Here is a 139,551-nt window from a genome sequence, read left to right as displayed (position 1 = left end):
TCTGGCTTGGCCTTTACTGTCGTCGCTAACTTCTTGCTGACGACAGTCCGTTAATCTCTCCCCCTTAGATTGAATGAAACAGAGAAAATTAATTTTATTTTTATGGTAATGTAGAATTATTTTCCTCAATGCCCTTTAATCTCTCTCTTGGGATTTACGGAACAAGGTCTACGAGAAGTTTGTCATGTTTGTAACCGGTGGCACAGTTTTAATATTTCTCTTGGGATTTAACAAGGTCTACGAGAAGCTTTTCATGTTTGTAACCGGTGGCACAATTTAATTGACGGCGACGTTATCGCTGGACAGTGTATACCTATTGGAATATAAAGTGGATTATCCACCTTTTCTCATCAGTTTAAGCTTTGCTTTTAAGTTAAACTGGTCGATATATGCAACTTAATACTGATGGCTTGCGGTTGCCTCATGTGCTAGCAACGTACTAATGCCAATGCCGCGGCGGCCATGGCCGTGCTCACTGGCCACGGAGACGAAGACGGTCGGAAGTTGAAAACAGTATCAATTTTTATTAATTTTATATAAAAACGCTCATAGAAATTTAAAAAAATTAAATTTTAATAAATTCCTTTTTACTAATTTTATAAAAACGCTGATAGAAATTAGAAAAAAAACTAAATTTTACAACCAGCAACGATCGATAAAGATATATATTCTTATTGAGATCTTTCACGGTGTTTGTGAGGTATTTAGAGGTACTTGGAGGTGGAATAATATGTATTGTTGATCAAGAGAAGGATAAGGTAGAAAATAAAATTATTGTAACATGATGACAATTGAGTAATTAACTAATGACAATTGAGTAATTAACTAGTAAAACATGAGTATTTTTTAGTGAATTGAATACCTCCAACCATTGATCAGTATATCATCGTAGATCTCGGTATCATTGTAGAAAAAAAAAGTAAATTAGATTACTTCGAAACCATTGATCGGTATATCATCGTAGATCTCGGTATCATTGTAGGAAAAAAAAGTAAATTAGATTACTTCGTTGATTTAGTGACTGATTAGAACGTAACACTCGCGTCTTCTTTCTTCTTTCCCTTTTGCTTCGTGCGTGTTCTAAGGTTTAAACCTGTTCACCGAAGGGAGACAGAGGGAGAAGCGTCAATATGGTTGAGGGTTGAAGAGGAGACAGGATCGGCCGATCGACGGCTAGACAAGCGTATTCGTAAGTTATCCTTTGTTTATTTACACAGTTGATTAGTTATTTATGTAGTTCACAGATTCCCTTCATAAGGGACAAACAATATCTCCTACATTGTTCTTCTAGAGTTTGAAGAGGTGCAGCCACGAGAGACACGGTCGAAGAAGGTTTTGGCATGGTCGAGCGTTTGAACATGAGACAATATTTGATTGATCTTAGTGCCGATAAACGACTTAACTCGAACACAACGTAAATCTACAAGAAACCACGCAAAAGAGAAAAATGGCATAAATAAAAACACATAACGCTGATACCATGTTATGTTAATGCGTACGGTCCTATCTACACGGTACCTATTATAATTTGGGGGACAAATTCTACCCTTTTCACTCTACTAGCAAAATTATATGTTTTACTCTTAATACCTAAGTATCTATATCAATACTTAAATACCTTAAGTACCTATATCAATACTTAAATACCTTTAGCATAGTACCTATGGTTCTCCTTTAGCATAGTACCTATATCAATACTTAAATACCTTTAGCATAGTACATATGACTGAGAACCGTGGAATCTATACCTTTGAAATGCAAACCCCATAAAATTTCTCTTATTATTATTATATTAATTTTACGTGAACATGTATCGCTATGTCGGTAAAATTTCAATACCGCTTTTTCCCCTACATGGTGGCCCAGCTTGAGCTGCACCTCGATGATCTCAGCTCCGGCGGAGAGTGGCTGACAAAGCTGGAAGGCACAGTTGCTGTTGGCGTTGTTGCAGCCTTGCAGGTTTGGTTCTTGTCTCATTACAGCAGTGTTTGTTTATACTGCTAACGCATGAATTTCCCAAATTTTGCAACGCATCCGCAGGGATGAATTCAAATCCGCGAAGAACTCGGGAATGTTGCGTTTTAACCAACCATTATCATCAAAAGGCTGATCTCGACTAATTGGCGTTCTTAGACCTTCAAAATAGTTTACACAGACGAATGTTATAAACGTTCGTCGATATAAAAGAACGACGACTAACCTCCTCAACGACTAACCTCCTCGATCCCTTCAAGCATTAGAGTGTCACTACATACACACTAGATGACGACGTAGAATCACACGATATTTATTAGCGAAGTAAACATAATCTTTCTAGCTCCGATTATGAACGCTCCTTCCCAATCAAGATAAGTCCTAACCACTACGATCCATGACTTCACTGCCATCATTTTTCTTATGTCTACACTACATTATAGTCGCCTCTGCGTGTCTACACTAGTTAGCATGATTATGGTGCCCCCTCTATTTAAGAAGAGGGGTCTACACTAGTCCCCATGATTATGGTGCCCCCTCTCCATTTAAGAGAGAGCAAGCGGATTCAACTCTCTAACTATATATTATACCTATTCCAACAATATATTATACCTATTCCAACACTCATTGTAGTCACCGTGATTGTGGTGCCCCGTCTCTATTTTCCTCTCCATTTAAGAAAGAGCAAGCCTATCACAGGATTCAACTCTCTAACTATATATTATACCTATTCCAACACTCATTGTAGTCGCCGTGATTGTGGTGCCCCGTCTCTATTTTAGAGGGATATTATACCTATTCCAACTTCAATCCCAACTCGTATATTCAACCCCTATTCTAACACAAACATCACATAAGAGTAGAGTAGGTATGTATTCTATTGCTGCTTGCCACATACATGCTTCATTACCCAGCACACATAGAATTTTTTATTTTCTTTTTTTCCCCACGCATAAATGAAACTGAACTGGCTAGAACACCCATGCGGAACAAGGATGGACCATTGGATCCCACATGACAATGATTAAACAAATAATTTCAAGCGAGCTTTTTGCATCATCGCATCGACAACTAAAAGAATCTGGACATGCACAAGGTGCCAGATAGTGGAGCAGTGTACCACAAAACACAGGAAGAAAAAATGGTTATATCCATTACAGATGTCAGTGTGGCACATACACAGCACTACACAAGTGCCAGAGCATCCAATAAAAACATTTTCAGTTCCCAATTCGCCAGCAGCTAGCTACAGCCGTACAGCAATGGCCAAATTGATTTGACCACTACTAGGACCAGTAGCAGCAGTAAAGTGCAGTCATGTGGCAAATGGAGGAACATGCTAGTAGATTCTCTTTAATTTGGCCTTAACTCAGAATGGTACTTAGCTTAATTTGTAGTACAAGTAAAAGAGAAAAGGGATTAGGGATTAAAGTAACTGGAGGTTTGGATTTGGAACATGGTAGAGTAGAGTAGAGTAGATTCTCTTGGGCTCTCTTTGGCCTCAGAATGGTAGGAGTAATAATAATTTTGTAGTAAAAGAGAACAAAAAAAGAAGAAGATTATACTACTAAGAGATTAATTAGAACAAGGAAAGCGAAAGATGATGCTGTGCCTGTTCTTTGAGCTGCTTGTTTGTCTCCTTCAGTGAGAGGTACTCCTGCATCACTGTCTCCCTCTCCTGCACCCCCAAACACAACATCATTACTGTTAATTGCCAGCTTAAGCTACATAAAAGATACAACTGTTGATCTTGTCAGGTCTAATTCGCTCACCTTCTTCATGCTCTCATTCTGTGTTGACAGATCTGCGACCTTTCTTGCCAGTTCATCTCTAATAGCCTGAAATTGATAGTCCAGGAGAAACACTGATTATATTGACACCCAACAGTCGCAGCAATTTGGAGTACAGTTTGTGCAATTTCCAACTATTTATGAGCAGATCGGATCACCTGACGGCGGAGTATGGTTTGGCGTGCGGATTCCCGGTTGGCGAGCACTCGCCGCAGCCGCTTCGCCTCCTTCTCCTCCTGCAAATTTGTAGGAGAAATTAATTAAAGCAGGATAGATTTGCAGCTAGGCGATTTCACCAGCTTCAGTTTCAGTTTCAGTTTCAGTTTGATAGGCGAGCGATGTCATTGGCTTCAGTTTCAGTTACCTCGGTGAGCATGTGGAGGGGCTTGGTGCCGTAGGCGGTGGCCGGCGGCGGCGGCGGCGGTGGCGCGGGGAGGCCGGCGCTGGAGCCGCTGCTGGAGCAGGAGGAGGACTGGATGATGCTGCCGACGTTGTTGCCGAGCTGAAGGCTCAGCCTCGTGGTCGCCATCTCCTCGTCCTCCTCCTGAGCGGCGGTCGGCTGCAGCTGCAGCTGCATGGCCGGTTTGACGGCGGCGCCGGCCATGTCGGCCAGAGCCAGGGCCGCACCGAGCTCCACCACGTCCACCGCGAACCCTCGCCGGCATTGCCGCTGCTCGCCTCCGCCGCCGCTGTGGTCGTCCGACATGGGAGGAGTAGCCGCGGGGAGGATCTTGGCATCTGGCTGCTCGCCGTGGGGGCAGGCGAGTGCGGCGGCGAGGGGGGGCGCGGCCTGATATATCGAGGGCGCGCCCGGTCGCCGGCCGCCACGTACCCGCGACACAGGACATCACCGGAGCAGGCACACGTAGGCTGTGGGGGAGGAGGAGGAGGACACGTGGAGCCACGCCTCGCGCCGCGCATCCCGGACAAAGCATGCAAAAAACGTACTAGTACGGGGCTACTGACGTGTGGGCCCCACGGCGTCAGTGGGTGACGGTGTCCTCCCCGGTCAAAGCGGCGACCGATGGCCCTCCTCGGCGGCCCCCACGTGGGTGTGGGGCCCACGCGTCAGTGGGTGGGATGGGGGGCGGAAGCGTCTGGAAGGATGGCCACCTGGCCCACCCCGCGGCCCGGGCTCGGTCGGTCGGTCGGTTGGCATGCAGTGCGCTGTTGCGTTCGGTCGGAGAGTTTGTTTTTGGGTCGTAACTTTTGTGTTGGTCCGTGAAGGCGTCTGCTAGTGCTAGCAGACTTATCACATCATCACATGAGTGTGGTCACGCAGCCAAAAGGCAGGCTTTGGACTTGGGCCATATAAAAACCGGCCTGTACAATCGGCCGACAAAATAATATAACGGGCAAACAGTATAGTTCAAGTTTGTACAAGTTATAGAGAGAGTCCAGACACACACATGCACATCAACACGTACCCCTTTTTTTTTTTTGCGGGGGGAAAGAAATATATTACTCACTCATAAAGTTCTCGCTTAATAAATGTGAGATAAGATTACAACTCTCTCCCAACCAAAATCCAGCAAGAAAATCAGCTCTAGCCGTATTTGCAAGATGATGGCTAATGCAATTCTGGCTACGACATATTTTCTTAATAGAAATCACCCTTTCACCCACCAGCAGATGCCTCGCTTCATGAATGATGTTGGCTAGAACAGAAAAATCTCTACCGATACCCTGCAGAAGCTGGACCACTGAGGCACAATCTGTTTCCACCTGAATCGGAAGCAAAGTCCAATGGATCGCCAGCTTAAGCCCTTCAACACAGGCACGCAGCTCTGATTCTAGCGGGTTGTTGCATCTTTCAAGGGGTTTGCAAGAAGTGAAGATGATATCACCAGCGCTATTCCTGAGGATCATTCCAAGACCCCCCTTACCGGAGCTAGCGTCAAAGGATCCATCCACATTTAATTTCATCCAGCCATCTTTTGGTCTCTCCCAGCATGGTTGGTGATTGTTAAGCACTCGATATTTAGGCCCTCCTTTCAGAGGTACAGTCCTCACCACATGCTTTCCTTTTACTAGGTCAGCCTGAGGAGCTTGTCGGATCTGGAACAGTAAATCGACATAGCTCTGTATAAATCTCTGTGACGTCTCCGTCGGCGGGGCTGACTTGCCATGTATTAGCTCATTCCTCACGTACCAGTTGCGCCACAGAGTCATCAAGAACATGGCCTGTTCATATTCTGGAATTTTTTCAAGGCAATCAAACAGCCAAAACCTTCCTAAAACAGAGGCCTTTATATCTACTGAAACACTTCCCGATTTATGCATACATGACCAAAGCTGGCTAGCTTGAATGCACCTGCAGAGAGCATGAGCATCATCTTCATTTTCCCTGTCGCAGATTTGGCACATATCAGATTGTTCCAATTTTCTCTTCTTTTTATTTACCATGGTCGCCAGGCAGTTGGAGGCCACCCTCCAAGCAAAGATTTTGACCTTTTGAGGAACCTTGCATTTCCAAATCATCTCCCATGCTTTGTTAATATTATTTGTCCCAGAGCTAGAACTTTCTTCTATATTCACTAACTGAGCTGCCAATCTGTAAGCGCTTCGAACTGAGAACATACCGTTCTTATCAGGGTGCCAGGCAATGAAGTCTTCCTCCGATCTTGAAGAAATGCAGATGTTCAGTATAACCTCTGCATCCAAATTATGGAAATACTGATGGATTTTCGGCACATCCCAGGATCCATCTTCTGTAATTAGGTCAGACACCCACTTTAGTCTGCAGTTTGCTTTCCCAGTGATTGGTCTTCTTGAGTGATCTCTTGGCAGCCATGAATCCCGCCAGATCCGAATTGAATTTCCATTACCCACTCTCCAAATAATGCCCTTTTTTAACAAATCTAGGCCATACTCAATGCTTCTCCATGCTGGGGACGAGTTACTCCCAAAGGAAGTGTCAATCAGGGAACCATGGGGGAAATATTTTGCTTTAAGAACTCTAGCACACAGGCTATCTGGGTATGTTATCAACCTCCATGCTTGCCGGGCCAGAAGTGCCTGGTTGAAAAGCCGATAGTCTCTGAAACCAAGGCCACCCAAGCTTTTTGGTTTCGTTAACGAATCCCAGGCTTTCCAATGCGTTTTTCTCTGGCCGTTCATGGAATCCCACCAAAAGTTCTTTGTTAGTTTCGTTAGATCATCAATAACAGATTCAGGTAATTTAAAAATCCCCATCACATATACTGGGATGGCTTGAATCACAGCCTTGATCAACACTTCTTTTCCACCCGTGGAGAGATGGTTCTCACCCCATTGGATCACTCTTTTCCAAATCTTAGCTTGCAGACTCTGAAAACGTCCTTTGTGCATCCGTCCCTCCGGGGTAGGAAATCCCAGATATCTATCTTCAAACCTGTCTCTTTCCACTTGTAAAATTTCTGATATAGCCTCACTGACAGCCGGGGTCGAGGCTCCTCCCATGAGGATAGAACATTTGGCTGGGTTAATTAATTGTCCAGTGCCCATGGCATAGGATGAGAGCACTTCTTTTACCACTTCCGCCTCTCTTTGGTGTGCTTTAAAGAATAAGAGGGTATCATCAGCAAAGAGTAAGTGGGAAATTCCAGGGGCAGCTCTGCAGACTTTAAAAGGGGTCAAAGAATTCTGGGCCACCTTTTCCTTCAGCAGCAATGACAGTCCATCTGCCACGAACAAAAATAGGAAGGGCAAGAGAGGATCTCCTTGCCTTAAACCTCTAGTTGGAGCGAATGATTGAAGTAGGGTTCCATTGAATTTTACCATGTATCTCACCGAGGTAACACACTTCATAATCCAGTTAACCCATCGGCGAGCAAAACCCAACTTATTCATTGCCATCTCCAAGAAACGCCAATCCACCCTGTCGTAGGCTTTTGATAGATCTAGTTTATATGCACAAGCTGCGTGGTTTGCCTTCTTGTTCTTTTGCATAGCATGGAAACATTCAAAGGCTAAGAGAGCGTTGTCAGTTATCATTCTTCCCTGCACAAAGGCACTTTGTTCCACAGAAACAAGATCATCTAGGATCGGTCTCAATCTGTTAACCAGGCATTTGGATACCACTTTGTAGACAACATTACATAAGCTTATCGGCCGAAAGTCTCGCAAATCTACTGGTTGTTCCTTCTTAGGGATAAGAACAATGGCCGTATCATTGACCCCTTCAGGCATCAGTCCAGTTTGGAAGAAACGGCGAACTGCACCGATTATATCAGCTTTAATTGTGCCCCAGTTGCGCTGATAGAACCTGGCTGGAAAGCCATCTGGACCAGGTGATTTCAGGGGCCCAATTTGGAAAATTGCCTGAGAAATTTCATCCTCCGTAAAATCCTCACAAAGCTTCTCATTCATGATATCCGTAACCTTTTCCTGGATAAGACGAGTAACGGTTTCAGGATTAAGATTTGGATCAGCAGTGTACACATCCTGAAAATATTCAGTTGCCATGCTCTCCAACTTCATTGTCGAACTGTGAACAGTTTCATTTGCATCCCGTAGTTTGGAGATTTTATTCTTCTTTGCTCTCCATACTGCCCGGCTATGAAAAAATTTCGTATTTCGATCCTCATCCTTTAGCCAATTAACTCTGGACCGCTGCAGCCACAGCATTTCCTCTCTGTACAACAGCTCGTTCATATGGTCTGTCGCATTGCGAATTACCGTTCTGTCGGCGTTTGATTCTATAAGTTCCGCCAATTTTTTCCGAGCCTTCTCCAGTTCTCTTCCTACATTTTTCACTTTGGCTCTGCTCCAAGATCGCAGCGCTGTCATGACCTTTGCCAGGGCTTTGTTGATGTCTCCGAGATCAGCCTTTTCTCCCGCAACTACCCAGGCTTCCTCAATTACCTGGGTAGCTTCCGGTTCCCTCTCCCACACAATCTCATAATGGAGGCATTTCTGACGAAGTTGGTGGGGATCTTTCACTACCAGGTTCAGCAAAATTGGGCAGTGATCAGAACATGGGGAGACAAGATGCACAACCTGAGCGGTAGAGTATATATCTCTCCATTTATCATCTGCCACTACTCGATCAAGCCTAACTTTAACATTCCTCCATCCCTCCCTCTTATTATCATAAGTGTGTGGTACACCTTTAAATCCCAGATCATGTAATTCACAATCTTGCAGGACATCACGGAAATCCTGCATTTGGGGTTCACCCCGTGGGGTTCTTGAGAAGTGTTCAAACTGCCACATAGTTTCATTAAAATCACCAATGACGGCCCAGGGCAAGGACGAAGATTGGTGGATTGTTCTCAGCAACGACCACATTCGATGTCTATTCTCAACACGGGGTTCACCATACACAAAAGTAACATGCCACTGTGGTTCCTCTGGGGACAATTGCACATACGCATCAATATATCTTTTATTAATATCTTTGACATCGACTGAAACAGACTCATCCCAATACAAGGCAAGACCACCACTCATACCTTCACTGCTAACACCAGTAAAACCCCTAAGACCCAGTCTCCCTCTTAAGCGACTCATCTTCTCCACACTTTGTCTAGTTTCACATAGAAAAACCAGTCGGGAACTCGCCTCCTTTGATAAGGCACACAGATCTCGAACTGACGCAGGGTTCCCCATCCCACGGCAGTTCCAGGCAGGCAACTCATTTCTCCTGGCGAGACCCTCTCATAGGTCCCGCCAGTTTACCAGCAGCCCCTAGGCTGGTTGCTTCCATGTCTTCCACGCCAGTGTTTGCCTCCACTCCCTTCTTGAGCCTCTTCATTGCCCGTGTTGAGCTTGCCGTTTCCTCTGCTCCTCTCTGGCCATACTCCAAAACAGCCTGCTGGACAATGCCTGAGCTCTTTGTTGTCGGCAAAGCTTTCCTCTTTGTTGGGCTTCCAAATTCTTCAGTAGAGCCATCTCCAAAGGAAACTTGCTGTACATTCAGGTCTCTAATTGCTGGGATCATCTCCATTGAAGGTATTGAGCTGGTTTCCTTACTAACCAAATCCTTGCCCTTCTTCTGTCCAAGGCTTGACACCTCCGAGACGTGCAGCATATTTGTCTGGTCAGCAAGTTGACTATCTATTGAGTCTTCACCTTTTCCTTCTCTAATATCAAAACCATCAAAAGCATCCACCCTTGTGGGTTGATCTTCATATCTCTTAGCATCCTGTCTAATACCCGCTGACGAAGAACTCACACTTCCTGGGCCCCTGAAAGACAATTTTCTCTGAACACCTTGAGAATGAACTGCTTTTACTTTACCCACTTTTCTCTCAAAGGGTTTTAAGGGCGAACAACGGAGTTCAGCAGAAAATACTAAAGGCTCATTCTCATTTGTCAGTCTCTTTTCGCATTCTTTATCTGAGTGTCCGATAAACCCACAGAAGAAACAAAAGTGTGGGACTCTTTCATATCGAAGGTGAAATCTGCGAGTCTCCTCTTTGCCTTGCACCTTTATCTTAATAGCTAGCATTCTTCTTAGGGGGCGATTGACTGGGAGATCCACCCGTATACGGAAGAAATCATGCTTATTGCATCCATCCTCCTGGACATCCACTTCGCGAACTTTGCCCATCTTACTGCCATAGAGTTCACCTCTTGCTCTGTTCATCATAACTAGGGGAAGGTCATAGATCCTGACCCAAATAGGGACTGTATCCAAGTTCACCATGGAAGGGTTTAACAAGCCATTAAACTCCGCCACCAATAAAGCATCTCCTCTGTGCAACCATGGATCTCCTTGCAGCACGAAATTATAATCCCCTTCTGCATTAAAAGACACAATGAAGAGGTTATCCTTTAGGGACTTGTAACTCATCTCCGCCCGCAAACGCCATGCTCTTCTCATATCCTCAAACAGAGCCGACTGATTAGGAAACTTGAGCGAGTAGAACCTCGCTAGGATCGTCCATTGACCGGCCTTCTGAACTTCGTTCTCTTCGATTTCAATTTCAACTGCATCCTCCTCCTCATCGACAACCTCTCCTTCAGTGAAAACTGTAGGGCCTTGACTGCTCAGGTTATTACTTGCCAACCCACCATCATGATTTCCAGACGATGGCAGCACTCTTGAACCTGTTGCCTGATCATGTATCCCATCCACGCTTTGATTCAGAACTAGTACAGCTTGGAGTTCAGATTCCAACCTGCTCCCTGGGGGCAACGACGACGCACCGGAAGGCTTCGGGTGGGCAACTATCGCATTGATAGTCCCTTGATCACCCCCACCCTCGGCAGCCGCCATGACCTTAAGCACAAGGGCTAGATGACCGAACCCTAGATTGAAACCTGCACTAGATATCTGTGACCCGAGAGATATTTTTGATTTTATCCCTTCCTTGTACCTGAATTTATACCCCAGCAGCTCCGAGTCCTTTTCTTTCACGGTTGATCGCCAAAACAGATCCACATCAATGATATCTTTGGTGTGACCCCTGTAGAACTTGCCGTACCAGAATTTGACAACAGGCGTAATTCTACCAAACTTCATATCCGCCCTCCTCCTCGGATTAGGATTCCATTGTCCCATGATAGGCCTCCATCCTGCCCGATGTCGAAAAGCATTCGGCCAGATCCAACCAGAACCAGCACGATTAACCTGATCACCAACCCAATTACAGATCGCAGACGTGACCTCCGCAGACTTTCTGAGCAGATCGGAGAGAACCTCCATCCAGATCCTCCTTTCATGGGAGGAGAAGGCTGCCGCAACCCAGTCGCCTGGGTGCCGCCCAGACCCTAACTCACGCCAAAACATGTTTGATCTAATGGTTGAAGGCTTAACGGCACACGTACCCCTTTTAAAGTACCTTTCCAAAGAAACTGTTAAATATGGATTTGATACGCACAGTTAATTATGAAAACCGTGCCTACAACAAAGGTGAAAATAGCTTCTACTTACTATCCAATACTAAGTAGAAACATGATGGTGCCTCGCAACTCTGATCTTTACACAATAGTACTTGCGATTAAAGACCGAGCTAGATTCCGGGCAGGTCGGGTGGCTGCACGGGCTCCATCGCTGACGTCTCCACTGTAGATATCTTATGATATTCGAAAATATTAGTCGATTACCAGAAAACGCCACTACTCGTTTGGGCTTCGTGACATCCCTGACTCCGCCACTGTCGCAGTTGGTTGTTCTCATTACTAGGAGTGAGCCAACTATGCTATTGTCGGTCTTCAACTAAGAGTGTATTTGGATAATGGGAAATAGAGAGTGGAATTGGGATTGGGAAATGAATGAAGGGTTAGGATTAAATGAAAGAGGGAGAATGAATGGTTAGGATTTAAAGATGTTTTTTTTGGTGGGTGGGAAATCATTTCCATTTCCCATTAGCCAAACATTGCCTAAGATGTTAGTAGCTATTGGATGAAAGAAGATAGGAGGGGATGGTGCCACTTGCACGCTTGATGTACCTAGCTTGTTGTTTTGGACTTTGGTAGGAACGTCTCACGGTGCTAAGGAAATTGGTGGCATCGTTCCGAGCGAGGGCACAGTCTACCTATTATATAATAAAAGTCCATTAACCTTTCTACAAATTAACCTTTCTACAAATATTCTAAAGACGTCATGTGGCACTCCTATATACGCTCTTAAGCCACCACATGGGACTATCTAATCTCACCGTTGATTTTCACTTAAATTGGTGGACCCATTCTAATCTCACCGTTGATTTTCACTTAAATTTGTGGACCCGTTATTTTACACCATTAGATTAGATTTATTATTAAAAAATAATAACTTCCCCCTCATGTAAACACGACTGCTGTTCTCCGTAGGTATGTACATACATATCTATATCTATATATATACCTAATTAAAAAATTCATAAGGTTTCCGGTTAAATTTCGTCTGTTTCTTTCTTCTTCTTCTTTTTTTTATTTTTTCCGTTTTATTTTCTTTTCGCTGTCCGTTCCTTTTTTTTCCGTTTCCGTTTCCTCCTTTTTTTTCCGTTTCCCTTCTTTTTCGTTTTTTTCCGTTTTATTTTCTTTTCGCCGTTTTTCTTTCTTTTGTCGCTTTTTTTTTTGCAGTTTTTCTCGTGTGCCGAACCTTGCGCCGCGGTAGTTTTTCTCGTGTGCCGAACCCTGCACCGCGGTCACGTTGATTTGCTTTCCCATGTGTATTTTCTTCTCCAATTGATTGCAAAAACTGATTCCCCACTACTCTCTTATTATTTTTCTCTCAACAATTTTAGGGATTTCGATAAAAAAATAGAAAAAGAAGATCGAGGGGATCAAAATCCCTCTAAATTTTGGAGATAAAAAAGATTCAACCAGATTTGATGGAGAGGATCGGCTCCATCATCATACAGACACGAGACTATGCGAGCTCGAACGGATTAAATTTTGGAGATCAAGAAGATTCCCGACTACTCTCTCATCATTTTTCCTTAACAATTTTGGGGATTTTGATTAAAAAGGAAGAGGGAGATCGAGTGGATCAAATCCCTCAACAATTTTGGAGATCAAGAAAGCTCGACTGGATTAAATTTTGGAGATCAAGAAGATTCCCGACTACTCTCTCATCATTTTCCCTTAACAATTTTGGGGATTTTGATTAAAAAGGAAGAGGGAGATCGAGTGGATCAAAATCCCTCAACAATTTTGGAGATCAAGAAAGATTCGACCGGATTTGTCATTTTCCCTTGACAATTTTGGGGATTTTGATTAAAAAGGAAGATTGGGATCGAGTAGATCAAAATCCCTCAACAATTTGGAGATCAAGAAAGATTCGACCGGATTTGATGGAAAGGATCGGCTCCATCATCGTACGGACACTGGACTATGCAAGCTCGACCGGATTAAATTTTGGAGATCGAGAAAGATTGGACCGGATTTAATGGGAGGATCGGCTCCGTTATGGTACAGGCACGGGATTGTTCGAGCTAGGCCTACAGGTTCACTGGTGGGCTGAGCCGAAGAGAGGTAGGCCGAGTAGAGGGAGGTAGCGGACAGGGCTAGGACTGAAGCTGGAAAGGAAGGAATGAGCGTTGGATCCAAAACCAAGGAAGCATTCGGTCCAAAACCAAGGGAGTAAAATGTATAGGATAAAGATAACGTTTTTACCCCGTTGCAACGCACGGGCATTTTTTCTAGTGACTGAAAACAAAAGTTGAGTACGCACGTACGATTGAAAACAAAGATTACCTTCTGCTGCAAGAAAATCGACGGTCATCTATTTTATTTTTTACAGTATAAAAATAAAAATATTATTCACAAATATAAATATGTAGTTAAATTAAAATGGATAATAAAAATATAAAATATCCGATCAATGTTATTAAACCATCTATTATTTTTTAAAAAAATTATATATCCAATTTATGATTCCGCTGTATTTTTTAAATAAACTATAAAAGTTATATTGTTGTCCTAAATATATCACGACATATGGGGCCGACATATAATAGTTAGTTGTACGGCAATTTTTCAAAAAAATCACATCATATTTTAGGGTGTGAAATATCAGTTTACAAATATAAAATACTAATTTAAATCTACATAACAACACAATTTAGTTGTGTTTTTCAAGTACATCCGAGATTTAATTGTAATTTGTTTGAGATTAACATTCTCAAAGTTTTTCAGAAGTGGGCAGTATACATGGTATATAGATATGAAAAAAAAGTTATCAACAACATTTCCAGCCAATGGACTTGCTATAATCCATCATGAGATTTATGGTCATATATATTTTCTTTGCCAAATATTTTCTTAAACAAATGAGCAATAAAGTAACATGCATAATAAACTACTCATATTATATTTTCTTATACGTATGAAATTTCAATATGTCAGGTATAATTGATGGATATATGTCATAAACTCCACTGACGTGACTATAAGTGTACTCCAACGGATTAGTTATTGTAAATATGTTTGGAAAAACATGTACATTCTTTAAGTATCACCGAATGATTAACTTTGCTCATTTTTATAACAGAGTATTCTATTTATATCATAAAAATTTAGGTAGTAATGATTAACATCATAAAAAAAGTGTGTCTACACTATACCACAAATCTACTAAAAACAATAGAAAAACTATCTTGATCAACTCCATCTTCCATTTGTCCTTTCCTAAAGGGCACCAAGCATCGATAACAGAGTTTGCTACGGTGCGGTAAGTATATATAGCATGCAACATATGGCTAAGTTAATCTAGCCCCAGTGTGATCCACCATCGCTAATAGTGCTCAACTTCGTACTTATCGATGCAATACTTAATGAATTAGGAATTAAAATTGTGCTCCAAGCTGGTCTTGAGGAGTACAACTATATCGATGTGGGACCTATATTTGAAGGCAACGGAGAAAGAAAATCTTGGCAGCTATGATCGGCTCTACCCAGTAGAGTAGCATTCATGTTTAACTTAGGTATCCCATTAATAGATAGAAGTAGTGGTATTTTCACAATATTTATATATGGATTTAGAAATAAGTGAGTTATGAAATTTAAGTAGAGGATATTTTAGTGTATTAATGATGTATTAGGCCTATTTAATTGGTACATATGCAGTTTTATTTATTAATAGATGCTCAACTTTTAAAACATAATAAGTCATGGTGACGATAAAATAATTTATATGTCACTCGATCAAAATGTTTTTATTTAAATATGAGAAACATTCTTATCATTTAATACTCTCTCCATCTACTTTTGATAATCATATTTCATTTTGGCACATAGACCAAGGATAAGTGATTCTACTTATCATCCATTTAAACATGTTACTAGTCATTCCTCGTAAACAAGCGACTCATTAATATTTATATTTCTCAATGCCCATGTATCCAATCATGTGTAGAAGAATGGAGAGTCACGCATTAAATCCGAGAAAGTCATTAATATGATACTAGGTTATTGGATTGAAATATGCCTATCAAAAATAATTTTTTCAGATTTGGAAATATGACTATCAAAAGTAGATAGAGGAAGTATCATTTAAGTAGAAATGATGATATATAATTTTTTTTATTATTTTTTATAAAACAATTAACAAGATACGCATCGCATCTGCGCGGGCTTTCTTCCTAGTTTACCTAAAGAGAAAAATTGAGGATAAAGAGAAAAAAGAGGCATCATCTTAGTTATGCAGTACATATGTTTTTAGTTACGCAATACAAGTGTTGAGTAGATTGTAACCATTAAAATAGAAGGCGACTTACGTATGCTCATATAAATTGGCTCAACTTCAAAGCTACCATCCCAAGCAGTTATCATGACCTTTCTTTATGATGTGGTATGTGATGATATCTATTTTGGAGTTTACATTTAAGGTGGCTATCACTGTACTTCAGCACGAAATAAGTGGTTCACCATAAGTCTTTCATCGTCTGTTGACTGCTTATTAGCTCATCAGTTACAACCAAAAATAATTTGGATTTTGAAGCATAATTTCATAGTTAATGCTGGGCCTTTTACTCATTGCATAACTTTGTTTTTTTAATTAAACCTCTAGGAATATAGATAAAAATGTTTACCCCATATTTTTTTTGTTTATTACCTGTCTTTTGTAACGTACGATTGTCACCAATATCCTAGATTCCTTCTCTTATAGTTTTTCTGATTTTTCCTTTTCGAGTTTTTCTCATCCGATGCATTATATTTCTCCACTTTAGAATTTCATTTTTTTTCTAACCTTTCTTAAATTTTTGTATGCTTGTGTTTTTTCTGTTGGAACTTTTATTATTTATATTTGCACTCTATTTTTCTTTTCTTTCCTGGTTTTTCCTTATGACTTTTTAATAAAGCCTTCTGTTTGCCATTCATCATGCTATTGCTAACACACATAAATATTCGGTTTAAATACGGGCACACAAAATAAGAAAACTATTAGCGTATAATTAATTGAGTTTTAATTATTACGAACTTAAAAAATGGATATATTTGATATTTTGAAATAACTTTCATATAAAAAGTTTTTACACAAAAATACATTGTTTAACAGTTTGAAAAACGTGCTAACGGAAAGCGAGGTAGAATCTTCATCTTCGTAAGAAATCTTCGTAAGAAAAGAACAGGCCATAGTTCAGAATTTATTCAAGAAAAATTAAAGACAAGCAGAATTGAGAGTTTGGGAGGTAATAAATCAATCGAGTTGACCTGAACATAGAACACTATGGCAATTAGCAAGCACTGATCAAACTTACTACTACTAATTACTAGTAATTCAGTTATTATGCAGTGTGCACAAATAATCAATCAATCAAAGCTGTGGCGCCCATGGGCCAACAGCGGCAGGGCTGAAATCGATGTCGTCGTTGAAGCTGAAATCAACGGCGGCGGTAGCGGAATCGGTGGCGGCGGTAATCAGCGAGCTCCAGTCGATGGCGGCATCTTCCGACGAGCCACCGGAGCTGTCGTGTGAGCACTCGTACCCGCCGGCGAGGGCGATGAGGTTGCCGTTCGTCGCCGCCGCCGCTGCCGACGATGGCAGCTGACGTTGTTGTTGCTGGAGCTGAGGTTGATGGTGGCTGATCACCGGGGGCGCGTCGAGGGGGCGGCGGTCGAAGGATCGGAGCGTGCCGGTGCTGACGTACACCCGGCACACGCTCAGCTCGTTCCTCAGCCGCACGCACGCGGAGGACGACGGCGGCGGCGCCATTGGTGGCAGCTGCACGGCCACGCCAGCGGCGTTGTGGTCGTCGTCGGCGGCGGCGGCGGCGACGGCCTTGTACTCGTTCATCTTCCACCTGGTCTTGGTGCCGGAGGGGGCGCGGCCCTGGTAGAAGACCATGGTGCGCTTGACGCCGATGACCCTGGCGGCGGCGGCGGCGGAGGAGGAGAAGACGAAGGACGGCGAGCCCGTGGCCTTCCAGTAGCCCGACGGCGTGGTCCGCGCCGGCCTGCCGCCGTGGAGCTCCCGCTCCGCCCTCGGGCAGAAGAAGAACCACTGCTCCCTGTCCCCCGCGGTCGCCACCCCGGCCATGGCGGCGAGCTGGGAAGGATGGTAGCCGTAGACGTCGACGACGGGGATGACGCGGGCGACGTCGTCGGCCCTCGTGCCGGCGAGGCGGTGGCGGAGGTAGAAGCCGATCAGCTCCTCCTCCGTCGGGTAGAATCGGAACCCCGGCGTCGCCGCCGGATCACTGACAATCCTCGCGCCGCCGCCGCCGCCGCTCATCACCATCTATATATTCTTGTATGCATGCACTTCAATTCACCTCTCAATAGATTGCTAGCTAGGTAGAATTGAAGAAGGTTCACAAATCACAAATTTAATTACACTCGATTTGTGATCTTGGGATGTGTATATATATGTGTGGGGCTCGAGTTCGCGTGAAATGAATGAATTGGTTTCGGAGAAGTTTACATATGCATGGACAATACGTACGGCCATGGTTGACGTGTGGACTTGCGCACAGAGGGAGAGGGAGGGTGGTTACAGTACTAGTACTCCCTCCAGTTTCATTTTAATTGACATTTTAGACAATAACATGGCCTACCAAATATATCTTTGACCTTATTTTTCTATTATAATATATATAATAAATAAATGAATGTTTACTTTTATTATAGTGCTTTGAAAGACAAATATATATATCTTGTTATAGTTCCTTTAAACTAAATATTTTTAAAGTTATTGATAGTCAAAGTTAGTGAAGTAGATTAATTAGCTAGAGAGTTATGGACTTTGGTATGCTACCATGCTAACATATAGGCAATACCAAAATTTTAGTAGTAACGATTTTTCTAGATGAGGGCCCTTGTGCATTGCAGGCCGTAATTGGTCGCTTATGCAAAAATTGCTCGGGGGGGGTAGTTCAGGGTCGCATGTGAAAACGCATTATCGCATACGGCTCCTTAAGAAACACATCTATAATAATAGGCGTATTATCGCATAAGGCCACTTAAGAAGCCCATGTGTAAAAATCAATTTTTGTTGGGGGCTCTTAAATAACCACATGCAAAAATAAACCTATTTTCGCAAGTGGACCTGCAACCAGTTCACCACGCCTTAAAATATCAAATTTCTCTCTCCACTACTCACTTCCTACCCCCCCATGCGGTTTCTACAGCGGCGGCCCTCTCCCTCATGGATCTGTCGCTGTCGGCCTTGTTTGCGGTAGGGTCTCGACGACGGTGGGCGGCGGACTGCATCGACAATGACGACGATGGCTCTGTCCTTCACGGAGCTAGCGGAGGGGCCTTGGTAGTGGCGGCACCCGACGGCGATGGACTCACAGGCTGCCAAGGCGGTGCCCGATCAAGGGTTTTGGATTTATTTTTTTTAAATTTTTAGAAAATCGTTGTAGTGAGGCGTCCTTACTTATTCGCATGTAAAAATCGGATCTTTACATGCATGCGGCCTTCTTAGGACGCCATATGTGAATATGCATTTTCGTATGCGGTTGTTGCGTCCGCATAGAAAAATGTCAATTTTCGCAAACACTTGGCTCCAGGTGGGTGGTCACCTGCGAAAACAAGTTTTGGTCTGCGAAAACAAGTTTTGGTCACATGTGAAGATCATTTCTATAGTAGTGTTATATGTGTTACTAGCATGTTTTGGTACAAATAAAAAACTAGCCAAAATACTATTAAAACGGCAACAATTTGGTAGGATCAAACCAAAATAGCCCTATATTAGCACGAAAGCTAGAATTAACACGATTGCAAAAGCTAGCACATTCGTGTCGTTGTACAAGTTAATTAATTTGATCGGTTTAATTTGTGCCGTCAATTTGTATGTACATGCGGGGCGCTATAGTAGAGGTGAAAATGGGCGGTTACGGTCGGATTATGATAATTTTATATGTATTTTCTTTTAAATTCGGAACCGGATACAGATAGTGCCATATAAATATCACTTATCCCATATTATTTCATTCAAATCAGATTTGATAACCGATATTAATTTATCTCTCTAATTCATAGATATTAAATATAATAAGATAATTAAAGTACTAAAAGAGATACATCAAAAAAAAATACACAATAGTACATGTGAGCACGTAAAATAGTGATTAGCCAATCTTTTATCATATTTTTAGGTGGATTTATAATAAGTTTTCGTACATATTTTGTAACATGGGACATACGGGTGAATACATGTCTTCCCATATCCTAACCCATTTTTTCCTAATAAATTCGGATAGTATTGGGATCTCTTTTTTTTTCCTCCCATATATTACTCCCGCAAGCCTCGGGTCAAGTAGGCGGTTAGGAAATACCCATTCTATTTTTACCCCCTAAAGCATAGTACGTGTGTAAACGTCTTTTGACTGTAGACATGAATGTAGTAAGATAATGATATCGATGAAGGTATCGTTGATGGCGATGCTTAAAGTAATTAACCAGTCAATTAATAAGCTGACTAGATCGTAAAAAGAAGTTCTGAAAAAAAGGATCGCAAAAAGACGATGATGAATTGATAAAGCAACAAACTACTCGCGTTGACTGAAGTAGTCAAGGAATTGATCGAAGTCCAGGTCAAGGTCTACTCCTATGAACTGAACTGAACTGACACGAGTATATGACAAGCCTATGGATCGGAGGAGTTAATTACTTCCGTGTTGCTTTAAGGCTCTGTTCGTTCTGGGGAGCTAGGGGAGATTTGAGTCTCGTTTTCCACGCGCACGCTTTTCAAACTACTAAACGATGTGTTTTTTGTAAAAAATTTCTATAGGAAAGTTGCTTTAAAAAATCATATTAATCCATTTTTAAAATTTAAAATAGTTAATACTCAATTAATTATGAGCTAATGGCTCATCTCGTTTTGCGTATCTTCCCAATCTCCTCAATTCCCTTCTCCTCAAACACACACACTAGGGCTGTAATGACCGGGTATGTGTACACTTATCTAAATTAATCAAATAAGCTCAATATCACTCGCTTCGTTTCACTATTTAACTTTTCTTCTACTCAAACTTCTTTAAACTTAATCAAATCTAAGACAGAGTAACATTTTTTCATTACACAAAAATATACTACTAAAATATATTCAATATTAGATTTAGGAAAACTAATTTGATATATTATATAAATGTTGCTAAATTTTATTATAAACTTGAAAAAAAATCAAATATCTTGTAGTATGAAACGGAGAGAATAGTTAATAAGGAGTTAAAGGCATATGATTGGCATTCCCTGATGGTAACTGCGAGTGTTTTTCAGCTAGCATTATTGTAAGTTTGCAGTCCTTCAGCTGAGATCACCTATATAAGCTACATGCTGTCACAAAGAATTGCTCGGCAGTTGCCATGACCATGCAATGGAAAAGATGATGAAGTTTTCACTCTTTTCAATTCATACACTGCACCAGAGCAATTGCTAATTATATATATTAGCAGTAAGCACCAAGCACCGAGTACTGCCAAGAGAATTGAATGAGAGATTCTTTAATGACCTGTTCAATGGAGCTGATCGTTTGGATTATTGCCGTGGATTGTTTGCATCACGTTTTTAACGATATGATTTCTCTAAAGACCTTCTACGTGAGACCAGCTGTTTCTGTACAGTGTACAGTGTACTACTTCCTGCATGCTAAAAGACGTATTAGCCTTTTACACATTCTCAAACATTATACTTTATCTTTACTTTATCTTTAGTGTCTTTCATAATATATTATCAACAATTACGAAATTAATATTATATGAAAATATTTTTAAATAGAGAAACGTGATTTCTAGCTACATGCATGGCCTTAGATACTCATACTTTTAGTCCAGTCATTATTTAAAATTTTCAAATATTGATTTTGATAATTTGAAAGGATGCCTTAAATTTTGAAATAGAGAAAACATTTATTAGGTTTATAGTATATGATATTTAACTCATTCCATATGAAAAAGTAGATCATCCCAGGATGGATCCACTGTATATCGATAATAAGGATGCATTATATTTTGAATCGGAGAAAATATTTATTAGGTTTCTAATATATGATATTTATATTTAACCCATTCCGTATAAATAAGTAGACTATCCCAACGTAGATCGACTATATATATCGTTTTAGTGGAAGGCTGAATGACTAGGTCAAGTCAACCCAACACGTCCTCTCGTCCTTGAGGACATTGTTTTCCTTGGTTTGCAGATATAAAAGGATGTACAGATTATATTCATTTGAGCAGGCTCTCTAAACATATATAAAATACATGGTCGGTCTTTAAATTTAGATTGGGTATCACTTAGATCCATAATATTGTAAATTGCTCATCTAGAACTATAATATGTAATCTTGATTTAATGTATTCACATGTATAATTGGGCTAGTTTTGTGCAACGACCAGGCTATCCATGGTGGCAAACATTTTACGTTTAGCCCTCTCCCTACAGTACACCCCCGATCCGACTACCACCCCTATTCCCCGTCATTCCCCAAAGGCGAAGAGATGGCGGTCACGGGGGGGGGGGGGGGGGGCAATTATCGATAGGCAGAGGTCTCAGAGCAGAGACAGACGATGCGATAGGGAGAGGATGATCCCGCAAGTTCGGTGAGTTGCTATGGTCACTATGAGGATGAGTGATGGACCTCATGTGACTTGAAGGTAATGAGGCGCTTAGCGAATATCCTTGGTGGTGATGACAAAAAGACGCTACACTACCCTCACCGAACTTTGCCTCCTCCCTCCCTTCCCGCATTTTGCACCACCCTATGCTCACCGCACTTCATGTTGCTGCCGCTTTCTCTCCTTGTTCTGAAAGAGGAGAAGATCGATAGAGTATAGAGAGAAGTTGGGTTGAGGACAAATCTTTTTCCTACTCTATTAATAGAACTTTGCACTATCTAGTGCGAGTCGTTCAAAATAAAAGGATAAATCTAAAACAACGGGGCTAAATGAAAAACATTTGTCACTCTAGATAACTACACCAGCGTCGGAGATTTGTTAAATGGGTTTTTAGATCTTGGGTGATACATTAAACTAAATTTAATTTAGATAACCAATTTGTCGTGATGTCGCGGTCCAAATTTAAGGACTGACGATGTATTTATCTTTTTGTTAAATCATTTATCACTACAATTAAGTGCAAGCAATTAAGTCCAAATCTGTTAAATCAATTATGGCCGTGTTTAGTTTCCCCATATTCCCAACTTTCCATCACATTATATCACATCAAAAACTTTTCTACACACATAAACTTCCAACTTTTTTTTCAAACTTCCAACTTTTTCAAACTTTCAACTTTTTTCAGGAACTAAACACACCCTATATCACTACAATTAAGTGCAAGCAATTCAGTCCAAATCTAGAACAGTCTTTCCTGTCTACGTAGCTACTGCTTGCGACTGGGTCTGTGTCAAGAACGCGTACACCTTCAGTCCAGAGCTGCGAGCGAGGTGGCACAGTTTTTTAACAGAAGTAACATTGTCTTCGCTCTGCGATGATTCATGCAACGCGTCTCTGCTCCAAGCACACGTCGCCGTGATGCTATGCTCTGTCGCCTTCGACTGAATACCATTTCAACGTATGGTTAGTTAATTTGGTGATCAGCACAATTGTTGAAGGATGCCAAACATACCGGTCCAATGAATCCAGCTTCTTTAATTACCTTTTTCTTCATCCGGTTTTTGGAATGTGGATGGGAATTTCGGAGACTGGAATTCTACATTCTGTTGAATTTGGGGATCTGACAGAAGAGAGCCTAGCAAGAAACTTCTATTTAGTTGTATGGCATGGCTCTGTATTCTAGCAAGCAGCTTCTAACTGACCATTCAACCATGGTCCAAGTTTTGTTTGATTCATGAGTCCATACAAGTTCACTCCAATTCCATGATTCCATCTCCACTATGGCTAATGCACATATAGTTCAACAAAGGAGCTGGAGCAGACTCCATGCTGATAGATGGTTAGGCCATTTTGACAGATCACACTTTCTGACTAACAACAAGTCTGATCTGATCTCATTTCTAGACAGGAAGAAAAGCAGGGCACCAACTGTAGCCATGTAAAACCGGTGTGCAATTTAGGCTACCGAATTAACCATAGTTAATGATGCTTTTTCTACGTGATTGATGCTGTTCTGGTCTACACCTACGATCCATGCAGGCTGCAGCCACAAAAAGGTACTCCTAGTGCTACTAGTACCTTGGAAATGGCTGTTGAAATTCAAAGTTTTCAGAAATTCAGAGTCAGGTCCAATTGTTGTACACGTGTGGGTTGCTCAACCAAGGACTGACTTCAAAGTTTGAGATAGTCCACGCAGCGAATTCAGGACGTTTTCAGATCAGTAAACACATACAGCCACCACGCATCACATAAGCACCGTGCATACAAGTACTATTAGCAGTGGAATGTGTACTAGAATTCAACATATTTTCAGGCTTCCGAGGAGGAAAGGGTTTGTGAAGTGTGAATTCAAACGTTGAAAATCTAATCAAGCCATCTGGGATTCTCTCTTCTTTTTTCAAGGCACTCGTAACAGTAGCCAAGCCAAATTTCAGTAAATTCCCAGGATTAAAGCAAAAGATGACTGGTTTCCAGAAGACCTAGCAATTGCCAAGAAAACCTCATACTTTGGACCTCAGCTCCATTCAAACAACAATTTTATAGGATCTATGGATGGCATTCAAACATGAAATGCATCAGCTCTGGTGTAAATTCACTTGCTCTTGTACTGCATGCATTATTGCCTTGTGAGCATTGGATGCTTGGCATCTCAGGAGTACTAGGGTTTATTGTTACATCTCCCAGTGAAGTAGTTGAGGAGGAATCACCACAGCATATTCATTGGCAAACTGCAACAAAACTGTTTTCCTTGCAGGGGTGCAGCATCATCATAAAGTTGTGAACTGGATCATAACAGAACATACTATTATAGCCTGGAGACTGGACCACAGCAAAAAGCCATGCCACCAGGCACCAGCAATGTCACAAAGAAACAGAACAGTTGTATGGACAAACACATAGATCACATGACCACAGAAAGTATATCTTATCTGGCCAACAAGAGCACAGTGATCTCAGATAGGTGCTCAGAATATTTTCTTTCAGGATGCTTTCACTCCAGACTATATTTAGATCCATGCTGCATAACTACCATTATCATTGTCTGATCATCATCAATGTGATTACATTAACAAGTAGTAGTTCTTCTGAACATCATGTGGCTATATATACATACATACATCATTGATGATAAACAAAACTTCGCTGAGACTGGGTTACCATGAGTATAATTTGTACACACGTCGTATATTTGTCTCACCAGAACTACAATAGGACATCAGTATGGTTATGAAGCAACATATTGCATGCCCATTGCAGACTATATCACTTATTGCAATCGGATCAATACATGTTGAAGCCAAAACAATGAAATAAAGTAAGCAGCTGGTCATCTAGAGATGGTCAATGAATACACCATTTGGCAGCATATGCTATTTATTTTATACTGAAAACATGAGTTGGGTACAATCAAGTATGAGCTAGACATCACACATGCTCACTAAATAATTTATGGTCAGCAGGAGTACATAATGAAAGAAATATGGCATGTTCAGAGCAGTTGAATCTCATAATGTACAGCCCTCAGGACAAATAAATTGACATCCCAATAATTTGAAGGAATCAAATAAAAGCAAGAAAGTGGACCTGATCCTGAAAGGGATATCAAACGATTTAATGTAAAGATAGTGTTACTTTTAGCATCCAGACAACACAAAAAAGGTCAGTATCAATTCTATAAACAACTTAAGGATGGAACCTACATTGAAGTAAAATAAAGCTCCAAAATCCATATTAATGGTCAGTTGCCCTTCTGAACAAAATTCTTCATGTAGTACGGAACTTGAGAGTGGATGTGTAAATCTGAAGTTGATTGTACTTCATTAAAAGACAAAAGAAAAACCATACAAAAGATAAATGCAGCATTGGGGCGCATCCATGACGACAGTATATGTAGAACAGCCATTTGAACAAGAGAACTTCATTGCTCTTAATCTGACAGATCACTAGAGCACTAGACAAAATGTGCCAATTCACAAAAGATGGTCATGGTGTCAATTATCACAATCTCTCAGTCATGTTCTCTTGTTCAAATGGCTACTCGACTAGTCATGTTCTTGCAATCTCTTAGTAGTGATGAAACAACACAAATCAAGCATTCAAGATTCAATTATTTGATGATTGTACTACTGCCTCCATAAACATAAAACTATGCATAATGTGCCACATTAGTGACAGACTGGCAGGTCATCGTTAACATGTGTATTCCCACGGGCTATTTATATTACATTTGCATACCAAATACTTGTATAAAACTTTATTACAAATATATATCGACAGTTACTGAGTAATTTGCTTGATTTAATGGTTTAGAAAGTCAAATTAGTAAGTACAATTTTTACTCAGCTTGGACTTTCAATTTTAGTTTGTTCATGATTTGATAATTCTGAAATTAAGAATTGATAAATATAAGTTTTATTCATCTTGGGAGTCTTAGTTTAGTATTTTTTTATCATATTAATTCAGAAATTTGAAATTAATAATGTCCTTGTATATAATTTGGTCTCAGCTAGGTGGATGGCCGTATTCATCAACTGTTTTCTTCAATTAACTTCAGAGTTTCTATATGGACCATATTTATTCACTCTTTCTTTGATTAGCTTTCTGAATTGTATGGCATCATATTTTGAAGTGACTGAACCAAACAACTTTATCCCACAAGTTAAGATGGCAAAGACATATTAGCTGTTTCTTGATGGGGATAATCCAAGGAACTTGTGTACTTGAGGTATCATTAGCAGATTAGCTACACCGCGGTGGAATGGTGGTGGTCCTTATACCTGAACAGAGGGGTGACAAGGCAATCAGCTGCACAGAAAGAAATGAGAGTGGGTGCAATTCAAAATAGGCAAACAGCTCCTTTATATCTGGTCCTGGACAAGACATAAGAGCAGATGATTCCATGAAAATACTAGAACGCCGTGCAGTGGTTCCAGATCTACAGCAAAGCATAACTATTGAGATGTGTAGTGAATTTGAAGGACCACCAAAAAATGGTGTAAAGGACTTCCAAGGAATCAACATCTATGCTTTTAAGATGAATGTGTTTTTCTTGGTACCAACTACCTAGATAAACATTTCTTCCTAGTTCCTACATCAACTAGATCTGTTTGACCTACGAGCAACTTGCCTACAATCTATACATTGATACAATCATTTGCCAATAAAAATAACAAAAGCAAACACAATGTTCATCTTAAACACCACTGTTAGGTTTCTCTATTGGCAATGTTCAGAATTAGTAACTTATCCTCAGTTTCAGCTAAAACGAAAACCAGAAACAATATGGCAGCTGGCGCCTGGCATCTCTTCTTAAAAACTTTTACCATTCTTATACTCTCTTGGACAGAACCAGGAAATATGAGATAATCACATAGATACTTCAAACACTCAAATCTGAATGGTTCCACCACACCGAACTGCAATGCAGCCAAAACTATATAGTAGATTGCAGTATCGAGATGAAATTCCACACCATTAGCTAGAACATACTACCTCCATTTCAAGTTATAAGACTTTCTAGCATTGCCCACATTCATATAGATGTTAATGAATCTAGGCACACATATATGTCTAGATTCATTAACATATATATGAATGTGAGCAATGCTAGAAAGTCTTATAATATGAAACGGAGGAAGTAACACTTAACATGGCACGTCTGATTAACAACACAATGCCTATGAACAAACATGGAGGCAACTAAATTCTCAGTATCCTACTTATAATTACCCCAAATTCAGCAGTTCCAAAGTTTTCCAAACAATTGCCATCTCTGGTGCTAAGAACTTCAATTTGCGCCTTACGAGCCTCCGTTTTGGGTGATTATTAGTAGCTAAACATAAGTATTTGAGCATGTGAGCTGAACTCACCAACAACTAAATTTTCCATCCATGGCACCAAGCTACCGATAACTAAATTTTCACCTACTCAAAAGTAAGCAAACATAAATCAAGCAAATACTGAATTGAACAGAAATCAAGCAAATACTGAATTGAACAGATGTAAGGACCAAAATTTCCATCTATAACTGATGGAATAACTTTGTTATTGCGCCGGGTTGTACACCTCGCAAACTCGCCTCAATTCTTTCCATCCCATTCTAACGAAGGGGAAGAAATCAAAGATAGCCGGAAACACACAACTGAGGGGAACAAAATCAAAGGAAGAAAGGGTCAAAACTTTTTTGGTTTTATCCCGAGAGCGACGAGACGACTGGCCTCCGCCCTCTCAGTCGAGGAATCCGGTGCGGCGCAGGACGGCGTTGCGGACGCGGCGGAGGTCGCGGCCCTTGAGCGTCCTCCCGGCGCCCTCCAGCACCGAGCTGTGCGCCGCGGCGCGCCGCGCGACGACCTCGTGCGGCGGGACGACCATGGCGGCGTCCCCGTCCTCGCCGCCGACGGATGACTGCGCCGCCGCCCACCTCCCCCTCCTCCCCGCCGCCGCCGCGGCCTCCGAGGGTATCCTCACGGGCGCCGACCTCGCCGCGCCCGCCGTCGGGGTCAACGGGGCGGTCTCCGGGACAGGTCGGGAGGCGGACCGTACGGCGGCGGGGCCCGCGCGCTTCTTCTTCTTGCTCCCCTCGTCGTCGGGGAGCGCGGCGAGGAGGCCTGGGGCAGAGGAGGCGGGCCAGAGGACGTCGCGCTCGAGGAGGTCGCCGTCCGCCACCGCGGCGACGGAGGAGGAGGAGGCCGGTTTCCGGGGGCGAAAGAGCAGGAGGCGGTCCATGGTGGGTGGGCGGGTGTGCTCCGGGGATCACCAGGACGGCGGATCTCCGGCGATGTGGCGGCGCTCCGGCATCGGAGGGTGGGGGGCGGCGCGGGTGGAGGCGAGAGTGAACGAGGCCGCGATTCCGGCGAGGTGAGGCGGGGGCGGTGGGGTGGTTATAGGAAGGGAAGGGGAGGGGGTTGGTTTTACATTTTTGCAGTTAAACCCTTACACTTGTTGCTAAATTCGTTAGAGCAACCACAATGCAAAGAAAAAGCGGGTAATAAGCTACTCCCTCCGTTCCATAAAAAACAGATGTGACACATCATAGTACTATACTATGATACGTACATACTCACATCCGATCATAGATTTGTTTTTTATGGGACGGAGAGAGTATATACAATTGTGGTATGTGGTAGTAGTTATAACCGGATAGTATGCTTACTACTAACAATAAGTTATTAAAATATATTATTTACTCGTGTATGTATAATAATCTTCTCACATACTACTCTGTAAAAAAAAAGAGAAATACTAGCTATAAACCTGGATATGTGTATGTTTAGATTCGTAGGTAGGGTTGAGTTTTATATGTGATGGAGGGAAGCATTCCATGTGGACCCCACTTTACTTATCACTTCAGGTATTAAACATTGTGAAACATGCTAATAACTATTATTGTTTCACACCGGAATCCATCTTACTACTTAATACCAAGTTGCTAAATAAACACTGTGGTTGCCATTAGAGCAGATACAGTAGCAGGCTATTAGCCCGCTGTAAATATATTTTATTGAGATAAAATATGAGAGAGAAGAGCAGCGGGCTACAGATCTGTAGCCAGCTGCAACGCAGACTCCAAGACGCAATGTGTGTATGACAGGTGGGACCATATATTAATAGTATAGTAAACAACTATTGTATGAATTGGCTATTAGATTGGCTATATATAAATTAGAGCTAGTAGTGGGCTATACTAAACTTGCTCTTAAGGGGTAGAACAGGAAGTAAGTGCAAGTGCAACACCATGTTCCCTGTTGTTCTAACTTGAGTATAAAATTCTCGGTATTAAGTTAATTAGTGTTTAATTCGTAAAATTCGTAATTAAAAATTAAAATTGAGCAGATTTACACCGTATTAGAATAAACTTTACTGAATTCGCAAGTTAATAAATAAATATATATATTTTGGACTACATAGTTTGCCTGGACTACATAGTTTCATGCAAGTGAACAGTGCCCGAAATTTCAAACCTGAATCGACGGGAGTTTTGTTAAGGAAAAAACCGTTTATGTCTAATGCATGATTAATTAAGTTTTAATTATTTTAAATTAAAAAATAAATTATTTAATATTTTAAAGCAACTTATATATATAGAAATTTTCGTACGAAATAATCATTTACACTATTTCTATCGGGTACCGATATGATCCAAACTTTCAAAATTTCGACAAGTTCGGTCTGAAATAATTTAAATTTTTTAACAAAAATTGATCAAATTTGAACTTTTTTTTGCCAAATTCATAAAAGCTTGAAAAAAAATTAAAAAAACAGCCGAAATCTTAACATAGATTCGAAATGTCAGTCCGAAATTTTGAACCGTTATTCACACGTACCGCACCCTGTCTCAAACTCCCAAATATATGTGCGGACGTGACGTCCTACATACATACGGGCAGGTAGCTAGTGCGTCATGGGCGTTGGACTAAGCAAAGCCACGCCAACGGCCGCCGGCAAGCCGGCAGCCGCTCTGGTTCGACCTCCCGACGGACCTAGCCGGCGTGGTCCTCCTCCGTCTGCCCTCCCACGCCGACCGCGTCCGCTTCGGCTCCGTCTGCCGCCAATGGTGCCACGCGGCGACGACGGCGCCGCCTCCGCTGCCCCCGGCTCTCCCGTGGCTCAACTTCCACGACGGTACCCTCCAGAGCTTCCCCGGCGGCGAGCGACGCCGCTTCAGCCGCCTCAACCGGCACACGATCTGCGCCGGCTCCACCGCCGCCGGCTGGCTCCTCTTCAGGCGGCCGGGGCACGGCCCTCGCCGCCGCCACTACCTCAAGAACCCTCTCACCGGCGAGGTCGTGCGCCTCCCGGGCCACTGCCACTGCGGCGACCCGGCCCGCCTCCGCCGCCAACACCCGCCGGGATCCCCCACCGCCTACTTCTACATCCGCAAGGTGATCGTCTGCGGCGGCGGCGGCCTCGTCGTCGCGAGGATCAGCTACAGTCACGACAACGCCGACGACGTGGTGGCGTGCTGCCGGCCGGGAACCTCGCCGTCGTGGTCGGCCGGCCCGTGGGAAGGCAAGGGCTACCACGACATGGCCTTCCACGACGGCAAGGTCTACACCGTCGCCGGGAGAGGCGACCTCTTCGCCCATGAAATCACCACCCACAGAAAGACCAAACAACCCATGGTTTCCGATCTCGCGACACAGATCATTCAGGTCGGCTTGTTCGAGAGCTTCTTATTGGATGGCACCTACGCCGCCGTGAGATGCAAGAGATTACACTACCTCGTCATGTCGAAGCAATCAAATGGACTGATGTTCATATCGAGAGCTTGGGTGATGAGGCGATCTTCGTTAGTACAAGCTGCTCCATGGCAGTTCGTGCGTCGAGCTATGGAGGTTATGTGGAAGCAGGTAAAATATACTTCGCCGACTATGGTGCAGAGCGTCGGCACGAATGGCCAGCAGATTCAACCTGTGGCGTTTATGATCTGAGAAGCAAGACAATTTCACCGGGTGGACCGCACATCAGTCGCCGATCCAGTGCGACGTGGTTCTTTCCAAGGTAATTACAACTAATTAATCATGGAGGAGATCATCATCTAGCTAGAATGTCAAGGTAATAATTGAACTGCAGGCAATTTGTCAGTGCTTCCAGTATTACTTGCTGCAGTAATTCCATCAGATGATCCTACTGTACATGTGTTGATTGATGAGTGAGAATCATGGTTTACAATTTAGGTTCGAAATTTCCAAAATTCTGATACCCATAGATAATACTATATTATAAGAGTCGAGTTGATTTAAAATTTTTCCAAAATCATGGTTAATAGTTTTAGTTTAGCAGAATTCCAAAGATAGAACCGTATTAAGACTCGAGTTGGATCGTAACACGTTATACAGACAGATAGTGTTCTCTCCTGGCAATCCATGCATCCCATCCTAACAATATCCGATTTTGAAACTGGATTCATCGATTGTTCGATACAGATTTGTTTTTCATCTTTACACTTTATTATTAGGGGCAAATTTGCAATCAGTTTAGTTTGTGTTTGCCGCCCACAGTCGTGGAGCCATGGGTCTCTGTTTCGGCATCGACACACGTAGCAGTCCGCCGCCATCGCCGCCGCATCCTCGGCCGCAGCCACCACCGCCAGGCTCGTCGGACCTTCCGACGGACGTCGCCATCCTTCCGTCGCCGCCGCATCCTCGGCCACCGCCACCGCCATGCTGGTCGGACCTCCCGACGGACCTCGCCGGCCAGTGGCGCCTCGGCGCGCTCCGGCAACACCCGCTGCCGCCGCCGCCGCCGTGGCTGCTCATCCTGCGTAGCCCCTGCGTCTACCAGAGCCTCCCCGACGGCGAGCTCCGCCCCGTCCCCGGCGCGAATTCGAGCCGCGCGATCCCCTACTTCTCCTCCTACGATGATGGCTGGCTCCTGGAGTACCAATGCTTCGGCCGCCGAGACAGGATCAGGAATCCTCTCTCCCGCGCCGCCATTGACATACCTCGCTGCTTCGATCAGCGCATCAGGAGCCTCGACTACTTCTTGGGCGACAACGACGGCAGTCATAGCATTAACCCCGCCGAGTACACGTTGCCTAAGATCATCGTGTGCTCGCCGGGCCTCGTCGTCGCCGCCGTCGTCCACTCTACCTGCATCGCCGCTTTCCGGCCGGGAATTGATCATTCATGGTCGGTTATTTCCGGTGATGAAGTTATGTCGACGACCGGTGGTGATGATGATGATGACGACGATGATGATTATCCGTGGATGAGGAGAAAATACGAGGACATATCGTTGTATCGAGGCAAGCTCTACGCTCTCACTAGCAAGGAGGAGCTTCTTGTCCATGGGATCATCAACGACGACGACATTGACACTGTCAGTGCAAATGCAGTACTATCTCGTGCTGAGCATGCGATCAGGGCAGTGCATCACCATCCATTGACGCTTCTGGAACGGATACAAAATTTCAGCTCCGATGAGAGTCGCTACCTTGTTATTTCATGCAGTGGCAAGCTGCTGATGATTAGGTGCACAACTAAATATTCGCCTGACGGTAGTTCTTCCATGGGTGGAACTACAATCAAATTCAAGGTGTTTGAAGCTGATTTTTGGAGGGTGGTCAGTGGTTGGAGGTGAACAGCTTGGATGGCCAGATCATCTTCCTCAGCAAAGCTTGCTCCAAGGCCATTCCTCGCTCGCCGGGTAATGGCGACCCGAGATTCGCAGGGAATTGCATCTTCTTTTTGGGAGAGGATATCACCTGGCGGTGACATCACATACAACAGGCCAGTATTACTAGCGGTATGTATAAGGAAAACGAAGGCATTCCTATGTATGGAGTGTATGACTTGAGCACCAACGCGACTAGTTTGATTTACCTAGGAAGGGAATATAAGCATTCAAAGGTATGCTGGTTTTTTCCAGGCATGTAAGGATTTATACTCACATGCTATATATTAGTAAAAATTAGCTGGCTTGGTTTGTCTTCCATAAGACTCTGCTGGCGCTGGGAGAGGCTCTTTGATTGTTTACAAGATTGTGTAAGGATTTGGTTGACTTGAAGTGAAAGGAGCCAATATATACATCTAGAGATTTGCTCTGGTCCAGCAAATTGTACCTCAAGGTACTAGTACCTGGTGGTACCAGATTGAATCTAACCGTCCAATTTCCAAGGGCACGATGGGAATCATCCTGGACTCCATGCCACCCATCCTCTCGCAGGCGCCACAATCCCCCCAACGCTTCTCCTGCCCACCGCAAAATATTCCACGGGCGGCCGCCGCCGATTCATTCCCTCCCGTCGATGCTGTCGCGGCACACCTGTTTCGCCGGCCTGTTCACGGCGTGCGTAGTGCTGAGCCATCAGTTCCACCTGCGTGGTTGCACAAGTACCAACGCAGGCTTCCCGCCGGTGTCGACGCGCTGCAGCACGCCGGCTGTGTCGCGTATGGCAACAACTACTTCTAGACATGCAGGGGCGCTCTTCCGCTCCGTCGTCCGGCCGTGGTAGTGGGACAAGCCAGACCCCGCCTGGACGGAGAACACACAGTGACAATTTGATGAATGCACAGTGAGGATTGATTCAGAGTCTCTTACTAATGGTAGTAGATTAACAGATATACAAATACATATACAAAGGTACAGTACTAAGATGGTATTCCTGAAGATTATGTTGCCATTTGCAAATCTCTGCGCAATCCCTGTGCTTCGGAAGATGGCACGAGACGGCGGCCGTCGCCGAGGAGTCCTCCGCGGTGCAAGCTGGAAACCACCTCGACGGAGCTTGACCTCGCCATCGCCAACATGGGCACGGCCCTCCACCTCCCGCTTTGGGGCATATCACCCAGAGAGTGAGTGCTGGGCTGCTCCATTGACGACGACCCCAGGTGTTCTAGTCTTGGTCTGTCTCATCTGCAGATGGGGATGACACCACGGCGGCGACGGCGACCAAGGTCACACAGCGGTGGCGACAACAGCACGCATCTAGCCATCTGGGGGAGGAAAGACGCTGCTCTAATCGACTTCCCAAAATTTTCTATGCGAAAAGACCACCTTACCCTTCCACCGGTGCGGTACCACCTAAGTGACTAAAGCGGTACCTGGTGGTACCGATCAATTTCAACCGTTGGATCTGGTCCATCTGACGGCTAGCATTTGGTACCGCTCAAACCTGCTGGACAGTAAAAAATCTCATATATCTAAGCTTACTAGTTGTAGTGGTGATGCACATTTGTTTTTTTTAAATGAAAATGTTTTAGACTCAAACATCTAATAATATTTTTTAAAGTAAATTACATAGGCCATCCTTAAAGTACATAGATTTCATCTGGGTCAATAAACTTAAAAAGATACAACTTTATACTCCTAAATGCACCACTGACAATTAATATTCCAAAATCCGACATGGTACACCACACGGTCGCTGACGCGTCAGCACTGTCCATCCTATACTGGCTGACAAGTTGGGTCCATCCATAGTTTTTCTTATTCTCTTTTGACCGAGTTCATCAACCGAGTTCGAAACAGATTTGTCTTTCATCTTTAATTAAGATCACCTTTTCTAGCTATCAAGATAAATTAAGCCCAAAGCTAGGTTTCAATTTTTCATCTCCTTTCCCTTGTGTTAATTAGCCGCGTCTTCCTCTCGTGCCACCATGGGGCTCTGTTTCAGCGGAAGCAGCAGTTCGCCGCCGCCGCTGCAGCTGGAGCCACCGCCAGGCTGGTCGGACCTCCCGGCGGACCTCGCCGGCCAGATCGTCTCCTCGCTGCCGTTCCACCACGACCGCCTCAGCTTCGCCGCCGTCTGCAGCCAGTGGCGCCTCGGCGCGCTCCAGCAGCGCCAGCTGCTGCCGCCAGCGCTGCCATGTCTGCTCACCAGGTTTTTAAATCTCCCGCTAAACTGCCGCTATCTCCCGCTATAACTGTTTGAGAAGGGTTCTAGCTATTTGCTCTCATGTACAATTTAGCCGCTATAGTTCTATTTAGCCCGCTATAACTGCCGCTATAACTATTTGAGAAGCTAACCGCTAAATGCCTTAGCCCGCTATTTAAAACATTGCTGCTCACCCTGACGCACCCGCGCACCCACCATAGCCTTGCCGACGACGGCGTGGCGTGCCGGATCCCCATGTCTAACGACGCGCTCTGGTGCATCTCTTCCCACAACGACGGGTGGCTGATGCACATGGACGTGTTCAAGCCTTGCATCATGGCATGCGATAATCGTCACTTCCTCAAGAACTCCTTCTCCAACGCGACCATCGACATCCCCTGCCGCTTTGATCGGCCCATCAACGCCTTCGTCGTTGACAACCGTTACAGCACGTGGCCCGAGAGGTTCACCTTGCACAAGATCATCGTGTGCTCGCCGGACCTCATCGTCGCCGCCTCCCGCCTTATCGATAACAACATCGTCTCTTTCAGGCCGGGCATTGACACATCATGGTCAGTTCTTCCATATGATGATGATGATGGTGATCACAAGAGAATGTACGAGGACATCGCCTTGTACCGCGGCAAGCTCTACGCCCTTACTAGCAACGGGGATCTTCTTGTCCATGAGATCAGAGATAACAACACATTGTCTCGTGCTGAGCTTGTGATTAGGGGCGCCGCAGCAGAGCCTCCATTGTCGCATCTTCAATGGCAATATAGCATCGATGACATAGTACACCAGTACCGTGTTATTTCATGCAAGTACCTTGTTATTTCATGCAGTGGCACTCTGTTGATGTTCAGGTGTACTATTTCTCCCATGTTGGGCACTTCAGCAAATGTGGACGATTATGAAATCAAGTTCAAGGTGTTTGAGGCGGATTTGGAGGGTGGCCAGTGGTTAGAGGTGAAAAGCTTGGATGGTCAGGTCGTCTTCCTCAGAAGCTTGCTCCAAGGCGATCCTCTCTTTTGATCACGGCGACCCGAGATTCGGAGGAAATTGCATCTTCTTTTTGGGAGGTGATTTGACCAGGCAGTGGGGTGATATCCATACCAGAATTACCAACAGCTATGTGTATCAGCAAAAGGAAGGGATTCCCATGTATGGTGTGTATGACTTCAGGACCAGCAAAATTAGCTTAAGTACCCTAGGGCAACACAGATTTTCATCAATGGTACAATGGTTTTTTCCACGCATGTAAGAACTTATACACACATGCATATGCTATTAAAACAATATTAGCTAGCTAGCTAGTTTTAATTGTGTCCCCTGTTTCTAAGACTCTTCAAGGTTTCCTTAATTTGATTGTATAGAAATGTACGGATTTGGTTGTTTTCAAGTGATATGATTGTTTTCCAGAGTCCACTATACCTGATTTCTCCACCATGTGTCCACTGAAATTGTCCAGTGAACGGTTCGTATTTTCCAATCCTATTCAAACTACAAACAACGCACGCGTGAAAATAACTTTTTAAGGATACGATGGGTTAGATGCCAACCCGGCTGATAGGCAACCCGGCCAACCACTATCAATCTCACCCTGAACCAACCAAATCATGATAGGCAAGCCAGCCAACCACTACCAATCTCTACCTGGTCGGAACTATTCCCAGCAGAGGTCCCAACACATATATAGTGTGATTGCTCCTCGTTTGATCAGCACTCGGGGGCCACTGTCAGTATATAAAATATGGCATACCCACACAATGGTGGAAAATGCCAAATACTCATATAGAATACATATAGTTCTACTAGAAGGTGTTACAAAAGTTAGTTGATATAGCGAAACGACAGCTAACTCTCTCGATCACTTCAGTCATTGATCACCTAAGACATGCCAGATGACGGCACATGAACACACAATATTTGTTAACGAAGTTCAAACGAAGCCTACATCTCCGGGGCTTTGATTATGGGCGCTCCTTCCCAATCAATATATTTTCTAGCCGCTACGAGTCCATGGCTTCTCCGCCATCATCTCTCTGCGTGTCAACGCTACATTGTAGTCTCACATTGGGCCTGCTCCAACACATGCCCAATCTTTAAGAGAGGTCTCATTGGGCCTGCTCCACCATATGCCCAATCGGAGCCTCAACTTTAGATCCTTGGTCTACACAACCCAAAAGACTAGTCTAGGCTCTAATACCACTTGTTACTGCGCAGCCCGGCCCACCAATCATGGCTACCCAGGTCACATTGGCCCTACTCTACCACAAGCCCAACCGGAGCCACAACTTTAGGTCCTACGTCTACACAACCCAAAAGACTAGTTTGATGGGTGAGGACTGCCCTCACCTTTTAAGTCGTACTCCCCCATCATTAATCACCGATGTGGGACTAAACGCAATAAGAGGATTACCCAAATGAGGATATTATCCTGAATTGATAAGGAATATGACACCAACTCCACCAGGATCATGCAGACCTAATCAGACTCAACTAGTACTATACAAAAGTATTAATATCTCTATGGGTACTCCACCGGTGGATCTACTATTGTTTCACCGAAGTTAATGACACCAACGACACCAGGTAAGATTACGATGTCCGACTAAACCGATGTGTTCCTCAGCATATCGTTGGTGGTGACCCCACCAACCTGAACTTGTTGACCCTAGTACGTTAAACTAACACCTATCATGACTTCATGAGCTAAATGCTCAAACAAACTAGCCTTGTTATAAGGCCATGCCCAACGCGTAGTCTCAAGCCTGTGGTTCTAGCCTATAACTTGGCTCGAATGCCATGGTGGAGGTTTGGGAGGGGCTACATTTGTGTCAGAGTTACCTGCAGGAGCCATAGTGGTTTGAGGAGAAAAGGAGGAAAATTGTGGTCTAGTTAGCAGCCATCCAAAGAGAAAGTGGGAGAGAGAGTGTGCCTCGTCATCGTTAGCTACCACCACCATCAACCGATGTTGACCTCGACGACCACGCCAGAGCAGGAGAGGAGAGTGAGGGCGCCACTGTAAGCAAATCCGCCCGGAGCTCGCCACCTGATCTATGCCTGCTGCAAGGAGCTTGTTGGTCGCGCCGTCATTGGGAGCTCGTCCTCCTGCCGCCTTGGCACGGTCTCCCGACGAAAAGGGGAGGAAAGGAGGCCCGCCACCTCAATCTGGTCGATAGGGTGGGAAGGCTTGCGAGCGCGATGGCCGGGAAAAGGAAGATGGGAGAAGCATAGGTGGGGAGAGGGGAGAGGCTGGGAGCTCTCGGATAGGGGAAGAAGAGAATGAGATGGTGCTCAGATGGGGAAGAGATGCGGCATCGCGTTTAGTGTGGGAGAGAGGCGAATCGGTGAGAGAGATGGGGGATGGGGTGGATGGAAAAATATTAGTGGAGTGGTTGACAGGTGGGTCATTAGGAGGTAAAGTACATGAGTATTTTTTTTTGGTTGCCATAGGGGCCCAAAACATAAAAGTTTCATCGGATTTGATAATAATAAATATTTCAAGGGTTGACATACAAGTAACCAGGAATCAAAATACAAAAACAGTTGGGGGTGGCTTACGATAAAAACGGTCGGAAACGATCGAAAAACAATCTCAACCATTTCCATAACCATATTTTTCTTGGAAACAAAATCGAAAACGGTAAAGTCGGAAACGAAAACGATATCGGAAAACCGGAAATGGAACAATATGGACGGAAACATGTCGGTACAGATCGGAAACCGGTAACAAATACGAAAACATTAAACTATAAAAACGTATATTTAACTTTACATAAGTATGTTATATGTATAAATAAATTCAAGCTTATACAATTATACTATATAAATTATAAGTTAACTCCATTTTAGCCATGCACTCAAGTTAGGGATTTAATGGAAGAGTCAATCAATCTCTAAATTGTGGGTCAAGTAGAGACATGCCCTAAAAATATCAGCATATTTAGAAATACGGTAATTACCATATTATAAGAAACTGTAATTTCTACAAGAATACGGTAAATACATAAACAATCGGTATAACAGCAAAACCATTTCCGTTTTCGTTTCCATATTTTTCACCATTTTCATTTTCGTTTTGGTCTATTACTATTTTCATATGGCTCGGCCGGTAGAAAGTCAGAAACGAACGTCAATCGGCTAGAAATTACCATTACCATTTTCACCCCTAGTGTGACCTCCATTGTGGAAGGTGTGGCCTATATTTGGTTTCAGCCCATATAGCCCACATGAGACCACTACGATCATGTGGCCTCCAACCTCCATGGACCATGCTCTAAGTACTTGGCACATTTCCAAAAGCTTTGTTATGGTGTTGTCACCCGCCATCGTCCCAGTGCCCATTGACATATTTGATTAGTTAACAAATTAGCTATTTTAGCTATGCAGTAGTTTATCTATGCAATTATACTAGTAATTCCGCCATGTAGGTTATACTCCCTTCGTGATCATCTCCTGTCGTCCAGGTTTGTAGCCGGCCAGAAGTTGATTCATTTTGTGGCAGGGGAGTAAAAACAACTTTGCCGTGTTGCTTTTGTGGGCAAAATAATTAAGTGTGATTAACCCTATTTTTATATGGCTTTGGACCATAAATTATTGCTGAATATTATAGTTTATAGTCCAAATTAAAGTGGTTCAAACATTTATGTTTCCTCACTGAAACAATCCACTCGGGGCTCTAGCTGGAAAATAAATAAATTTCAAGATATTTAGCCCAAAAAATTATTGCGATTAGAGCCCTACAGAACACCAGGTCAGAATAGGGTTCACATCGTCTGCCGTTCAGGCTGACGGCAAACATTGCCGTTGCCTTCATCCATGCCACACATCCTTCTATCAACAGTTGCATGCAGTGGTCCCACCATTGTGATTAATTAGGGACTACTAATAAGAAGAATCACTTATTTCTCTTCCAAAAAAAAATCAGCAAATAGAATCTCGGCGGTAAAGTGCGCGAGAACAAAAGCAGAGCAGAGGGAAGCTCTTGCTTTTTGGCGCCAAGAATATGGATCGACTGACAGAACAGAAGCAGAGCATAGTACAACAGAGCAAAATACTACAGCAAAACAAGCTTCTGTACTAAGAAGCTATCCAAATACTTGAACAATAGTACATGTCTTATAAAATATTTAAGTATTCATTTGACAAAAACAGCATTGCCGCACTACTACTATGTCCCATATAGAGTATTTTTCATTCAAAAACTAGCAGTGAAATGAAGCTACTGATGAAATCCTTCAGAATATAACTCATATCCATCTGAATCACCCTGCAAATTTATAAACTGATATAAGTTAAAAAATTGGAATTTATCAAATCTTAAAAAACAAAAGTCAGGGTTAGCATACCGCCAGTAGCTGGGTATAGCTACCCAAAAATTCAAAATCCTGGTGAGATTCTTTTGTACTATTCTCCAATATGTCCTCTTCTAATGGCTCAGGATGTGCTACTTCATTCCCATTCTTAGCCTGTCAGTGGACCGTGGTTACCTAAATTGTGATTTACAACAGAATAACTAATGAACGTTTAATTTCATTTATTTTTTCTTTTTAGCATACATACATACCTTAGGCTTTTCTTTCTTTTTTTATGTAGCTTGTCAACCCAATTCTTCTTTCGCTTCGATGTGCTACACCGGGTCTCTTTTTTCTTTAGGCCAATAGCTTGGGAGACATTTTCAGGTATCTCAAACTCTGTCTCTAAATTCGACTGAATATTTGTATTCACTTCTACCATTTGTTCCACTTGCTGTCCAAGGGTTTCAAGAGCATTATCAACAAACGCAAAGCACTCTTCAAAATCTGCAGCCTGAGACGCCAAACTGATAAATTTGTGTGAAAGAAACTTATATCAACGTGAAGCGTCTAGTTTAGGATTTTCTAGGACATGTCTTCCAGATATATCATGGACAACCCCATGACGCGCCTCTCGTGTCCATCTCTTGAGAACATAATGATCTGGTAATTGCTTAATATTCATCACATCAAGAATCTTCAATGCATGGCTGCAAAGTATTCCTACCCTCTCAAACTGTCGACAATCACATGACACCATACTCTCTTGATGATTTCCAACAACCATATACTCTTCTTCAATTGTACAATCATCATCTAGAGATCTTATCCCAACAATATATGCCCTGCCCTCATCCAATACTTTTGTATAAGCTGTCATCGATCTTTCATATTCTTTCTGAAAGGCCTAAAAAATCTGCGGGGTGTAGAGCTTACTTGTTTGCAATAGCATAGGAATTCTCATTAAGATGCGTGGCAATTTTTTCCTGGATTCATACTCTGATTTGATCTCTTTATCTCGCTTCCCTTGTACAACTCTGTCAAAGTGGTGGAAAAAGCGTACAATGTTTAATTCACAATTTAAATACTCCTTCAAATCACTGTTCAGTCCCTCGCTCAATTGAGTGCTTCGCATTCCTAATGTGTATGCATTCTTCATAAAGCATTCAGCCCACTTCTCTTTCAACTTATAAACACTATCCAACCATGTCCCTTTGCGAACTTTTGTCCTCATATCAGCAAAGACTTCCTCAAATTTTTCCACATCCTCATGTTCACACATGCAAGCACTAAAATCAGCAAGGACATTAGAGCCATCACTAGTCTTCTGACGATTTATATGTTTGTTTGCATTTTGCATTATGTGAAAAGTGCATAAGCCATGCCGAGTTTCTGTAAATACCTCTGTGATAGCCTTTCCCATAGCAACATCCTGATCGGTATAAATAGTTTGTGGATGCTTGTGATTGTGGCATGACAAAAAGGCGTCAAAAAGCCAACAGAATGAGTCACAAGTCTCATCATACATGAGAGCAGCACCAAAAACTACAGTTTCTCTAAAGTGGTTAAATCCAACAAATACACCAAATGGCCAGCTTTCTTTATTTGTCCCAAAGGTTGTATCGAAGGTAACAACATCACCAAAGTGAGCATAATCTATAATCATCTCTGCCCAAAAGATATTTGTTATTTGTTCCTCACTATCCAATTTCACAGCATAATGAAATGAAGGATTATCTATGGCCTTATTCTTAAAATAATTCAACAAGCTCCCAGCCTCACCATATTTCAACTCCTTTTGACGTTTAGTTCGCAAATAATTTTGCTGATCAAGACAAGTGTAGCCAAGATTAGATGACCCACCAACATGTCGGGCAGCCAACTCATGAGCGATTCTGGGCTGAATACTAGTGTCATCTGCCATTTCAATTTCAAAGGCTTGCACTTCAGTTATTTTGCGCTGAGATGGCATTAAGTGAGAAGTTTCTGGCGTTTGCAGTATGTGATTGTGCATGACTTCCAGATCAGATATCTCATACTTTTCGTTTACTCGATTGAGTGTAAGCCCCATGCGGACGTTGCATCCAATTCTCGTCTCAGCTCGAGGATGCTTAGTCAAATTATCTCTTTTATCCTTGCCTCGAAAACCTTGTTTGGAGCAAACAAATCTAGCTGATGTAGTTTTCTGTGTTACTTGATTTTTATTGTGATACTTCTTTCTAACATCAAAGCCCATCCGACCTCCATACGTGACCCAAAAATTCCATGCCTCCTCTGTATCACTGAATGCCATGCCAATCTGAGGAACCCAACTAGGTGCAGCTCTGAAAAAAAGATGTTTGTTGTATTCGTTTAACTGAATAATATCAACAAGAACTTTGATAAATCACGTTATAGAAGAAGTTAGTAAAATAGATCAAATTTGAACAACGCCACGGAGAAGTGTATAGGTGTAGATTAAAAACAAACGAAATTTTAGGCTTGATAAGATAAAAGTAGAAGACACTGTAGGAGAGATCAAACAAAGAGAAATTTGCCTGTATCGCTTACTCGTTCGATGCGACGGCAGAATCATTTGGCTGCTTCATAGATGAAGGATTTCCTTGTTCATGCTTTTCCTACTTCCTGTAGCCTGTAGGATCGTTTGGCTGCTCCATCAATACAGGATTTTGTTGTTTTGGTTCTTCTGTTTCTGGATGAATAGACATTTGGTGTCGATCCATATTCTTGGCGCCAAAAAGCAGGAGCTTCCCTCTGCTCTACTTTTGTTCTCGCGCGCTTTACCGCCGAGATTCTATTTGCTGATTTTTTTTTTTGAAGAGAAATAAGTGATTCTGCTAATTAGTAGTCCCTAATTAATCACAATGGTGGGACCACTGCATGCAACTGTTGATAGAAGGATGTGTGGCAGGGATGAAGGCAACGGCAATGTTTGCCGTCAGCCTGAACGGCAGACGATGTGAACCCATCAATGTTGTGGTGGTTTTTTTCATACATGTAAGAATTTATGGAAAAGCTAGTTGGCGAGCGTGGATTGGCGGCGCACATTTTTTCGGGAGAAGTTAGTATAACTAACCGTATTAGTTTTAGATAATGATAGTAATTAGATAAGATTTTCCTTTTTCCCGGTTGTTTTTTTAACTAACAGATTGAAAAGAAATCTATACGTGAAAGTTTAAAATTTAAAACTTTCTATTGAAAAATTAAAAGCAATACATAAAATTTATAACTTTCAACTCAAAATTTGAAACTCTAAACTCAACTTGAAATTTGAACTTTCATATTAAATTTGAAAACTTTCGACTCAAGATTTAAACTTTAAAATTTGAAATTTGAACAGTCAAAATTTAAAACTTTGAACTCAATCTTTGAAATCTCTCAACTCAAATTTTAAAACTTTCAATTTAAAATTTGAAAACTTTCAACTCGAGATTTGAAATTTTCAACTCAGATTTGAAAAATTTCAATTCAGATTTTAAAACTTTCAACTCAAAATTTGAAAATTTACAACTCTAGATTTGAAACTTTCTTCAGATTGGAAAACTTTTAAGTTAAAATTTGAAAACTTTTAACTCAATATATTTTGAAAACATGTGTGTTAACTATTAAAGAAATCAGAAAAAAAAAAGCGAAAAAAAGGTAAAACATGCTAGGGGAGGGGACGTGAAAAAAAAAGGAAAAAACAAAAAAGATGGCAGAAAAAAAAAAGAAAACGCGAAAAAGATGGCAAAAGAAAACGAAAACGCGTGCGCGCGCGCGCCAAATAGCAACCCCAAATGCACCTCGCATGGTTTATTTCTTTGTTTCTAAGCCTAAGTTACCAGGAATGTGGAACTCTGCCGCGTTCCTCATCTGGTGTTATTAAAACCTCAAAAGAGTAAGCATTCCGTGTGTTCTCCGATTGTTTTTGACATAGTCTAGACGCTTGGAAGTTTCAATTCTCCGATTGGTTTGAAGTTCGAGGATTTGGTTGTTTTGAAGTGAGAAAGGAGCTAACAGTACGAGTGATGATATGATACAGTGTTTTACGTTCATTCTTTCAAATGCAAATGGTTTAGGAGCATCCAGATTTTATATAGGACACCTAGATAGCAGTGAAGTTCGAGCAACGAGCATTTGCATCACAGTACACCGTTCCATCTTGAAGGACCAAATTTGGATCACAAAATAATCTGAATCGAATAGCACTGCTGCTTCCCAGAAAGAGAAGAGAAGCTAACTGAACAATTCCAATCGTGATCAGCAGCCTAGGATTAGAGAAAAGATCATGAGGAATTGCAGCAATGCTATAGCACTAACACCCCAAGACGCAAACATGTGTTTATCTTGCTGCAAACAACGAAAAAAGAAAACGAAATCAGAAAAAGTTCCATTGCCGGGATTTGAACCCGGGTCGCCTGGGTGAAAGCCAGGTATCCTAACCGGACTAGACGACAATGGAATTGTTGAACGTGGGATGTTCAATACTTTCATATATTATACTCCATCTGTCCCACGATATAAGAGATTTTAAGTTTTTGCTTACAACGTTTAACCACTCGTCTTATTCAATTTTTTTTTGCAAATATTAAAAATAAAAAGTTGTGCTTAAAATACTGTAGATAATAAATTAAGTCACAAATAAAATAAATAATAATTTTAAAAAATTTTGAATAAGACGAGTGGTCAAATGTTACAAGCAAAAACTCAAAATCCCTTATATTATGGGACGGAGGGAGTAAGTATTAGAATGCAAAAATCATGCTGCTCAAGGGTGCACCAGCTGCTTTTATCTTTTGTAGATCTTCTTTTTAAAGATCTACAAATTTGTAGTTGACTAATTTTTCATTTCAAATTATTTAGGCTCCAAAAATTATGCTTAAATTTCTTACATTTGAAATTCAAATTCTTCAAAGGACCTCGGATGGAGATTTGACCAAAACTAATGTTGTAGATCTCAAAAAGCTATAAAACTTTATGGTTAATAACTTTTTCATTTGAATTCATTTTGGGTCTCAAATACCCATTTGAATACCGGATGAAGATAAAATGAGGAGGACGAATATTGTAAATAAATACGAGAGTCTTAGGCCAGTCACAATGGCTAGTGTCATTGCACGGCTACCCAAAATATTATACCATCTTCTCTCAAATGAAATCTTTTATGAAACAATCCCCACAGTGGAGGGGTTTCACTTTGACGTTTCCAAGACTAAGCAAAGCATTTAATTGATACAAGTTGCTGGGATCATTTGTACCCAAAATCCGGCGCGGCGCGGGAGAATGCGGAGGTCGCACGGCGGAGGCGGACGCAAGAGATCCGGTGAATGAAACGAATCGGCCTCAACGGGGGTTTCACTCTGTTACCGAGGACTTGGAAACGACGCTGACGAGTTTCACCAGGATGAAACTCTTTCCTTCTCTCTCATCCCCATTTCATGCAAATAATCATTTTTTATTCAGTCTTACCCCTATTAAATGTGCATGACACACTAGTGAAACCCCCATTGTGACTGGCCTTATATGAGTGTGGTGAAGGGAGGAACGCGTGAGGCCTGGGTCACGGGTCCAACCCCCGCAATCGCGAAGCGCGTGTTTTTTGCGTAAAAAATTTCACGTAAGGGAGCAGTTCACGTTAGTGGATCCGGCCGGTTCCATGCACAGGACGTACTCCAAGTTGCCCAGGCATCAGGGCACCAGTACAGTACATGGACATCGTGACAGGAAATAATCGTTGAACGCGCTCACGACTGACTGCTGAGGCGCTGACGGCTTCAACGCCGAACGCTTGAGCGACGACTCGACCCGTTGACGCTGAGACACACTAGGCTGTGTTCGGCACAGCAAATTCCCATCTCTCCTCCCTCGTCTTCCATGCGTACACTTTTCAAAGCACTAAACGATATATTTTTTTGCAAAAAGTTTCTATACGAAAGTTGCTTAAAAAATCATATTGACCTATTTTTTAAAAAAAATATCTTATACTTAATTAATCATGTGCTAATAGACCACTCCATTTTCCGTGCGTAGGAGATTGGTTCCCATCTAGCGCAAGCGAACTCAGCCTAATTAAGTGATGCTGCTGTCAAGAGTACTAGTTGTCTAATCCATTCTTTCTATAAAACTATTACCCACTAAATATCTAAAGCTCAACATATAAGCATAGTATTGAATAGCACTCTTAAATCTTACATGCAAGTATGCCACATCAACAAATTAAACACACGAAGCTCATCAACATGCAAGCATATACTCCCTCCATCCCATAAAAAATTAATCTAGTACTTGATGTGACACATTCTAGTCCTACGAACCTGGTCATATATCAGTCTAAATTTGTTGTACTAAAATATGTCATATCTAGTTAGGTTTTTATTTACGAAGAAAGTAGTAATTATATCTACAATTTATTTCATTCTAAAACTAAACATACACATGCTAAATTATCATCATTTTGATAATATTTTAATCTAAATCATTTCATCGTATCTACCATGTATCCCGCACTAATCGTGGGACATCACGTAGTAACGCTATAATAATAACAGGCGACGGGCAGTGGAAGAACTGAGCTAGGCACATCCTCGAGCATGCATCACCCAGCTGCCATGTCCGTGTTGCGAGCCGCTGCTGGTGGCAACAGTGCGAGTGCGAGTGCGAGCTGCTTGCCGCACGATCCTGCAGGCCTCCTCGACTCGTGGCGTCCGGTGCAGCAACCAGACAGGACGCGTGCACGAGCTTCGACTTGGCAGCAGCAGCAGCACAGCTTTGGTTGGCCAGATAAGCCCTTCTGTACTTGCTCTACAACATCTGGAACACCTTGATCAACATCTTAGTCTCAACAACATGAACCTTACGACAGTGATGGATTGGCCTCGTGTCATGTTCGAACATGATCCCTTCTCTGAAGGTCCTTAATCTTTCTGGCTGCTCTCTTGCTACCGCAAACCAGCTGCTGCTACCAGTGAACCTCACAAACCTTGAGGTGCTGGATGCCTCCAGTAACTCCTTCGACCATCCAATGTCGGCCAGCTGGTTTTGGAACATAACAAGCCTACAATACCTTGACCTCAGTTCAAATAGATTGTATGGGCAAATTCCGCACAAACTGATGATGACATCCCTACAATTCCTTGATCTTTCGTCTAATGGAGATGGTGACAAGAACATGGGCGTCATGGCCACGGACCTTAGCAATCTATGCAGTTTGAATGTCCTGAAGATTCGCTGGGCTCTCTTATACGGAGACATAACTGAGATGTTTAAGAATCTGTCGTCTAATTGCTCGCCCAATCAACTGAAGGAACTAGACCTCGGAGTAAACCAGTTAACTGGGACGCTACCAAAATGGATAGGGCAGTTAACGAGCTTGGTTAAACAAGATCTCAGGGGAAATACCAGCCACTCTGTCAAATCTAACGTTCTTAAGTTACTTGGACTTGTCGTACAACAATCTTACGGGAGGAATTCCATCGGGAACACAGCTTAATAGCTTGTATGCAGCAAATCCATTTATGTACATTGGCAACATTGGACTTTGTGGGCATCCTCTCCAAAACAATTGCTCGAGGGATAATGCATCAAAGCAAGGTCGTCACCAGGGAGGAACAAAAGAAGGTCATGGGATAGATTTCTTTTATCTTGGACTTGGGTGTGGCTTCATAACTGGTACCTGGATGGCATTTGGTGTTCTGTTGTTCAAGCGAAGATGGAGAATTGCTTTCTTTCAACTACCAGACAAGCTGTACGACAAAGTATATGTCCTTGTCGCTACATGGGCAAGGAGAACACAAACTGATCGATTACCATGAAGCAGACGCAATTGTTGTTGCTCCTACAAAATTTAGCCAAAGTATAGTATTCATGAATAAATGGATGTGGAGAAGTCTGTTCAGTGCTTCTACTTCTGTTACTATCATGTATCGTTGTTTTTTTTTTGAAATGAAATGCAATATCACTGTTGTTAGTACTGTGCCCATACACATTCTTCAAGTAGGAGTTGTAATACATGGGTTATATTTCCTTATCATGACTATAGATGGCCAAATAGGCCTCCCGGTCGGGCCCTACCTAGGCATAACCAGGCCCGTGCCGAGGTTAGTCGGGCCAACACGGCCTAACCTACACATCGGGTTGGGCCTGCCCACGGGCAGCACCAACGGCCCAGGCGGTTGTGCCGTGCTGGTTTGAAGGCACGACAGCCCATTGTGATTTTACATGGAATAAGTATATTCTGCCTCTCTCGTCTCTTTAGGCCCTGTCATATATGGCTAGAATAAGTCTATTTTGCGTCCCTCCTCATTGGGTTGTGCCTTATATGGCTCAATTAAGTCTATTTTGGATCTCTCAACTATTTTTCTTTGATCGTGCCATGCCGAGTCGGCTCACCGTGCAAGACATCGGCCTAGGCACAGCCCAACTATCGAGTCGGGTCGGCACGGGCCCAACACCAATCGTGCCATGTTGTGCTTGGGCCGGGCCAAATGGTCATGCCGTGGGCCGGAGCCTTACGGCCATCTATAATCGTGAGACCAAGGAATTCGAGCGCTTCTGACAAGAATCGAGAGCTCAGTGATGGATAGTTACAATAGTAGCAACGCACGGAGGGCGTATCACACGCTGCGCTGCGCTGGACATTACTCCGTCCGTCGCGCACGGACACATGCATGCATTCACTCCCAGCGATCCACGCGTGAGTCGATCGATAAAAGACGTAAGAACATAAAAGATCAAGAATGTGAGAGAAAAAAGAACTCCCAAAGATACCAATAGAACATCAAAGTGAACAAAAAAGAGAGAGAGAAGAGGATAGTTAATTACCAAGAACAGAGCCACAGCCAGCCACGTCGTCGCCCATGAGGCCCGCTCCGGCACCGGCAGACGGCTGCGACCGCCGCCATCTGCACCTCGACGGCTTGACATTTGGTCTCTCTGTTCCTAGAAAACAGGATCACCAACGAAAGAGAACTTAACTTAAACTTTCAACAACAAAAAATAAATAATCACACACACTAGAAAACTTAGCTGGAAAATAGAAATTACTACCTTTTTCTTTTGGCAGACAGGCAGAATAAATTAAATAAGAAAAGTGATTAGAGAGTACACATTAGTTTGGGCTATTTCTTCACCCGAGAACCAAGCTAACAACACAATGATATAAGCATAGGTCGATCAGTAGTAGCACCATGCCAAAGTTCCCCCAAAGTTGCTCTATACATAAGGTGACATCCAAAAAATATCACAAACTGAACAGAGAACTTTTGTCTTACGTGGAAATACGTAGTACAAGAGTACAAGCTTGGCCTGCTGGAGTTCACAACTTTATATCAAGTCAAGGCAATAAATGCAACACCAGACCAGACAAATAATATTCTTTTTTTTTCTTTATACTAGCATAATGTACAGGTCCAACTGATATTTGTTAAGTAGGAAAAAATTAACAAATGATTACATTTATGTTGATACATCGAGTCATCAACTGCTTGATACATTACTGTGCAAGAAACTACACTGTTTTACAATGAAATAATTAAATTCAGCAAGCTGGAGTATGACGGTTTGTCTACATTCCTGTGCCACTCGAGCTCTTGAAATGCGGTCGGAGCTTGAGCTACTTGTTTAGCTTCCAGCATATCCATCATGAATGCCTCATTAGCTGCTACAAGACTTTCCAAAGCAGTAACACAAAACATGGGATAGGAAAAAAAAAGGAAACATATAAAGTGCGAATTAAAGACAAATCATGAATTACAGCTGGTAATGCCAGAAGAAGACAGTAATAATGGCCACCTTCACAGCAAAATAAATGCTAGTATGACTGCCTGCTACGGTGAGAACATCATGGCTAACTTAGTTCTTTTTAGATTATTTACATATTATCAATACTGATTATTTGCTCCAAGTTTTGATAAAATATATTTTCTAAAAAACATTATTCTACAGTATTGCTTAAATCACTTGTTTTAAGCTATTTGTTAATTTTATTTATCAAAATATTTAATTTATCTCTTTAATCAAGCAGATAATCTACAGCAACAATCCGCTCAATAATTTGATTCAAACTGAGCCTTAACAGTAGAAAAGCAGCAAAAAATGATAGGACAGACTAGTGAGCAGTGATGGTTTCACTCTTCATTTATATCATGCGAATCTAAGGACAGATTTAACTGATGAAACTGTTAAACCACAAGGGCTTTGCGAGACCATGTTTTAGGTGCCGCTGCAACTAACCACATATCCCATCAGAATGAAAAGAATATGCGGTTTAGCTTCATCACGTGCAAAAATAATATTACATGTGGAGGTGATACAGATTACATAGTAAAGAAGCTTCTAGCCAAGTTTATTTTTGGGCCTCTCTAGTGAAAACCCCTATTATTCATGTTATGAAGAGACAGTAAATTAGAGCTCAGTTAACTTATCTAATAATAGTTCATTTTGCTTGAAAACCACCACTGTATCAATCAAAATCACCACTTTCTCAGCTAGTGTTGCATGCACGGAGAGGGACAGGGAAGCCTAGAAAACTTATAACTAAAGTGGCTTGAAGCCTAGAATCTTGGCATATTGTAGAGACAGCAAAAAATGGAGACACATGATGTGCGTATCTACTGAGCAAATATATCTCAGCTGCATCTTAATCCCTAGGCAGGAAGGAACTTAAATCCCAAAAATACTAGCAAACATGTCAATGCAGATAAACGTGTGGTCATTGAGCCCAATAAATAAGATAAAGTTGAATTCACATGAAGGTCAAAAGATATTCTACATAGGTTCAATCCCAACACCAAGCAACTTAATTATTCAAATTTGGCCTTTTGTGCCTAGCACTTAACTTCACAACTACTCCTACTTCAGTGAGTTAGTATATTTCCCATGCTTCCTTAGATGCTAGTCATAATTGTCGTGGAACCATTTTCCAGCCCAAAGCCACGACATATTCCATGGTGAGGGTATTGTTAGCTACACCTTTTGCATCATTAGGATATTTTCAAGGTTCCCCTAACTAAATGGTGGATACTAATTATGATCCCATGTTGCATTAGAAGAGAATGGTGATTCTCCAGGTTACCATACAGTTGAAATGTCAGAAAATGTCCTTGACATCTATAGGCCTTGTAACATTGTACTAAATCAATTTCTATATGTGATCAGCTAGTCCAACCAGTTTTTATTTACAAAGAAACTAAATGTCATATCAATCATAAAAGATCCAATATGGAAACAGTCTAGGACATATGAAATTAGTCTCTACAGGTCTAGTTCAACATACTGACAAAGGGTTAGCATAATCAGCTTATATATTTTGGCCAAAGATCTGTGGCTAAGTTAAATCACAACATAGAAAAAGCTAAGTGTGCATCTATCCTTACCGCCTTCAGGAAAGCATGCAAGAACGACAGTTGAGCCCCCTCAGGGATTTTTCCTAAACTTGTCAATTTCTGCTTTAGCAAATAAAACAACAAAAGAAACAAATGATTTAATGATCACTTTGGGGAAAAACACAAGAGAAGGCTATTGCCAAGGAAACAAATCATCACATCAAACATAATCGGATTAAGTCATATCGAACTGTGTTAAATTTAAAATTAAAACTGAAAATATTATATCAACAGAATGTAAATGTTCTTCATTGGGTTTGAATGCCACACCAATACGGCAATACCTATGATAATCAAACCAAGAACCACTGTCTGCAAGAACTAATGAAAAAAAATTACAAGTCCTTAATTGGCATCGATAGCTCATGCACAATGGTCCATCTCAGAACCAATTTACACCTTATTATTTGCTCCTTTTCTTAGAATGTGCTTTCATTCCAGCGGTGCACAGAGTTTGTTAGTGTAATTACTTTCGGCAAAATTTTCTATATGACATCATAGTTTGGTGGAATTTAAGGCACTCAAAAAATGTGTCTTTGCTAAAACACTGATGGCATTATTTCAAGATTTCTGGCTTAACTGATGACAAAATTTTGGAAATGGCGTTCTACCCCCATGCCAAGTTATAAGTTCGGGTTCTATAATTTAAACTGACATTTCCGAAATTTTTGGTCTTTTGGCCACCAGGTAGGATATGCTTCCTAAAAAAAACACACATTTCTTAATTACGAAATAAGTATGAATTCAGCCAAATTTTGCTAAAACTTTTGCGGGGGAAGATCCATTATACAGGCCTCTGAAATGTTTTTGATTTACACAATTTGTTTTGGAATCAGCACAACATGTTTAAATTCGGCCAAATTTTGTTCAGTTTTTTTCGTCAGAAATTTTTTAGTACTTCTAAAATTTTTCATTCAATTAGGCTCTTTTCTTTTCAGCTTATTCACCAGATTATTGAAATGGATTATTTCGCCCACATTTCCAAAAATACGTTTTCTAAAAAAATTCCTACTACTGCATTGCTTAGACCACTTGTTTAAGCTATTTATTAAATTTATTTCTTAAAATATTTAATTTATCCCTATAATCAAATCGACAATCCACGACAATAATCTGTACAATAACCTGAACCAAACGGCGCCTAATCCCCTGAAATGTTTTCATTTCCACAATTTGGGATGAAAATTTAGCCGGGTCAAGCGTGCAATTTGGGGATGGGTTCAAAGTGTCCTTAGTGAACTTTAATATTTTCACTCAAAGATAAAAAAAAAACAAGAAAAAAAAGAAAAGGAATAGCATGATTTAACAAATTGCCACAAAACCGAAGTTTCCTACGGAAAGGCATGTTTTCGGAGTGTCCCATGGGAATGTCCTAGGGCAAATTTTGCCCCTTTCAATTGCACTACACTAACATGCCACTCTTACTACATGTTGGCATGCTAATATCTAGGATCCATGTTCCTACCAAATGATAGCTTGTTTTTCTGCCTTCTACCTCCCTTTGGACATTTTAGAGTTGGGATGCCCTCATAGGCAATCATTGCAGTATTATTTAGTCAAACCATTAAGTACAAGACAACTCAACATTATGTGACATGCTATGGTTAAAAAAAAATGTAAGTTCGCATATTCTCCTACAAGTAATTCCTTTCAAGCTGTCAAGGCAGCAGAACCTTAAATATCTATAAACTCCAGAATGAAAAACAGGTCATGAGAAAATTAAAATAGTAGGTTGTCTCCAGTACTGGTCATTTAATCTTAAATTTTGAATGAGCTCAGTTTAACCCAATTGGCACTAAAAATTATTATTCATAAATTGGGAACAAAAATGTTCACGAAGTAGAATGAAATTAATCTCTGAAACCAAATGAACGTATGGAAGAGGCAGTTAGTTAACAACAGTTTATGTTGCCACCAATTTCTTATACCTGATCACAACTATGGATTGCAGGAAATGCCAATCATCACACATTCAAAATATGAAGGGCTAGGATCATAGGGTTTAATTAAATATTCTTTCACAGAAAACATTGTGAGAGTAAAAAAGCAAATGTATGTCCTGGGATTCAATGTTAACCATTTCAGGCACTGCAAGTGGCCCCCAAGAGAGACTTCCACTAGTCTCTTGCATAGAAAAAAAATTGTGATTGCAGGGTTTCATAGCTAGTTGTATAGTTTCTTTCTATTCGCATGAGAAAAATAGCTATGGATCCTTTTGGTGAAACTTATCTCTTTTGACCCTGTAGGGCCGTTATACAGTATAACAGAACCCATAATCCATCTGAGCCTAGCGGATAAACATGGGAGTCATGCATTGTGCATTATCAGATATCCAGGTGTACAAAATTAAAGTATTGCAGGTCCAAGATAAGCATCCTCAGAGTTGTGAGTTGAGCATCCAATATAGGAGCAACGAACTCCACAAAAGCAGGTAAAGTCCACATGACAACATGGTAAAACGTCAACATGGTAAAACGGCAACATAAGTACAGATAGTTCCAAACATGTATGGACAGGAGAACATGGTAATTCTATTCCAAACATGCAGCACTACCTTAACCAAAATGTATGGACAAGACCCAATTTCAATGGTCTCAGATAGTTCCAGAAGCATTACCAGCAACCTGGCAAAAGAAAATTAGGTAACCAACTGAAGCCTAGGAAGAAATGGTTGCACTTATGGTAAATAATAAAGCACCAAAGCATACCTTCCGACACCTGTCTCCAAGGAACAAGATAACAGGAGTTCTAACGCCTATTTCCACGAAAGCTACCCTTCCCAGGTACTTTTTTCTTGAATGACTTGGGACCACCAGAATTCCTGAAGGAACTGAAGTGGAGAGTTTAAAACCACAGATGGGCAATGCTTAACCAAGTATGTTAGAATTAAAACTAGTATACTCACTTCTTTCTCCCCTTTGCAACATCTTGCTTCATTTTCAGAACAATGTCCATTGCATGTTGATGGTGTTCCCTGGTCTCTACATGTATATTCAGGTTCTCTACTGTACCACAGCTAATATTGCATATACGGCACCAACTGACATCTCCATCTCTCAAGTGTCCACCCTATAGAGAAGACCACCAAACAAGAGTTCAGCGGGTAAACAGAACATCAGGTAACAGCAATATCATATGGGAAGAGATAAAGCATATTATAGAAAGAAACACCAATAACCCACCGAACCAAAGTGGGCAGATTCTTTTGGAAAACCATGCCGAGAATAATCAATTGGAATATTTGGATCATCTGCATGCATGTGACCTCTGTAGCCATAGTCAGAAGGCTCAATGCCATGCAATTGGCCACCACCCCAACCACCACCGTGCAGATTTCTTGGCACAAAAGCATCACCAGGATGGAATCGAGTACGAGGGAACTCTGAGTTGTCAAAATCATGGTGTCCACTCCCAGGAAAGTTACTAGAGCCTAGCTGATCTTTATGCAAACCTCCAGGCCCGCCTGTCATCCCTTGAAGAAATGGACCTAAATTTCATTTTAATCCATTAGTCACTGAAATATGATGAAAAGGATCAAGGTGTACTAAACTTTTCGCCATTTATGAAATATGATGAAAAGGATGAAGGTGATTCTGATCCTTACCTGCATTTCTAAGAGTAGGTATTCCATCAATACCACGATGACCAAATTCTGCACCAGGCGAAATAAAGTCAGGATAACTAACAGTCGAATTGGGTTTCCTTGGGTAATCTTCTCCGAAGCCTATAGGAAATGGACCAGGATGATTTGTCAATGGAGGCCTTCCAGGTAATATATCAGCAAAACCATCAGGTCTACCTAAACCTCCTTCAAAAGGTCTAGGACCCCTTTGATGACCTTCACCGTCAAGGTGAGTAGGCACTGGAAACTGCTTCATATTATCTTCAAAATCTTTGTGGCTAACGTTGTTTCTGCCAGGATTTGCTGCACATGACTTGGAATGTTTCTGTGAAGAATTGAATCCACCTTCAAATAAAGCCCTTGAGCCTCCATGTGGTCCATTGCCAACACTATTGTTCTTTTTAGTTCCTGAATAAATGGAAGTTTGGTCATATGCTTGCAAACACATACATACATATTAGATTTGTTACAGAGAATTACCAAGAGGATGAGGCTGACCAACATATTCAGGAGCAAAAGGAGGAACTGTTGAATCATGCAGCCCAGGCATTGGTGCCCCCATCGGTGGCCGAACTATAGCACCATCAGGTCTGATGGACTGTGAAATTTGCATCTGATTTTGGTTTGGACCAGGCACCCTAGGTGCCATTTCAAATGGTTGTTGCATTGGAGGCCGACTATTTTCAGGAAAGGAATGTTTAGGTGGCCTCATTTGATTTGGCAGCCCCTGCATATACGGCATATGCCCAGGCTGACGCATATGTTGAGGAAGCATTGAATCAGGTCCATAAGGATGTTGTGGTGCCTGCTGTAATGATCCACCTTTCACAAGATCATTTGATATACCAGACCTAGTCCCTTTGCCTCCCCGAGCATCTGGATCATGTGAATTACTTTCCCAAGCTGAAAAGTCAACTTTTCCTTTCCCCTTCCCCTTGTCTGAACCATCTGACCCATCCAATGAAATAGGATTTACAAGAGCTGATTCAGCACTTCCATTTTTCCCACTTACTTCTGTATTACCAGTACCATTAGTTGCATTTTCTGATTTCTCAGATTCCGAAGTAGGTTTTTTTAAAGACGAAGAGCCCTGCCCAAAAGATTGTCCAGCACCATGCAATTCAGATGTTGCTCCTACATTATCAGAGGCCATACGCATTGGTGGTTGTTGATTCATCACACCTGCCTGTAAACCTTTAACTGGACCACCAGATTGATTTTGGAACTGCTCTTGTGGTGCAACATAATTCATAGACCGACCAGCAGAAGTATGAGTAGGGTGCTGTTGCATAAATTGTTGGCCTTGGGATTGGAGAGGTGCATGCATCAGTTGTTGTGATGAGGGCATTCCTTGTTGGTATGATTGACCTGTTTGTGAGGGAGCAGGTGCGTTTAGAGGGAATCCTTGTGGTGCTGCCTGTGGAGGAATGCTAGCATATATTTCTGGCCGCAGGGCATGATGCCCAACATGCTGATGTTGTGGTGTCTGCTGAATCCCTTGAGCCATCATAGTTGGTTGTTGGCCCTGTGGAGTATGTGCAAGTGCATGATGCTGAGCACTAGGCATTTGCTGCTGAGATACATGTAGGGAACGTTGCAGTGGAGCACCTTGTTGCATCTGATGTGCTGGCTGAGGCTGTGAAAATGATTGATGACCTGTTACTGCATGAACTGAAGGATTCTGAGGTTGTGCATGAGACATTGGAGGAGGCTGATGATATGCCTGCATTTGTGGATAAGATTGCTGCTGTGCATTTGGATGTTGCTGCTGAGGTAAATGCTGCAGTTGTGGCTGTTGTTGCTGAGCCATAACCTGATGGTGCTGTGGAATATGAGGTTGAACATGTGGCTGAACTTCAGATGGTGTTGCTTGAGTAGGAGGCATTGCAAATGGTTGGCTACCAAGTTGTGTAGGGACTGGTGTATGGGTTGTAGGTTGTGCATGGGGTTGAGGCTGTTGGAAAGATACTTGGCTTTGTGGTTGTGCTTGTACAATTTGAGTTTGAGCTGCAGACTGCAATGGTGGATGCTGCTGAGACTGTGACTGAGCTGCTGGTGCTTGGAGTTGTGTAAGGTGGGGCTGATTCTGAGGTTGGAATGGCACCATGTGTTGGGGCTGATTGGGCTGTAGAACTTGAGGCTGAGCATATGGAGCAGATTGCGCAGGAGCTTGAGCCACATTCTGGGGTGCAATTTGCGTCTGAGGTTGTGTGTACTGTTGGTACTGACCATACTGTTGATACTGCTGCATGTAGGGGTTATATCCAGGGTAATGTTGCTGGTAGTACTGCTGGTACTGGAGCTGCTGCTGGTATTGCTCAGCTGTTGGAGTTTGAGGAGCAAGTGCTTGACCTTGACTAGCAGCAGTAGGTGCCACCGGAAGTGAAGGAGCCACAGCCACGGTGCTTACAGTGGTTGAACCAGCTGAAGCAACTGCGATAGCAGAATCTGTTCCAGCTCTGGCTGTAGTTGTGGATGGTACTGTTGTAGGAGCTGCTGTAACAGGCGTCATAGGGACTGCTGAGGCCACTGCAGAAGGACCTTGCACGGCTGCCTGGGTTCCTGTTGCTGATGACTGCATCATACTACTGTCAGTGTGTTGTGCTTGCGCCTGAGGTTGCAAACCCTGCAATAACATGCAAAGGGAAAAAACATTAGTGAATAGGGAAATGATGCTAATACATATCGAGGGAGTAATAAGGAATGATGGAGATGGACATACTGGACAGAGTTGAGCATGTTCTTGCACTTGACGGTGTACAATCTGAGTACTGCAACGGTTACAAACTACAGGAGAGTTCCCATAGGCACAAGTAGTACCATGTGTGATGCAGTCAGACAGATTACCATGCCATTGACAACCACTCTTGTGATACTGACAGTGGACTGTAACTTTACCAATTGTCTCAGCAAGGGGTTTATTTGATTCCATCAGAGGCTGCATATTGCAAATCAGGTTGTAAATAAAGGGATCACTACCACCAAATATACTTGATGAACTGAATATGCACAAAGCATTCCCTTAAGAAGATAGCAGTACCTTGGAATCAGCTTCTGTAACCAAATAGCCATCATAAGGGCAGGCTTGTGTTGTTGCCACTATGTAAGCCAAGCAGGGTTTGCAGTAGAGATGTGTGCACTGAGTTTGCAGAGCTTCGTTGGGACATATGAGCGTCCGACAAACAGGACAGAAATATTCACCAGGAAGAGTTTGAATATTCAGAACACACTCATTATCGAAACCCATCGTCAAAATTCCACTTAATGTTATCAAATCAGGGTTTTGATGCCTGCAAATCCAATAGGTGATAAAAGGAAGCAGGTGTGAGCTTTTCAATTTTCATAGTATTTGCAATAAAACCAGAAATTATCATGCATGGCATTCACTCTAACATGCATGATATAGCGTATAAAATGAAGAAAAGAAACAAATATGCAGTGACAATGCAAGAATTGGTTTTTGAGAATAATCACAAAATTTGTACCAATCAATCAATAAATCATATAACATGGGCAGGAACAATCAAACAAATTTATTCAGTCAGAAAAGTTACAGAAGCAAATATTAGGAATCTTAACCCGACAAGAGACAAAAGCACTATCCATTGCCTGATTAACAGCCACATAAAGTGTGATAAGTAGAGTTCACATGTCAGCAACATATTTTTTGGTCAAGTGCAGCAGGTATTACGTCCACCAAAGAGGATAAAAACTGCTAATGAACATCCCTTTTAATAGTAATACTAAACCATAATGCACTATTACGTTAAAGCAGGTCCATATACAACATGTGCATCAATCAGACACAGCCAAACAAATATGGCAGGTAATCATATTAACAAAATTGGCCAACATCGTTGCTGAGCTGAGCAGAAATGGTATATACAATGGGAACCAACATGTCACACGTGTCAATAAGAGATGTTATTAGATGCGAAGTTTCCAAGCCAATCATTTCAGATAAAATTATGCCACGTAATCAAGGTAGAAACGACAAGTTGACGGAATCGACGTAGCAGTAGTAACAGACATTATTATCAAAGCTGGAATTAAACCGTTCCAACTAGAATTTTGGCGGGAAATGGAGACAGAATATATTCGACTACGTTAATAATATGAGCTGGAACGACGTACAGAGTAAATAGAACCAGTACCAGACTATATTATTAAATCTGAAAAGACCTTGCTAACTATATTCCGCCAAATTGCAAGGTTAGCCAAAAACATTACAAAGATGAGCGGAAACAACATATTAAGGGAATCTTTCATGGCTGACTATATCCATTGAAGTCCATACATACGGAGTGATGCACTAATAACACTGCATAGACTGCCACATGACAAACCAAAGCATTATACCCAACACATACAAGAAGTGAACTTGAAATGGACTCGGCACGAGATGTATCAACAATGATATGGGCAACACAACAGATCTGTTACAATCATACACACAACAAACACATGCAGAGGGAAACCATTAATCTATCATCACATCAATCCAGGATTACACACTTGCACAGATCCTCTCGGACAAGCGAAGCATCGGGTTAGGGTTTGATCTGAGTACCTGAGAAAGGACCGAACGAACGCGTGGGGCAGCTCAAATCAGGCGGCGTGCGAGGGGGAACGCGATCGTCGTCGTTCCCACTCCAAAACCCTACCTCGTGAGCGGGGCGTCGTGGAGATCGGCGCCGGGTGGTAGCGGACGTAAGCACGGCTCCGCGGCCGGGCCGCGTATCTGGAGGTGGGCGGGGGCGATCCCAAGGCGGCGTCGGCTAGTCGAGACGGTGCGTTCGCGCGAGTAGCGGTGGGTGGGGCGCCGGCGATGGCGAGGCGGGGAGGGGCGACGGACAGGCGGGCGGTCAGGCGGGCGGGGTAGGGAGCACCGCCGAGGGGCGGCGCGGCGGCGAACTCCGCCGGCAAGCGGTTGGGGGCGGCGAGGGTGGCGGTGCTTTGCGAGAGCTAGGGTTGGTTATGCGTTGGGAGTGTGGGCGAGGAACACCGGGGCACGAGACTAGGCGAGTGGTTCGGCTAGTTTGGTGGGCCGTCGGGGGTGAATCGGGCCGAGTAGGTTTGCTCGGGGCTTAGCCCAACTACGAAGCCCATGTGACAAACGAACGGCCCAACCGATGATGAATCCAGTCACAAACAGTGGGGATAGATCCATAGAGGAGCTCTAGCAGCTGGGGGGTCAAGGTGTCGGGGAGCTGCACGGATGGAGAAGAGGATAGGGACCAGGTTTTTCAAACCGTCGGGGCCGGGTTTATCACGTCCCAACGGTAAGCACGGTTACTGTAGTTAAACTAATACATGTAACCGCGGTAACCGTGAAAAACCGTACAAAATTTATCAAAAATTCAAATTATTTTTAAAATTTATTTGAATTTAAGGAGGTTACCGCGGTATTTATATTACCGTACCCCCGCGGTAACCGCGCGGTTACCGGCGGTAAGGTACACCCTGGTAGGGACCCGGGGAAGTGATTATATTATTTCAGTTTGAAATCTAGGACCCACCGTCAAATCATTCTCTCATCCAAAATTTTTGAAAATTCTCTTTTTTTTATATTCAATCAAAATTTATTTAAACTCAGTTAAAGTTTGTTAAAGTTTCAAATAATTTCGATCCAGAAGTACCGAAATTCGTAAATTTTGGTGCTACCGAAAGTTTGACCAAAATCGAAAGTGCAAACCCTAACCCAGGGAACGGCGAGCTGCGGAGTGGGAAAGGAGCAGGAGAGCAGGAGGCGAGCGGCAGAGTGGGAGAAGAGCAGGGAAGAGGTCGGCAACGGAGGGGCAAGGGAACAACGAGAGGCGGAGTGACTTTTTTTTTCTTTACTGCCATAATTGCCATTATATAAAAACTATAACATATCATTGTAAATGTGTGTGATAAATCATTTAGCATCTTTTCCACGCATATTAATTGTATAGTTTATAGTTAAAAACATTTAAAATGTAACTAAAATCAATTGATATGTTTATTAGATTTGATAAATTTTGAGATGAAAGATGTAACCTTACACTTCACATAGAGGATAGAATAGGTATCGAAACTCATGCGAAATCTCCCAAGTGTTGCATCTCATATAACCAACCAAACATTATCCCAACCTATCTTAGTTAAACTAATACATGTAACCAGACAGCACCATTCAGCCATCTACGTCCTATGGCCATGCTAATCCCAAATAGGATGACCCGTACGAGCCAAGTTAAGGTCACCCAATGCAAACCAAATAGGCCCATAACAATATAAAACTTATTTTTTTATGAAATAGACTTTTATAAGATTATTATGTGAATTAAAATGGTCTATTTTGCATGGATATTGGCTCACAAACAGCACAAATAATTATAACAAGCAAAAATATATTTGTTTTTAATCAAAACTTAAAATGTGCGATAGAGTAGAATTCCAGTTGAAGCATTCGCTTCTCATACATTAAACATCAAATTTCAACATTTAAAATATATTTATTTTACCAACATACTACATACTACAATCGTGTGACATCTTATTGTAAAGATTTAATTGTAATGAATAAAACCATGTTACCAGATAAGTATTTTTTGAGAAAAATCATTTAAAGTTTGGTAATATAGCTCATACATGTACATACATGCGAAGAGAGCATGTGCCACTATGGAAGAGTGGGACGGGGCATACAACAGCTGGAGGCGGAGCGACTAATTTGTTGGGCTGTGTCGGCCATCTGACGAAAGGAATTTTCCAAATCTTTGAAAGTAAGTCTGATGTGATATGGTTAATTTTCCATTTAGGTATCTTGTTATCATAGTTAATTTATTGCAAACTTTAATATTCCAATTGAAAATAAGTTGTGGACAGATTTAAAAGTAAACCAACCACAACCTCTTGATGTTCATATGTTCTTTCTCTAAAATTCCAAATGGGTAAAAATGGAACTTTTATAGCTCTATGTTTTTGTTGCAATGAAACAACAATAATAGCAAAATTTTATGATCTATCATTATCGAAAGCTCTATTCTATAGAATGGCATCGACTAGGTCAATGTCTACAATTTGCCATCATATAATCATATTTATCCCCTTTTTTCCGTCACCATCAATTAACGTCCTTTACCCATTTAGAAATTTTACATATTGCTAAAAATACCTCCAGGTTGCATGTGTTTAGTTACTCACTCGACGACCGATACTCATCCCTCTATGGTGTTGTTCCCCCCCTCCTTGGTGGTTGTGCCCCCCTCCCCCCCCTCCTCCCTTTTTAGCCAGCCCAATAGTGTTATTACTCCCTGTTTGATGTCATTATCCTTCCCTGGTGCTCCCCAACCTGAACTATGGGGTGATTCTCCTTTGTTTGTGTAAGCTCAAGCTGTCACCTCCCTCCCACATTCCCTCTAAGACCTCCTCCCTCGAATTGGCCAACACTGCCCTCTCACATAACGCAGCACCGTGTAGAGTCTAGATCCGAAGGTAGTAGTGAGAGGTCAAAAGAAAGTCAGCGGCAAAAGGGTCACTCTTGACCTCCTCTAGTGACGGTGTGATGAGATGGCAGTGGCTTGGAGGTAGCCCAAGTGCCCAACAACGATGACGTTGAGTATGGTGATGTGAGAAGCAGCCATTGCAGCTCCTCTTCCGTTCTCCCCTTCCCTCCAGACAACGAAGAGCATGGTGACAGGACGGGCCCTTCCACCGAACCCTCCCTCTATCCTTCCCAGACCCATTCCCTCCCAACGGTGTTGCCAACATTATCTGACGCCATTCCATTTTCTTCTCTAAGGGTTGGACACAAAGGAATCAGGGGTACTTTGGAAAAAAAATGGAAAAATTCTTAATAGGTTAGCTGATGTTGATGTAAAAAGGGTTGGTAGAGGAAAGTCCATATACCCCCAAAACTTTGAACAAAAGTCCGTCTAGCACCTAAACTTTAAAACCGTACATCTAACCCCCCCCCCCCCCCAACACACACGCCACAACTTTTGTAACATTGTTCATAAAAACCCCTCCAAAGTAGTTTTGTTGGTTGTTTTTGCGTATTTGGATGCTAGTAGTTTTGGCTAACTAAGATGACAAATATTTGCATTGGGTCAATCCTTAGCCCTCAAATTATATCTTATTGTGTTGCGTCATACTAGCATTATATATGTCCTCAATAATCAGGGAGAGAGAGATAAATGAAGATTTTGGTACATATCTTCAAGAAAAGAATATGAAAATATACCTTTTTATCAAAATATACACGTTTTGAACGAATTGCAAGAAGTATATTGTTGTTGTGGAGCAGAGATGCGAACTTGCAGCGAGTTTGCATGGTCGGTGCGGGAACTCGTGACGTGTTCGTGATGTCATCATGGGTTCGCACGGTAAGTGTGCGAACTCATGATGTGTTCACGGTGTTTGCAGGGAGAAAAGCGAACTCGCACAATAATGAAGTAGCGAGAACGATCCGTAGCACTGTGAACTCGTGGAGCGGGGATGCTCCCTAGTCCCCGTTGAGCAGACTCACATGTGTGTCCACGATTTCGCATCCCTAATTTGCGAACTCGAGCGTCTGCCATGAGTTCGTATCTTTGCTCTGCAATGATGGTATATTTTAATCAATTCTTTCAAATGTGTGTATTCCTATAAAACCGGTGAAAAAAACATATCTTCAATTTGTTTTCATAACTTCCATACACATTTCATGTTGCTAAAATTATTAAAAGAATATGTAAAATTAGACAAACACTAGTTTAGGGGTTATATGAATGGTACTGTAAATTTTAGAGGGCACAACTCTTTATCCTCCTGATTTTGTTACTATAAAGCTATCGAGTGGTTATGAAAGGACGTGACCTATATATGTACATGCTCTGCGATTAATCCAATCTATCACGTTGAGTCATTCCTTCTCACAACCTTAATTAAAAACAGGAACCTACATAGCAAATGACCTTTAAAGCTAGGACAATGTTTTGGCAAAAGGTATGCCACTGTTTTTCAACCAAAGGTGATTGTGCCCAACTTCTGAAAAGTGAAAACATTAGCAGAGCAGCCGTAAACATTGAAAGTAAGTAAGTGCCATTAGAGTACATTTGTGCTGCCCTACAATTGTACATGTGTGACAATCTGTTCCTCTTTTTGACTCCTGCCCCATTCCCACCAAACAACAGAATGTTCTTCCAAAGCTTGATCCACACGCGAGAGCATGCTGGTTTGTCAAGGATTAAACGCATCGACTTTCAATTTGCTGGCGTATTAATTAGCGAATTACTATTTGGCAAAACCCCAGCTTGAGATTTAGAAATGCCACTGTTAGTGTTAGCTGTTAGGGTAGTACGTATAGGCTGGCAAATTTAAATCATACGTCCTCTAGGCAAGAAGCTTAAATTGCCTCTAAAACTAGGAACCCTGTTGCTGCGTTCAAGACAAGGTTTTAAAATACCAGTCTCCTAGGCCAGACTGGTTACCGAAATGTATAGCACTTTTTTAAAATGCAACTGCAAAAATCTAAATATGAATTTGAAGTGATTTATCTGACGATCACCTGGTATTTTTGGTGATCCATAGTTGAAGCAACTGCAAGTTCTGAGGCTAAACACATGCCCAGCACGTGATGTGCAGGAGAATCCAATGTCCTGTTCATCTCTCTTGTTAATGAGGCAGCAGATCTTGTCCCAACCAAAACACAGTGGGGGGTGGTGCACTGGTGGCCTTCAGTCCTACATCCCCTTCTTCATTTCTCTTGTTAATGGCCTGGCAGATCTTGTCTTCCCCTACCTGAAAAAACTCACATTTATTATGCAACCAATAGTAGCATTGGCCATGGTGTCTGTTCAATCTCATCGTTTTGCCCACATCTGATTATAAACCGTAACATTTATTAACGATAACAATATAATTTATGAGGTAAACTTTTATATACGAGCATGATTAGGTAATAGGTTTTTGTCATTTTAAACCATATTTTTTTCTGGGTAAAATTGATAAACATATAGATGCATTTAGTTTGTTACCAAACATTGGTAATGCCTAAGTAATTTTTGCAACATCATATTTAGCATATTTTATCAAAACTTGGTGATGCTATCAATTTACCAAAATTTTGATATTGCTTAATATTGGAAATGTTCTTTTTGACATTAATATGAATATATCTTATATCTTCTTAGGCAACAACAATATATATAGCAAAAGTAGTCCATATAGATGGGACCCACATATATGGACTATAATTATTGCTTTCTTCACAATGTATATAGATAGCAACTAGTATTAGGAGGAGACAGGAAATAAAGATAAATAACATATTTATTCTATATGGGTAGCCCATATGCTTATGGGTGGCTTTTGCTATTTTCTTGCTATGGACTAGTTCCACAATGTGGTTAGGTGGCTGAATGAAATATTTTATTGCTTATGGACTAGTTTTAGACTACATTGTGGATGCCCTTAGTGACTTAAAAGCCAACGCTAAATAATAAATTATAATAAAAAAATTCAAAGTCAACTACTCAACTCTAAAGTTAAGATTTACTTCATCCGTTTTACAATGTAAGTTATTCTAGCATTTTCCACATTTATATTGATGTTAATAAATCTAGATGAATCTAGACATATAACATCATTGTGAGAAATAGTAGAATGACTTATATTATGAAACGGAGAGAGTAAAATTTAGGATTTGGTTGTGCTTGATAAGCTGAAAGAGCAAACGATGAAGATGTGCTGACAGTAATAAAAATGGGTTCACAAATTTTGGGATGGAGTAAAGGTTACAAAAATGGCTTCCAAATTTGATCTTGAGCTTATCTGTGCAGTCAGTGAGCTGTACTGAACTACTGATGAACAGTTGCTGAAGAACATGGAATTTATTAGTAAGATGGAAGAGAGGTTGCTTTGCTTCAGCTCGAGTGTACTGCATTTTCCTATGCTGGATTCCTTTGAGTACGTGTAAATTTAACACGCCGCCATCAATAGGAATCTGGTACAAAGAATGATGGAGCAGGGGCATTTGAATACTGTATATTTTATTATCAACCCAATTCATCAAGCAATTTGCAGCAAATTTGATGCAAGTCTGAAGAACAAAACCTGAATTTCATCTGAACCGAACCCCTGCGAACTCCTACATTCGAGATTCCAGTTAGAAAATTTGCATTCTGCTGTCACAAATTTTACTAGGACAAGCACGAATTGCTCCTAAAAGTTAATTTTTTTTATATATATCGCACGAATTGTTCCTAAAAGTTAGTAAGAAAAAGAGAGCAAAAAGCCTTTCCAACCATGGTGTTTGGTGGGCTCAGAAAGGAAAAAAACCAGAATACCTAACATTCAGTTAAATTTCGGTCAAGTACAGTGCAAGGCAGATGCACGTAACAATGTAACATCACGGCAATGAGCTGGTTAATCTAATCCCTTAACTAACAAATTCCCAATCTCACAGGGCCCCAGATCTCTGTTGCCAATTCAAAAAAAAAAAACAGCTTAAAAATTCGTAATAGAGAGTAGCCTCTCTCACCTTCTTCAATGGCAAAGCTTAAATAGAGTGAATGGGAAGCTAGAGCCATGGCCATCATCATCATCAACGATGCATCCATGGCTATAGCCTAAGAGGAAGAGGAAGAGGAGATGATGAACCCATCACACCCAGCCCAGCACTAACTAACCCTCCCTTCAATCCAACTCCACCTCAATCCAATTCCATTCTCTCGCTCGCACCAAACAGCTGCACCGATTTTGTTCTTTTCCCACTTAAAAAATTTGGATCTTTTTCGGGTGCTAAAAACCCTTTCTTTCTTTTTTTTTTCTTTTCTGTCCACTTCGTTCGTGGTGGAGTGGATTTGGACCACGCGCACCACCGCAACCAATCCCCCTTCCCACGACAAATCCCAATCGGAAGCAAGAATACAAGGGAGAAATCGATAGAAATCGACCCTGAATTGGAGCAATTCGCCACCAAGAACTCCACCACCAGGAGAGGAATCCATCATTTCTTGGCCCACTCCACCAATCCGAAGAAAGAAATCGCGAGAAATCCCCACCAGATTATAGCGCATCATTAGCGGAGGATTAGAGCCAAGAGAAGAGAAAAAAAGGTGGAAGAAAAGCAATGGCGGAGGTGGCGCTCTTCCGGGGCCCGACCAACCTCGCTTCACCCGCAAGCCGCTCCTCCTCCTCCTCCTCCTCCTCCTCACTGCGTTATTTAGCCACCTCCGATGGCGACGTGCTCCCAAGAAGAAGCAGCAGCGGTAGCGGCAGCAGCCTGGGATCTACAGGAAGCTTGGGAATCCAAGAACGGCGCGAGGAAGAGGGAGGAGAATCGGAGGAGGAGGAGGAGGAGTGGTCGTTCTTGGCGCTGCTGCTCGCGCTGCTGCGGAAGTCGCTGCTCGGGTGCAGCGCGGAGGACGGCGGCGGCGGCGAAGGGATGGAGATAGGGTGGCCGACGGACGTGCAGCACGTGGCGCACGTCACCTTCGATAGGTTCCATGGATTCCTCGGGCTCCCCGTGGAGTTCGAGCCCGAGGTGCCCCGCCGCGCTCCCAGTGCGAGGTCTGTTCATCACTAGGAGCTGAATTCTTCAGAGTTTCAGGCCATTCAGTTTGTAGTTCAGGTTTAATTTTCTGTGTTCAAAAAGTGGTAAACCTTTTTTGTTTGAATTCTTCAGAGTTTCAGGTCATTCAGTTTGTAGTTCAGGTTTAATTTTCTGTGTTCAAAAGTGGTAAACCTTTTTTTGTGTGAATTCTTCAGAGTTTCAGGTCATTCAGTTTGTAGTTCAGGTTTAATTTTCTGTGTTCAAAAAAGTGGTAAACCTTTTTTTGGGTGTCATTGTTTGCATTTCTGCTGGAGTTTTGATATGCATTGTTGCAGAAATGTTAAGAGTCCTCTAATTTAAATAGTGTTGGCTTCAAACAAGTTGTTCTTAAAGAAGAAATTTGAGCCTGTTTCCTAAATTTAGGTTGCATTGGTGTTTGCAAAGTATGGTTTTTGTTTCGGTTGTGGTAAAAAGAAAAGTTATTTGTTTATTAAAAACTCTGTGCGACTGTGCCGCTTTCATCTGAATTGGTAGAAAGACATTTTTTATGTTTTCTAGGTGGAGTTTTAAATTCTGTTTGAATTAAGTTTGTGTATTATACTCCGTTTGGTTTTGGTCTTTGTGTTGGTAGACTTTATAACCTTTGCTGCATTTGAACCGTGGTAGACAAAATGTGCATGTCTTGATGATTGGGGTTAGGCTTCGGACCACCACTCTAGAAATGTAGAAGAAGTGTGTGTGCCACATTTTTCTCCATCACTCATTAATAATGGTCCAATCATGTCTTCAGATGTACTGTTTTTTGATGGCATCGCATGATTTTTCTGTAGCTGCTTACTACCTTGTAAAACTTGGGTGGAAAAAATACCTTCAATTATAAATGGTACTGTAATCAAACTGTTGTTTTTTCTACTAACAAATAAGGCTGGTTGGACCGTTGTAGTGGTAGTTTGTTGTAAATCAATTAGATCATGTGTTAGAGAAAAAATTTACTGTTATATTTACCTTATTAAAGGTATTTACTTAGTAATAGTAGCATGTGGTTTGCCTGCTCCTTCATCCTGGCGTTTACAGCGGTAGTATTTCTTTCCTGTTCCTTTAACCCATCAATAATTGTGGTCCTGTTTGACTCATAAGCAAGCACACCAATTTAACCCATCAATATTCATGGGCTAGAGCTTAAAAGGTATGCATATGATTATCTTTCATCAACCGAATCTAGTAAGAAGGAAAACGACACCTTTAATTAAACACCATACCAGAAGAAATTGTCCTAGGAGTTCTGTTGATTGACATTGGAATATATATATAAAAAAGGATCATGGCATCACCTGTTATTAGAAAGCTATGAGAAAGTGTCATGTTTGACTAATGATACACGCCATATTAATTGGATGATCCATTCACATTTGTACTTTCATTTTCATTTGTCTACATGTGTTTGTTTTGCGTTTTGAACTTGAGTTGCTTGAAATATTGATTTTTTTTCTTTGCTGTCCTTTCTGACTTACTCCTATACATCTATACTAGGAAAACAGCAGATACAATAAGGGAAATGAAAAATATTCTGTTGGGAGTCCCAGGTCATTAGACTACAAAATCTAAAAAGAATAGATAAAACGGTTGTTTATCCAGTTTCTACTTTATGGAAGAAAGGGAACCTAGTGTCTTCAAAAGAAGATAAAGCGGCACAAACACCTACATATAGTCTTCAAACTGAAGAATTGCTGGTAGAAGGTCAATAAAATTGTATCATAAAGTTGGTGCTCAGTCAATAGTTGGAGAACATGAAACGAGCAAAGCTCCTGAAAAAGAAAATGTTCCCTGGGACAATTTATTGCTTGGGTTAAGCTAAGCAATACGGAAGTAGTATTTTAACAACCTTACTGATAATGCGACATTTATGCATGTCTTTTATTTTGGTGCAAAGATTTGTAAGTAGGTTGATATAACTCATAAGAATTTGAACAATGTTTTTATGTACCATATAAATTGTTAAATATGTTTCTTAAAAATATGCCTTGACCTTATTGACAAATGCTCTTCAGCTCTTGTTTTCATACATTAGGTTGATTCTACGACAAGTTTTGCAAACTTAACCTATTTGCACTGATAATATGGAATTTTGAGCAATATCGATTATGCTTAATTTTTGTTTGATTTAGCATCCGAGATTGTGAGCTGATTAAAACTTTACTTGCAGTGCAAGTGTCTTTGGAGTTTCAACAGAATCGATGCAGTGCTCCTATGATTCCAGAGGAAACAGTGTCCCAACAATTCTCTTGATGATGCAAAGACGTCTTTATGAACAAGGCGGTCTTCGGGTATGGCTTGTTAGATTTTAATTGATTTTAAAACTATTTAAATTGGTTACTGTTTTTGTTTTAATCAGTGTCTTTGTTTGTACTTTGCAGGCAGAAGGTATTTTTCGCATAAATGCAGAGAATAGCCAAGAAGAGCTTGTGAGAGACCAATTAAATGGTGGGATCGTGCCAGAGGGTATTGATGTCCACTGTTTGGCAGGTCTAATCAAAGTAAGCTTCTTTCTATTATTTTGAATTATGTGATTCCATTGACATCACCAGTATCCTGATCACATGTACAATACTTAGATAGCTGTTGATTATTGTCTGTACTGAACTAGTGGAATTTCACAAAAAGAAAAACACCTGGCAGAGAATCCAGACTTCCTATGGAACCTGATCATGTCCTTTCCATTTAGAAAGATTTTTTTCACAATTTATTATTTGTCAACACATACAAAATTGAGGCTGTGCTGTCAGCAATATTCTGTTGCAGAATCTAATATTTGCTTTTGGAAGCAGTTATAGGTGCGGTCACACAAATTTGATAACAAAGGTGTATTCCCACCCCATATATATTTTCGCATGTTTTCCAGGCCTGGTTTAGGGAACTCCCGAGTGGGGTGCTGGACTCAATCCCACCTGAACAGGTGATGCAATGCCAGTCTGAAGAGGACTGTGCTCGTGTTGCCAAATGCCTTCCACCAACTGAAGCAGCCTTACTAGACTGGGCTGTTAATTTGATGGCTGATGTTGTCCAAGAAGAGCAAATAAACAAGATGAATGCGCGCAATATTGCCATGGTTTTTGCACCAAATATGACTCAGGTAGTGTGTTATCCTATTGCGATCATGGTACTGATATTTCATTAGGTGGATTCTAACTGTTGTCACACATGTAATGCAGATGGCAGATCCCTTGACTGCATTGATGTATGCAGTACAAGTGATGAATTTTCTTAAGATGCTAATACAAAAAACCCTCAAGGATAGAGAAGAGTCTGATCTGGATGATTTGTCTCTTCCTCAGAAGGACCCGTCTGATGAAAATGGACACCAGACCACCGGCCTCTCGCTTGATTCTCACCCTGACGAAGGATCCAGGCGTCCCTCTTTCGTCAGCGAGGAGCCCCTTCTGAACAGTCCCGTGCACAGCACTGAAGAGAAACCTAATAAGACCAATCTTGCTGAAGGAAAATTTGCGGATTCCAGTTGCCCGGAAAATGTAGCCCTAACGAGCATGGAGACAGAGGGCTCTACTAGTTGCTCCCAACCTGCTCTGGCAGCAGCTGCCGCTGCTCCCCGTGCTACAGCTATGAACTTACTTCAAGGCAAAGGGAGCCGTAGCCTGAATAGTAGGAGGACTAGAAAGGGCAAGGTGCAGTTTGGAACACGTGCTGCTCCAGCATCTGAGAAATCAAAAGGTGCGAGCATTGTGAGCAGGATAAACTCAAAGGTTGAACGGATCGAAGCGTGGCGATGAAATCAGAAGTTGCCGCAAATTGTTGTTGTGAAGTAGATGACTGACCCAATGTTTCCTGTTTCCTGAAAATAGGACCAAGAGCTGTGTGCTTTGTGCATTTTGCATTTTTTGATGTGCTTATCATTTCTTGTTGGACCATGATCACGGTGTTTTTAGATCATTTTCTGTTGCTGCTAACTTATGTATCTTGTTTATGAGTACTACTGTTGTCTGAGTGAATCAAACAGACTGTTGCTTTCCCCTTGTACATAAATGTCTCCAATGCCTAAAATCTTAGCTATCTGAGAATTGTTCATGGATAATTATGTTGTGTACTTGTGTTTATTCTCATTTCATTGTGTACCTCTTTTTATCTCTCATTCTTCTGGAATCTGGTTGGATCAACCAACTGTTCCAGCATTTTCATCTTGTTTGCAAGTACTCTGTTCTCATATGTTTGAAAATTTAAGTTCTAAGTTTTGAACATTGGATCCTCGATTCCAATTCACATTGCGTTAATTCATCCACTTCATGTTTCTGAAAGTATCGTAATTTCCCTATACTGAACTATCTGAAATGTAACTCTCACCATCTTATCCATGTCCATCCATTGCATCATGTAGCTTTGTCCTACTCCCTCCTTCACGCTTTGTCCTAATCGTCAAAAAGAACAATAGTATAAGCAAGAAACACATCTATTGCAATTTCATCCAGACATCCAGGTACGCTTCAGAAAGAAAATTCAGACAGATAAGAGGCAGCCGAGAAATGCAAATTTCAGCTTGCTTTCTGCCTGTTCAGCTGTAAATGGGATGAATTGCACTCCATTGTTGTGACAGTCACATCCTTTATTCCCTGTCAGTTTTGAAAGCAGCTACACATTCCATCTTCAAGATCACTTCACAGCGGTGTGATTCTCAGTGACAAGAACACTACTGGTTGGGGAAAATCATCGCGCCATTATCAGATCAGTTCTTGCACCACGTGAAATTGGAATTGTTTTTTGACAGAACGAATGGAATTCTGTTCTAGTGATCTTATCAGAGTTTACATCACGGGGGAATATCCGGTGAAAACCATCGAATAAAACCGGACCTTTTTCACGGGTTTGATGGTTTTCACTGGATATTTCCACTGCATCATGGTCTACAATCATATCTCAGTCGCACACAGAAGTGGTAACTGAAGCATTTTTTTTATAATACAAATATTAGCCTCTACATCCAAAATACATGTGACCAAGTAAACTGTGTGTAAAAAGGGAGGAAAATACCTCCAAGGAACTGACATTAAGAGGAAGAATATGTGCCCTATCTCGAGACAGAGAGAACTCAGAAAATTGATCTAGCTTCTTACTTCATAGAGACATAAAAGCATATGGATCATGCATGCAAGTCACAGCAAGATCATGGCAAACATGAGGACAGGTCAACTCCTGTTCCAGAATCAGAATAGTGAAGCAACTGACGTGTCAAGTACAGATAACAGATTTCATGGGGCTCAGAGATGCCTCCTCTAGCTGCATTATTGCACACCTTTTACCTGCTAGTAGCTTCTGAATTCTGATCAAGCAAGCCAAAAAGTACTTATATTATATAAGATCCTGAATTCTGAACACCAACACTTGTGCTTGCAGCTTGCTGTTGCAGTGGCAGTCATACAGAAGTACAGAATCGAGTAGTAGTAGTAGCATTTGCAGGCAAAATGACAGGTCTCCTCAAGTAGTTGCTCTCCACTTGTGAGAAAATATTCCAATTCCACAGCCACATACATATGCCTGAATCTTTCTCAGCCTCTTCTTTTTCTCTCACAATATATATGATATATATATCTCTCTCTTCCTCTGAATTCATCAGAGAATTACTCAAATTTCTTCCTGCCCCAAAATTTGTCAGTCACAACACATATTTTATATACAAATACAAAACATTTTTTTCTGCAAATTGTCCATCTCTGACGCCTCATCTGAATTGACTGACGCCTTTTTGAGGTAAACGCAGTGACACATCTACTTAAGCACTTTGGCTGAAGCTTCTGCGGCATATCTTTTTTGCCGGTGCAAAGCTTTGGTTCTTGGCCGGTGGCGGCGGCGCGCATGGCGGCGGACGGCGGCGCGCTGAGGCGGCTGTTCGAGAAGCCGCTGCCGGTGCCGGAGAACCCGACGCTGCTGGAGGCGCTGTCGGCGTGCAACCATGTGCACCACCGCAAGAAGCTCGTCGACACGGCCTCCTTCACCGAGATCTTCGGCGAGCTCCACTTCCAGGAGAAGCCGGTGGACGTCGCCGCCGCCGCCCGGTTCCTGCCGCCGCCGCCGCCGCCTGTTCGCGCGGCGTCGTGGATCGACGTCGCCGACGACAAGAGCAAGGACGGCTCGTCCCTGGACGCGCTGCTCCGGCCGAAGTCGTCCGCCGTCAAGAGGAGCGCCAGCTTCTGCCTCAAGAGCTCCGAGTCGTCGCTGCTGCTCTGCACCGAGGGGCTCGGGACGGAGAGCACGGTGGACGCCGACGACATGGTCAAGGACGGCGACGGCGACGGCGAGGCCATCCGCCGTGGCGAGGAGGAGACGGACGGCGTGGAGGAGGACGACGGCGCGGGGAGGGAGAAGCGGGGCACGCCGACGCTGGCACCGACGCCGCCGACGTTCCCGCCGCCGATACGGTCGATCGGGCGCGGCGGGAAGCCGTGCGTGTGCTTCCGGTCGTTCCGGGCGGAGGGGAGGTTCGTGCTGATGGAGGTGGTGATCCCCGGGAAGGAGCTCCTGCAGGCGACGCGCGAGGGCGGTCGCCTCACGCTGCGCTTCGCCAACGCCGCGGCCGTGGGCGGCGGCGGCGAAGCAGACGACGATGTCAACGACGACGACGTCGATGGCGGCGAGACCAAGAATGCATGCGCAGCAAGAGATGATATGCTAGCTAATAACTGCACTTGTTAATTAAGAATTTAAGATGGCTGCAAGTTGCAACGAAGAACTTGATGCTTTTGAATATTTGATCGACGTGTGTCAAATCGCCATGCGTGAATCCAAGCAAACAGAAAAACAAGTTTGTTTCGAATCAAGGAGAAGAAGTTCATAAGTGGATCATTTCAGACCTTCATGGTTGATTCGGGGGAGCACCGGTTGAGTGGTATGGCATGGACTCATAATTTCTTTTAGAGCAATGCTACACGTACTAAATTTTTCTTACTAAACTTTTACTAACAATCATCTCAACCGTTTGATTTAAGTAGATGGAAGTTACAAAAAATCTAGATGCACTCGTAGCATAACACATCAGTGTTAGTAAGAATTTAGTAAGAAAAAGTTAGTACGTATAGCCTTTTCCTTTCTTTTAAGGTGAATATGACTGCCAGGTTTTGCCAAGCAGTATAAATTTTATAAATAAAAGGAGTTATCTACAAAGGAGCCACAAAGAAAATTGTTCTTACTCCCTCCATTTCGAAATGTTTGACACCGTTGACTTTTTAACACATATTTGACCGTTCGTCTTATTCAAAAACTTTTATGAAATATGTAAAATTATATGTCTACATAAAAATATATTTAACAATGAATCAAATGATAGGAAAAGAATTAATAATTACTTAAATTTTTTGAAAAAGACGAACGGTCAAACATGTGCTAAAAAGTCAACGGCGTCAAACATTTCGAAACGGAGGGAGTAGATTATAACCAATCAAACACTAATTGTTTTAAATAGTGCTTCATTCTGCACATATGTAGGAGAATCTCTCTCTTAAACTGATTTCTCCAAGCTTCGAAAGTTGGATGCACATTATGAAAGATTAGCATATTTCTCTGCTTCCAAATATGCCAGCAAGAATGGACTCATAGTTTTCATCCACTAGGATAAAAGGTATCCTATTCGCGTATATAAGATTTTAATAGGATTTTAGTAAGGCTAGGATTATAACTTTACTTCATTGTCATGTCAAAAAAAGTTACAAGAACATCATGAAAGCATTTTTAATAACAAGATCACTAGCTTCTATCTCTTGGGAAATTTGACCTCTCCGTATGCAAACCGGGAGGAGATCATGCACGGTCATTTCCGCCCGTTGCTTGCACGATCAACGCGATCAATTAAGGTTACTTATTAGCACATGATTAATTAAGTATTAGCTAAACATTTGAAATATATATTAATATGATTTTTTTACAATAACTTTCCTATAATTTTTTATTACAAAAATCACATTGTTTAGTAATTCGGGAGGTGTACATGTGGTAAACGAGGAAGTGAAGGTTGGGAATCTTCACTTAAGAACACGACCTAACACATTGATCGGTAATGCCAAAACTTGCCCTCCTCCCTCAGCAACATATTAATAGGGGAGATCAATGCTGTGTCGTGGTGATAGTCACTTCACGATAATCTTCTGCCCGAAACCATAAAACCTCTTACGACCCCAATTACTTGTGTTGGAGGGAGAACTTGCGATTGTCCTAGGGCATTGTAGATGGCCCTCGGAAGGCCTCTATGGAATCAAACCGCGATCACTTTGTCTGCGCTACTGCTATAACACAAATATTGCACTAATGGCTTACCTATCAGTTTTTTACTTTTAAATTCCGCATATATTAGGATGATAATGTTTAGGCTAAACAATTAGATTAGTATATTAGATAATTTACAATATCATTTTTATGTACCAAAACTATAGTATTTCATCTCTTTTAAATAGTAGTTGTCGTTTTAATTAGCTTTTGTTTTAAGTCGATCATTAAATTATAAAGATATATATAGTTTTACATTACAAGATTAATTTATATTTTGGATATACTATGCGAAATACTTTCTTCATATATACCACATAATTTTATTTTATTAAACTAATGAATTAACATGAATTGATAGTCAAAATTAAAGATGTCTATCTTAGAACGAAGCTAAGACGATAATTAATTAATTTGAGTACGTGTCTATGTGACCGGCCGGTAATTAAGGCGCAAGAGTAAATTGATGCAGTAGGTAATCGCTCAAGCATACATATCTTCTGTGCTGCATTTCACGCACAAAATCCGATCGAGCGAGTCTGATGCCAACATCTACTAATTCAGATTCTTGCTAGCTAGGTATAGCTCGGGCCCAACGCTTGGTGCCATTATCTGAAAATGAAAGAAAGCATGGCCACACGCACTAAAAATTCATCCAGGAATTTTTGGGCGTCAAAATACATTTCATTTGCGTTGAATGGTTTTACTACTCGACTGGTCATATTTATCTGACGTCAGGAGTACATGAAATTGATAAGTTTTTTTTATGAGTACAAGTTAGAACGCGTGCGTGCATACATACCATACCCATGCCTATGTACACCTTTGTGGTGCATATACTAGCACATGCCAAATAAAAAAAAGATCCGATATCACATAGCATGGGTATGCACGCCCGTGTGCATGTACTCCCTCTGTCCTAAAATATAATAATTTAGAACCCGGATGGGATATTTTCTAATACTACGAATTTAGACAGACATATTAAGAGAACTATTTTGGGACGAAGGGATATTGCTGTACATGAGATTAAATTTTAGTAAAATATGAGCACATGTGAAAAATAGAAAATAACGAATCAAACTAAAAGTCGCAAGTTAAATTAAGAGAACTATTGTACATAAAGAAAACCTTACGGAGTTAAAACAATTACGTTAAGATAATACAATTAGACTGCTCCTAGCCTCTTCACAATTAGGATGAACACAATCTATGCCTTTTTTTTTTAAAAAAAAGAGAAGGACGATATGATCACAAATGTGATGGCACTAGTACAGAAATCGTTTTTTCCAGGCAGCCCAAAAGGCATTTTCGCGTGTGGAAGGCTGACCTGTCTGCCCAGGATGGTCTGTGAAGATCATCATCTTTGCGTGTGGGCTGCTCAACTACACACGAATATATATATTCGCAGGCAGGCCGCTTAACGCGACCGCACACGAAGATCGAGTATCTTTATTTTACAACCAAAAAGGTTTCTTTATTTTACAACTAATATGTACATCATTATAATTAAGATAGTATATATTGTACTCATTGTACACAATCTTATAGCTCATCCGTTATATAAATTAATCTAATAACTGACAAATATAAAATTTTAGGTCGACCACTAATTAACAAATAGAGCAAGATGTACATCTTGATTTATATATTATTCTACTACTTCGCAACCTCAAACCCTTTTGAAACTGTCATGATCTTGTATCTTAATTTCTGGTCCTACTATACCCCCCTTTTCTTTTTCTTTAAAATGAAAAGCATTTATGCCCTTTTTTCTGGCTCACTGTACGTCACACTGTATACTACGTGAGATGCTACAAACAGGGCTTGACTCGATCGGCTGTCCCTTCTTCTTTTCCTTGATGAAAGAACCCTGCAACTGACAAACAGGAAAAGTTTGGAGAAAAAGGCAGGGATCGATGTAAACTTGCTGGAGCTTTTCGATGCAGTGAGAAGGTCGTAGCTATCGATCGATTTCCTTTCTATTTCTTTTAAAAGAAAAGAATTCATTTGAGACATTGAGGTAGCTATCGATGGTGCAATGGAGCTAGCTAGATTTCTCCTTACATTTTCTGCCTTTCAAGTTTAGATATTCCCATGGATATATATGGAGTTGGACCATGGTTGTAAATGTCCGCGGTGCGCAATTCTCTATGTCCATATCATACTTCCTCTATAAAAAAAAAACCAATCTAAAATTGGATTCTTTTTACATAGCTGGATTTTTTTTACATAGGTTTAGGGTTAGCCTCGGACCAGATGACCACCATCGGTTGGCATATGCTATAGCATATCAACACAACCAGGCTGATGCTTATCAGCATAAGCTTTTCTATCATCTGATGCTACAGTCCAAGGAGCCAACCAATAGGCTGTAGCTGAAAATCAGCCAACCGATGAGGCCGATAACTTCTTATTTGGCCTAAGAGAAAATTATATGGTGAAAATGTATGGTTCTTTATGGGCTTTCATGCCTAGGCCCTGGACCATGGCCCAGGTGGCCCGGGATCAGACATTCAGAACTGAGACCGTCATTGACCAGAGCTTCTCTCTTGGCCGGCCTTTAATTTGTCGCTGCCGAATTCTTCCACAATCAACGACTGTTCGTCATCACTAACCTCGCGGCACAGAAGGATTAATTCGTAGCACTAATACAGAATTGATTATTACTGCAATATAACAGAAAAATAAATCAGTAACAATTCTAAATAATTTAACACTGCCAGATTAATTTACCATTCATCAGCAAGCATCGATATTGAAAACCAACCTTTCATGGCCTGCAGATCAAACACATAACCCCTGAACAATCTCGTTGCCATCAATATTCGGCTCAAACGCCAAAGAGTAAGGGTGCGATCCTGATCATAAACCTCATCCAGTTAGCTGGATAGGAGATCAAGATGGAAATTAAGTCGACTAATTGCAATATCGCGTGGTTATCTTATAGATATCGTGATGATCTCGTGGTAACTTTCTCATTTTTAAAACCTCATGGTTTTCCACGATAACTAAGTACCGTAGTAATTATCATGATATCGCTGAGTAGCAGTAGCCATCATAAAAAGGGTAAGGAAGACGATGGCTGATGCAATCGATCTGGTGAGCTTTGAACTGAATTAATCAAAATTACTAGTAGTTAATTACTCTATTTGTTTCATATTATAAGCCGTTTTGAAATTTTTTTTAATTTAAGTTTGATTAAGTTTATAAAAAATATAGTGACATAACATAAAATAAATATATTATCAAAATATATTCAATGTTAGACTTAATAAAACCAATTTGGTGTTTTAGATGTTGCCAAATTCTTTTTACAAATTTAATTAAACTTTGAAAAATTTAACTAGGAAAACAATCAAAACGAAATGAAACGGAGTAAGCGCTATCCTGAGACTTTCTGATCAGGCAGCTGCAGGCAACAAAGCGTGTTGATTCAGCAATTAACTGCGATACTATCATTATTATCAACTTTACTTTTAATTAGACATTGTCATAACACACATGCATGGATCATTGAAAAATTAATAGGCCATTTGGAACAAATATACGAAAGAGACCCACTTATAATTAATTAAGTTTTATAAAAAAGTAATTTAAAAAGTTCGGAACCCTTCCCACCCAGTAAAAAAACGAAGCAGTGGATTAACTTATTAATTAAATATTAATTAATACGATTTTTTAAAGCAACTCGACCATATAATTTTTTATAAAAAAATACAGTTTAGCACTTGTGAAACGAGAGAAAGATGAAAAAGATCGGCATGCATGACAGGCATGCACTAAAATAATCTAACTAATTACTCGGCCAACCGGTTGCTGGGAACATAACTTGAATCCATCCACTAATCCATCAAATTAAAATATTAAAGAGTTTCTTGCCCAGAAGCAATCTACCAAGACGAGGACTTCAGAGGAGAGATGAACCAGTCGCTATAGATCGATCTTCTAGTTGACCACTTCAGAAACATCTAACGCTCAGAGGCTATAAATATGGCTGCATCCTTTCCATATGGCCAAAGCATCAGATATAGCTCCATACACAAAACAACAATCGACTACTTCTACAGGATCTGTAGATCAAGAGCAAAAGTTCCATCAACTTAAACATGGCCGCCTCCAACTTCTTTCTTCTCACAGCTTTCATTGCTTTGGTCGCTACTCAGGCCATGGCTTCTGATCCTAGTCCTCTTCAGGACTTTTGTGTTGCCGACAAGCACTCGCCAGATATATTATTTTATCACTGATCATGCAATTGCATCAAATTGATTACACATTCATGTTGTACATATACATGTTTCTAGCTTCCGATCTGACCATTGTATGTTCTTCAATGCAGTACGTGTCAATGGGTTACCCTGCAAGGATGCAAAGGATGTGAGTGTTGATGACTTCTTCCTAGCAGCTAACCTTGACAAGCCGATGGACACAACCAAGAGCAAGGCTGGATCCAATGTTACATTGATCAACGTGATGAAACTCGCAGGTCTCAACACCCTTAGCATCTCCATGGCAAGGATCGACTATGCTCCCAAAGGACAAAACCCACCACACACGCACCCTCGTGCTACTGAGATCCTAACCGTTCTTGAGGGCTCACTCTATGTTGGTTTTGTTACATCTAACCAAGCAAACAGAGAAAACAAGCTCTTCACCAAAACACTTAACAAGGGTGATGTCTTCGTGTTCCCACAGGGTCTTATTCACTTTCAGTTTAATCCAAGCTATGATAAGCCTGCAGTTGCCATTGCTGCACTTAGCAGCCAAAATCCTGGGGCAATTACCATTGCTAATGCAGTATTTGGATCACATCCACCAATTTCAGATGATGTTCTTGCTAAGGCATTTCAAGTGGACAAAAAAGCCATGGATTGGCTCCAAGCTCAGTTCTGGGAGAACAACCATAACTAAATTATTGATGCTTGATAAGGTTCAGAATTAGTGATTGGTATAAAAAGGATTTGTTGATTATTATATTAGCCAAAGGCTATATACTTCATGTAATCCTAAACTCGATATTTATACAATTCTTTTTACGAATAATGTATAACAGTACGCACATATATATGTTACATTATGTATGGTCTGGGGTATTAATTTAATATAGTTGATTTCTTGGGTATTTTTTAACACTCATAAAGATGGATAATTAAAATCATATTATAGTAGGGATGCATTTCCCTCGTTCAATACTTATATTTGTTATGTAGCTCACATGATCATAGTACTCATCCAAATTAATCTATTCTTTTTCAATTCTTGTGATTATCATGAAAATTTGAACGCTTCAAAAACATATAAAATTTGTTTTTAGATGTGAACCAAATTCATTTATATATAACCGTTAGTTACTGACAAAACCAACAAAATAAATTCAAACAAATTATCTACAAATGAATTTTTGTTTGATTTTTTTATAACTAGCAAATCTAAAAGTATGATAAACATATTATAATGAATCAGGAAACAATTGTGTTTCACGTATCATCATGTCTGACAAATCATAATTAAAATTTCCAAATACAGAAAAAAAGAAAAATCTAACAATTCACCATCGCCCGTTCTCGTCGCTGGCATTGCTTAAACTCATGCCTCTGACACTAATTAAGTTGTAGTAAAAAAAATTAGAAGATTTGGTTTCTGCTCGTATGAAAGAGTACAATAATAAGCAATTTTGATAAAAGTACATATACTACACGTAATTCAATTGGTCATATATCCATCATATCTCTATTATTATAAAAATTGAATATGTTTTTGCCGGTATTTTGTTATATCATCCGTGTATGAGTTGGTTTTTAAGTTCGTTTGCTTTTGAAAATAAATATTCGTATTTGAATTGGTTTTTAAGATCGTTCACTTTTAGAAATACAGAAGAAACCATATAAGAAATCTGTTTAAAAAAAACTCGCATACTAACTTGAGACGATCGGACGTCTAACTGCAGCTCATGATTTTCTATATATATATATATATATATATATATATATATATATATATATATATATATATATATATATATATATATATATATATATATATATATATATATATATATCCAAGCGAACTGCTACAGTGAATTTCATCTTAACTAAATCATATAATAGTAATAAGATTAAAATAAACTTTACCCGTTACAACGCACGAGCAATTTTTCTAGTATATATCAAGTTAACAACTCTGCTCCAGCACATGCTGAAGAGGAAGGAAGAGATCGAGTTCGATCGGGCTAATTAACAGAAAGAAAGGGCATAATAGTTTTACTAATCTCTTTTTACCAGTTAAAACTACTACTATAATGTTTTTAGAACGGATGAATTATAATATAGTGCGCGCGAAAAGGACAAATATTTCCATTATTGGAACTATTTCTTTATCTAACCCTGTTTGGGTATCCAGCTGATCGACCAGGAGAATGACGAGCCGCCGGCCGATGTGATCGATCGATCGATCAGCCGGTGATAGAGCTTTGAACTGAAATAATCAAAACTACAAATTAGTTGAAACTGTCTCAGGGCAACGGGGAGCATGTTGATCGATTCAGCAATTACCGATATCCTTTTTAATTAGCATGCATGTGTGCTAGCTCTTGAAAAATCAGACCTTATTATATTGATGTAACACACATGCATGCTTAATACGCGGAGATCATTGACAAATTAAAAGGGCCATATGGAACAAAGTTACTAAAGGAGTAAAGAGGCCAAGTATACGTACGTTACATAGAGAGAAGACATGGTCATATGTTTATCTGCACCTGATACTGTATAACACAGCCAGGCTTCATCATCAATCTAATGCATGCATGACAGGCACTAAAATAATCTAATTGATTAACTAATCGGTCACCGTGTTGCTGGGAAGACAACTTGAATCCATCCACTAATCCATCAAATTAAATAAGTTCTTGCCCAGATGCAAATCTATCAAGACCGGTTCAGACTTTAGAGCAGATGAACAAGTCGTTAGTTCAGCCTTTTTTTATTTTTCTTATTGACCACTTCAGAATCACCTCATTCTCAGAGGCCTATATATATGGATGCATCCTTTCCTGGCCAAAAACCATCAGCTAGCTGTAGCTCCATATACACAACAAGCTAGCATCGAGTAATACTTCTGCAGAAGCAACAGTTCCATCAACTTAAACATGGCCTCCTCCAACTTTTTTCTTCTCATACCTCTCATCGCTTTGGTCACTACTCAGGCCATGGCTTCTGATCCTAGTCCTCTTCAGGACCTCTGTGTTGCCGACAAGAACTCACCAGGTATAGTTTTTCGTCATCGATCATCCAATTGCATCAAATTGATGATTATCTCAAACATCCGTAATGTGTATATATAAGTTTCTAGGTTTCTGACCCATATATGTTTTTCAATATGCAGTGCGTGTCAATGGGTTCCCTTGCAAGGATGCTAAGGATGTGAGTGTCGATGACTTCTTCCTAGCAGCTAACCTCGACAAGCCGATGGACATAACCAAGAGCAAGGCTGGATCCAACGTTACCTTAATCAATGTGATGAAACTTGCAGGTCTCAACACCCTTGGTATCTCCATGGCGAGGATCGACTATGCTCCTAAAGGACAAAACCCACCCCACACACACCCTCGTGCCACTGAGATCCTAAGTGTAATTGAGGGCTCACTTTATGTTGGATTTGTTACATCTAACCAAGCAAACGGAGAAAACAAGCTCTTCACCAAGACACTCAACAAAGGAGATGTCTTTGTGTTCCCAGAGGGTCTCATTCACTTCCAGTTCAATCCAAGTTATGATAAGCCGGCAGCTGCTATCGTTGCACTTAGTAGCCAAAACCCTGGGGCGATTACCATTGCTAATGCAGTATTTGGATCAAATCCACCAATCTCGGATGATGTTCTTGCTAAGGCATTTCAAGTGGACAAAAAGGCAGTGGATTGGCTACAAGCTCAATTTTGGGAGAATAACCATAACTAAATTAAATTATTGATGCTTATCTGTTGAAAATTAGTTATCTGTAGTAAAATGGTTTGTTGATTGTTAGTAGCTAAAAATTGTATACTTCATGTTATCCTAAAAATATGTTATTTGATTCTTTTTACGAAATAATGTATACCACTACGCACATATACATATGTTACGTGATGTATGATCTGGGATATTAATTTAATATATTTGATTTCTTGGTACCTTTTTAACACTGAATGATACATAATTAAAATCATATTACTAGGGATGTATTGCCCTCGTTCAGTACTTATATTTGTTGTGTTGCTCACAAGATCGTAACAAGCATCCAAATTAGTCTCTTCTTTTTCAATTCTTGTAGTTATCATGCTTGAGAAACATAAAAAAAATGTTTGTACATGCGAACTAAATTCCTTTATATATAACCATGCATTAATTACTTTAAAAACCAATATAATATAAACAAATTATGTAAGAAATGAAATTTTGTTTGATTTTTTATTACTTCGCTAGTTTAGTGAGCGGTTTATAGGTGTGAATTGTTTAATAACTAGTGAATGGTTTATAGGTGTGAACCGTTCAATAACTCTAATAATCAACATGTAGTGTCTTACTTTCAAATCTACGATTCAGTAGAGGTGACGATACACACCACTCGAGACTCAAGAGTTTATTACTCTTTTGAATGTAGTAATTTCATAAGATTTTCACAAAAAAATCGTTCAATTCTTACGAGTATACTTCACAATTACCACGCACGTTCTAAAGAACCCCTTGAAGGCCATCTGATCCTAAATCTCATTTGGCCAACAATGGAGTTGGTGACCTAATCGATCGTACATGAAACAACATTACAATGAACTGAAGACAAAAATATGAAACAACATTAAAATGCCTAGTACAACATTACAATCTAACAAAAAGAAACATGAAAAACATTGGCTTAAACATTAGAAATTTTAAACATTAAAAAAACTGTATCGGCTATATCTGACTTCCTCCTCCCCTCCAATGGTTGGATCGGGCTTTCTTCGACAACCTCAAACGCTGCAATGTGATGACCCGGTGATTCTTTCTATAAATGACCTTGACTTCCTTGTTGTCAACTGCGATGGCATGACCACCACTTGCTCCGTCCGCTGCTTCTCTACGATAGGTTTCCCTCCTCCTCGCTGTCGTCGTTGTAGTTGTCCTCCCGTTGCCATCGGCATCGGCTACCCTTATGGTGACATGTCATCATCGCCACATCAAAGCCTTGGTGGGAGATAGAGACAGACACACAGAGAGAGAGAGAGTAGAGTAATCAAGTGCGCGATAAGGGGGAGAGATGTGAGTGAGACAAGGGAGAGAGAAATGATTGAATGAGTGGATGGGAATGATTGGCAGGAAGCCGGTTTTTTTCTCCTAGATCCAGTGCCCAGCTTGGAGCGTTTTCACTAGAACTATACTTTTTTATACTTTTTTGGGAAATTGCTAAAAAAACTAATCACAATTTCATTTTGGTAAATGCTTTCAAATATAACTATGGTATAGTTGTAGTAACTATAATATAATTACACTATACTTACATTGTAACTACATTGTAATTACAATATACCTACATTCTAATCTCTATATAACTTAGCTGTAAAGTTGCATATTTTTTTAATCTTTACAAGTTACATTGTAGTTATAGTATAATTATTGTAGAATTATAGTACAACTATACTGCAGTTATATTTGAGAGTTTTTCACTTTAAAAAATTGTGGTACCTTTTTTTAGATAATCCCTTTTTTATGCAAAACACACTCCTGAAGATAGAGGAAGGATAATATAACAAGCGCTAAAAAGATAAATATTTCTATATATTGGAAGCTAGTATTTGTTTTAACTCCTCTCCTAGCTATCCATATGCAGCTGGCCAGGGGAATGAAGAGCCGCCGGCCGATGTAATTGATGATGTAATTGATCTGGTGAGCTTTGAACTGAATTAACCAAACTACCAATAGTTATTAGCTTGAAACTGTCTCGGCAGCTGCAGGCAACAGAGAGCGTGTTGATATATTCAGCAATTAACTGCAATACTGACATTATCAACTTCCCTTTTAATTAGCATGGGTGCTAGCTCTTGACTAATTAATCAGACATTCAGACGTTATATTGCCATAACACACATGGATGCCTGAATATGCGGAGACGAAAGGGACCAAGTATACTTTACATGGATAGAGAAGACATGGTCAATCTACTCGTTAACGTACATTCACGGTTATTTTTGTTACAACTTGAATGTCATATTAAACTTGTATTGTATATTTGTAAAGAGATATATTTTAATTTAATTTAATTATCTTATCATTTTTTTAAATCTTCTTGAGAGATAAAAATCCATCTCCCTATCTTTATCATAATATGAGCCTGTTCACTTTGATGCCATTTTCTGATAAAGTTGCTAAAATTTTAACTACGTTTAGTTTGTTGCTAAATTTTTAGTAAGCACATATAAAATCTTGCCAAAATTTAGCAACCTTGTTAAAATTTTAGCAAACATACCAAAATTTAGCAATGCTAAAACTTGGTAAGGTTGAAAATGGTAGTAAAGTGCTCTGTGTTTCTATTCACCTGATAACAAAGACAGCCAAGACATCATCAATCTAATGCATGCATCATGCATGACAGGCACTGGAATAATCTAATTAATTAATTAGTCGGCCAACCTAGCTGTTGACTGGGAATTAAGATAGCTTGAATCCATCAAATTAAATAGTTTCTTTCCCAGATGCAATCATTAAGAGTTCAAGACCAGTTCAGACTTCTGAGGAGATGAACAAGTCACTAGCTAGCTCATCCTTTTCTTATTGACCACTTCAGAATCATTTCATGCTCAGAGGCCTATATATATGGATGCTTCCATGGACAAAAGCATAGACTACAGCTATACAAGAAGCATCGACCACTACTTGTACACAAGCAAAAGTTCCATCAACTTAACATGGCCTCCTCGAACTTCTTTCTTCTCACAGCTCTCATCGCTTTGGTCGCTACTCAGGCCATGGCTTCTGATCCCAGTCCTCTTCAGGACTTCTGCGTTGCCGACAGGAACTCTCCAGGTAGTGTACTTCTTCACTGATCATGCAGTTACATCAGATTAACAATGATATGAGATATTCATGTTGTACATATATATGTTTCTAGCTTTCGATCTGACCTTTGTATGTTCTTCAATGTAGTACATGTCAATGGGTTCCCTTGCAAGGATGCTAAAGATGTGAATGTTGATGACTTCTTCCTAGCAGCTAACCTCGACAAGCCGATGGACACAACCAAGAGCAAGGCTGGATCCAATGTTACATTGATCAATGTGATGAAACTCGCAGGTCTCAACACCCTTGGCATCTCCATGGCAAGGATCGACTATGCTCCTAAAGGGCAAAACCCACCACACACGCATCCCCGTGCTACCGAGATCCTAACTGTTCTTGAGGGTACACTCTATGTTGGTTTTGTTACATCGAACCAAGCAAACGGAGAAAACAAGCTCTTCACCAAGACACTTAACAAGGGTGATGTCTTCGTGTTCCCACAAGGTCTCATTCACTTCCAGTTCAATCCAAGCTATGATAAGCCAGCAGTTGCCATCGCTGCACTTAGCAGCCAGAACCCTGGAGCGATTACCATTGCTAATGCAGTATTTGGATCAAATTCACCAATCTCGGATGACGTTCTTGCTAAGGCATTTCAGGTGGACAAGAAAGCTGTGGATTGGCTCCAAGCTCAGTTCTGGGAGAACAACCATAACTAAATTATTGATGCTTGATAAGGTTCAAAACTAGTGATTGGTAGTAAAAAGAGTTTGTTGATTATTATATTAGCTAAATATTGTATACTTCATGTAATCCTAAACTCGATATTTTATATGATTCTTTTTATGAATAATGTATATCAGTACACATATATATTTGTCACATGATGTATGATCTGGGGTATTAATTTAATATCGTTGATTTCTTGGGTACTTTTTTAACACTCATAAAGATGGATAATTAAAATCATATTACTGGGGAAGCATTGCCCTAGCTAGTTCAGTACTTATATTTCTTATGTTGTTCACAAGCTCATAGCACTCATCCAAATTAATCTATTCTTTCTCAATTATCCCTACATGCTTGAGAAAGATAACAAAAATGTTTGTACATGCGAACTAAATTCCTTTATACATGACCATTAATTACTTTAAAAACCAACAAAATCTAAACAAATTATGTAAGAAATGAAATTTTGGTTGACTTTTTATTGCTTGGCTAGCTTAGTGGGCGGTTTATAGATGTGAACTGTTCAATAACTAGTAAACGGTTTATAGGTGTGAACCATTCAATAACTCCAATAATCAACCTGTAGTGTCTTACTTTCAAACCTACGATTTGCTCAAGACTCAAGAGTTTATTACTCCTTTGAATGTAGGAATTTCACACTTTACAATTACCACGCACGTCCTAAAGAACCCCTTAAAGACCATCTGATCCTGAATCTCATTTGGCCAACAACGGAGTTGGTGACCTAATCGATCGGACATGAAACGACATTACAATGAACTGAAGACAAAAATATGAAACAACATTAAAATTCCTAGTACAACATTACAATCTAACAAAAAGAAACATAAAAAAAACATTGGCTTAAACATTAGAAATTTTAAACATTAAAAAAAATGTATTGGCTATATATGACTTCCTCCTCCCCTCTAATGGTTGGATCGGGCTTTCTTCGACAACCTCAAACGCTGCAATGTGATGACCCGGTGATTCTTTCCATAAATGACCTTGACTTGTTGTCAGCTACGATGGCGTGACCACCACTTGCTCCATCTGCTGCTTTGCCACGATGGGTTGCTCTCCTCCTCGTTGTCGTCGTTGTAGTTGATCCTCCCGTTGCCATCGGCGCTAGCTGCCCTTATGGGGACGCGTCATCGCTGCATCAAAGCCTCGGTGGGAGACACACACACACACAGAGAGAGAGAGAGAGAGAGATAGTAGAGTAAGCGAGTGCGCGATAAGGGAGAGAGATGCGAGCGAGACAAGGGAGAGAGAAATACTTGAATGAGTGGATGGGAATGATTGGCGGGGAGCCGGTTTTTTCTCCCAGATCCAACGCCCGGCTTGAAGTGTTTTCACTAAATCTATATTTTGGAAATTGCTAAAAAAAAACTGTCGCAATTTTTTTTTGGTAAAAGCTTTCAAATATAACTATGGCATAGTTGTAGTATAACTATAATATAATTACACTATAGTTACATTGTAACTACATTGTACTTACAATATGCTTACATTCTAATCTTGATATAACTTAGCTATAAAGTTGCATATTTTTTAATCCTTACAAGTCACATTGTAGTTATAGTATAATTATTGTAGAATTAAATTACAACTATACTACAATTATATTTGAAAGTTTTTTACTTAAAAAAATTGTGGTACTTTTTTTTTATAATCCCTTTTTTTATATACAAAACACACTCCTGGAGACACAGGAAGTATAATATAAGAAGCGCTAAAAAGATAAATATTTCCATATAGGGTATGTTTAGCAAATAGGATATGGGAGGTCGGATTGGGAAATGGAAATAGATGAATGGCTAGGATTAAATAAAGTGTGAAGAATGGATGGCTAAGATGCAATGTTGCCTTTTGGAGGGTGGGATATTATTTCTCAATCCTATTTGCCAAACACAGCCATATTGGAAGCTAGTATTTGTTTTAACTCCTCTCCTAGCTATCCATATGCATCTGGCCAGGAGAATGAAGAGCCGGCGGCCGATGTAATTGATGATGTAATTGATCTGTTGAGCTTTCAACTGAATTAACCAAAGTACCATTAGTTATTAGCTTGAAACTGTCTCGGCAGCTGTAGGCAACAGAGAGCGTGTTGATATATTCAGCAATTAACTGCAATACTGACATTATCAACTTCCCTTTTAATTAGCATGTGTGCTAGCTCTTGACTAATTAATCAGACATTCAGACGTTATATTCCCGTAACACACATGGATGCCTGAATATGCAGAGACGAAAGGGACCAAGTATATTTTACATGGATAGAGAAGACATGGTCAATCTACTCGGTTCTTAGTAATAGTTAACGTACATTCACGGTTATTTTTTTACAACTTATAGGTGTCGTATCAAACTTGTATGTTTGTAAAGGGATATATTTTAATTTAATTTAATTGTCTTATCATTTTTTTAAAATCTTCTTGAGAGATAAAATTCATCTCCCTATCTTTATCATAATATGTTTCTCTGCACCTGATAACAGAGCCAGGCAAGACATAATAAATCTAATGCATGCATCATGCATGACAGGCACTGGAATAATCTAATTAATTAATTAGTCGGCCAACCTAGCTGTTGACTGGGAATTAAGATAGATTGAATCCATCAAATTAAATAGTTTCTTTCCCAGATGCAATCTATTAAGAGTTCAAGATCAGTTCAGACTTTAGAGGAGATGAACCAGTCACAAGCTAGCTCAGCCTTTTGTTATTGACCACTTCAAAATCATCTCATGCTCAGAGGCCTATATATATGGATGCATCATTTCCATGGGCAAAGCATCAACTATAGCTATACAAGAATCATCGACCACTACTTGTACACAAGCAAAAGTTCCATCAACTTAACATGGCCTCCTCCAACTTCTTTCTTCCCACAGCTCTCATCGCTTTGGTCGCTACTCAGGCCATGGCTTTTGATCCCAGTCCTCTTCAGGACTTCTGCGTTGCCGACAGGAACTCTCCAGGTAGTGTACTTCTTCACTGATCATGCGGTTACATCAGATTAACAATGATCCGAGACATTCATGTTGTACATATATATGTTTCTAGCTTTTGATCTGACCTTTGTATGTTCTTCAATGCAGTACGTGTCAATGGGTTCCCCTGCAAGGATGCTAAGGATGTGAATGTTGATGACTTCTTCCTAGAAGCTAACCTCGACAAGCCGATGGACACAACCAAGAGCAAGGCTGGATCCAATGTTACATTGATCAACGTGATGAAACTCACAGGTCTCAACACCCTTGGCATCTCCATGGCAAGGATCGACTATGCTCCTAAAGGGCAAAACCCACCACACACGCATCCCCGTGCTACCGAGATCCTAACGGTTTTTGAGGGTACACTCTATGTTGGTTTTGTTACATCGAACCAAGCAAACGGAGAAAACAAGCTATTCACCAAGACACTTAACAAGGGTGATGTCTTCGTGTTCCCACAAGGTCTCATTCACTTCCAGTTCAATCCAAGCTATGATAAGCCAGCAGTTGCCATCGCTGCACTTAGCAGCCAGAATCCTGGAGCGATTACCATTGCTAATGCAGTATTTGGATCAAATCCACCAATCTCGGATGATGTTCTTGCTAAGGCATTTCAAGTGGATAAGAAGGCCGTGGATTGGCTCCAAGCTCAATTCTGGGAGAACAACCACAACTAAATTATTGATGCTTGATAAGGCTCAAAATTAGTGATTGCTAGTAAAAATGTTTTGTTGATTGTTGTTAGCTAAATATTGTATACTGTATAACACTACGCATCAATAATGTATAACACTACGCACATATATATGTTACAAGATGTATGATCTATGGAATTACTTTAATATATTTGATTTCTTGGTACTTTTTACACTCGTAATGACGAAGAATTAAATTCGTATTACTGGGATGTATTGCCCTCGCTCAGTGCTTTTGTGTTGTCGCTCACAAGATCGTAACACATTCAAATTAATCTATTCTTTCTCAATTCCTGTGGTTATCATCTAAATTTGAATGTTGAAGGAACATACAAAATTTGTTTATAAATAGGAACCAAATTCGTTTATACATAACCATTAATTACTGACAAGAACAAACAAAATTGCAATATAGTTTCCATACGACGACGACGCCAAGAGACACGCCTCCGTGGACCCTGTATTCGGGCTTCAAGCGCCTTCTCGGCAAAGGGTTATGGAAATTAATACTTATGGGGTTTTAACAGTTTTAACTTAAAAAATTGATTTTAACTTTAGAGAGAATCTAATAAATGTTATTGACAAGCACCATATTTCAAAAAATACCAATGTACAAATCAACTTGTCACCTACTACTAATTAAGCATGGCAGGCATGATCTGGACCATCGGCTGTGGATTAGGCCCATCACCAACGACGACATAGATAATCTACCGGAGCAATTGACTTTCATCATTTGGAAGAATGGTAGTGCCACAGAGAACCAACAAATTAATCAGTTAATCTGAACACTTGACACTTGCAGGCACTACAACAACAAAGCTCAACACCACTAGTACAGAACAGCATGTGTGTTTCAGTCTAAAATACTGCAAATCTGCAATGCAACTGAACTGCTTCAGATAGTAGCATAGTGCTCTGTACAGATCCAGATGGAAATGTAGAACTCCGTGTTATCACAAACAATTACTACATTGTCTTTTCGGACAACTGTCTTGCAACCCTGTAGAACATCTATGCCATCTCCCCCATAAGGAATGTACAGGAGAACGAAAAAAATGCGATGACAAATGTATATTAACTGTATCCTATAGCTATGACAATGATGAGTTTCTAGATGGCGAATCTATGGCTTCAGCGGTAAACGAAAACGCCTGGCAAGGTTTCCTTTGTATATCATACTTGCATCACCAGAAAAACTTCACAGAAGAAATTGTCATATAAATCGCAGATCACATACTATTTCTCACTGCCATCCTTCTCGTCTAATGCTCCACTAGGCTTCTCAGACCTTACTGGAAGAACGCTCCGCCGCTCTTTGCCACCTGGTTTCGCTGATGCGTTCCCATACCATATCATCCCAACAACAGCGAGGATCATCCCAAGGACTACCTGAAAATTCAGACCTTCCTTGCCAAAGAAGAGAAACCCAAGGGACAACACGAGCACTGTCTTCATGTGGCCCAGGACTTGGAAGGATACGGCAGAAAACCGACCAATGCAGATGAATTGGCTCAGATTAACACCAATGGCAATGACACATGAGAGAGTCAGGAAAAACTGCAGAATGATAAAAATGCCATCGTAAGATAAAATGGAAAATATGAGGTCAAATACATACAAACAAATCAAACATGCACTCAAATTCATCAATATTCTAATCAAGTACAGTTTACCTATAGATTACTAAAAAGCAAGACATTGCACACAAAAGGAAAGCTATAGACTATAGTTGTTTGAAGTTACAGATAACGAGCAATGCTGTAAAGTAAAGACTTCTTTGGTCACAAGATATAACATAATGCTAGTCTAGGCCATTTGATAAACTTGCAACATTACAGAATGTGAACCAGCAAAATGCCAACCAGCAGCAAATCACCATTACACAACTAACCAAACTGCAAGGCGAATTACCTATGGAAAAACTAGAACATGTATATCAGTGAGATCAGATACAGAGCATTGTAAAGAGGCTTGCCTCTTACCAAAGCAATCGATGTGAAACCAAAGTGATCCACCCTTTTGCCTGTCAACAAGAAATCTACAAAGGGCCCCACTAGCAGAAGGGATCCTGCTTGGGCTGGAGCAGTGTGACCCAGGAGGTTGAATGAGTTCAGAGAGTACTTTCGTTGGAGAAAATGAACATACTGCAAAGGAAAATAGAAGAGTTAAAATTGTATTGTCTATGCGTCCAGGTAAGGAAAAGAAATTAAGGTGCTATTTGGCTATAACTTAAGAAATGACAAAATCAAACAATGATTAAGGAGTGCCAATTATTCATAACTAACAAGGACTACAGGGAACCAACAATGATTCAGGGAGTGCCATCTGCCAATTATTCATCATTCGTCAATAAGCAGACCCATAGATAAGCAGAGTCATTGTTGTGCCACCATGCAATAATTTCTCCCCCGTAAAAATGTTTATGGTTGCCAAAGGACAGCTATAGGAATAGAAGGCAGTATTATCTCATAGCAGATAAATGGGACATAACCATACAAGTACAACATAGGTTGGTTTAACTTACATATTGTTGCAAAGCTGTGCTCCAAACAGCTATAACAGCAGCAGCCAGACCTTTTGCATTTACACTGACATCAGTAACTGTGCAGACCGCAACACCTATAAGCACAACCATTATGCTCAGCTTTGTGTCCCGAGAATAATGTACATGATCGAAGACAACCTCCAGGAGACATGATGCAGGTATCATGCAGAGCTTTGCTATCTGAAGAGAACAAAAGGATTCTTTAGCTTTTGAAACTTGAAAGTTCAAAGCCATGATGGAATTTAGCTAGCAGAACCATCCTTTGCTAACCTGATAAAACCCCACAGAGTTCCACATCAAGCTCACATTCATTCCAACAATCGACAAGTTCGAAAAGATCACAAATTTAATCAGATCTGGCAGTGGTAAGTGGGAGGGCTGGCTGAGGCCTAACCACCGAAACACGATAGTCATCAAGGTGGTTGTCACAAAATGAAGGCCAGTTAAGGTTGTGGCTGCAAAACACAGAACATAATCAGTTACATGGCATGGCAGGAGATAATTCCATTATCATACAAATGAAACATGTTGAGGGGCAGCCCATAAATCTGGTTGGATATAAGAAATCAGATAAGTTACAATGCTCCCGGTGTTCCATTAAGGTCCTTTTCATGTTCAGAAGGCAGTGTGGCAACTTGTGACAAAAAAAAAAGTTCTGATCATAGGCTCATAGCAGCTAGAACAGAGTGGCTTTGAGAGTCCAGAGGATACCTCATAGCTCATATTTAACTCGTGTTAGATCACAAAAAAAGCAAGCCTATCTGGTGAACCTTTTTGGCATCATTAGATTAGGCATACAAGTTCAGTTAAAGATTTATCGATCGTCTAGAACTCAAATGATTGGAATTTGTGCTAGCATTGCGAAAATAAATGACTGAAGGTTTACAGATGCCTGTTAGTCAGTTGATCAATTGCATGTCCAAAGGAACAAACATCTGGAGTCTACAATTACTACACAAGATCTAGTAATATTTATTCGTTCAATATTAAATCAAACAGGATACTGCTAGTTTGTCATTCAGAACACGGAGTAAGCCTAGAATAAAACATCATCATCACAAAATAAAGAACCAAGATATCTGAAGGTAGCAAGTAACACACACACCGAAACTGAATCCATGCGTAGCCATCAGAGCCTTGTTGACCATGATGATTCCAACAGACGTGGTGATGTTGAAACTCCATGCCGCAAAATCCAGCACCTTCTTCTTGTCGGATTTGCTCAGGGAAGAAGCCATTTCGCTCGAATTTCCTCCAGACTTGAACAAATCAACACCCAACACTTGGCACGGGCGGGCGGACCTAACAAAATTTTTTGGGAGAAAAACAAAGAACAGCAAGCATTACTACCAAGGTTATGACAGAGAGAAAAAGCAGCTTCTAGATCTAGAAGAGAAAGAAGATGAGGTGCGGGTAGAACGAGGGAGATGAGAGAAGAAGAGGCAGGGGGGAAGGGGGGGGACGTGGGTAGGGGCGGGTGCTTACCGGCGGCAGCCACCGCTGCTCGCCGGATGGAGCTCGTCGGCGGCGGCTGGCGATGGCGAGGCCGAGGGGCCTTTTCGTTTTTGTTTTTTTTTTCTTTTCTTTTCTTATTATTTTTGCAGCGAAAGCCACTCTCTCCCAGATCTGCCCCTATGATGTCTGAGGGCTATTTGTACTATGTTTGGTTTGAAATTTTGATGGAAATTTGATTAAAGAGAAACTGGATCACACCACATGCGTTGCTGGGAAGTTTATATAAAAAAACAAATATTTTCTCTAGGTTGATTATCTTATCGTTTTTATAAAGACATGTCTAAAAACAATTTTAACCACTACTTATTATTATTATAATATATATAAAAGTATGTGCCAAATGCAGCCTCGATCTGAAGATAAGTTATTATGCCCTCCTCCTATGTGTGCAAAGTCAATACTCGCTCTGTCCCAAAATAAGGCTGTGTTTGAGGGAGAGGGGATTGAGAAGATTGGAAAGATACGCAAAACGAGGTGAGCCATTAGCGCATGATTAATTGAGTATTAACTATTTTAAACTTCAAAAATGGATTAATATGTTTTTTTTAAAAGCAAACTTTCATATATAATTTTTTTTTTCAAAAAACACATCGTTTAATAGTTTGGGAAGCGTGCACGTAGAAAACGAAACAAACAAACTCCCTTTGTTCTCCAAACGAACGCAGTCAAATGCAGTTTTGCACTGTTCGCGTCTAACGTTTGACCGCTCATCTTATTTAAAATTTTTCTATGATTAGTATTTTTATTGTTAGTGCATGATAAAACATAAATAATACTTTATGTGTGACTATTTTTTTAATATTTTCATAAATTTTTCAAATAGGATAGATGGTCAAACGTTCAACACGGATTCCCACAACTGCACTTATTTTGTGACGGATGTAGTACTCTTTAAGATAAACCACCATTGCCAACTTAAAGTTACTATGGGGTTGTTTGGTCCTTTACCTTATAATCTTTGGTAGCGCCAAATTTTCACTATATTGGCACTACCAATTCTTTGGTAGGGTAGAGATACATGGTACATATTTGAATTGCTACCAATTAGTGCCAAATTGTTAATGAGCATTATCAATTATTTGGCTTCATCCAAACATACACTATCACTATTCAAGATGCCAATAAATTGATAAGTTCACATTTTTTTGGCTTCAATAAAAAATAGCCCTATTCCTTGAGAGCGAGGAGACAGCAGATGGAAGTTGAGAGGTCGCTGCATCAGATCTGGTTCTTCCTCTTAGTTTCTGTGGTGCTGTGCCTCAAGGGGCGGAGCCCAATAGGCCCGAGGGGGGTTCCCAGGAACCCGGCCCAAATTCTGAAATACCTTGTTACCCCTATAAATTCACCACATGGGCACCCCCTCAGCCCAAAACCTGGAACCCCCTCCTCCTTCGTCTGGCCCAAAACAAGGCCCATCGCTGTGTATTTATTAGAGACAGCCCAACTGAGAGGAGAGGAGGAATCGCGCACGTGGTTGGATCGACAGTTCGACACGGCGTAGCGGCGGCATCGTTTCATCTCCCAAAATGAAGCGCGTGATTCGGTGATTGTTTCTTTCTCCTCGTCCGTCGCCGCTCCTGCTCGCCTGCTCCGCGTGACTCCGCGACCGGCGACCACGCCTGACATCTCCGACTACATCCCGTCGTGCGCACGTCGCCGTTCGCCCGCGGACCGCCACAGCCCGTGCTCAACGCGGCGACCGCCCGGCGCTCGCCTGCCGACGCCGCCCGTTTCCCACGCACTCCGGCGACTCCGCGACCTATGACAGCCCTAAATCCTATCATCCAATCCACCACTCCGTAAGTCATGTACCCCTGCTTCTTCCCTCTTCCAATTTTGCTAGTTTACCACTGATTTAATCTTAATTTTCTTGCTTGCTTTTGCGATGAACGCAGCCATGCAGGGCAGTCTGGGCAGTGGCAGCAGCAAGCTGGCCGGCAATGGCTGGATCCACGAGCTCGCCGGTTTGCCCTCATTGACTCGTCAAATCTGCCTAGTGACCACAAGTGCTTCTATCAAAAATCACATCCGATAGCCACCACTTACAGCAAGTGGTTTATCGGTTCATGAATATAACCACCGCAAATTTGATAAATATCAATAGATAACTGTTTTTATTTATGTCAAATCATTTCATGACTTATTGTTTGTTGATAACTAAACTATGCCTCTCTTTTTTAAGGTGATTGTTGCATGGAGGAATGAAAATGGTGACATCACATTTTGCATGATATATTCATTTGTTTTGGGTATGGAGCCCATGACACATTATTAACTTCATATATATTATTATCAGTTGGTTTCTTCATTATGGTACGTATTTTTTTTAATTTTTCCATGCACTTTTTCATATATTGTTATTAATTAGGGAGATGATACTTATATGTATTGGGTATGCAACTATTTAGTATAATATTGTTGAGCTATACATGTCGATATTAAGCAAAGAAAGTTAGGAACCCTCTCGTTTTTTCTCTAGCTCCGCCCAGTGCCTGTGCCTGCTCTTGTTCTGTCTATTACTTTTGTAAATACGGGAAGGCAAGACACTAATGGGTGGGTGCATATGGTAAAAGAGGGCTTCGCATCCTCTGCCGTTCCAACTGAAATGGCATAGAGCTACAGTGTCAAGCCGTTGGGGCATTTATATCTGTTGGATAAGTTTTGGATGTTCGAGATTAAACGCTACAGTAACGACGAAAATAAGCAAAAACATTTTTTACTGTAGCTACAGTTTTCATTGCATCAGCAGCATGTTACTGTAGCTTCCTCACGTTTCACTGTGCGCCTCTGCCGTTCTCCCCCCAACGGCACAGGATGGGAACCCGGTAAAAGAGGGGTGGTTAACACTGTGTTGGTCTGCAATAAGCATGCTGATGTAGATAGAGATGTAATGTGACAAGACTAGAGGTTAAATGCACATTTCATTCTTCTCTTGTCTAATATCAGGAACTGTGTTGCCTCGTCCAAACCATCTGAGCTTTGGTCTGTTTTGGTTTGCCTTGCACCTGTCCCTTACTACTTTACTGTACTTAAACGCAATTTGTATTATTAGATGGTGCCAGAATTATTTAAACGTAGACTTGTGATAACATGCCACTGATGGAATCATTTCAGGCTTCAGAGCGCGTCTATCATCATGGCAAATTTTAAAATGGGTAAACACCGATTAATTGAATTTTATGCCCCCAAACCAGGCAAATTAAAGTGACTGACTGTATTGAAGTTCAAAAATTACATTTCGTTCGTAAGATTGCAGCTTTGCATTTCATAAAATGGTTAGCATCTTGTCCATTTCACAAAACGTGCTTTGTCACGTTTGCGGCAGAGTCTCAGATGAAGAATGCAGTAATACATTGCACGTAAAAGGCCAGTAAACCTAGCGAGACATGGATGCACTGATAACTTGATCCACTTTCAGAATGAAAAGAAAAAAAAATCACGGCGTTTACATAAGCTTCATTTGCTGTACCAATCCAGAAAGAGGACGGAAAAGGTAAGAACAAAGAAGAAAAGCAGGAGGAAGGTTCTACTGCTGCTGTTGCGCTGGATCGCCTGGGATAGCTCCTTGTTCCCACGCTCCACATTGTTTGTAGCTTCAACTGCCTGAGAAGAAGGCATATAGCACAATTGGACCTCCCGAGTCATCAGTTAAAGATCTTATACCCCCTCCATTCTATAATATAAGGCACAACCACTTTTCTTAGATGTTTCATAATATAAAGCATGCATGCAAGCATGCAATTAACTATAACATCTTCTCCATTAAATTATTACTTTTTTAAATCCTCCACTCCCATGTTATCTAATCCTATTGGATGCATGCATTATACTCCCTCCGTTTTTTAATAGATGACGCCGTTGACTTTTTCTTACATGTTTGACCATTCGTCTTATTCAAAAATTTTATGCAAATGTATAAGATATAAATCACACTTAAAGTACTATGAATGATAAAACAACTCATAACAAAATAAATTATAATTACGTAAATTTTTTGAATAAGACGAAGGGTCAAACATGTGAGAAAAGTCAACGGCGTCATCTATTAAAAAACGGAGGTAGTATTTATTAGGATGATCCAAACTACAATATGATAATAATTATTTCTTAGTCTTTGGGTTAAGGGTGGTTGTGCCTTATATTTTGGAATGGAGGGAGTACCTTATTTCGTTAGATGGTATTATAAAGAGGGAAATGCAAAGTAGAGACCATGCTAGTTATTCAGAAAAGGGAAATTTAATTTAATGAGGGAAATGTGTGTTCCATGGATCCCAATAAAAAGATCAGTGGATGATAATAGATGACAGACACATCATGTTTATCAGTACATCAGCAAAGGAGTGTCATTTATATTTTTTCCACGAATATCTACATGTATGTTCACATAAGAAGACAATCTACAAGAAAGAAATAACAGATACGGTGTACTGGCTTAAATAGATTTTCTACCTGGTCATATAAATACTGTATCTGCTGAGCTTGTTGTAGAACATGTGTTGACATGAGATGATTAAGTGCTGACATCTCTATCATCTTTGTCTCTGTTTCTTGGACAGCATCAAGAAGATTTGTCAACTCCACCTAAGATACGAGTAAAAGGATGCAAATAATTAATCATGCATGACAATTCACTAGAATTTCATCAGCATAATACATATACACCAAAATATTACCTGAAGAGCTCTTGTTTCATCATCCAAGAGTTGTTCTTGAACTCTTAGTGGTGCAGTAGAGACCTCCTGATCTTCAACCTTTGAAACATCAGATTTTAATACAAGGTTTGGCTTAGATGGTTCAGCAGCTTTGGTTTCTCGTTTCTTCTGAATCCGTTTTCTTGGCATCGCTCTGTTAATAGCATCTTGAAAACGCATGGTCCGAAGACGATCAAATTGTGCAGTTACTGAGTGAAGACGCTCACTCAAAATCAAAACCTGGTGAAATTATATGGAAAACACACAGCTTAGCAAACATGACCATGTAATTTGCATAAATTCGTACTAAGAAAGCAACATGGCCATGTGGTTGCCTATACTAGCAGCACTGAATCAGAAAACAAAATTTCACATTGTTCAAATTCACCTATTTTTACAGGATGGTTGCAGCATGGCTGTTTTGTCGTATCTAATGTCCAATAATAGCAATAAACTAAGGTATGGATATCCTGCTACCAGCTACCCACATCATCCAACTTCATCAGGACAATAAATGCTGGACCTGTCAATTCTTCTATTTAAAGGATAATACTCAGATTTATCTGTGTGTTAAACAACTTGTCTCAGTAAAAGATAATTTTGTGCAAGGGGAGAAGATAAATTATCCACAAGGAGTTGATTAGTTTAAAATATATATATACAAATTACAAACTGTATTAACAAATAATAATGCCCGGAATATCTGTAAAATGGAAAATGAAGTAGCAAACATATATCAGAACAAATGAGATTTTACTGGTACAATCCTCCATGTGCAGATATTGAAAACACAAGAGTGCTACTGCATTTTGTATTGGAAATTAGCAAAATAGTTGATCCATGGCAAGAATAAGAAGGCATACCACACCATGCTGGTGAGCTATCAAATCCAACCGGGAGCTCTCATCGCTTGTACCAAGCCATGTCTTTGTACTTCCACCTTTTTCTTCATGGATCCTGTTCTTTAGGATATCTATTTGTTCCTTGCATGCTTTTACAAAAACACTGACCTAGACAGATAAAAAGTTGAGAAGACATGCCTAATCCATAGCCGAAAATTGCCAAAAAAAAATGCACACATTTTACCAGTATGAATATATCAGGATGCGATAATAGTATTAGTACCAAAGAAAGATACTCCAATGCAATGTCAAACAAACCTTAGTATTAGATTTTCAATAAACTCATCCACCATGTTGCAAAGTATATGTTTTAACATGATTGCAGTGTAGTGTTGATGTCCTAATGTAACCCCGTCGGAAAAGAAAGAGTAGTTCAACAAAATTTTCAATGAACTCATCCACCAGGTTGCAGAGTACGTTTTAACATGATAGCAGGTTACGGTAGATGTCCATAATGCTCGTAGGAAAAGAAAGAATAAAATCAACAAGTAACCACTATTCACCTCATGCTCAATGTTGTCCCTTTCTTGCTCCGTGGTGCGATGCATGTCAACATAGTCCTTCCTATGCTTCACAATAAACTTCTCCAGTTCCCTGATACTCTCAAGCTACACGAAAACAAACCATAAATATAGTAGCAAGCTACCATACCAAATCATCACCACAGCATTGCAGCAAAGACAGAATTCGTACCGTCTTGATTGCAGCCTTTGTAAAGGGTAATTTGGGGGGCGGCTTCCGGATGATGAAAGAAGACATGAGCGCGGCTAACTGAGACTGTCAGAAGGAAATCAACACAAGGGTGGATCAACAATATTCTTTCAGGCGATATCTGTGATAGCTTCCATTCCAGCGAAGATGGGGGAGAATGCCGCGCAATCGCGCCGCCGTTGAGCTCACCTCCGTGTACCCATGGCCGAGCGCGGCGACGCGGACGGACTCCTTGAAGTCCTCGGCCCTGTCGCGAACCCTCGACATCGCCAACGCAGAGTAGCAGCTAACGCCTACGGCTTCCTCCTGTCAGATCTCATCTCTCCGCGCAGCACTGATTCGCGAGCCGGCGAGAGGGGAAGAGAGGAGAGCTCGCCTCCTCGCTTTCTCCGCGTCCACCTTGAAGCCCACCCTCGGCGACGGCGACGGCGACGGCGCAAGGGGGAGGCGGCGGCGGCGGTGCGAGGGGGAGACGAGAGGGCGGCGGAAGAAAATTTCATAGGACTGCGGTCCTTTGCTCCTAGGAAAGACTTTGTCTCCTATGCGACACGTGTCCAATTGGAATTTCAAAGCAAGGCTTCCACTACACTATTCACCCAAATACTATTAACTGACGCCGCCGTTATAGCATGTGTAGTGCGTACCTCTAACTTGTCACCCCAGAGCACGCCGTCCATCGCCATGAGTTTTTCCGCCCGCGTCGTCCCCTCACGAGTCGTCGCGCGCCCTGGTTGGGGGACGCGGCTCTATCTCCTTTTCGGCCAGGGGACATGCGCGAGGGACACAATGCGGGGACGGGCGCCACAGGCGACGATCTCTCCAGCTACCATATTCCCCTTCCACCCCTCTCCCCTCTCTCTCTCGCGTGCCCGTTCCCCTCGAGAATGTGGGGGTATTTTGGAAACTTTTCACATGAGGCTTCTTTGGGCTAGGATACGCACTGTGGATTAGAGTACCTTTAGCCAGTTTCTTCAAATTTTGAAGAGTCCATCTAAGTGTGGCTTTGGTCACAAGATGAGTGCCCTTGAGAGTGCCCTCAGTTAGTGAGGACACTCTAGGGGTGGCTTTGGTTGTACATGCCCTTATGTCCTCCTCTTCTTGGCTTGGTCTTCGTGGGCAGTGATAGGCATGAAGCACCACGGCGGCGGCAGCGGTGGCGGCGGGCGCTAAATGTGGTGGCTCCCTGTGTGCGCGAACACGTGAGGCGAATCTGTGTAGCGGCAGCTTGTGACATAAGGGTGTCCTTACGACCTTGCTTGAGTTGGGGCGTTCAGGCAAGGCAAGACGAAGCTCGATAAACTACACTACGGTCATGCTTATCGATGTATTAGGGTGTTAGCTAAAATTGGTTTAAACCTGGAAAGCTAGCCATGCATGGTGTGCAAGATTGCAAATTCTCCGTGTATAGTTGGAAGTCTTGTTCATAACGTCTTGCAAATTCTCCATGCATGAATTAGGATCAAGCACGAAGGCCCGGTTACTTCGTTGCACCTAGTCGTCTCCCGCGTGGGAAGAAGACGACGACTAGGTCTAACGGCATCGTGCGTGAGATTAGTAGGGACAAAGGAGGGGTGCTTTGAGAATATAACCTAACACGTGTCATGTGCAGGGACAAAGTCCTTCGGATGAGCGAAGGACTATTGTCCTATGCAATTTTCTTCCAACGGCGATGGTGGCTAGGGTTAGTGGGTGTCGTTTTGCGAAAACGCCTCTCGTCTGCCAATCTTTTACAGCTCGATTCTAATTTGCGATTTTTCTCTCCTTCACATAGAATATTCGGTCTTTCGAAGGGTTTCTCTACGTAAAACATTGGCTTCAAACTACACAAAAAGCAAAGGCTATTGTAGAAAAAATCCGACGTTCTCGCCCCTTCTGTGCACCTTAATATTCTCCGATAACTGGAAATCCCGTGCCAACTACTAACTAGTAAAAGACTGTCGACGTTTGATGTCGCGGTTCCGGTATTTGCATAGTATGGGGATTGTTGGTACTAGGATATACGCGAGACTGAGGTAAAAGAGATGGAGACAGGGATTTTTATACAGGTTCGGGCCCCTGAATTGTCAGGTAATAACCCTACATCCTATTGGCTGAAGCCGGTATTGCTCTTATTCACCATAATCACACTAGTACAATATTTGGGGTAGCCTATCTAACTGTTGTCAACATGGCGGTCTGAAGGTTTGACTCGTAGTTGACAACAGGGTGGTCTTCCTCCTCGAGTTCGTGCCCGGCGAGATAAGAGACAATGCTATGTCTCTCCTGACAGTATCCAGAGACACCGTAGGGGACTAGCCGTGCTTATCCCTGAAGTCGATATCCGACGTCTTATCTTGGCGTATGTTGGCTTGTATGTTGATCTTCTGTCTTGATCTATTGTTCCGTAGATTGTGGTGGATGTGTCTGTTGATTGTCCCCTCTCCTCCTAGGGGGCCTTGTATTTATACCCATAAGTGTCTCCTTGTCCAAGTAGAACTAGGGAAACCAATATGGATACAATCCGAGTAGTCCTTGTCGTTTCCATGTAGAACTCTGGTTGTCTTTTCTTATTCGGAACTCCTCCTATATCTGCAGGTTGTTTCCGTATAGGACATAGTATGTGGTGGGTACTGCCGAGATTTAGTCAACTATTATTAGGTATGTGGTATCCATAACCCTGACAGTAGCCCCCGACTTCGATGCAAATGAACGAATTCATATTCTCAACCGCGCGCAGGCCTTGGAGTAACTGTTATCGAGCTCATGTGACCGTTCTCGGTGAGTTCAGAGATAACGTTAGACTTCCTTTATCAGTCTCGTGCGGGCACCTAAAGGGTTTGTCTGAGTCAATCTCCGACGCCAACCAAAAAAGTACAGAACATGCGACTAAGTCTCCCGTCTTGCTGTAATCGAGAATTTGGATTGAAGTCAAGAAATTTTATCTCGGCGGGTACACCATTTCTTCATTTCGTATTCCTTGTCGAGATCCACCAACCGTTCTCGAGCGATCGAGAAGGCGTAGAATCTGCACCGAAGCCTTGTCAACATTTGTCGTACTCGCCTTAGTCGATCTTGGTGTAGAACCATAGAGACATGGAGCCTTAGATAATGTCGAATAGAATTTTCCTGAAATCAATACTCAGAAAAGAATATTAGATAGAAATAGCCCCCGAGCGAACGCTCAAAGGGTAACATGTTATAGAATGTATGGAAAACCGAAAATGAATTAAACTTACAGACCAATGTTTTGTATATGAGCATCTACTCTTTTACCGACTTCGATCAGTCAGTTTGTTGAGTTATACACTCTCCCTAGCCCCCAGCCTTCTCATCGGAGAATTGTTCTCGGAAGATAAGACTCTTGGACCTTTTACCTGCCTCGGTTGAACAAGCACTGATCCTAGCCCCTAGCCGTGAAGTTAGAAAACCCAATTTCCGATTACACGGCTTGGTTAATACGCACGGCGAGAACTCTTACACGACCAGATCTTACATGGTCTTTCGTCTCTGAAGGATCCGACAAGGCCTTATCCGCTCTGGGCGTCCCCAGCCGAAGTTCTCTTAGGTTCCTCGGAGGCCTTGTCAAGACAGCGTAAAGGGACATTAGGATAGGTTTCAACGCTAGGTGTCTTTGTGGTAAGGGATCTCTGGGTAAAACACTTGGCATTATTGTGTACCTGATATCAACTTTGTTGAAGTAGAGGTAATGGGAGAATCACTACACCTCTGGTCAAGAACCAGGTAGTAGACGTAACTCAACCACTAGAAGTAAATGTACGAGAGATCACTACGATTGACTGGTTGAGAACCAGTGAGTAGGTGTCTCTCGATCATTTGCAGTCGTGGTGCGAGGACCGCTGCGTTATTGCTGTAGTCGTACCTCGACCATTTGAGGTTGTGGTGCGAGGGATTGCTACGTACTAGCTCGAGGACCAGCGAACGAGTAGAATTATCTCTCGAACACCAATGGAGGTTGCGGTGCAAGAGAGTGCTACATACTGGTTCGAGGACCAGCGAACGTGTAGAATTATCTCTCGAACACCAATGGAGGTTGCGGTGCGAGAGATTGCTATGTACTGGTTCGAGGACCAGCGAATGTGTAGAATTATCTCTCGAACACCAATGGAGGTGCTAGAGTTGGTTTATTACATGTGCGTCTCATGTGGCCAGCATGACTCACACACCCAACTTGTAGCATATCTGGATGTCCGTTCGCAATCATGTCGGGTGATCAAGCCGACGGCGTTTGCGAGGAATTATCCGTTAACAACCTTTTCTCGAGTAGTCCAGCCATGGCCGGTGCTATGAGATAGGTAGTCGGTCTTTGTTGGTAGGTTGGGCGCGACGACTCTGCATTCGTCGAGATCGTTCTCGATAATGTAGTGTACTTGACCACAACCTACTCGAGTGCTCAATTGTTCTTGAAAAATATTTTCTAGAAGGCAAGACATATAGTAGATAATGTCGAGTATGTATTCGAAAAACTGCATGGATCTTTTAGTATTATCAGGATATAACGAGCAGATGTAAATATCAGGCATTATGTAAACCGTAAACAAGCATGATTTATACGGAAGGAAATAGAGCGAGCCCCCAGCGTTAGATTGTAGTCGATTTAACACCGGGGACACTCACGCAATAGATATTGTATAAAATACATGCTCTAGATAAACATAATAAATTTTGGATCTGACAATATTGTATAGTCTGAAAATAGGTACGGAAAATTTTATATAAAATAATGCGTACCTGTGTAGATATATGCCGGATATATCTACGAAATTAGTAGATTAATTAAAAAAATTAATATACTAACTTGATGGACACGTACTGTATGAATACGTGTGTTTTTTTTCTTTCCTCCCAGTTGTCCATGTGCATGCTCAATCATGGGCATGCAGTAGCTGTTGTCGTGTCCGACTTGATTACTTGTGGTTAGGTCGTAGGAGCACGACTAGTTTGCATGGGAGTCCAATGTAGTACTCCGTATCTAATTGTTGTCCGAGGTTGAACAAAGTTGCATATCCTCGCCGGCCGTAACTTTGCTGTTTTTTCTAGGGACGCCGCGTTGGAGATCGAGTCAACCAAGGATGAGGAAGGCTGAGTCGATGTCCGCCGCAGCGGTAGCGACGTCTTGAAGCTATCTATCTCGAAGGACCGAATTTTCGGTTATGCTTCCGATCTCGTCGGAAGACATACTCCGGTCAGGTTAGATCTTCCATAGCCGAAGTCGTCGAGTAGCTTGTTGTTGAAGAATCCATCTCTTAAACCTATCTCGTCTAAATCCTGAAGCACCAAAATCCCCCTACCTGGCGCGCCACTGTCGATGTTTGATGTCGCGATTCTGGTATTTACATAGTATGGGGATCATTGGTACTAGGATATACGCGAGACTGAGGTAAAAAAGATGGAGACATGGATTTTTATATAGGTTCGGGCCCCTGAATTGTCAGGTAATAACCCTACATCCTGTTGGCCGAAGCCGGTATTGCTCTTATTCACCATAATCACACCAGTACAATATTTGGGGTAGCCTATCTAACTGTTGTCGACATGGCGGTCTGAAGGTCTGACTCGTAGTTGATAACAGGGTAGTCTTCCTCCTCAAGTTCGTGCCCGGCGAGATCAGAGACAACGCTATGTCTCTCCTGACAGTATCCGGAGACACTGTAGGGGACTAGCCGTGCTTATCCCTGAAGTCGATATCCGGCGTCTTGTCTTGGTATATGTTGGCTTATATGTTGATCTTCTGTCTTGATCTATTGTTCCGTAGATTGTGGTGGATGTGTCTGTTGATTGTCCCCTCTCCTTCTAGGGGGCCTTGTATTTATACCCATAAGTGTCCCCTTGTCCAAGTAGAACTAGGAAACCAATATGGATACAATCCGAGTAGTCATTGTCGTTTCCATGTAGAACTGTGGTTGTCTTTTCTTATCCGGAACTCCTCCTATATCCGCAGGTTATTGGTACTGCCGAGATTTAATCAACTACTATTAGGTATGTGGTATCCATAACCCCTGACAAAGACACCGTATACCGATACTAACTTTAAAATAGCATATGCTGCTACTAATTGAAAAATAGGATATACTGAAACTAACTTTAAAAACAGTATATACTGCTAGTAAATAAAAAACAGTATATACCGACGCTAGCTTAAACAAAAGAATATACCGCTACGAACTGATAAATAGTATATACCACTACTAAAAAAACAGTATATACCAATGTAAAAAAAAACTGCATATACTAATATTGACCGAAAACCAGTATACACTGCAGCCAACTTTAAAACAGTATATACTACTTGACGATGTTGTAGATCACGACTACGGTATTTGCATGGTATGGAGATCGTTGGTACCAGGGCATATGCGAGATTGAGATATAAGAGATGGAGATAAGGATTTCTATACAAGGTCTATACAAGGTTCGGGCCCCTTATCTGTAAGGTAATAGCTCTATTTCTATTGGTCGAAGCTGGTAGTGCTCTCATATATTAGTATCACTTGAGTATCATATTTGGGAAAACCTACCTGGTCGTCGTCGACTTGGCGGTATGGTACACCACACGTGGTCGACAATGGTGAAAGCTTAAAGATGTAGCCTAGAGGGGAGGGGGGTGAATAGATGTTGCTGAAAAGGAAAAAGTACGAATTACCCCCTTAAACTATCGTGGTCGGCCGAATTTCCCCCCTAAACCCGAAAACCAGACATTACTCACCCTACACTTTCAATACCGGACGAATTACCCCCTTGACCAAATCCAGAGCAGTTTTGTCCTACGTGGCGTACGCGTGGCAACCCAGTCAGTATTTTCCCTTTTTTTAACATGGTGGGGCCCACTTGTCATTCTCTCCCATCTCCTTTTTCCTCTTCCCCTCTTCCTCTCTCTCGTGACTTCAGGCGCGGCCGCGCGGGCGGTCGGCACGCGAGGGGGCGGTGGGCGGCAGCGCGTCATTAGGTGCTGCCGCGCGGTTGGTGGGAGGTGGCGCAGGTATTCAATTATGGATAGTATGGGCAATCTAGTAGTTAACCAAACTAGGGAGGAAACAGCAACACATTATCAAGAAAACATTCACATCACAACGACGAGGAAATCGGAAGAACACCTAAGAGTATCCTGAACGCGTTGGACATGGCGTCAGGCCGGCCGTACACGGCACATCCAATCGAAGTACTCCACCGCCTTCCTGCAAAGACCGACATACTCGGGCGTCAGCGCCGGAAGAGGAGGCTCGTCCTGGAGCGTCGAGGGATACCAATGAAGCGGTTGGCAGACATCGCCCTGCCACGGAGGCCGCCGCCACCGCTGCGGGAGCTCGTGATGTTCCCCGTGGCCACCGCAGTGGGAGCATATTGGCCGGAGGCGGGAGGAGAGGGCTCGCCGGAATCTCCGTGCGCTCGCCTCGTGCACCTAACCGCACCCACCACAGCACCCTCTATGCCGCCCACCGCGCTCGCCTTGTGCACCCAGCCGCGCCCGCACCCTCGCTTGCCGCCGCGCCCTCCCGGCCGCCCACCGCGCTCGCCTCGTGAACCCAGCCACGCTCGCCTCGCCCTCCCAGCCACGCCCCCTCCTCGCCACCCACTGCTGTCTGGAGCCCACAGACCAGTTCTCCCTCCTCGTCGTGCCTACCACCGCTCGTCAACAAGCTCCGGCCACCGCTCCTCTCCGCCTCCGCCTCGCTTCTCCGCCGACATCCCGCTCCCACGCCGCCACCCACCGCCCGCCCTCGCGCGCCGCCGTGAGCGCCGACCACCCACCGCCGCCCTTGTGTGCCGACCACCCGCGCGGCTGCGCCTGACGTCGCGAGAGAGAGAGAGGAAGAGGGGATGAGGAAAAGGAGATGGGAGAGAATGACAGCTGGGCCCCACCATGTTTAAAAAAAGGAAAATGCTGACTGGGTTTCCACGCGTACGCCACGTAGCACAAAACTGCTCTGAATTGGGTCGAGGGGGGTAATTCGTCCGGTATTAAAAGTTTAGGGTGAATGATGTCTGGTTTTCGGGTTCGGGGGAGAATTTCGGCCGACCGCGATATTTCGAGGGGGTAATTCGTACTTTTTCCTCCTGAAAAATACTAAAAACAATCGCAACGGTCAAATTTTAACAGGGCTCAGAACCTCCTCGTGAAGAACGACGGAACTTCCTGGCAGCTCAGACACCCCAGAACTTCCGGAGTTCTAAGACAGGAACTTCTGGGATTGAAATAAATGAGAGAATTGACTTCAAATCTAATCAAACTTCTAGGCCTATTCAATCAGCACGATACACAGTAGACAAGCAGAGTAATTGAATCACACGGGCAAGCACAAAATATGCACAGGGGAGACAAAAGGATTTTTTTTCCCGAAGTTCGGATCACACGGATCCTACTATTTGTCGAGAAACTCTGAAGAGTTAGATCTTGATTTAACCTCTTGCCTCATCGTGCAAAGATCCCGACAGAAGTCCTCGGCCTTCAATCCAACACCCCTAGGTCTTTCTCTAGAATTCGAGTGACCACCAAGATCCAACTCAAACTTCTAGAGATGATCACAAGTGAAGATTACTCTACCAAGACGTCCTCCGAGACCTCAGTATGGATCTTTATTCACTTACATTGTTCCCTTGCGGAGGTGAGGAAGTGATTATCGACGAGCTAGATCTATGGTGGCAAACATGGGTAACAATGCAAGCTCGACTGTGATGAGGATGGCGACATGTGGCAAGCCCGATCAAGGGTACTGTACATGGTGGCCTTGTGAGCACAATGGTCATTTTGTTGTGGTCATGGGTGACTTCAAGGACATTGCTTGTGTGAGTCTAATCGAGGGTAATAACCATGGATAACCTTGCAACCTCAATCACCACGGCTATGTGCGACTTTAAGGGCAGTTTATCCGTGGTAAGCTTGAGGATGATAGAGGTAGCCATAGTCAAGTTTGGGATAGAGTGATATCGATACCAACTTTGAGCGTGAGATGGGGATAAATAAATAAAATTAAAATGAATCTAACAAAAGTTTGGATATGCAATGATAAATAGAGTAATAGAGTTAACTTTCGATGGTATCAAGGTTGTTAAAATCACGATCCTGGATCGGATTGGAAAATTCGATATGGGATCGCAATCATAGAATTGTATAAATTAAAATGTAAAGTAATATATCCTGCCTATACAGAATTGTAGAATCAGACATCTTAGACGTTCAAAAGAGTCGTTCAACTCTGCTACTTAGTGGCACAGATACCGAAATATGTGATTGGCATGTGAATATTTAATTATTAATTATTATAAACTTAAAAAATAGATTTATTTGATTTTTTTAAAAAAAACTTATATGTAAAAAGTTTTTCACTAAACGTATCATTTAACGGTTTAGGAAGCATACCAAGAATAAACAAGAAAGTAGTCAATCCTATAAGAACTTACCCTTAATTAGGATTGTAAAATTGTACATCAGAATTGAGATTTAAACAATCTTGGGTGAAAACTAAAATCATAATTTTTCAATGATATAGGGTCAATTCCTCCGTGAAGTAAAGGTGTGGTTCGGCACGCGAAAGCTATGCGTAGGGAGGGCATGATCACATTGAAAATCCATGTCTAGTTCCCATAATACGGATATATTGTACCCTGCTGAATTCAGTGATCATCGATGATATCTCGTGTGAGTTGTAGTAGTTAGTCAACGTTGTGTACACTCCTGAGATTGATTGCTTATTGGCAACTAGATTAATGGTTTCCAATTTTTTCCTTTGGCCAGGAGAGTACAAATGGACTAATGGTTCGTAATTTGTCGGTGCAGGTACGCGTATACAGTCGCATCATGGCTGCAGCCTGCAGCACTGCTTTTGGCTTTTTAGAGAGGAAATGATTTTTTTTTCTGAAGTGAATGTTACTCAACTGTGGTGGAATCAGCTCATCAGGTTCAAGTTCTACACTCGACATAGGTGTCTATATTTATAGCTAATTATTTTCTTAAGTGATATATAATATATCTGTCGATAATAACTGTGATGACTTCGTTATTAATCTTAATATTTGCTGGTCCAATCTTTCGAAGGTGTCTTCGCTCGTAATGTTTCTAAAAAAACATGATATTTTGCTTTTAACACCAAAATGATACTATTAATCTATTATGCTTGTGTGGTTATGAAAGAAATCTAGGTGAAGGGATCTTTGTTTTTATTAATACGTTTTGACTTTGGGCCGTAGTTCGGCCCAATCACATACGGGCCTGAAAAGCTAAAGATGGTTTGCTGCTTACTTGGCCCATCAGGTGCATGTGCATCCATGTACACACACCGACAAATCAGTAATTAAGCTAGGTTGCCGATAGTTAATCACTCTCAGGAGTGTACACGACTTGACTAAAAACACAGTAGTACTCCTACTACTATCTGGCCAATTAATTGCACATGTAACAACCTGCACGACAATTAAAGTTGTCCAATTAACACTCCAACAGATGATCGATCGATTCAGCATATGCATGATACCAACATACAATTCGTATTACTCCATACAAATAAAACATGGGGTGGTTTCTGACCTGCTCATGCCTTTTGTATGCGTAGCTTGGCGTGCCAAATCACACCTTTACTTCATAAATACATGAGCTATATAGTCAATGGAATTAATATATAGAATTAACTTGGTCAGTTTTCCAAACCCCCCCCCCCCCCCAAAACAGCAATCACATTTTAGAATACACATGTCGAAACATTTTTTTGAAGATACATACAAAAACTTAAGTAGGAGTATATAATCTTAATCAACGGACTAGTTAGTAGTAACTTGGATGAAATGTTGATTTGAGTGCGATGGCTTGGAATCTCAAAAAAGGTTGCATGCCCAAATCTGATTTGAGATCTGAATATAATGGATGCATGGACCCTACGTGTATGAGCTGCCATGCTTATGTGACACCCTAACTGCACGGTGTATGTGTTTACATTATTAATAAACAATTAAGTATACAGATATTGTTCTAAAAAAAGTATACAGATCTTAACCCCAACGTTGTGTCAACCGTATTAATTAATTAATAAATATAATCAACCAGTTAAGCGGAACACTGATACATATAGTACTTTCACAAACAGAACCACACAACACAATTGTTGATTTAAAGTTTAATAGATGCATGTTTAAACTGTGCGATATCTTTTGAGAAAAGAATTGTTCGTTAATATTTCCCTGAAAACTTTTTAAATAGATCAATCAACTTTTTAATATTTAAATTATTCATCTCTATACTTGAATAATTATTACTCCCTCCGTCCCATAATATAGCAACCTAGGTCCCGATAGAACGTATCCTAGTACTACGAATCTGGACAGGTTAAACCTGGACGAGCAATTCCAGATTCATAGTACTATGATACATCCTATTCGGTTCTAGGTTGCTATATTTCGGGACGAAGGAAGTACTCCCTCCGTTTCACAATATAAGTCATTCTAGCATATTTCACATTCATATGATATTAATGAATATATACATATATCTATCTAGATTCATTAACATCAATATAAATATAGTAAATATTAGAATGACTTACATTCTGAAACGGAGGAAGTACAATTTTTCAGTTTCATCCATCATTGATCAAACACTTTCGAGCAGGTCCTTATTACTTCTCAAAGAAAATACTACTTAAAAAGGAAAAAAGAAAAAATATTACTCCTGTAATATCGCGGTGATGGAAGGATGGGCTGGCATTTTCTTGACACCTTACTTGAAAACGAAATCACGGCGATCTAATCGAGGAATTTGGACATATTTTGGTACTAAATTCAAAATTTCAAACCAAACTAAAGCACACTATAAATAACCCTCCACATAGTGGCAGATCTGGGAGATTTGGAGACACTTGTTTTCATTTCGCTAAAAAAAAAATAAAACAAAAGAAAAAAAAAACACCACACGAGCAAAATCTCCTTGGCCCGCCGCCGCCGCCTCCGCCGTCGCGCGGCGATCTCCACCACCGCGACGCGAGCGGCGGTGCCCGGCGGCGTCCAGCTGCTCCCGCCGCCGCGTACCCTCGCCTCTGGCTCCTCCTCGCCGCGCCCAAGCCAATCTCTCCCCACCCGCCACCTCGGCCTCTCGACTCGCGAGCGAGTTCGCCGATCTCCATCCATCACCCCTCGAGCCAGCGGCGCCGGCCGACGGCGTGCTTCCGGTGAGCGCGCGTCCTCTTTTCCTCTCGTTCTACCCGCGCGCACCATTTCTCTGTGCCTTAACCTTTTTCCTTCTCTTCTCCTTCTAGATCTGGAAGAGGATTTTTCTCTCTGTTTTAACCTTAGTACCAATTCTTACAGTTTTGTTTCCTCCCAAAATAATTTGTTAGGTCCTCCCCTGCCAAAGTGTTGGTGTTGATTTGAAGCCTCAAGGATTCGAGCGAAATGACTTCTTCCATGAGCAAATCCGACAAGAAGAAGGTGCTAGATTTTGCGGCATGGAGTTTCAACATCACCACATCCGTTGGAATCATCATGGTCAACAAGGCTCTGATGGCTACACATGGATTCAGTTTCGGTATGTTTTTTGCTACCTTAAGATATATATTTTGTGATGTTTTATTCCAGGCTACTCCGTGTTCTGGGATGACAAACTTGCAGTATTATGTTGTTTTAGTATAGAACGAATAAATGCTACTAGATCTTATGTAATTGTGGATTCTAGATGTTTGTTCCTTGGGGCATGCAATTAAACAATTGACTGACAGGCATCTTTAAACTTTGAGTAATTTTTTATCAAATTCCAATCATTTGAATTCTAGATAATCCATATGCCAAAGAAGTTCGCCGGATTTGTTTTTGTTGTGATCTAAAACAAATTAAAAGTGAACCTATAAGGTATCCGGTGGACCTGAAAACCACGCTGTTCTAGCTGCTATGAGAATTATGATCATAATTTCTTGTCACAAGCTGCCACTCTGCTTGATGAACATTAAAAGGGCCTTAATGGAACAGTGGAAGCACACTATATTATCCAGTTTCTTGTTGTGTCCAACAAGATTTATGGGCTGCTCCTCAACATACACATACTTCATTTGTATGATAATGGATGCCATGTAACTGACTGTGTTTTGTATTTTGCAGCCACAACATTAACTGGTCTTCATTTTGTGACAACCACCTTGATGACTATCGTGTTTCGGTGGTTAGGCCTCAGCCAGCCCTCCCACTTACCAATACCAGATCTGATTAAGTTTGTGATCTTTTCGAACTTGTCAATTGTTGGAATGAATGTGAGCTTGATGTGGAACTCTGTGGGATTTTATCAGGTTAGCAAAGGACCGTTCTAGTAGCTAGATTCCATCATGGCTTTAAACTTTCAACTACTAAACAATCCTTTTTCTTCCCTTCAGATAGCAAAGCTGTGCATGATACCTGCATCATGTCTCCTGGAGGTTGTCTTCGATCGTGTACATTACTCCCGGGACACAAAGCTGAGCATAATGGTTGTGCTTATAGGTGTTGCAGTCTGCACAGTTACTGATGTCAGTGTAAATGCAAAAGGTCTGGCTGCTGCTGTTATAGCTGTTTGGAGCACAGCTTTACAACAATATGTAAGTTAAAATCACCACCCTTGTTGTATGGTTATGTCTTATATATCAGCTATGAGATAAGATTGCATTCTATTCCTATAGCTCTCCTTTGGCAGCCATGAACATTTTTATGAGGGGGAAATTAGTACATGGTGGTACAACAGTAACTGTGGCTATCTATTTGTCTTCTTATTGATGAATGATGAATAGTTGGCGCTCCCTGAATCATTATTGGTTCCCTGCAGTCCTTGTTAGTTATGAATAATTGGCACTCCCTAAATCATTTGTTTGTTTGTCACTTCTTTAATTATAGACAAATTACTCATTAGTTTCCTTTCCTTTTCTATTTTCCTTGCAGTATGTTCATTTTCTCCAAAGGAAGTACTCTCTGAACTCATTCAACCTCCTGGGCCACACTGCTCCAGCCCAAGCGGGATCTCTTCTGCTAGTTGGGCCCTTTGTAGATTTCTTGTTGACAGGCAAAAGAGTGGATCACTTTGGTTTCACATCGATTGCTTTGGTAAGAGGCTAGCCTCATTACAATGCTTTGTTTCTGATCTAAGTTAGACAAAACCACAGGAATTTTGGCATGTGACACAAAACCATGATTCTAAAGTTTCACAAACCAACACCGTTAACCATTTTGACATACTCATATATTAAAATTTTACAAAGCGGATGTAATATTTATATGATGGATAAAACGCTCATAAATTTGAGATGTGATTGTATAACTCAAAAGTGTGGTAGATATAAGTTAAAATGATCAATAGTGTGGTTTTGTGAAACTCTAGGATTATAATATGTGGGGTTATATGTCACATGCCAAAATCCCAGTGGTTTTGTGCAACTTGGACCATAATATGTGGGATTTTATGAAATTTACTCATTTTCAAATGACCTAGACTAGCATTACATTTCCTCTTGTGACCACAAAAGTCTTTACTTCATAGCATCACTTGTTAGCAGTAACTTCAAACAACTATAGTCTATAGATTTCCTTTTATGTGCAATCTCTTGCTTGTTATTAGTCTATAGTTACACTTTACTTGGTTGGAATATGGATGAATTTGAGTCAATGCTTGATTTGTTTGTAATTTGACCTCAAATTTTCCATTTCATCTTACGATGGTTTTTATTGTTCCGCAGTTTTTCCTGACTCTCTCATGTGTCATTGCCATTGGTGTTAATCTGAGCCAATTTATCTGCATTGGTCGGTTTTCTGCCGTATCCTTCCAAGTCCTGGGCCACATGAAGACAGTGCTCGTCTTGTCCCTTGGGTTTCTCTTCTTTGGCAAGGAAGGTCTGAATTTTCAGGTAGTCCTTGGGATGATCCTTGCTGTTGTTGGGATGATATGGTATGGGAATGCATCAGCTAAACCAGGTGGCAAAGAGCGGCGCAGCGTTCTTCCAGTAAGGTCTGAGAAGCCTAATGGAGCATTAGACGAGAAGGATGGCAGTGAGAAATAGTACGTGACCTGCGATTTATATGACAATTTCTTCTGTGAAGTTTTTCTGGTGATGCAGGTATGATATACAAAGGAAACCTTGCCTGGCGTCTTCGTTTAGTGCTGAAGCCGTAGATTTGCCATCTAGAAACTCAGCATTGTCATAGCTATAGATTACAGTCAATATACACTTGTCATCACATTTTTCGTTCTCCTGTACATTTCTTATGGGGGAGACAGCAGAGATGTTCTACAGGGTTGCATGACAGTTGTCCCAAAATACAATATAGTAACTGTTTGTGATAACACGAATTTCTACATTTCCCTCTGGATCTGTACAGAGTAATATGTTACTATATGAAGCAGTTAAGTTGCATTGCAGCATTTTAGGCTTAAATACGCATGCTGTACACAGTTTATGCGGCCTTCACTACCCTGGTTTTTAGCAGCAGCAGCAGCAAAAGCATCGTTCGAAGTTGAGCTTGGTTGTTGTAGTGTAGTAGAGTCGAATGACAAGGCCTGTGTCAACTGTTACAGTTATGCATTTGAATCTCGTGTTAAATGGAGAAATTTCTCGTTCAAATGGGCTCATCAGATTGGTTGGGTTGGTTTTCTGGCACTCCTTTTTTTTTTCTTTTTCATAGCCTATGTCGTCGTTGGTGTTGAGCCTAATCCACAAACGGTGGCCCTTCTAGATTAAAGTAATCATGCACGTTATGTTTAATTAATTGGTGATGACAGCATACCGGAAGGCTCCACCATCATAGGTGATGACAGCAACCATTAACACTGGGCTCAACTCTCTTTTGGATTAATGTTCAGTGTAAAAAGTGTCGGATAAAATGTTTTGGATTGTTCAGTGTAAAAAATGTCAGATAAAATGCTATGGTCAAGATACAAAGGTTGAACTCTCTTGGATTGATGAGCCTCAATTTACAGTAAAGTTGGTCTTAAGACGATGAACGCAGCAGAGAAGATAACTTTTAAAGGCAATTTCATCTTTGGCTGCAGAGAAGATAACTTTGAAAGGCAATTTCATCTTTGGCTGCGGAGCAGGTTACCTTTTACAGTGGATTCAATGCTGGTATAATTGGTTGAGGTGAGGGTGTAAAAGTTACTCATTTTTCAATCAGGTATATATGCTGAAATTGATTTACTATGATCATCAACAGCCTGATGTGATGATCAAATGGAAATTGATCCGTATGTACCTCCAAGATGACAACAGAGTTGAACAACAAGAAGAATCTGATCAAATGAGGTTGTTGTCATTGGTGGAAGAAAAATGATCCCAAAGATTCAAGAACTAATTATCAAGGATTACTTTGATGGGAGCTGAATACAGAATTGAGGCCTGACGAAGCTGTTGCTTGTGGAACTGCTCTAGCCATCCTACATCACATGGATATCTTTGTATTGTATGGGAGTAGACAATAATTATCAGATAGGGTGTTTTACATATTTGTATTATGCTTACTGAATGTGATGTTCAGTTGCAGTGTTGTAGTTTGGAACTTTGGATGAACCCTATTCGGCGTATATATGCGTTCCTCTCGCTGGGATTCAGTTAATTGCACTGCTTAACTTCTTGTATAAAGTATTGATTGAAGTTATTGGTATATATACTGTATATTAACGAATCTAGCTATGATCTGAACTATTATGCATTGCAGTTTTTAATCTGTATCTGCTCAGTTCATACCTTATCTAAATATACGTTTTAGAAAATACCTTATCTAATTAATTAAATTCACGCAACATGTTGACTTGTCTTACCAATTATCAACCACCAAAAAGCAGATTTTCTAAAAAGCGTTTTAGAAAATTAAGCAGTAGCAGTAGCATCCTTGGATACAAGCTGAACGGCCTAGATCGTGCGGTGTACTGTTCACGGTACTGTAGCACGAAATACTATTCGTGGTATGTAGCACGAAATACTTTCGTTGTACTGTAGCATGGAATACTGTTCATGTTACTGTAGTTATGAATTTAAACCGTTGATCACAAAAATAGACGGCCAAAGTTGCGTGCAATATTAACTATTGTGACTGCAACCGATCCGAATCCCCAAAAAGCACACTGCTTGTCCCTCCGACAAGTTACTCAATGCAAAGTCATGGGAGATGCAAGGATGAGACAAGGAAAATGCATTTCCTAAATTCACGTTTTCTCAGTGTAAACTGTACTTCTTAGTCCTTTGGTTCTTTTCTCAGGCTAAACATATACTCTACTTCTCATACACGTAGTGTTTCTTGAGCATAATTCATCAATTTCATGTTACTCTCAGCCTATCGATTTTCAGACACACTCATCAGACCTTCAACCTAACAACATTCCAGCGATTTCGAAATCAACATTTTCTCGTTGTTAAATGTACTTGTTAGTTTTTTCATCTCATTGTGAAGTGTAGTTAGTCCTTTTCTCAGGCTCATAGCTCTATCCCACTTAATCGTACTCCTCTAAATATTTGACGAGGAAAAGATCCACCCAAACTTTTTAAAACTTTCACTATCAATATATATTAAAAAACAATAAATAAAATATAATACGCTTATGATTTTATGATAATATTTTTCAAGTTAAATCTACGCCTACCCTTTTCTTAATTTTGGATTAAGCATATTCGAGAAATTATTGTTGTTTCAAATATTTAAAAGTTAAATCACATCTTGTAAGTAACGTCCATCAAATATTTATGACTGGTGCAAGTAACAGATAACCTATCGGACTTATGCATAGTACGCTTAAAATCAACTATCAACTCATCAAAAGCACGCTTCTTGTCCTTGCAAAAAAAAAGAAAGAAAAGAAAAGGGCAAAGTCATTGGAACATGGATATGATGAATGAAAGCATGTCAACACTGGAATCTTCTCCATCCAACTTACATCAAATAGAAACAAGAAAAAGAAAGAGCATATTTTGACTAATTTGGTAGTACTATGAAACCCATTATTCTCACATCCTAATTTTCAGACATACACACATCAACACTACACTAAAATCACACTAGTGCACTACTTGTCCTTACATAAGGAAAAAAAAAAGTTAGGCATGCAAAGTCAGAGTTGCATACATATCATCAATGCAAGCATGCCAGTACTGAAATCTTCTCCATTCAACTCACATCAAACAGAAACAGATCAAAACAGAACAAAATTAGACAAAGTTTGCTGACCTGAATCCCATCATTCTCATCTCCTAATTTTCAATATGTACACAAACTTCAAAACTTGCACTAAATTACATCAACAACCAGCTAAAAATCACACCAAACCAAACCAAACCAAACTTCCATGTACACGATGTCTTCTCTTCACATGGTTTCCAGATCACGCTACAACGGCCCAGATCTCGCCACGTGGCCATCCATCTCCATCTCAGCCGCCCAATCCGCCGCCCTCCTCCCCGACGCGAACCGCGTCATCCCTCCCAGCGCCGGCGCCGGCGCCGCCGCTGCCTCCTCGGTCATCAACACCACCTTCTCCTCCCTCCGCCTCAGCGCGGCCGCAGTCGGCGGCGGCGGCGGAGGCGGGGGCGGCGACTGGTCGTCGACGCACTCCACGACGTTCTTCCTCGACCGGCTCCGGCGGACGAACAGGGAACCGAGCCCCGGGCAGCATCCGCCGCCGACGCCGCGGGGCCTCGTCTCGAGCGACCACCGGCGGTGGCGGCGCGCGCGCTCGCGGTCGGAGAGGACCTTCCCGATGCAGGACACCTTGGGCGACCCGGGCTCGTGGTCGGGCACCGCCGCCCTCGGGGTGCGCCCGCCGCCGCCGGTCTTGGCCTTCTTCGGGAAGATCGCGGGGGGACGGAAACCCCCTCCTCCTCCTCCGCCGCCGCCCCCGCCATGGCCCAGCTTCCTCGACAAGCCAATGATCGGCGCCGCCGTCGGCTTCAGGTTGCCGGAGAACCTCTGCGACGAGTTGCCGCCGCCGCCGCCGCCGTAGGTCTTGAGGATGCACTTGGGGTTGGTGTTCTCCTTGAGCGAGTCGTCGCGGTCATAGACGTCCGGCCACGCGACCTCGCCCCCGACGCGGAGGAGCGTCGACTCCGGCGGGTCGCCGGCGAGGTCACGCGCGGCGGCGGTGGCGGCGGCCATGGAGATGGTGGGGTTTGGGGATTTGATTTTGAATTTTTTTTTTGGTTGGGATTTGATTTGATTTGATTTTCGATTGGAACTTCGGCGAGGTGCGTGGATTTAAGGGAGGGACGTGCTCTCGGGATCGCTGCCAGCCTACGTGTCATTATCGCCTTTTTTTTAATTTTTTTCTCCTCATTTTTAGTACTTTGATTATCTATAATGATTAATGATTTTATATTTTGCGGGGATTTTAGTGGACCTGGTTCATGATAGGGTATATATGGATATTAATTGGACTCTTCGTGCATAGCATATGTTGTGTTGTTGATATATTTGAAAATATATTATTTTGCAGATGAAGACACATAGGTAGAGTCTGCTTGTAAGGAGTTGTCCAAAATAATATTCTTTGCGTAGCAAAGTCTGCTCATAAGGAATTATCGACTTGTTATTAAAATTGATAGATGAGCTTGTATGGTCCAATCAAATGGTGAAGTCTCTTTTCAGCCACTCAAACTCTTTCATGTTGAAGGTTGGTTGGTCTTTGGATTTGGCTTCTCTTTTGTTCTTTATCAGTAGAAACCATGCCGAGTTTGTCATTCGGGTTGAGCTCAGACCACATGCGCGACTTCGATTGATAGGTTTGATGTTAGAGCTCTTCAGATTCAATGACAACCTCCATATCCTTTGCTGAGTCCGGTGAAGCTCACCCCAAAATCTACGGCTCAGCATCAAACCTCTGTTTTGTGCCGTTTCCATGGAGATAGCCGATGGGGATTACCGGCCTACCAAGTGGAGTGCACGTCAAATGAGTCTTTAGGAAGCAGTTGTCACGGCATTGCCGTAGCTCCCCGTCAATCTGCTCCTTTTTTGCTGCTCAGTTTCATCGGGAAGTCTACTCCTTTAGTCCAGTTAAATTCCCATTTCAATAGGGTGGCTCTGTGCTTTCAGATCTTATCTGTAATGTACTGGGGTTTATCCCCTAAACTCTGATCTTGCTTCCTAATATGTTTGTATGTTAAAAAAATGGTGTGGTAATATAAAAAGATCATGTCCAATAGCACTTTCGCACAAAAATTGGATAATATATATACACCAGATTTTAACAATACCATATCCTAATTCACATTAATTGGATTTTAGAAAACAATACATACCATATCCTTAGTTAGTAATATATAAAAAATGGATTATTCTATAGTAGTACTTTATTGAATGATCTGCATAAAAAAGATCGAATAATCCATATCTATCAAATTTTAGCAATACCTATCCTAATCCACATCCATTGCGTTTTAGAAAATACATTGTACTCCCCTCTGTCCCAAAATAAATCATCTTTTATAGATAGGGCATGTTTAGATCCTCTGAACATAGGCTATAAGTTAAAATTTATGTATAAAAGTTGATTTATTTTAAGACAAGGGAAGTACATCATCGATTCGGTCCGAGCAAATCGGATCGAGAACTAGCTATTTTCGTTGCTAATAGGATATCATGAAGGGAGTTATCCTATCCCTATTTAGCCCTATTATTTTGGAAAAAAAAAGATATTGTGGGGGCACAAGAGCTCATCGTGTTTTTCAGCAAAGCATAATTCTTCTACTTACAAATAGAAAAGTACATTATATGTTATGAGTCCATGGACCAAGTCCAAGCTTGACAAGAGCTCATCGTGTTTTTCTGCAAAGCATAATTCTTCTACTAACAAATAGAAAAGTACATTATCGCAGCCGCCTCCGCTCGGCCTTCGCCGCGACGCTGCCGTCCGCCGTCCGCCCCCGTGCGCCGCCTTCCGCCGCCCGCCGCCCGCTCCTCCGTGTCTCCCGTTGCCGCCGTGTCTTCCCGAAGCAGTGAAGAGTGAGATAGAGTGAGAGAGAGAAGAGAGGAAGAGTGAGAGAGAGGGAAAGTGAAGACTATGACATGCGGGTCCCACAATTTTTTAATTAGAAAACGCTGACTGGGATGCCACGTGTACGCCACGTAGACCAAAACCACCGCGGATTAGATCGAGGGGGGTAATTCGTCCGGTTTGCATAGTTTGGGATGAAAAATATCCGGTTTTATGGTTCAGGGGTAATTCGGACGACCGCGATAGTTCGGAGGGGTAATTCGTACTTTTTCCTATTTTAAATGATAGACAAGTTTAGTTCCGATATGTTAACTTGAGAAACGTCTGATAAGAGAAAGTACAACTCTTTACTTGAACAAAAATAAAAGGATCATCCAGTTGCTCATTCTTTCAACACCACCTTCCCCTCTCGTTGAAGATTCAGGGGTCTCTTTTGGAATAAAATACGTATCCATTTTTTGCTTGTCAAGGAAAATATTCTCACATATCTTCAACGGAGCATCTTTAGACCAAGATCAGAGAATCGAGACTAATGCTGATTTTTTTCTCTTGCCAACAGCTATAAGCATGCGTGGAGGAGCAGGGTTTCCCTTACCATCTACTCTCTCCGTCCAAAAATAATAGACAAACCTTGACTATGAATCTATACATGATGTATGTCTTATCGTCGGTGATAGGAAGGGTCTGGGTGCGTAACGGGGTAAAGTTTAGAAGAAAAAAGTAATTTTTTTGATAGATTTTGTTTAGTTCTTTGTGTTTACCGTGAGGCGAAGAGTAACCCCTCTCTAAACGGCGAAACCTGCCGAGGGAAGACTCTAATAAATCATGACATTATTGTCAAACTAATTATAGCGCACGAAGAATTTGCAATATGGCGCATATTGACCGTACGTAAGAACGGAATGTGGATTTCAAATTTTCCATGGCATGTTCACATTGCAACTGGAGTTGACATGCGTAACAAAATACTTTTCTTGCTACAAGAACGAACATACATATTTTTTCATGGCTTTAGAGTGTACTGGCTGATTAGTAGTACCATCACGTTTGCAGGGCAACTTCATTTTGTTTTTGTGGTTTGTTCCTAAATTAAGGCGATAATTATTTTTTAGTTCTCATTCTGCGTCATATATTACCTGTCACCTCCTATGAACTGGCTAGAGCATCAGAACAAAACGAAGATGATTGATACGGTGTTGCCTGAAATAAACTCTGATGATTTATACAGATCAGGTATCTGAAATAAACTCTGAAGATAATTGATACAGTGGTATTTGGAATAAACTTTGTATTAATTAATCAGGGTAGCCATAGGGCATGATTGATTAAACAGCATCAAGCAAGGAAGTATGGTGCAAAAGACATAATCTAGCTGAAAACTGTACCAGAGGCCACTGGCTAGTTAATTAATTATTAGAATTCAGAGCCCATTGTTTTTTAATAATGTAGTAATTTTTTTGGGCATTTGCTTCGAAAAAGCTAGAGCCAATTAATGTGAACGACAAAATCACAAATTAATTATAAGAAACTACTCGGAGCATAATGCTAAAGATACAAATAACAACTATCATTTATAATTGACGAAAATATGCATATATAACCGTTGTTTCTTCCGCTATTTGCAAGTCCATTAATACTGTCCCTGTCTTGTCAACATCATAAAGAATAAAGTTAAAGAGGAAATGTTTGAACAAATAGTCCAAACTGATGAGCTCCAAGTGACCAAAGACCAGAAAGGTTCGACCATAGATTAGAAAAGGACTTCAGTGCACAAGCCACACGACAACTCAATTAGTGATCCGTTAGTTGTTACTCGTGATGAACGTCAGAGACTTCTTCAAACAAACAAAAGTACTCACTAGTAGGATAGAGCTTGAACCAATCGTTTTATACTTTTTCTTTATGCATTTCGAATTGGCCTAATTAATCCCAGGTTTCTAGAACAACCCAAAACTTGTAAATATATTTGTAATTGCCCATGTGCTACATCACTGATTCAAAGATTTGGTATGCTACAACCAAAGTGATATGATGTGCTCTTGGGTTTCTAACTGTTTTAGATTATGCCATATTGCCATAGAGAAGCGTGATCTATGAGTGATAAGCTTTGAGTTGAACTGGTATTGCTTAATTACAGCTTAATGTAAGTCTCACTGCATGAAACTAATGCTCGAATCAGCCGTTCACAACATAATTTATGTTCTCTTTGTTTTAAATTACTTATCGTTTTAATTTTATCCTAAATTAAACACTCATATCTTTGACCCTGTTTGGCATATCTTTAAATCACTACCTATATATCACCTAACAATTTTTTCATTAAAATCACACGAATGTAACTACAATATAAATATACTGTAATTACTGTAATATAACTAGCACGCAAGTCTCATCTAAATATAAGAAACGCTTGTACCTGAGTAGGAAAGGTATGTGTGTGCGACGTGAAGGTCGTGGGATTCCCGCAGTGACACAATTTTTATTTGTAATTTCTTTAATCTCTTCACCTAGCCGCATCGACACATGATGTGTGTACTCATCAATTTTGGGCCAAGCTAGATTATATGTTGCTGGCCGCATGCGTGCGTGGGAAGGAAACGTATCACAACTGCTAATTAATTCATGCAGAGACTAATCCGAGGGAAACAAATCCGAGTGAATTCAGGCCAAAATATTGTCACCAGATGTTTAGAAATTTTAAATTTCATTTAAAATAGAATCAAAATAATTTATCTTAACGTTATCATTGTAATCGCAAATCTAGATTCATTGATTTATTGAGCTAGCAACACCCAACTCGAAGAACTATGCCAAAGAGAGCCTTTGACTATAAATTTGTAAATATTCATACAATTTTTAGATTCAGCTTGAGAAATATTTTTGTATAACATATAATTCATATGTTGTTGAATTATTTACCACTACCAAACGATACTTCCATAAAAAATAACTTCGGACTGTTTTGGGCCTACAGGTATAGCTCTCCAATGAATCTGAATTTTTAAAAATTGATAGAAGTATTTAGGATAAAGTTAGAACAATTAATTTGAAACGAAGAGAGCATCTATTATGTCACTACATCTCTTATATCAACGATTAATACAACAGTAGTTGTACACAAGAGAGTCTAAATTTCAAATTCAGCTAAAATTCATGGTAACAGCGATCCATTGGCGACCCTATCTGACGGCGACCACCGGCTCCCATGCAATGGTAGCCATCCTCCATGGGATGGCTCAGAAGCCCACCGCCATGGACGACAGCTTCCTCAGGCTCCACCACCACCACCGCCCCGCCGCCAATGCTCGCCGTCGCCTTCACCGTCGCCTCCTTCCCGGCGAAGTAGTTCTTGATGAGCTCTCGAATCCTCGGAATCTTTGTGCTTCCACCGACGAGAACCACCTCATCGATCACGTCGAACCCCGCCACCGCGCGTCTGGCCTCCGCCATTGCCGCGTCCACGAGGGAGATGACCTTCTCGAACAGGTCGTGGTTGAGCTCCTCGAACTGCGCCCTCGTCAGTGACCCGGAGAAGGAGAAGGCGCCATTGGCGAGGTTGGTGGCGTGGAGGTTCACCTGGGCGACGTCGTGGCTGCTCAGCGTCCTCTTGGCGAGCTCGCACTGCGACTTCAGCTTCGCGGGGGCGATGTCGTCGACGCCGCCGCCGTGGTCGCGCTTGATGAGCTGGGAGAAGCGGCCGGCGATCCTGGCGTCGAAGTCATCGCCGCCGAGGTGGGCGTCGTGGCGCGACGCGACGGCCTCGAAGACGGCGTTGTCGTAGGTGAGGACGGTAGCGGCGGAGGTGCCGCCGCCGACGTGGAGGACGAGGACGTTGCCGCCGTCGCGCAGGCGGCCGTGGTGGAGGCCGTGGGAGACGGCGGCGGCGGTGGGCTCGTCGATGATCCGGACGGTTGTCAGGCCGGCCATCCTGGCGGCGTTCATGGCCGCCTCACGTGGGCCGTCGGAGAAGTAGTAGGGGACGGTGACGACGGCGTTGTGGACCTTCTTCCCGCCGCCGGCGAGGCGAGCCTCGGCGCGAGCCTTCAGCTCGGCGATCACCATGGAGGCCACGTCGGAGGCGTACACGCTCCTCGCCGCGCCGCCGGCGCCGGCGTTCACCTCGATGTGAGCCATCGTGCACCAGTCGACGATCTTGTACGGCAGGTGCTCGGCAGCTCGCCGCACCTCCGGCGAGCCAAACCTCGTCCCGAGGAGGCGCTTGAAGCCGGAGATGGCGGCGGGGTGGTTCTTGGCAGCCTCGCCGACGAGGGCGTCGCCGTCGCCGGTGAAGGCGACCGAGGTGGGGATGCAGAGCCGGAACAGCGGCGGCGCATCAGCCTCGTCGCCGTAGCCGGCGACGCAGGAGTTGGTGTTGCCGAGGTCGACGGCGATGACGGTGCCCAGCCGGTGGGGCACCCTCGGTGGCCCGTACCTGATGGTATCCGCCATCATCGCCGTCGCCGGCAGATGAAAACAGCATAGCAACACCAGCGCCGTCGCCGCCGCCGCCGCCAAGATGTGGCGAGCCATCATCGATCGATCGATCGAGCAATCTCTGTAGAGAAATTCGATCGCTTTGGCTTTAAATCTGCCTCGTTGAATCCTAATCCGATTCTTCTTCGGGTTCGTTGGATCCTAATCCGATTCATTTTCGGGTTGGATTAATTAATCCAGGACGATGAGAATGAGATAGAACAGGAAGGGTTTTGCCTGTTGGGCCCACATGTCAGCCAAACAGTAGAGAAATTAAGTGGATTTCTAGGGGAGAAAAAAAAAGAAATAGCATATTCATCGTGATGAAATATCTGTTATTGTTGGTAGTTGGAGCATGCATATTGTCAGGCAGCATGTGTTAATTAAAACCCATATAATAAATAGGAGAATTAGAGACATTTCATTTTATTACTCAGCACCTAGCTTAGACTTTGTGAAGATCGACATAGTTGATGGAGCTGTTCTTGGCTGTCATGGTGATTTCGCTATGGTGCACAATTCGACTGTGCATGAGCATTACTAGTCCAGCCTCCTCATCAACCTACGGTAATCATGTTTCCGTTTTTTTTCCCCCGATTACATGAAAAACGTATACATGGGTGGCCGCGATTTGTATGTTATACAAAATTCAGTCAAATGTGTGGTTAATGACTTTTAATTTTTTAATTTCAACTGTATTATGCTATGATCGTTTAAGCTATGGGCAGAACTTCTATATCCATATTATTAGCAGTTTAAAAGCCAATGCTGAAAACTTGACTATGATGAGTAAAGCAAAAAATCAACTCAGAAATGAAGTTTCAAATTTTACTGCTATATGATGCTATGGCTTCTAGAAAATGCGCTCGTCATTCCTTTTTTTTCATCTAATCTGTTAATTATGCTCACAATCGAAGCTAAGAAAGCTCTGCTTTACGTTGGAATGCCATACCAAAGTGCCATCTTTTTTTTCCCCCAAAAAAGCTTGGCAGGTGAAATACTAATTTTTTTTCTTTTGCTGTCAGAAGTGATCTTGTAAACCTGATGTGCAAGGTAGTTTTATTTTGCAATTTGCATGGGTATTCTATTCCATCAGAATGCAATTCGGTTAGGTATGGATTTTTCGTATTAAATATGGAATCATGAAAAATAAACACACTTATGACACGAGGCAACATATAAAAACCATCAACAAACCAAGATTAAGTACTTCTTTTGCAACTATGTCATGGTAGTTTACCTGTAGTCCTTGCATTAATATTGGTAAGCCAAACATTCTTAACACATCATACTTATGTGTTCTTGTTCTTGATTCATGAAACACTGTTTTTCTCCTGAACAACACAGGTATTGGTTTAAACACGAATGGAGCCTTTACATTCTCTGTGTTCCACATAAACAATTCCTTCATATCTACAATGATCCAGCCAGCAAACATACCTGCAGACTCCTCCACCGTCATAGGCGATGATAGCATGCGCAAGAACAAGTATTTCATGGGCATCAGCCTTGGCACACCACCTGTCTTCAATCTTGTGACCATTGACACCGGCTCAACTCTCTCCTGGGTTCAGTGTAAAAATTGTCAGATAAAATGCTATGACCAAGCTGCAAAAGCTGGACAAATATTCAACCCTTACAATTCTTCAACTTACAGTAAAGTTGGGTGCTCAACTGAGGCTTGCAATGGCATGCACATGGATCTTGCTGTTGAGTATGGGTGTGTAGAAGAGGATGATACTTGTATCTACAGCTTAAGATATGGGTCAGGAGAGTATTCAGTTGGGTACTTAGGGAAAGACAGGCTCACTCTTGCCAGCAACAGAAGCATTGATAATTTCATCTTTGGCTGTGGAGAAGATAATCTTTACAATGGAGTCAATGCTGGGATAATTGGTTTTGGGACTAAAAGTTACTCATTCTTCAACCAGGTATGTCAGCAGACAGATTATACCGCGTTTTCTTACTGCTTCCCCAGAGATCATGAGAATGAAGGGTCACTGACCATTGGGCCATATGCCAGAGATATCAATCTTATGTGGACAAAATTGATCTACTACGATCATAAACCAGCATATGCTATTCAGCAGCTTGATATGATGGTCAATGGAATCAGGCTTGAAATTGATCCATATATCTATATATCCAAGATGACAATTGTTGATTCTGGCACTGCTGATACATACATTTTATCCCCGGTGTTTGATGCACTGGACAAAGCGATGACGAAGGAAATGCAAGCCAAGGGATATACCAGAGGATGGGATGAAAGGAGGATTTGCTTCATTTCAAACAGTGGCTCAGCAAACTGGAATGACTTTCCAACAGTGGAGATGAAACTTATCAGGTCTACCTTGAAGCTGCCAGTGGAAAATGCATTCTATGAAAGCTCAAACAATGTAATTTGCTCCACTTTTCTGCCGGATGATGCAGGTGTCCGAGGGGTCCAAATGCTAGGGAATAGAGCTGTCAGATCATTTAAGCTTGTTTTTGACATCCAAGCCATGAACTTTGGCTTTAAGGCCAGGGCATGTTGACAAAGTGAGTAGTTTCCACACACACGCAAAAAAAAGTAGCAAGTATCTTTGTGCACTGGTCTGGAACTCCTCATTGTTAGGTTTTAGACAGTATAACTGATGTACAATGTCACAGACTTACTGCACTTAAACATGGCCATTATATTCAGACAACATTCTTTGGCATATCAGAACTCCTAAGCAATAGCAGTTGTGAATTGCTATGTTCACGTATGTGCAATCCTTGAGACAAAAACACCATCACATCCTCAACAATGCATATCATACCAACAATTAAAGCACTGCCCGTCAAGAAAGAAGAATGAACTTGTTTAGAACCAGATATTCCAATCCTTCCAACTGTTCAGGGAAGTTTATGAATATGACATCCTGCGCTCCTTCAGTTGTGCCGATGAACGCCTCCCAGAGGATCGCCTGCGCTCAGCCCATGGACCACCATCTGATGACAGCCTCCAATTTCGGTTCAGGGGAAGGGACTGCAGTTGGCATGCATTTGATGCTGCCTTAGACCACCACAGGTACCAAAGGAAAATAAGTAATATCACACAGAATGCCACTGAACCAAATATCCAAGGGATCTTGAAGACCTCATTGCCAGTTCCATGTGCATTTCTCACAGGATGATCCTTCTGGACAGGGTTACTCATACCACTCGATGAAGTTTTTTCCTGCCTGCATACTGATTAAAACAAGACAGAAAAATATTTAGAGACTTTAATTTACTCCAGATCTTAAGATGGAATAGTAAAGGTAACAGAAATGAAATGTATACCTGTATAACATGATGTGATTGGAAAAGAAGACCATGTAGTGACAATATGCCTATCCTTTCCCTGGCATAGAACATAAGATGATACCAATCCATGCCCATCATTAGGGTATCTTAGTTGCAAATAGCGACACAGACAGCACACTCCGCTCTCATTGCTAGCTGGCAAATGATCAATTGCATTCAGCAATGCATTACAACATGTCACTGAGGGTGGCCTCCATTTCCCATCAGGCTGTTTGCAAGAGAGTGCAGCAACACTCGTTTTGTCAAACCGACAAGTACCAATCTCTGCACTTCCATCATGTGTTAATGAATAGACAGGACAGACTAAGAGAAGGATCACCAGGAATAAAACCCACATCTGACTCAGTTTAAGAACTGAAAAACATGGAAAGAGAAACACATTTAGAGGAAATAAGCAAAAATGCTAATCTAGTTAAATAATATCTAAAAGTTAGAAAAACACTAGAATTGTATCATTATCAACTAATCATAACTCATAAGGTAAAGTAGATACAGTCAGCAAGAATTAGAACAGTAGTGAACTATTTGCAGTGATTTTTCTTCAGCAATGGTAACAAGCACCCCTTAAATTGAATACATCGAGTTAAAACTGCAAATGTGTCACACAGCTAAGTAGCTAACCACTAGCAAACATATATGACAAATCATAAAAAAAGCCTCAAAACATACTTAAAAGTTCAGCAGTCATAGCCACTTCAATAGCTAAGGGAAAAGGGCTTACCTCTCAATGATGTACTCACTGTTCTTGTACCATATTTTGAATATGCAGAAACACCAAACTCTGCATATACCTCTGAACTGGAAACTGGTTTCTTGACTCTTGCAACCTTGGGAACTATCTGAAAAATATTTTTGTTGTCATTCCTAAGAGTTCTGGTTTTCACAAGCCGATCTAGTCTTAAGATTTCAATATATAGCAAGAAAATTACTGCTGAAACAACCCGTGAAGCTCAAATAGATTAAGCATATGTGTGAATAAGTATAAAACCTTACCTTGGCAAGCAGCCTGTCAGATAGTAGCTTGTACTGATCAACACATTCCTCCTTCAACATGCCTTGTAGTTCTAGAGGGCAGGTGCATTCTGTAACAGAAGTTATTTCACATGGTGCATTTGCCTGAATAAAAAAAGAGGACAGAAGAATGTCATATATTGTTGTTGCAGATCACAATATCAACCACCTTCAGAAGGCGTGTGACTGGGAAGGGCCAAAAATACAAAATGTCTGGTCACAAACTCGATTCACTTCCAGAAAGCATAATTTCTCATTTTTCTTCTCCCCACAAGATACAGGTGCCAAGGAGGCAGATATTGTAATGAAACAACAATAACAACTGAGTGAGGAAACTAACCTTAAGACCACCTTTCGCATCAGCTAACTGATCTGTGTAAAGAATTTGGAGTGGACTCCCAGCATTGAGCATACTCCCATATTTCCGATCAACTTTGGCAACCTGTGAAGAAAAAACAAAATCAAACCATAACACCTCTAGTAACAATGTCTTGCTCAATAGGCAGAGAAACAGAATGAAATTAAAAAAAAAAATCACAGCACGGACGAGTTTTTGTATTGATCGAAATTGAACAGGCAGCTATGTAACACGCGGCATCATCCAATCATCAATTAACTAGTAGGAGTAGTTAATTAGGCGGTGGTTACTACTTACTACCCAGACAAAAACTCTCTTGAGCGCAAAAGCAAAACTAGGAGCACGAGCGCATCGAATCGCAAACCAATCGAACCAGAGGCAGGAAGAGGAAGAGGAAGAGGACACACGCACCGCTGCGGCATCGGCGGCGTCGTCCCCGAGCACGACGCACGGCGATGCGGGCGCGGAGGCGGAGCGACCCTTCACATCCATGGCATCGATCGCGGAGGGGACCTGCTCATCAACTCGAAGGAATCGAATCGATAGGGGATAAGAGAGAGAGAGAGAGCAACGAACGAGGAGTAAATTAAAGCAGGGTGCATGCATCGATGGCGAACCCAGAGCAGGCGGCGGTTGCCGGCGGGGAGGAGGAGGCGATCGAGAGCTCAGTCGCCGGATCGGAGACGGAGATCTGGAGGCGACGAACCCCAATGCTGCTTCCCTCTCTCTCTCTCTCTCTCCCCTCGTCTTCCTCCTCGTCACCCTCGCTGCGCTGCGGCTTCTCCCGGGTTTAGCTTCCCGACCACACCACCAGAGAAGAAGAAGAAGAAGAATCGCCTCGCTTTGCTCGTGTACCGCCTGGGCCGAGGAATCTGAGGCCCATTCATATATATAGCCAAGGTGGACCAAGGCCAGTAGCCGCTGGGCTGGCTCTACTCGGCCCATTTACAATTTGTTGGAAATAAGTTCACCTGAGGTCCCTTAACTTGTCGACCAATCCAATTTTTGTGCTCCAACCGGAAAACCAGATAGAACGTGTCCCTCAATTGTCAAAACCAGTGCACATGAGGTCCCTCGGCAGATTGGATGGTAGTTTTGGCTGACGTGGCACCTACGTGGCTAATTTGACTCTGTCTTCATCTAACGTGTCATTGACGTGGCAATTCGATCTAAGAAAAATAATAAACCCCGTGGGACCCACATGCAGTTTCGCACACAAATTAATAATATTATGTAGAGAGACCGAGAGAGGAGGAAGAAGAGGAGGGCTGAGAATAATTATGTGGGCTGGCCCACATGGGTCCCACTATTTTTTTATTAATTTGTGTGAAACTGGCATGTGGATCCCACGAGGTTTATTATTTTTCTTAGATCGAATTGTCATGTAAACGCCACGTCAGATGAAGACCGAATCAAATTAGCCACATAGACGCCACGTCAACCAAAACTGTCGTGCAAACCATCGAGGGACCTTATCTAGTTATCGGCACTGATTTTGACAATTGAGAAACCTGTTGTATCTGGTTTTCTGGTTGGAGGACGAAAATCGAATTCATTAACAAGTTAAGGGGCCTCAAGTGTACTTATTCCTATATTGTTTGTTCTCTCTCAATTACACGAAAGATGTGCACGCCACATATACACTCTCCTTTTTTTAGAAAGATAGTACAAATGCAGACACATATAACGCGTGTGCACTCACCTACTATGAGTACACACATACTTTATCTCTATGAGCACCTATTGTAAAATCAAAGTGTATTTGATTCTTATTTTGTGATGAATAATTGGCATATGAGATTATTGATTTTGATATTTGGAGATTATTGGCGAAGTGGTTTTGGAGATTATTGAATTTGCAGGTGATGAACAGGTGCTGCTGGATGTTTGGTCCAGTCAGACCTGGCAGGTGCTGCCGGTCAGACTGAAGCTATGCATGCGGTTAAACCGGCCAGCCAGTGGTCTGACCGACCGACTCTGTGTCGGTTTCGGTTTCGGGTTGTTTCATTGGATATCCGTGGATTATATGTGTTTATGACTTCTAGATGGATACTATGCGTATGTAATACTGTTGTTTGCTAACAATGAGTCAAGTTGGAGATAGCTTGTTCTTGGAATATGGTTTCTTAGTTGATTCATGTGTAGGTAATCTTGACGCCTCGGGAGAGTGTTGCCGGTGATGGATCGGGAGTCAACTTGGAGATAAGGTGATGTCCGGATGATCAGATATCATGCGAGATACTTAGGCTAAAGATCAATGCACGTGGTTGGTGAAGATTCTATATGGCATACAATGGAGATATTGTGTGTCTATGTGATGCGGAGTCGAATTTGGAAGGAGTTCAAATTTGGTGCAATTGGAGTTTATAAAGTTGGTTTCTTGTATGGGAAGGTTTCCTAGGTGGATTAGGACTTCTTGTATAAGTTTGGTTTGTGGCTTTAGGCTGTCTACCTCATGCATAAATAGAGAGGGAGGTGTGGCCTCTCGGTATCGCTTTTGAGAGCATTGAGTTGAGAGAATAGTTAGGGTTTCGAGTTTAGTCGAGATTTTCGTGAGGAGTGCTGTTGCTACACTTTGTAAACACAGAGATAAGTAATAAAGTTGTCATTTACTTTGAGAGTTCTTCAATTTATGTTTGCTCGGGTTCGGCGGTCCAACCGGCGAGACACCACTGGTCAGACCGACGGCTTTGTACCGGTCATACCAGCGAGTACACGGTGGTCAGACTGGTGGCGGCGACAGGCGACTTCGGCATCTTCGGGCGGTGAGATCGGGCGATCTATACTGGTCAGACCGGTGGCATCGATGTGGTCAGACCGGCAGATCTATTCCAGTCAGACCGATCGACATCGATTCGAGGGTAACTTTTAATTCCGCTAAAAGTTTTGTTTTTTTGGTACTACAACCATTCACCCCTCCTCTGCTTGAATTAGTTCTTACTGTTCGATCCTACACCTATGTAAGACTATACCATCATATCTTGAAAGTAGAAGAGTCTCGATCTCCGTCGTGCTTCAATTCCCATCTCAAGCCCCGGCCGGTGGTGCGGCGCGGTGGCTGCGCATCGAAGGGGATTAGCTGGTGGTTCTGCTTAATCTGACATGCACTCTTTGACACGGAAGAGTAGAACAACGGGGGAAAACCTAGCAAACAATTGATAAATCGCTGATAGAAACATACAATGTCAGTAGCAAATCGTTGACAGAGACAAACTCAATGACAATAGAGTGTATTCTCTCCTAGTATATTTACCCCTTCTTAGCTACAAATATATACATTTATCGATCGATGCGTCAATCTTGAAGAACGGAAAAATGTCCAAGCATATAGTAATTAATCCCCACCCCCACTAGTTAATACAAAGATACGCGAGCCCTTTATGTATTCTCGAAAAAAAAAGTATTTTGCGATGTTAATTAATTATATATAGTGCATATCATACGTCGAAATGTTAATCAAATCAACTCAACATCAAATACAAAAAACCAAAAAAAAAAGAAAGAAAAAAAAAAGAAAGAATCACTTGGCGAATTCCTGGAAGGAGACGGCGCTGCCCGGCGGGTTGTAGTAGAAGACGGCCCTGCCATTGAGCGGCTGCGCCGGCCTGGCGTCCTTGGTCGGCAATGGCGACATGAGCAGGTGCAGCTGCTCCTGGCTGATCTCCCTCACCTTCCCGAGCACGCTCCACACCACGTTCTCGCCGCACGGCGGCGTCGTCAGCGAGCCGCCGTACCGGAAGTAGCTCCCCGTGCGCTTCTGCAGCGACCTCATCTGCACCAGCCCGGCGGCGACGTGGGCCTCCTCCTTGCTGAAGTCGCACTCGTCGGCGCCGAGCTCGGCGAGGTGGTCCTTGAACTGGAGGTAGAAGGAGTCCGGGGCGCCGAGCTTGTAGAGGACGGAGATGACGGCGAGGCCGCCGTCGGCGTCGGACTTGTGGACGAGGTGGAGCTCGAGCGGGAAGCGCCTGCCGTTGATGGTGTGCTCCGACGGCGCGTGCCAGTGGATCGCCTGGAACCTGTACGGCTTCCCGGCGATGATCACCTGGCCGACCTCGCCGTGGAACTTCATGGTGATGTCCTTGCCGTTGTTGACGATGGTGGCGTTCACGGCGTTGTAGTTGCGGTCCAGCGTGTCGAGGTCCGAGCGCGGGACGACGGTCTTGGTGTTGATGTCGATCGGCGACTGCGACCTCCCCTCGCCGCACATCCTGTACTCCGGGCTCAGCTTCCCCCAGTTCGACGGCCCGTCCATGGCGCCTTCGATGTAGGTGAAGTCCGGCCCCTCGTTCCCTTCCGCATCTGCATCCATCCAAATCAATTCAATCGCCATTCGCCATTGCTGATCGATCGATCGATGCAATTAGTTTCGGGGTGCGTGGCGTACGAGAGAAGGCGACGGCGACCGACGAGGCGGCGACGACGAGGACGATGGCCGCGCGGAGAGACACCATTGCTGGCTAGCTTGTTTCTTGATTTCTCTCCTAGTGATGTTAATTGTCTGAAATCTCAACTTTTTTCAGAGGGGAGCCCTGCAGAGTATTATATGAACAGGTGATCTTTGCAAGACGCAAATTTAGCAGGTTGTTGTTGGACGAGTGGACAGGAGTGCATAATTACGCTGGACGGCCATAGATTTTGTGTAATAAAGGATTAATTTAGCTATGCCAAAAATAGGGAAATATATACTTCACACATACAACAATGATTATACACATATTACAGGTGATTTCTGCCTCTGAGGCACTGATGATTTTTTTTCTGTTTCTTTGAACGACTGAATTGTACTCCCAGGGTTTACCTTTCCGTTTTAAATTAAAAACCGCTCCTCACCATTTTACCAAAAACCAGTAAAAACCGTAAAAAAAACAGCTAAAACATACTGTATCAGTTTTCACAAACTAACCATTAGCGGTTTCACAACGTCGTTAACCCTCGTATATACATCAGTACATTCTGTTCTGTGTATGCTATTTCTCTACAAATAAGGCGAAATCAATTCCGGCCAACGGTTTCCGTTGGGGAAAAATGTTTTAAGGAATGAAATGCCTTCTTGAAAAATATTTACAAGCTTGCAATATGTAATTGGAGTGAGCTATCTAAATAACAAGCAGTACAGGTTGAAGATATGTGATGGTAGGAAAAATGGATGTGCAACCAAATAAGCCATGCACTAATCAACATTACTAACATTATAGCGTCAATGGCCATGGCGCTACGCCAACTTTACAGAAACATTAACACATTGGCTCATGTTACAAGCTGTAACACAACACATGACTCGCTGAGACTTTCCTGGAGAGTGGAGAGGACACAAACTCAGTCAAGTCAATCAAAAGCAATTAACTACTCAATGGCAGGCTAATGTGTCAATGGTGTCAGAGGTGAAGCAAGGAACACCACTTCAGTCTTGCTTAGTTGCTATTCAACAGTGGACATGTACTTGCAAGGTCTCACCTTCGAATGTTGATCTTGCTGCTCCGTTCACAGAAATGCGAATGACAGCAGATTGCCGTGCTATCATCTGGAGAATATTGCGGCCAGGCAAACAGGTAGCCGATGTGCAAATGAGACAAGATGCTGGAAATTGGAGCAGGTTTTTTTCTGCTTCTTCTTGAATCACTGGACTTGCGCTCGGCACCAATCTGTACCTGCTGAGCTTTAGGCCTTCTGGTTTTCGTTTGGTTAGGTTCAGTTGTAGGGGACGTGGATGATCGTGGGCTTGTTCTAGATCCTATACGTTTCGCATTATCCCCCTTCAGCTTTTCTCTTGCTGGTGTGGCATTAGAAAGCCTCTGTGGTTTCTGCGTTGCTGCACCCTGTTTACTCACCTGTAGGCCTGAGTTTAGTTCCAAATTTTTTCTTCAAACTTTCAACTTTTCCATCACATTAAAACTTTTCTACACACACAAACTTCCAACTTTTCCGTCACATCGTTCCAATTTCAATCAAACTTTCAATTTTGGTGTGAACTAAACACACCATTTGTTGGTTCTGGCTCTGATTATTACTACCTTCATACTCCCCACAACCCACTGATGTTGAAACCTCCTGCACAAGGAAACATCTATAGCTATCAGCCTATCAGCATGTCAAAAGGAAGAGGAGAAAGAACATATTGCAAGCATTAATTCATAGAAGAAAGGTTCAAACATGAGATCTTTCAGGGAAAATTGCAGCGTTGTCACCAATTATTGATTGAACATGTGACAATGTGATGCTTCACTTTTTTATTCAGGTAAGTCCAAGAAATTGCAAAAGCAATCATACAAAGGTAACCTTCCATGATATAAGCAACAGAGTGCAATAGATATGTTAAAAGCCATTGGTGAAATCATTCTAGAGAATGGGGAAATCAGTAGAATTCTACATCCAGAAATGAACAGTAAAATGATACTAGAATAACAGATATGTGCTAAACTGCAATATTACCTTGTTTTGAGCCAGCAAGGGGTCGACACCTTGAACTTGGTCCTCATCAGAATCATCCATTTCCTCACGTTCAAATTCGACATGCTGGCTATCTTCCTCTGAATCACTTAATTCTTCTTGTTCCATTACAATGCCTTGCATTGATTCTTCATTAGGCTCTTCAATCCCATGATGGGAACAAACATTTCCATCCTCCAGCTCCGAAACACTAGTTTTGTCCTTACTAGACACCTCTGCCCTATCATTCAATTTGCTACTGGTTCCTCCGGCATCATTTCCATTCATGTAGTCCCTTGAAGAACATAAATGAATGTCCAAGTCAATATTATTTTCCTTCTCACAAGGGATTGTGGATTTTGTTCACTAATTTACAAGTGAAGTTTAATGTGAGAAATACAATTTCCTAATTAAAACATGGCTGGATTTAATCATTATTAAATTCTCCATAATTAATTATACTCTCTGAAATTTTCTTTTATTAATTTTAACAATACAAAGAATAATTCAATAATTATTTAAACAATTATTAATCATTAAATGATCTAGATAAATATTTTTTTAAATACTTTTGAGTGTCCAACTATTTTCTTGATTTTTCTTGGAATTATTTAAGCATTTTAAGTGTTTTTGAAAATTCAAAGATCATTTCAGTGATTAATTTAAATGGAAAAGTAATTAAAATCCTCCCTCCTTCTTGGACCAATTCCAGTGAAGTCTGTTTTTCTGTCCCTCTCTCCAGCAGGCTTGCCTTCTCTCCGGTCAAGTCTAATTTGTCTCCTCCTCCTTTCGGCCTGTTTGCTTTCTTCCTTTCCCCTTCGGCACAGCAGCAGCAGAGCAAGTCTAGGAGCCTCCCTCGGTCCCTCCTCTCTCTCTATCGCTCGGGGCCCACGTGCCACATTGCCGTCTTCTTCCCGCTCGCTCCTCCAGACCGAACCCCTGTGCCCGTGCGAAGCCGGCGCTGCCTCTCCTTCCAATCCCACCTCCCCTTTGCTCCCCTTTCTAAATTGGATATTATAATAGGTTCCTCCCAATCTCCTCTACAATTTCCTCAAGAAAGCTCCATCAATCTTGCGCTAAATCCCGTGGATTTCGGCTCAGTTCCCATCCCAACGAATTCGGGATAAACTGAAGTAGTTTTTATCAACAGCCGGATCTCGTCGTTCCCGAGTCGGCTATTATGGAGAGATTGAGAATCGGACGATTGACA

At 41.8% G+C, this 139,551-nt stretch overlaps 18 protein-coding genes, 1 long non-coding RNA gene, 1 other non-coding gene and 1 pseudogene across 29 annotated transcripts; 9 read left to right on the top strand and 12 right to left on the bottom strand.

The window, feature by feature from the left end:
- Nucleotides 1–3,105: 3,105 nt before the first annotated feature.
- Nucleotides 3,106–11,926, bottom strand: LOC4351546 (uncharacterized). The gene is made up of 9 exons (XM_026021883.2): nucleotides 11,799–11,926; nucleotides 11,687–11,767; nucleotides 9,401–11,546; nucleotides 5,391–9,273; nucleotides 4,813–4,998; nucleotides 4,129–4,554; nucleotides 3,923–4,000; nucleotides 3,747–3,812; nucleotides 3,106–3,698 (listed from the first exon to the last, which is right to left on the bottom strand). The coding sequence occupies exons 1-9, from the start codon at nucleotides 11,869–11,871 to the stop codon at nucleotides 3,534–3,536; spliced, it is 7,104 nt and encodes a 2,367-aa protein (XP_025877668.2). The 5' UTR covers nucleotides 11,872–11,926; the 3' UTR covers nucleotides 3,106–3,533.
- A 4,810-nt stretch (nucleotides 11,927–16,736) lies between these two features.
- Nucleotides 16,737–17,955, bottom strand: LOC4351545 (NAC domain-containing protein 90). Its single transcript, XM_015763955.2, has one exon. It carries the CDS (start codon nucleotides 17,857–17,859, stop codon nucleotides 16,936–16,938), a length of 924 nt encoding a protein of 307 aa, XP_015619441.1. The 5' UTR covers nucleotides 17,860–17,955; the 3' UTR covers nucleotides 16,737–16,935.
- Nucleotides 17,956–27,686: 9,731 nt separating this feature from the next.
- Nucleotides 27,687–28,531, bottom strand: LOC4351544 (protein S40-7). Its single transcript, XM_015763489.3, has one exon. The coding sequence runs from the start codon at nucleotides 28,403–28,405 to the stop codon at nucleotides 27,908–27,910; it is 498 nt and encodes a 165-aa protein (XP_015618975.1). The 5' UTR covers nucleotides 28,406–28,531; the 3' UTR covers nucleotides 27,687–27,907.
- Nucleotides 28,532–40,224: 11,693 nt separating this feature from the next.
- LOC107279624 (protein FAR1-RELATED SEQUENCE 5-like) lies at nucleotides 40,225–42,590 on the bottom strand (annotated as a pseudogene).
- Nucleotides 42,591–44,664: 2,074 nt separating this feature from the next.
- TRNAE-UUC (transfer RNA glutamic acid (anticodon UUC)) lies at nucleotides 44,665–44,738 on the bottom strand. The gene has a single exon. It is a non-coding gene; the product is annotated as a tRNA-Glu (tRNA).
- A 4,897-nt stretch (nucleotides 44,739–49,635) lies between these two features.
- Nucleotides 49,636–60,269, bottom strand: LOC4351542 (glutenin, high molecular weight subunit DX5). Of its 7 annotated transcripts, none has more exons than XR_001542073.3 (11): nucleotides 59,850–60,269; nucleotides 58,320–58,569; nucleotides 58,002–58,217; nucleotides 55,760–57,905; nucleotides 55,262–55,687; nucleotides 54,840–55,144; nucleotides 54,563–54,726; nucleotides 54,366–54,487; nucleotides 54,212–54,281; nucleotides 51,649–51,717; nucleotides 49,636–49,942 (listed from the first exon to the last, which is right to left on the bottom strand). XR_001542073.3 is itself a non-coding variant. In XM_015764175.3 (9 exons), exons 2-8 carry the CDS (start codon nucleotides 58,524–58,526, stop codon nucleotides 54,406–54,408), a joined length of 3,546 nt encoding a protein of 1,181 aa, XP_015619661.1. In that variant the 5' UTR covers nucleotides 58,527–58,569; nucleotides 59,850–60,269; the 3' UTR covers nucleotides 54,109–54,281; nucleotides 54,366–54,405. The 7 variants fall into 7 exon arrangements, 2 of the variants coding, with proteins under 2 accessions (XP_015619661.1, XP_015619663.1); XR_010738719.1 differs by having other exon boundaries at nucleotides 54,366–54,478; XR_001542071.3 differs by having other exon boundaries at nucleotides 49,636–51,717.
- A 6,547-nt stretch (nucleotides 60,270–66,816) lies between these two features.
- LOC4351541 (rho GTPase-activating protein 4) lies at nucleotides 66,817–71,868 on the top strand. Of its 2 annotated transcripts, none has more exons than XR_010738523.1 (5): nucleotides 66,817–67,798; nucleotides 69,985–70,105; nucleotides 70,196–70,315; nucleotides 70,607–70,911; nucleotides 70,991–71,868. XR_010738523.1 is itself a non-coding variant. In XM_015764174.3 (5 exons), the coding sequence occupies exons 1-5, from the start codon at nucleotides 67,359–67,361 to the stop codon at nucleotides 71,564–71,566; spliced, it is 1,488 nt and encodes a 495-aa protein (XP_015619660.1). In that variant the 5' UTR covers nucleotides 66,817–67,358; the 3' UTR covers nucleotides 71,567–71,868. The 2 variants fall into 2 exon arrangements, 1 of the variants encoding a protein (XP_015619660.1); XM_015764174.3 differs by having other exon boundaries at nucleotides 70,681–70,911.
- Nucleotides 71,869–73,217: 1,349 nt separating this feature from the next.
- LOC4351540 (protein FAF-like, chloroplastic) lies at nucleotides 73,218–74,627 on the top strand. The gene has a single exon (XM_015764173.3). The coding sequence runs from the start codon at nucleotides 73,641–73,643 to the stop codon at nucleotides 74,475–74,477; it is 837 nt and encodes a 278-aa protein (XP_015619659.1). The 5' UTR covers nucleotides 73,218–73,640; the 3' UTR covers nucleotides 74,478–74,627.
- A 5,437-nt stretch (nucleotides 74,628–80,064) lies between these two features.
- Nucleotides 80,065–81,172, top strand: LOC4351539 (putative germin-like protein 12-4). The gene is made up of 2 exons (XM_015764172.3): nucleotides 80,065–80,256; nucleotides 80,345–81,172. Exons 1-2 carry the CDS (start codon nucleotides 80,150–80,152, stop codon nucleotides 80,949–80,951), a joined length of 714 nt encoding a protein of 237 aa, XP_015619658.1. The 5' UTR covers nucleotides 80,065–80,149; the 3' UTR covers nucleotides 80,952–81,172.
- A 1,942-nt stretch (nucleotides 81,173–83,114) lies between these two features.
- LOC4351538 (putative germin-like protein 12-3) lies at nucleotides 83,115–84,223 on the top strand. The gene is made up of 2 exons (NM_001423331.1): nucleotides 83,115–83,305; nucleotides 83,424–84,223. Exons 1-2 carry the CDS (start codon nucleotides 83,188–83,190, stop codon nucleotides 83,993–83,995), a joined length of 690 nt encoding a protein of 229 aa, NP_001410260.1. The 5' UTR covers nucleotides 83,115–83,187; the 3' UTR covers nucleotides 83,996–84,223.
- Nucleotides 84,224–86,892: 2,669 nt separating this feature from the next.
- Nucleotides 86,893–87,994, top strand: LOC112935992 (germin-like protein 12-2). Of its 2 annotated transcripts, none has more exons than XM_066306124.1 (2): nucleotides 86,893–87,076; nucleotides 87,263–87,994. In XM_066306124.1, the coding sequence occupies exons 1-2, from the start codon at nucleotides 86,959–86,961 to the stop codon at nucleotides 87,766–87,768; spliced, it is 624 nt and encodes a 207-aa protein (XP_066162221.1). In that variant the 5' UTR covers nucleotides 86,893–86,958; the 3' UTR covers nucleotides 87,769–87,994. The 2 variants fall into 2 exon arrangements, with proteins under 2 accessions (XP_066162221.1, XP_015619655.1); XM_015764169.2 differs by having other exon boundaries at nucleotides 87,197–87,994.
- A 2,581-nt stretch (nucleotides 87,995–90,575) lies between these two features.
- Nucleotides 90,576–91,643, top strand: LOC4351537 (germin-like protein 12-1). The gene is made up of 2 exons (NM_001423330.1): nucleotides 90,576–90,761; nucleotides 90,882–91,643. The coding sequence occupies exons 1-2, from the start codon at nucleotides 90,644–90,646 to the stop codon at nucleotides 91,451–91,453; spliced, it is 690 nt and encodes a 229-aa protein (NP_001410259.1). The 5' UTR covers nucleotides 90,576–90,643; the 3' UTR covers nucleotides 91,454–91,643.
- Nucleotides 91,644–92,238: 595 nt separating this feature from the next.
- LOC4351535 (UDP-rhamnose/UDP-galactose transporter 4) lies at nucleotides 92,239–95,641 on the bottom strand. The gene is made up of 6 exons (NM_001423329.1): nucleotides 95,505–95,641; nucleotides 95,125–95,321; nucleotides 94,290–94,474; nucleotides 93,999–94,199; nucleotides 93,457–93,618; nucleotides 92,239–93,031 (listed from the first exon to the last, which is right to left on the bottom strand). Exons 2-6 carry the CDS (start codon nucleotides 95,255–95,257, stop codon nucleotides 92,711–92,713), a joined length of 1,002 nt encoding a protein of 333 aa, NP_001410258.1. The 5' UTR covers nucleotides 95,258–95,321; nucleotides 95,505–95,641; the 3' UTR covers nucleotides 92,239–92,710.
- A 1,438-nt stretch (nucleotides 95,642–97,079) lies between these two features.
- On the top strand, nucleotides 97,080–97,767 carry LOC107279809 (uncharacterized). Its single transcript, XR_001542339.3, has 2 exons — nucleotides 97,080–97,333; nucleotides 97,430–97,767. It is a non-coding gene; the product is annotated as an uncharacterized lncRNA (long non-coding RNA).
- A 1,003-nt stretch (nucleotides 97,768–98,770) lies between these two features.
- LOC4351534 (syntaxin-81) lies at nucleotides 98,771–102,344 on the bottom strand. Of its 2 annotated transcripts, none has more exons than XM_015765181.3 (7): nucleotides 102,028–102,344; nucleotides 101,821–101,904; nucleotides 101,631–101,735; nucleotides 101,089–101,235; nucleotides 100,208–100,465; nucleotides 99,984–100,115; nucleotides 98,771–99,207 (listed from the first exon to the last, which is right to left on the bottom strand). In XM_015765181.3, exons 1-7 carry the CDS (start codon nucleotides 102,103–102,105, stop codon nucleotides 99,130–99,132), a joined length of 882 nt encoding a protein of 293 aa, XP_015620667.1. In that variant the 5' UTR covers nucleotides 102,106–102,344; the 3' UTR covers nucleotides 98,771–99,129. The 2 variants fall into 2 exon arrangements, with proteins under 2 accessions (XP_015620667.1, XP_015620666.1); XM_015765180.3 differs by having other exon boundaries at nucleotides 98,771–99,137.
- An 11,317-nt stretch (nucleotides 102,345–113,661) lies between these two features.
- LOC4351533 (UDP-rhamnose/UDP-galactose transporter 6) lies at nucleotides 113,662–117,138 on the top strand. Its single transcript, XM_015765125.3, has 6 exons — nucleotides 113,662–113,987; nucleotides 114,156–114,343; nucleotides 114,910–115,094; nucleotides 115,179–115,379; nucleotides 115,717–115,878; nucleotides 116,508–117,138. Exons 2-6 carry the CDS (start codon nucleotides 114,211–114,213, stop codon nucleotides 116,826–116,828), a joined length of 1,002 nt encoding a protein of 333 aa, XP_015620611.1. The 5' UTR covers nucleotides 113,662–113,987; nucleotides 114,156–114,210; the 3' UTR covers nucleotides 116,829–117,138.
- Nucleotides 117,139–119,904: 2,766 nt separating this feature from the next.
- LOC4351532 (uncharacterized) lies at nucleotides 119,905–121,247 on the bottom strand. The gene has a single exon (XM_015763487.3). The coding sequence runs from the start codon at nucleotides 120,904–120,906 to the stop codon at nucleotides 120,142–120,144; it is 765 nt and encodes a 254-aa protein (XP_015618973.1). The 5' UTR covers nucleotides 120,907–121,247; the 3' UTR covers nucleotides 119,905–120,141.
- Nucleotides 121,248–125,717: 4,470 nt separating this feature from the next.
- On the bottom strand, nucleotides 125,718–127,419 carry LOC107275251 (heat shock 70 kDa protein BIP3-like). The gene is made up of 2 exons (XM_066306628.1): nucleotides 126,317–127,419; nucleotides 125,718–126,247 (listed from the first exon to the last, which is right to left on the bottom strand). Exons 1-2 carry the CDS (start codon nucleotides 127,271–127,273, stop codon nucleotides 125,885–125,887), a joined length of 1,320 nt encoding a protein of 439 aa, XP_066162725.1. The 5' UTR covers nucleotides 127,274–127,419; the 3' UTR covers nucleotides 125,718–125,884.
- Nucleotides 127,420–128,423: 1,004 nt separating this feature from the next.
- Nucleotides 128,424–132,707, bottom strand: LOC9266859 (uncharacterized). Its single transcript, XM_015763097.3, has 8 exons — nucleotides 132,533–132,707; nucleotides 132,327–132,428; nucleotides 131,898–131,999; nucleotides 131,540–131,662; nucleotides 131,268–131,385; nucleotides 130,523–130,900; nucleotides 128,869–130,429; nucleotides 128,424–128,777 (listed from the first exon to the last, which is right to left on the bottom strand). Exons 2-7 carry the CDS (start codon nucleotides 132,405–132,407, stop codon nucleotides 130,104–130,106), a joined length of 1,128 nt encoding a protein of 375 aa, XP_015618583.1. The 5' UTR covers nucleotides 132,408–132,428; nucleotides 132,533–132,707; the 3' UTR covers nucleotides 128,424–128,777; nucleotides 128,869–130,103.
- On the top strand, nucleotides 128,449–129,862 carry LOC107275923 (aspartyl protease family protein At5g10770). The gene has a single exon (XM_015763098.3). It carries the CDS (start codon nucleotides 128,632–128,634, stop codon nucleotides 129,748–129,750), a length of 1,119 nt encoding a protein of 372 aa, XP_015618584.3. The 5' UTR covers nucleotides 128,449–128,631; the 3' UTR covers nucleotides 129,751–129,862.
- Nucleotides 132,708–135,298: 2,591 nt separating the features above from the next.
- On the bottom strand, nucleotides 135,299–136,449 carry LOC4351529 (alpha carbonic anhydrase 7). The gene is made up of 2 exons (XM_015764078.3): nucleotides 136,300–136,449; nucleotides 135,299–136,214 (listed from the first exon to the last, which is right to left on the bottom strand). Exons 1-2 carry the CDS (start codon nucleotides 136,364–136,366, stop codon nucleotides 135,436–135,438), a joined length of 846 nt encoding a protein of 281 aa, XP_015619564.1. The 5' UTR covers nucleotides 136,367–136,449; the 3' UTR covers nucleotides 135,299–135,435.
- Between the last annotated feature and the right edge of the window lie 3,102 nt (nucleotides 136,450–139,551).

Source organism: Oryza sativa, chromosome 12, assembly GCF_034140825.1.
Source record: "Oryza sativa Japonica Group chromosome 12, ASM3414082v1".
Classification (NCBI taxonomy): Eukaryota; Viridiplantae; Streptophyta; class Magnoliopsida; order Poales; family Poaceae; genus Oryza; species Oryza sativa.
Note: the sequence above shows the minus strand (reverse complement) of the source record. Positions and strands in the feature narration are given on the sequence as shown.

Coding starts and splice junctions, on each gene's coding strand:
- LOC4351546 (XM_026021883.2), bottom strand. CDS start 11,871: ATGAGAACAACCAACTGCGACAGTGGCGGAGTCAGGGATGTCACGAAG. Junction 11,547..11,686: donor AGCTCGGTCTTTAATCGCAA/GTACTATTGTGT, acceptor CATATTTAACAG/TTTCTTTGGAAAGGTACTTT. Junction 3,813..3,922: donor AAACCATACTCCGCCGTCAG/GTGATCCGATCT, acceptor TATCAATTTCAG/GCTATTAGAGATGAACTGGC.
- LOC4351545 (XM_015763955.2), bottom strand. CDS start 17,859: ATGGTGATGAGCGGCGGCGGCGGCGGCGCGAGGATTGTCAGTGATCCG.
- LOC4351544 (XM_015763489.3), bottom strand. CDS start 28,405: ATGGACCGCCTCCTGCTCTTTCGCCCCCGGAAACCGGCCTCCTCCTCC.
- LOC4351542 (XM_015764175.3), bottom strand. CDS start 58,526: ATGGGTTTCGATAATGAGTGTGTTCTGAATATTCAAACTCTTCCTGGT. Junction 55,145..55,261: donor ACCTACTCTTAGAAATGCAG/GTAAGGATCAGA, acceptor AATGAAATTTAG/GTCCATTTCTTCAAGGGATG. Junction 54,488..54,562: donor GTTGCAAAGGGGAGAAAGAA/GTGAGTATACTA, acceptor TCTCCACTTCAG/TTCCTTCAGGAATTCTGGTG.
- LOC4351541 (XM_015764174.3), top strand. CDS start 67,359: ATGGCGGAGGTGGCGCTCTTCCGGGGCCCGACCAACCTCGCTTCACCC. Junction 70,106..70,195: donor ATGAACAAGGCGGTCTTCGG/GTATGGCTTGTT, acceptor TGTACTTTGCAG/GCAGAAGGTATTTTTCGCAT. Junction 70,912..70,990: donor TTGCACCAAATATGACTCAG/GTAGTGTGTTAT, acceptor CATGTAATGCAG/ATGGCAGATCCCTTGACTGC.
- LOC4351540 (XM_015764173.3), top strand. CDS start 73,641: ATGGCGGCGGACGGCGGCGCGCTGAGGCGGCTGTTCGAGAAGCCGCTG.
- LOC4351539 (XM_015764172.3), top strand. CDS start 80,150: ATGGCCGCCTCCAACTTCTTTCTTCTCACAGCTTTCATTGCTTTGGTC. Junction 80,257..80,344: donor GACTTTTGTGTTGCCGACAA/GCACTCGCCAGA, acceptor ACATGTTTCTAG/CTTCCGATCTGACCATTGTA.
- LOC4351538 (NM_001423331.1), top strand. CDS start 83,188: ATGGCCTCCTCCAACTTTTTTCTTCTCATACCTCTCATCGCTTTGGTC. Junction 83,306..83,423: donor TGCCGACAAGAACTCACCAG/GTATAGTTTTTC, acceptor TTCAATATGCAG/TGCGTGTCAATGGGTTCCCT.
- LOC112935992 (XM_015764169.2), top strand. CDS start 86,959: ATGGCCTCCTCGAACTTCTTTCTTCTCACAGCTCTCATCGCTTTGGTC. Junction 87,077..87,196: donor TGCCGACAGGAACTCTCCAG/GTAGTGTACTTC, acceptor TCTTCAATGTAG/TACATGTCAATGGGTTCCCT.
- LOC4351537 (NM_001423330.1), top strand. CDS start 90,644: ATGGCCTCCTCCAACTTCTTTCTTCCCACAGCTCTCATCGCTTTGGTC. Junction 90,762..90,881: donor TGCCGACAGGAACTCTCCAG/GTAGTGTACTTC, acceptor TCTTCAATGCAG/TACGTGTCAATGGGTTCCCC.
- LOC4351535 (NM_001423329.1), bottom strand. CDS start 95,257: ATGGCTTCTTCCCTGAGCAAATCCGACAAGAAGAAGGTGCTGGATTTT. Junction 94,475..95,124: donor TACGCATGGATTCAGTTTCG/GTGTGTGTGTTA, acceptor TGTGTTTTGCAG/CCACAACCTTAACTGGCCTT. Junction 94,200..94,289: donor ACTCTGTGGGGTTTTATCAG/GTTAGCAAAGGA, acceptor TGTTCTCTTCAG/ATAGCAAAGCTCTGCATGAT.
- LOC4351534 (XM_015765180.3), bottom strand. CDS start 102,105: ATGTCGAGGGTTCGCGACAGGGCCGAGGACTTCAAGGAGTCCGTCCGC. Junction 100,116..100,207: donor ATGAAACAAGAGCTCTTCAG/GTAATATTTTGG, acceptor CTCGTATCTTAG/GTGGAGTTGACAAATCTTCT. Junction 99,138..99,983: donor TACAGTATTTATATGACCAG/GTAGAAAATCTA, acceptor CCTTCTTCTCAG/GCAGTTGAAGCTACAAACAA.
- LOC4351533 (XM_015765125.3), top strand. CDS start 114,211: ATGACTTCTTCCATGAGCAAATCCGACAAGAAGAAGGTGCTAGATTTT. Junction 114,344..114,909: donor TACACATGGATTCAGTTTCG/GTATGTTTTTTG, acceptor TGTATTTTGCAG/CCACAACATTAACTGGTCTT. Junction 115,879..116,507: donor GTTTCACATCGATTGCTTTG/GTAAGAGGCTAG, acceptor ATTGTTCCGCAG/TTTTTCCTGACTCTCTCATG.
- LOC4351532 (XM_015763487.3), bottom strand. CDS start 120,906: ATGGCCGCCGCCACCGCCGCCGCGCGTGACCTCGCCGGCGACCCGCCG.
- LOC107275251 (XM_066306628.1), bottom strand. CDS start 127,273: ATGATGGCTCGCCACATCTTGGCGGCGGCGGCGGCGACGGCGCTGGTG. Junction 126,248..126,316: donor GCAGCCACGACGTCGCCCAG/GTGAACCTCCAC, acceptor ACGAGGGCGCAG/TTCGAGGAGCTCAACCACGA.
- LOC107275923 (XM_015763098.3), top strand. CDS start 128,632: ATGATCCAGCCAGCAAACATACCTGCAGACTCCTCCACCGTCATAGGC.
- LOC9266859 (XM_015763097.3), bottom strand. CDS start 132,407: ATGGATGTGAAGGGTCGCTCCGCCTCCGCGCCCGCATCGCCGTGCGTC. Junction 132,000..132,326: donor ACGCCGCCGATGCCGCAGCG/GTGCGTGTGTCC, acceptor TTTTCTTCACAG/GTTGCCAAAGTTGATCGGAA. Junction 131,386..131,539: donor CTGACAGGCTGCTTGCCAAG/GTAAGGTTTTAT, acceptor AATATTTTTCAG/ATAGTTCCCAAGGTTGCAAG.
- LOC4351529 (XM_015764078.3), bottom strand. CDS start 136,366: ATGGTGTCTCTCCGCGCGGCCATCGTCCTCGTCGTCGCCGCCTCGTCG. Junction 136,215..136,299: donor GGTCGCCGTCGCCTTCTCTC/GTACGCCACGCA, acceptor GGATGGATGCAG/ATGCGGAAGGGAACGAGGGG.